At 42.9% G+C, this 124,765-nt stretch overlaps 2 protein-coding genes across 3 annotated transcripts; both read right to left on the bottom strand.

Moving 5' to 3' along the window:
* Nucleotides 1-4,378: 4,378 nt before the first annotated feature.
* AATF (apoptosis antagonizing transcription factor) lies at nt 4,379-107,176 on the bottom strand. Of its 2 annotated transcripts, none has more exons than XM_028519987.2 (12): nt 106,922-107,176; nt 105,807-105,998; nt 102,050-102,481; nt 101,459-101,596; nt 67,635-67,749; nt 66,153-66,354; nt 65,467-65,631; nt 63,798-63,881; nt 38,392-38,459; nt 36,459-36,539; nt 27,234-27,305; nt 4,379-4,961 (listed from the first exon to the last, which is right to left on the bottom strand). In XM_028519987.2, exons 1-12 carry the CDS (start codon nt 107,010-107,012, stop codon nt 4,898-4,900), a joined length of 1,704 nt encoding a protein of 567 aa, XP_028375788.1. In that variant the 5' UTR covers nt 107,013-107,176; the 3' UTR covers nt 4,379-4,897. The 2 variants fall into 2 exon arrangements, with proteins under 2 accessions (XP_028375788.1, XP_035889511.1); XM_036033618.1 differs by lacking the exon at nt 4,379-4,961 and adding an exon at nt 14,435-14,459.
* A 4,316-nt stretch (nt 107,177-111,492) lies between these two features.
* On the bottom strand, nt 111,493-119,767 carry LHX1 (LIM homeobox 1). Its single transcript, XM_028520795.2, has 5 exons — nt 117,643-119,767; nt 115,585-115,811; nt 115,228-115,505; nt 113,701-113,866; nt 111,493-113,360 (listed from the first exon to the last, which is right to left on the bottom strand). Exons 1-5 carry the CDS (start codon nt 117,810-117,812, stop codon nt 112,981-112,983), a joined length of 1,221 nt encoding a protein of 406 aa, XP_028376596.1. The 5' UTR covers nt 117,813-119,767; the 3' UTR covers nt 111,493-112,980.
* Between the last annotated feature and the right edge of the window lie 4,998 nt (nt 119,768-124,765).

Raw genomic sequence — 124,765 nt, 5'->3', positions numbered from 1 at the left:
TGGAGAAGCAGAACCTTGGGAAAGCGAGGCCAAGCCAGGAATGTGCTCAGAGCCGAGCTTCCAAGAGGACCAGCCAGGATTAACAAAGGCGACTCCAGCAGATCTGATGAGTTGATCAGGCCCCAACTAGAGGATGCGGAACTCTGCAGGAGGGAACAGAGGCCCGCCCGCAGACTGTGCCACCTGCCGACACACCCTTTTGCTAAGCTTCTACCGGGGCCTGGCACACAGTAGGAGGTCAATAAATAGCTGAATTAATGGATGTGGAAAAATATTCTTGCACCTCTGCTAAACCCAAACCACCACACTGCCTTTACTTTAGAAGCAGCTGCTGCAGATCTGGAAGGTCCTCAGAAACCAGCTTACTTGACCCTCACACTAATGTGAAGACCCTGAGGCCAAAGGTCAAAAGACTTCCTCAAGGTCACATCCTAACAGGCTTGATTTCTAGTGCAGTTTTCTCCCCATGACTCCACTTTTCATTCCTATATTCTTGACTCAGAACATCACGTAAGTCCGTTCTAAAACCAGCTATGCTCCCCCCATCTCTGTTAGACAGGGCGACACGCCCCTAAATAATTACAGCCCCCTACCTCGGGGAGGACAGACCTGCGAGGAAGCAGCCAGCCCCACGAGACAAGGAGCCTGCCGGCCCAGGGCAGGCTGATCTCGTTTCCAATCCAGTCCTGAAGGGGGAGGGTGGGGGTGGGGGTGGGCAGGAATCTTTATACATTACTGTCACAGTGTCTATCAGGGACCTTATTTTTTCTACCCTATCAGTGACGTGGGACTACTCTTTTTTTAATGTTTTTTAAATTTTCTTTCTTGAGAATTCAGTGTCCTTGACCTCAACAAATGAACTGAGAACCCTCAACAGGGGGAAATAAACCAAGCAAACTTCCCAGGAATATAAATGCTGCTGAGGCAAGGACCGTATTGGCAGACCCCACACCATGGGCAAGAAAAGCACGGGAAAGGAAATCTATAGGTAAGCGAGGAAGACAAAAGTTAGATCGGGCAGACTCCCTGTGGTCACGCCGCCCTTCTCTGCAGACAGGGAGCTGGTAACGGCTTCAACGACAGAGCTGTGGACGATGGGAATGCACACACACCCGCTGGCGACAGGGACCCGCTGGACTTGAGAGAATCAGTTCACGAACTTAACAAATTACTGGCAATCATTTTTGAAATGTTATGAAGACAGAGGAAGTAAAAAAAAAGATGTAAATAAAATGAGGTAAGCTTTAAAGAAAAATGAAAAAGAAAAGCTCAATTTAATTCCTAGCACAGCTGCCCCAATACACAGGCACGTACATAAATTTAAAAAGTAGAAGCACAACCTCGGGTGCAGAAAGCAAGGTTCGTGCGCTTTAGACAAGGCTCACGCTCGTATTTGCAAGTGCGCAGGGTGGGACTAGCACGGCCTCGCCAGAGGGGCAGCCAGGCCCCGGGGCACAGGGCACGCCCACTTCTGACCGGAGCCCCTTCCTCTCCTGGGACGGCCTCTGCCTGCACGGCGGGTGAGGTTCCCCCGAGACGTGAGGCTGCCCGGGTGGTGAGCCTACCCCAGGCAGACACGGGCTGGGCATCAACACATTCCAGGTGCAGAGTGACCGTGATGTTCTGGGAAACAGTTCCAGGGTTCATGACGAACGTCGCATCTGGATTCATTGTGAGCCCTCCAACTCGGCTCCTGCCGGAAGAAATGGTGTAGCGGCCTGCACCGGGGGGAGGCCCTGGCCGTGCCCGGGAGACCAGGAAAGTCACCCTCCGCGAGGAAACCGGCTTCCTCGGCCGGAGGCCGATGCAGTGTGTTGCCGAAAGGGTTGGACTGGGCCTTCCCCGGTGTCCTGCCGGCTCTCGGGGTTTGTGAACAACGCTGACTGGGCGGTCTGGGCCGAGACCCCCTGGAGAGAACGGCTACGGCTACACGGCAAACAGCAGCGAGCAGCTGGGGGGAAGGCGGACCCACACGTGGTGACCGAGCCCCACCTGAGACCCCGGGACCAAGGCCCTGGGAGGAGCCAGAGCACGAAAACCAGACGGGAGGGTGAGAACAAACTAGATGGGGGGGGGGGGGGGGGGGGCCACAACCAGAAACCCAGGGGGGCGGGGCGGGGCAAGATGGTGTCACTTTCTGCTTATCCACCATCTTTCGCGGGAGCGTCTCCCCCGGACACTGTCCAGGCGGTAGCTCTTGAACCCCCCCCGCCCCCCCCCGCCTCCCCCCCCCCCCCCCCCCGCCCCAGGAGGATGCAGATTCGCAGGGTTCCCTGGGGAGCAAGAAGAAAGCCCCAGGGTCAGGCTCCAGGGCCGTCTCCCCTCCGGCCGCACCGACAGCCTTCAAAACACTCAAGTTCTTGCACTGGGGTCACTTTGTTCCCAAAAATATATGCCAAGAAAAAGAATAATTTTGAAAAACAAACAAGCTTTATGCCCAAATATTTCCCTGTAACATTATTCATAATAGCAAATAATTAACAATTTACATGTTCAGCGACAGGGGATTTGGTTAAGTACTGAAGATACATGCTCCAAATGGAATTGTAAGTTAGCAATTAAAATACTTAAATATCTGCTAAAACATGGAAATAACCTTTTACTGTACTCTTTCACATTAAAATGCAGAGTATACTACGCACCACTAGCTCTCAACTGGCGGTGTGTGCGCGTTAGGCGGAGGGGGAGCGGGCAGCAGGGTCACGTGGGTGCTGGGTTCCCACTGATCGTAAAGGGTGAGTGGAAAATGTGCGCAGTCCGAAGGTGGTGAGAACCAAGCCTCGCCCCTACCGCTGGGGGGAGACGGGCCACCCCCGCAGCCCGAGGGCTGCCGCTAAACGTCGGTGAGGAGGGGGTGGGACGACAGCCGAGTCTCTCGGCCGTTCGTTCCTTCTCCTTCCCTCAGTTAATTTTTAATGTAAAATGAATGAAGACAAGAAACCAGCCTCATCTTCTCTGTCCTGAGGGGAGAGGCCCAGCGCCCGCTCCCGGCCCCTCACAGGAACCCGGGCTGGGTGTCCAGTGTGGCCGCCCGGCCTCCCTGCACCGGGGAGGGCTTCAGGGGCGTGAGGGCGTCAGCTGGGCAGAAAGAAAATAAGCCAACCCCACACAAACGGGAGTGCCTCCGTCAACACTGAAAAAGGGCTCTGGACTGAAACTTGATAAGGGTTCTCAAGTCATTTAAAAATAAGCATTAGCTACCAAAATGTAAAGTATTAGTTTTATTAAAATGCAAATCAATCAACTAATCTGTCTTTCTAGTAACAGTTGAATTGCAGTATCCATGTCAATTAAAATAGTTTCCAATTTATTCTTGGCTGGAAGGAGGGTGGTCTTCTGAATTTTAAAATGCAAGCCTCCCTTTGCTGAAAATTCTGTCCGTTCTTTCTCATCTCTCCTGATTTTAATTCATTTTTAATTAAACAGGTTGGACTCCAAATATTGCGAAGTACCTGTTTAAATCTTTTTCTTCGTCGGATGAAGAGACTACAACAAAGACCCTCTCCTCCGAGGAAGCGCGGGCAACACGGAGCCCACTGGCGTCCAGCGTGGGCGGGCTGCTCCCCTGCTGGTCCGGGGTGCGCTATCCCGGACCCTCAGGCGAGGTGGACAGGCCCGCGTGTCCTCTGCCTTTAAAGGGAGCATTTCGAAGAGAGTAAGTGTGGGGGAACTCATCTGTTTCTGTTGATAGATCTTCGGGGTAACTGGAGACACACTGAAAATTAAACATTTCCCTGACAGCCAAGCCCAAGAGGTAACTACAGAGACAAGAAAAACAAATCACCCAGTTCCAAGGTCCAATTAACGTGAGCTGGGAAGACCGCGCGCCACCGGCCCCACCCTGAGCTCAGCGGACACACTGAGGCTCACGGGAAACTGTGAGGCCCGCTGCACCGGGACTGGCTGCACCGGGACTGGCTGCGCCGGGGCGGCCTGCAGGCGCCGTGCGGCGGCCCCCAGACACGGAGTCGGGGATCCGTGGGACTCCTGGGCACAGAAATCTGCACTTGGTTCTGACATTTTAAAACAACATCAAACTCTGACATAAAAACAATGACTAGTTATTAAATTCATCTGCACTCAATGGCCTGGACACAACATTTCTTCTCTAATTATGTAGCTTTAAATAAAGATTTGGGCAAGGCCCCTAGGAGATGGGCAGTCCCGTGCACACATTATTTATGCAAGATAATCTTCGTTGCATATTGACCACAGCAGGCCAATAAATCCCCCTTATGGGGATTTAATTTCCAGCTTGTGACCTTTGGATGAAAAACAAGTGAATCATTTCCTCCTGCTAGATTTACGCCAGAGCTAATCTCAATACTGTGATTTAGGAATGGAGAGAATGCAAAAGGACTCCGGAAGAACCTTTACAGGTGAAAAGAAAAAACAAAGATGAAGTCAGAGATCTGTATTTAGCAACAAACTGGCAAATACTTCTAAGTGACAAAGTCTCCGGGGCACAGCTCAGAGGTTTCCGGACGTCCCCGCCCCTCAGAGCCAGACGGCTGGGGAGGTGCTATCCACCCAGAGAGCAGCGCCGCCCCAGGCGATTCCGTGAAGTTCACGCTGCGAGAGGAGGCCATTCCGCTGGGGACAGAACGGAAACCCTCCCCAATCAGACTTCTCGCTACTTAAGAAATTGCGGGCGCAGAAAGAGTGCTCTTTATTTGTGGAGGTTACAGGACCCACAGGTGCTGGATTCCGGGCATCCTGGGACTCATTCTGCACGTGCTCTGAACAGCACACCTTCCCAGGGGGCTGCCGACTCCCTGACTCCACGGGCTGGCGGGCTCCTCCCCTCGGGGCTGGGTGCGCAGCCTGCCTGGCCAGGGTGCCCCCCGGGTGTCGGAGGCCCTGCCTCAAGGCCTTACGGCAAGAGAGACGGGCACTGTTACTGCCGGCGGCCGTCGTCGGGAGCGCTCAGTTGGCCAAAAAGAGATCGATATAACTCTGTCCTGAAAGACAAAGAAAACGAATTGGTTAACACACTGGTTAACTTCTCAAGGTTAAGAAAAGAACTAAGAAGCTGGGTAATGCCCTAATCTGTTTGTTCGATTGAAAACACAGCCATGCAATTAAAAATGCATCCCACAGCTCTTACTCACAAATAGAAAGGGAGAGACCTAGAAGAAGCCACTCAAATCGTAAAATATGTAAATAGTCCAGCGTGGCTGGATACCCTGTCTCCAGGGAATGAGTTTTCTGTAAGTTCGCCCTTTACACACAGGCTCTTCAAGTAAGAAAACAAGATGGAATATTTTAATAGGATGTATGAGGCTGCCACACGATGAGGATTCAATCAGACGTGGGATGCAGGGGATATAATTTAGACTTCATACATTTTCCCGGACTCGGCAGCACTCGAAAAACAATGAAAATGACCCGGCAACAAGATCCCAATCACTGCCCGGCGCGCAGCCTCCCTCACTCCCCTGGCCTCTCCTCTGTTCTCAGCCTAGCACACAGTTCCATTGCTAATTTGTTATTCCTAAAATTGGGGTTTGATGTTATGAAAGCCACAGCACGCCAGGGTCTTGAGTCCTTGGAAGTAAAGCAAAGGATCACCTCTGACCTCTGTTTCTGCTCTTGAGTGCAACATGCACTCAGCAACCTGGCCAGAGGCAGGTGTCAAGGCCGAGAGAATCTGTGCAGGACGGGGTCGGGGCCTGCCCTCCTCTCACTGTGACAGCAGCTCCGGGACGCTCTCCTCTATGGGGAGAAAACCTCCGAGCAGAGGGAGATGAGGAACCACGAGGGCCCGAGCGGGTCAGACCCACCAGAGGAGGTGGACTGCGGAGGGCCCAGCTGACCACGGAGGGCCCGGCTGACCACGGCGGGCGATCCACGGCGGCCGTGTGCGGGAAGGCTGGCCACGGGCCCCCGGGGGAGGGGGCACGCTCGGGCCAAGGCCCCGGCCTGCAGGTCAATGGCCCCAGAAGAAAGCTGCGCCTGCTCTGCTTTTGTATTTTCAAGATCTAACCGTAAGCCAGCCTGCCGCTCTGGTTAGGAAAACAGGACTTTAAAAGTGCTCTCATAGTGTCTGAGAGTCATCATCAGCAAAGCTGACTTTCAAAATAAAACAAAAAACCACCCTTCAAACAGCTGTTTTGGTTCAGCCAGACTTTAACATAAAAATGTATTAGACTGTTTTTGAAGTCACTCCGCTATACTTGTGGTAAGAATAGAGGCACTATAATTAGAAAATCTAGCAATAGCAATAACATATTAAAACTTTTTTAAAAGAAAAAAAATATTTCAAAAGAAAACTGCAGAAGCCAAGAATGCACACCGACCTCATCATTCTGATGACCGCAGGGCCTGTGGGGACGTGCGGCCAGAAACCAGTGGGTCTCCAGTGCGGCCACAGGGCACTGCCACCCGGAGGACCACCGTCCCCGCCTTTGTTCCTCTGCTCCCTCCAGCCACCCGGCCCCTCTGGGCCATCCCAGACAACCAGCCTGCCTCGGCAGCTTCACACTAAATGCAAACGAGAGGCTGGCAACCTCCCTTCCAGGTGCTTCTGAGTCACCAGCTCCACCGCAGGAGCAACAGCGAGGCCCTGCCCAGGCTTCCCGTCATCACCCTACGGCCCGCCATCTGCCTGCCAGCAAGCAGTCCCTCTAGCCATTGCACAAAAAAACCCCCAAATGGCACCTCGGGGGAGCCACCACGACAGAAAGGACAGCATGACTTTATGGCCGCAGCACCACACCAAGAGGGACACAGAGGCCTGAGCTATTCAGCCTTTGCAGTCATGCCCTCCCCACCTCGCCAAGCCCACCCGCACCACACCCATCACCACCGCCCAGCAAACGCTCCCGCTCGGCGCCCCAACGGGAGAATCGCCTGGGCGGGCAGCAGTCACTGTCTGCAGCAGGGCTCACGGGTCGGGGGCAGAGAGAAACGCTGACACCCGTGTTCTGACAGAACATCGCTTCACACTCAGGTGGGCAGAGCTGACGAACATGCGGCTGTTCATGGCAAAGCAACTTGGAAAGCTAAGTGGTCTGGGCTCTTAAAATATTTTTACAGCGAGCAGGAGAATATGAGCAAGGAATGAGTCCAATCTAAAAATCCCCAAGTAATTCCAACTCTGTGTCTTCCTCACCCGCCACAACCAGGGACGCTGGTACCTTCAAAGCTGCTCCTCCAGGCCTCCCCTTCCGGCCAAGAACGCAGCCAGAGCCTCCTAGCCGACCTCTGGCTCCTTCCTGGCCCCCCCCACTCCCCTCCCCCAGCCCAGCTGTACAGACAGACAAAGCAGACCCTCCCCAGGTCCAGGAGCATCACCAGGAGGAGCACCGCCCCCCACCCTCACCAACTACTCAGCACTCCCTTCACAGGCTCCAGGCTGGCTGGACCTCCCGCCTGCTGACCAGGTGCCCGCCCGCCTGCCCGGGCAGAGCTGGGGAGCCAGGACCACGAAGGGTGGAGGCTGGGGTCCTGGCCCCTCATCTCTGCACTCTGCACGGCCCAACAGAATTTTCAAAACTGTGCAGCCCCCTCACATATTTTTAAGTTTACATATAAACTTTTTCAATAAACTTAATAATCACAAAGGATAAAATTACCAAAATATTGCAAACATTAATTTTTAAAATACAACGCTTAGATCCCTTTTGTAACACACTCGATGAGATAGATCTATACGCCAAATTGATTTGTGCCCACCATCACTCATTTAAGTAGCACGTAAACAAACTCTAACTTGAAAATTTTACATCATCTTTTTCTTTTTAAATGTGTATTTCCACTTGACTTTTCCCTAGAGATTTTGGTCCTAATATAATTGTTTTATGCTTGAAAGTCTTTTATCGATCACCCTATCATACTTCTTGGCCTCAAAAATAACTATGTAAATGAAACACTTTTTGAAATTTAAAAAGTTGAAATAATATTTTAATTTCTTCAGACCATGAGGCTCTAAGTAATTAAAAAATTGCCTTTGGATTGTGTTATCATTACCATTATTATTAGAATATAATCATATACACAATAACAACATGATAAAATATACTATAATCCTGGTAAAAACTGAAGGCACAGAAATAAGGAAGACACTGCGGGACGTGCATCTCTCGGTGAGCCAGGTGAGGCTCTCCCTGCTCCGTCCGCGTACCCGTGGGAGCGCCGTTCCTTGCTGGAGTGGAAGAGGGTTCCGCTTCGACTCTACTTCAGTCTGTGGTTTGTAGCCCTGAGTGCTGAGAGACCATGCCACATAAACAAGTAGACGGGAACGGGAGAGGTTTGTCAGAGTGGTGCCATTCAATTCTTTTAATTCTTTCTGAGTTATACACCAAAGTAAAGGAAAAAACCACAGTGATCTGCTACCAAAACTTAGTTTTGATGGTCTACCAGCTAACGACTCGATCGACTCCTACAAACTCGTTAAAACTACAGGCCTGGGAACCCTCGGACCCACAGGGGCTCATTGCTGGCCCTCAGCCGCAGCAGTTCTCCGCCCACACGGACACCCTGCGCTGCCCTCCGGGGTGGTGCCCTGGGTCAGGGCGAGGAGGGGCCCGAGGCAGCTTGGTGCCAGGTGGACAAGGACAACTGTGACAGGCAGGTAAAAAGAACCTGCAGCCCCCGGCACAGGTGCACTTGCAGACACATCCAGCGCGTGGACCTTCCTGGGGAAGCCATTCCCACCCAGGGTGCAGACTGCCTGTAGGGTGGGCTGAGCTCTGCCCCAAACACAGACGGGTGCCACGTGCAGGGCAGGGAGTAGCATCTGAAGAGAAACAGAAAGTGTCCACAAGCCTCGCCCCACCCCAAGGAAAACAAACCTAGAAATAAAAGCAGGTACCAAAGAGTCACCGTGGGGCAGGGTCAGACTGTGCTCTGCGGCCAGGACCCCTCCCCGGCAGCGTCCCCACACACCAGGCCTGGCCAGGCAGAGAGGCCCGGCCATCAATCGTTTGGTTGGCTTTGTCTCCACCGGCCTCTCCAGGGTGAGTGCACAGTTTAATGCTGGAGGTCCCCTTAAGGCTACGCATAATGAACTTAGTTTCTTTCTTTTTTTTTAAATGCATAATTCCTCCTCTCTACCAGATTAAGAATCAAGATTTGAATCTCTGAGCTGAAGTGCCTTCCCCCTGTGTAGGCCCTTCCCCCTCACTCCTGGCCTCAGTGGCCAGCGGGTAGGTCCCTTGGAGAACGTGCGTTAACGTTGGTGTCAGGCAGGGGAATAACCCACGGAGTCATCAGCAGGACTCGGACCTGAGGTAGAAGGTCGATAGCAGGGGCTCTTCCTTGAATTAAAATTTAACTTACCCTTTATTGCAACCTACAAAAGCAAGTAATGAGCACTAACATTTTTATTTCTTTTAAACTGTCATTTAGGCTGTAGAGGGGATAATTACCTATCTCTGGTGTAGTAAGATTTTATAACCCTTAGTGAGGCATTTTCTAATTTAATATTTTTACTATATTATCATAAAACCTGTTTCTGGGAAAAAAATGATCATGGATTAGCAGCCATTTTCCATAAAGACAGAATGTGTGTGTGTGTGTGTGTGTGTATGTATTTGGCTTATTTATTACGTGATTCTTCTGAAGAGACTTCGAGTGTGCGCGGCCCAGCTGCTGTGGAAGGCGGCCCCCGCAGAGGCAGGCTGTGCACAGCCCCAAACGGAACGGCCGTGTGCGTGTGCAGTAGCGTGGCCCCCAGACATGGGCGCCCAAACGTGCTCCCTTCGGCTCCACCCCAGCGCCCCCCACCGACCGAAACACCGACCGGGGTCCTCACAGTCATTGGGCGAACAGACGAGCACATTAAACCTGCAGACGGTCTGCTGGGCTGGTCGCGTGCACCTGGCAGGCTGAAGGGACTGGGCCGGCTGCACACCAGGCCACCGCACACCCGTACTTTGGCCAGAAACCCCCAAGCCTGCAAGACATCCCCGAGCTGCACCTACTGTCCCTGTGGCCAAAGGCAAGTGACAGCAGAGACAGCAGCAACGCCACTGCTCCCTAAAGAAACCCGTGCAGCCTCCAAAAGTGCATCATACTCCCCGATGAGCAGTATACGCAGGAGTCCCGAACAGGCTCCCACATGTGCCAGAGGAGACAGTATCACTGCTTTCCTACTTTAAATTGGACACACAAGGTGCCCTTCATTAATTTGAAATTGCTCATCTGCCACTTCAGTGGGGGGAGGGGTGTCCCCCTAAATGTACAAGACACATCCCAGCATGCACCCTAGCTCTTCTTCCTTCCTAACCCTCCCCGCTCCCCGTCCTGTGTACGCCGAGGACCCTTGTGCTGCACACAGAAGTGGTGCAGCGTTGCTCCTGCTTCACTTAATCTCTTAGACACACATTTGAGAATCAAGGGACGACGGGACACACAAAGGGAAGGTGAGACAAAGGGTTCCGATTCCCACGCTGCTCCTGTCTGGAAGAACCCCGATTGAATCCGAATCTTTATGAGATGGGAGACCACAGTTGGAACGGAACTCACACTGACTGGCGTGGTCGCTGATGGCAGATACGCTTTTAAAAATGACTGGTGAAGTTACTGATGTGTGCCTTTTTTACAGGCTTGTGTTCTGAAAACAGTTTACTTATTAGTGCTTTGGAAGCTTCTAAACATGCGTTAGATATGTATGGTCTTTGGCCTTGAAGTATAATGCAAAAGTATCATAAATTCCTAAAATACAGCTGAATGTCTACCTGAACTGTTAGACCGTGTGAGGGTTACGAAGATGTGACGGGCGAGCACCTCTCTTACCCAGGGCTTACGACCAACGGAGCAGAAGCTGGGTGGGAAGGTGACTGAGTGCAGTGACCCCACCTAGGGCAGGCCGCACTCTCCGGGGGGACACAAGACGTCCCTCCCTTGCATTGCCCCAGGCCCGCGCTGCCCAAGGCCCGCGCTGCCCCAGGCCCAGGCCCAGGCCCCCAACCCGAGGAGCAAGGAGAGGGACGGGGCTGACTGCTCTTCCTTGTGGCAGCACCTCAACTACTTGATGTCTTCCCCCACCCGAGTCTGTTCTTTTCTAGTAAACACAAACGGTTCGCCCCATTCGTGCTGTGACAAAGTGGGAGTTCTCCTGCCCTCCTGACTGAATGGCCGGGAAGGCCCGGGTGGTCTCCACGGCTCCTGTGTTCTCAGCACCTACTTCTGCCGCCTCCGCAGCACTTCCACTCTCTTCTGACCTGCCCCCCAACGGGCCCGGCATTCCAAACATCAACTGAAAAAGGTACCTTGTCAACGATCACTGGGCACCTGCTACTGACACCAAATGAAGGGATCCTCCCAACTTGAACCCCGACTACCTGAATGCTCTGTGGTCTGCTCCCCCAAATGCCAGACACAATCTTTCATTCCTTCTGCTTCCTCTGACTCAACCCATTCTCCTGTGTATCAGTGACTCCACAAGAGAGAGGAAGGGGTTTGAGAAATGTCCTATGACCTAAAAGGGGAAATATATTGATCCAAACCGCAGGCAATTGCCGGGTGCTCCCTGGGGGCCGTGTGGCAGGCGGCAGTGGGACCGGCGGACCCCACTGGAATGGGGTCTTCCAGGAAGATGGGGTTGTTGGGGAGGCCGTCCCGGGAAGGAGCTCTTACAGGGAGGATGTGTCATCTGGTGAGGATGACAGACACAAATTACAAGAGTAGGAAACTTAAGATTCCTGAATGCAGCCGAAAGGTCAGCACTTAACTCTCTCTCACTCTCCCCAACCTCCCCCAGCAACAAAAAGTGGATCACAGGCTTCTTTCTTTGAAATCTAATCTCGATTTCATAACAAAAAACACACACAGACACAAAACAAGAAACTGGATGAAAAGAAAAGAAGGCAACCTTCTCTTACTGGGGGCTTATTTCTTAACAGGATCAAGTTAGCAAAGTAATGGTGACTCGGAGGAAGCCCCTTTACCACTAATTACCTAAATCCGGATACAAAGCAAATCTCCAATCAGACACAGGCTGAAGCTCTCCAGCTCCACAGCAGCCAAGTCGCAGCTCCCCAAACCTACCACAAGGTGGCAGTGCACGACGCAGTTCTGGGCAGACCCAGCACCCAGCGCGGGCTCTCAGCAAACTGCGCCCATAAATTACCTAGTGTGTCTGCTCTCATCACCTTCCTTCCCACTGCTTGAAGGAGACTCTAGAAGGTCTGTTCCAATGCGCTCTTTTGGTCAGGTCAGAACTAGGTCCTTCAAGCCTCTGCAAATGCTTTTAGCCCCACAGCTTTAAATTACAGATGATGACATGTGGCCTCTGGCCTGTCCCCTAAAGATCAGACAGACTGAAGATTTATAAATGTTCGAAGAAGCAGGTTCAGGCCCCAAACAAAGGAACTGGAAGGCTGGGGACAGGAAGGAGAGGGAAGAGGAGTAGAGGTGAGGAGGGAAGGAGAGGTAAATTGGTAAGGTTCCCCTGGTTCCCAAGTCAGTTACAAATTCACTCTACTTGAACAAAGGAAGAAAAATACTTGGAACTTCCATCACCCCAACCAATAGCAAGACTTTCAGATTCTTTTAAAGAAAAATAATTCACCTTGGTGGACATGCACAAAACAAAACAAAACAGGGGTGGGGCGGGCAGAAGCACTCTAGACAAAGGGGGTACCACCTCCTCTCCTGCACATTAATATTCCACATCCCTGGGATGATCCCCACTTTCACAGTTTGACTGTTTTATAACAGATTTGATGCGAGAGAAGACAAATGGCCTCACAAAGGAAAGACGACAAATCATCTCACCGCTTTTAGCAGGGTTTTCTCTTTATTTTTATTTATTTTTATTCTGTGGCTGCGCTGCAGAGCTCTCTGCCTTGCTGGAGATGTTTAATATTAACGTCAAGCCACCGCGATCCCGGCAATAGAGTTGGCCGGGGTTGTGTTTACGGTTTTGTGACTGCTGGCTTCAGGAAGATGAAGCTCCTTGTTCAAACAGCAGCCCCTCTCACAGCTCCTGTTAAAAGCCAGGGGATGCTTCACTGCTTGGACGTGAATCACTTCCTCCAGCCGCACGGAGGTGAGACTGACACTCAAGTTACATTTGTATCCCCATCAAGGCTGCTTGCCCAACGACCTAGGGCCTGGGAGGGGGCACAACAGATAGCACATCTCTCAGCTCCAGTCTAAGGGGTCCAAACACTCAGAAATTAGTGCGGGTATTTGCTGTTGGCCCCCAGAGTTCCAGCAAGCCATTTTAGTGTTTCTGGTAATAAGTGGGGTTTCTTTTTCTTAAAAACCCAGCACTGATCCAAACATAAAAGAAGCAAGTACACACACAGGGCAGCCACTCTGCGATGCCACGTCCCAGGCTCAGTCCGGCCACGGGACCCCGGTGGCAGGCACTTGTACCTGCCGGCCAGCTGTCCCCACTCCTCTCACTAGAGTGCGAAGGTCCTGTGTTCTCCTGTTCATCCCTTTCACCCTCCTGCCAGCCAGGAGCACAGACCTTCTCCCAGGCTCTGTGCTCACCCCCCTTCTCTGCCAACACCCTGCCCTGGAATCTGACCGGGCTCCCGGCTCCGACACCCCTGTGCAATGGACAGAGCTCTCTCCTCCTCACCTAGACCGCCATCCCACCCCCTGGCCCTGCAGGGCTAACCTGTCACCTCAGCCAGCATTTCTGCTAATAATGGTGCGAGTTCTCTGTGAGTCGTGTCTCACACTTAACTGCTTAATGCCAGGAAGCTATAAACAGAGTTACAGGAATCAATACTACATTTTCTCATTAAAAAATAAAATCCACCCAGAGATAGGGCTCTTGTTTAGACAGTTTACTTATATTAATTGATAAAATGCAAGTTGATGCCCTTCATCTGTCAGTCTTGGTGGTTTTTAACAGTACCCTTCAAGAACTTCCTTCTCTCCTCTGTAAATCCGAGAGCAATTTGGAGGAAGGGGAGATCTGTCCCAGACACTGCTAGGTAAACTTCCCCAGGCGAGTTTACTGTCCAGGATTCGGCTACTTGGTCATCTCTCCCGGACTCAGTTCACCAGCTAGTCACTGAAGTCAGCAAGTGGACAACCCCAGCCAGTTCTGTGACTGGCCCTGAAAAGCCTGCCTGCTCAGTGCACCACGAGCGGTTTGCGTTTCTGCCCCGGAAGCCGGTGGGTCTGCTGAGCTGCACAGCTGTGCCTCCCCCGCAGGACCGAGGCAGGCGAGGAGGCGGAATGCTGCCAAGTGCGTGTAGGAGAAAATGTGTATTGATTTCTTCTTTCTTATAGAGGAGCACAAAGCATTGAAGAACAATTGCTCGTCTCTGCAGCATTTCACATTCCTCACGAGACAAAGGCCCAACCCCCAGCAGCCTCTGAGAAGCTGAAAGGGGAACCGCTCAGAGTGGGGTCTCCTGGGTGTCGGTGGCCACGGTGCAGCCCAGCTCCGCTGCTGGGACTCCAAACACCCCGGGCCACAGACGCTTCCTCTGCCTCTGATCAAGTAATTTCCCTCAATTTCCCTCTCTGGGCTGATGTTTCCTCATCTATATTGGAGAAGAAAGAGCTTTCAGTCCTATTTACCTTTAAGTGGAGGTGCCCAGAGGGTAAAAGAGTTAATGTTTATAAAGTGTTCTGCTCCCCAGAGGGAGACAATGGATAAAACACAAGGTGTGGTTATGGCTCATTCAAGACCTCGTTTCCAGGGTAGTTATAACAGCTTCCCTTTACAAATGCTGGCTTCCCAGCACCTTGAACTCAAAGTACAATGAGGCAGTACCCTTTATCTAAATATCCTTTTTGGTTTGACACTTAATACCAACACTAAAAATAACAAAAGGTAACCAAGGACTATTATGCCTTATTAATGCACATAGAGAATCCATTCCAGAGCTGTTTTCTTCTTAAACCAAACAAATCCTGAAGGCAGTCCAAAACACAGAGGCCTGTCTGCAGTCTCCATGTCCCCACCAAAAACCTGTAGGAGGACCACAGGAAACCAAACAGTATAGATATCATAGCCAGGACGAGCAGGGGAAACGTATGGTATAACAACAAAGTCTATGGTGTACACTCTCAGAAGTGACAGAAATACAAGAAAGAGTGTTCGTGAAAGATCTTTTCCCAGAGTTCACACCGAGTAAAAATAACAAAAACTCTCTAGGTAAAGGGTTGGGAATGTGAAATCCCAAATCTGGACTCTTCGTTTCTGGGGTCTTCCCAAGATGGTCACGAGTGAGAAAAACGTGGAGCTGGTACTCAGGGGGTGTGACACCCTGGTGAGGGGACATCAGCCACAAACAGTGAGGACACAGCCGTGGAGCGGTGGACGCTGCCCCTGATGCAGACGCGCACAAAGCGCTGCAGGAGCAGAGGAGAGCACATCACAGGAGCTAGATGACTTGGAGAGGTTTCAGCGAAAGACGCAAGAAACCACTGTCCGTCCACCTTACAGGACTGTTTGCAAACATAATCCTACCAGCAAACTGAATAGACTTATGAGCTAACGACCTTTACAGACATTTCAGACAGAAGACCTACAGCCAACCTGTTTAGGTTTGTACAAAAACAGGCATGTCTGTGTTGCATGAGAAGGGACATGATGAAATACATACAAACACATGGGAAAACATGTATTTTATTTATTTAAATAATTATCCGTACAGATTAATTTAAAATTGTCCCTTTCAGAAACAAACAAAAACATTAAAAAGAACATTTCATTCTCAAGAATCCAATGAGCAAGAAGGTCTACTTTCACTTTCTAGGGAGGAAAACTGAGCCCCGTGGAGAAGACCTCCTCAGGGTTGCACCGCACTCGAGAGCCAGGGTGCACTCTGCACCCGGGCAGCCTGAATCAGCTCTCTGGCTTAGGGAAGGCTGCCAGCAACTGCAAAAAGACCTTAAATGAATTGCTTTGCAAGTAATACCTGTGCTACAAAACTGCTATACAATAAGGCAGGATACGACTGAACGATAACACAGGCCTAGGCATACCTCCTTTTACTGCACACTTCACAGATGCTGCACTTTTGCCCCCAAAGGCCAGACCATCCATGAGCACGATGGCTACGGCCCTTGCTTTATTGGGGTGGTCTGGAACCACCCCGCAGGGCCTCTGGGGTACGCCTGTGTGTTAACCCGAATATGTGAGCATAAAACCATGACGATACCAAATACAAGATTGCAGTAAACACGCATACTACTTTGACTTACAAGTTAAGCATTCTTAGCATGAAAAAAACTAACAGATGCTTTCATGAACTGTAGAAAATGCTATTAGAGAGAAACAAATAAAACAGGGGTTCAAGGAAGAAAAAGCCCCTCACTCAGTGGGAAGTGGGGAATCCTAAAAGCCTCCCGGGAAAGGCTGGGGTTGGCCAAGTGGGATTGGCAGAGTGGGGTTCGCCACTCTGGCCGTGGTGACAGGAGAGACTGAGGTGGGGCAGGGTCAGAGGATGCTCCAGGTCATGTGAGCAGAATTAAGAGACACAAGTGGGCGGAGTCTGGAGTGTATTCTGGAGATCGCACAAAGCGGGTGCTCCCTGAAACAGGCGATGGAGAGAGAAAGGGAGCAAGGGGACCTTGCACATAGGCCTTGAGTGGCAGGTTCAAGAGTATGGCTTTTATTCTACGGAGAGCAAAGAGTACTTGCTTTAAGTGGTATTTTCGGAAGGCGTGATGCGGCAAGGACACACAGAACTGATTAGGTCAGGCTGGTGGTGAATAAAGAAGCTGTTAGTGCAACGGTCTACGTGGGAAGTAAAAGCAATGGGGACTCAAAAAGAGGCCGTGGAAATGCACAGTAGAGGCCACCGAGCTACACCTCCATTAAAATAAAGTTCCACGCAGACGCAAGTTAAAAAAAGAAATCAGACAAACTCAGAGGACACGCAGGCGAACAACTGACCCTGGGGTGCAGGAGGGCCGTCTGAGCACAAAGCCACGAGAAATACCCAAAGGAGAGGTTTCACGTATTCGATTACATAAAAAGGAAAAGTTGTATATGACCAATAAATATCATCAACAGGCAAGCAAAATAGGGAAAATCTACAAAAATATGAAATATGCTATGTAATCATAATATACAGAATTCATACAAACTGCAAAGACAAATGAAAACTTAAAGAGAAAAATGGGTAAAGGATAAAAACAGAAATACAAATAAATAATAAATATACAGACTCCTAAAGTTTACTGTTAAACGAGAAAGTAAACATCAGACACCTAGTCCAGTGCCCGGTCCATGCTGGGTACTCAGTAAGGTGTCGTTTGTTATGAACTTAGACGATTCTCCACGTGGGCGAAGGCGCAAAGACGTGAGCCTCCGCCCGGGGAGCGGCAGGAGGGGCATGGGACTCAGCACGTGTGCCCCAGAGCCATTGGAAAGTTATGTCTTTCACCTGGGATTTACCCTTCTAAGATCCTATTCTAAAGACACAAGCAAAACTTAGAACATGGATTTCTATACAAATATGTTCACTGCAGCACTAATTAAAGAAAAATAAAAACAATCAGAAACAACTGAAATGTCCAATAATAAATATTCCATAATTGAATATTATATAGTTATTAAAATGTCTTTAAAAATACTTAATGTTGTTAAAATGCTTATAATATAAAGTTAACTGAAAAAGGGATTAAAACATATTATGTATACATATTAACAAAATATATACTCAAAAATATTCTGCAAGAAAACATTAAAATATTAATATGCTCAACTCTCAATAGCAGAAAAAGATGAATTTTTCTTTGTTCTTTCAGTATTTTCCAAATTTTCTTCCATAAGTACAGATTGTGTTTATTACAGGAGAAAAACATATTTTTTCTAAGGAAAGTACATAATAGGTGCCTAAGTATGGCAGAGATAGAACTATAAGAGCAAACTGATCCTGGCTGGTATGACTCAGTGGATTGAGTGCTGGTCTGCAAACCAAAGGGTCGCTGGTTCGATTCCCAGTCAGTGCACATTCCTGGGTTGAGGGCCAGGCCTCTGTAGGGGGCATGTGAGGGGCAACCACACACTGATGTTTCTCTCCCTCCCTTTCTTCCTTCCTTCCCCTCTCTAGAAATATATAAGTAAAATCCTAAAAAAAAAAGAGAGAGACAAAACTGACTGAATCAGATGTCAAAGCTGATTATATAATTTGGGGTCTTTCTAATCAGAAGAATGGTGTGACCATAACAGCAGGTCTGGAAATTCAGTGATTGATACTAAAAGGTGAGTGACTTCATAGGCAAAGTCTTCTAATATAGAAAGCATCTCTATTAAAAAAGGAAAAATCATTTTAGTCCAAACAAGTTCTTGTTTTGTTTCTTTTTCCCAAACAAGTTTTTGTTGAGAGACAGGCTTTGTGTGCGTGGACTAGGGGTGGGAGCAGCGGCACCCCCTTGGCACACTGTCTGCACACATTTCTAAAGGCTTATTGGTTTTCTGGAGATGGTGGCAGGGTTATAGGCCACACTCCTAGGTGCATATAGTACACAAGCTCCACTACATACTTGCTGTTTAACTTGAATATGTTACTTATTTGCTCTGTGCCTCAGTATTCTTATCATAAAATGCAGCCCTGGCTGGTGTGGCTCAGTGGATTAAGTGCCTGCTTATGAACCAGAAGGTTGCTGGTTCAATTCCCAGTCAGGGCACATACCTGGGCTGGGGGCATGTGAGAGGCAACCATTTGATGTTTCTCTCCTTGTCTTTCTCCCTCCCTTCCCCTAGCTTTAAAAATAAAATAAATAAAATCTTTTAAAAATGCAGACAAAATAAAACACTTTAGTAGTTTTTATAAGGACTCAATGAAATTGTATATGAAGGACTGAGTATTATATCTGGCAAGTAGTAAATGCTCAGTAAGTGAAATATGGTATTATTCTGTCATTTCAGAAACAGGGTGGCCAATCAGAAACAGGGTGGCAGGCTCAGGGTGGATAAATCGGAGCAAAGGATGAATGCACTTAAAAACAGAAATGGCGTACGTATCTCAGCAATCCGATGCTGGCTCAGTGATCACAGTGGGAAATGTATTAAGATGGATGAATGTCTAATCTAAATTAACGGGAAAGGATTTGGCTATTGCCTACCCACTAGCAAGTTACTCAGTTGTGATTAATACAATATCTATAAGATATGGTATTTTAAAAGTCAGCAATAATAAAATACAAAAACTTAAGAACAGTAAGTCTTTAGAAGAAACATTTACATTCACTTTAAAGAGTGTGAAATACCCTGGGGGGATAAATAGGATTCATAACCGTCTGAGGAAACGAGGGGCATGTGGCTGCAGGAATGGGAACGACAGTCAAGAAGCCCCGTTCTGAGGAAAGACTTATCTGTTCAGCATTTACAGTCTCCTTCTAGAAGACATGCTTTTATCACTCTGCATCCTGCTTGGAACCAAGACATCAATTTGAGAATGCAAATTCTCCAGAATTGTATAAGACTGAACAGCAATGAATCAGGAAAAACAGAGGAAACAAGAGCAGTATTTTCTTTTCAACCCAGTCTTGGAACTCTGGCCCAAGGCTCAGGTTGGGACTTGAGAGTGTTTTCTTGGTCCTGCTGACATCACTGAGGAGGCAGGCCCCAGGCCTCCTATCTCCATGCTGAACGCCATCTCTAATGATGATGTATGGGGGCTCCCCCTCGTCACTGCTGGTGGTGGGGTGGGGTGTGGGGGGGGGGTGCATCAAATATGTGATGCCGCCCGCCTGAGCATCGACGAGCGAATTATAAACTGTGTCAATCCGAGTTGATGCAGAGCTGTAATCCTCTCTAACACGAGATCAGCTCACTGCCGTGAGTTATGTTCACTCTGTAATCTGATAAGGAAGAGAGGGAACTGCTAATAACAGAGTAACGGGAGCCTTTAATGACGCTGGTGGAAGGCAGCACCAGTGGAAACACCGCTCTTGTTCACGCCGATTAGATCAGTGTTGCATATTTGCCCGGCCTTGTTTCACCTGTCAGAATAACCTGTGTCTTTTTAGGAGATAAGAAGCTTCAGAAAAAACATCTATATCTTAACCATTCTTGCTTGCAAGTTTTTACCCAATGAAAAGTGCTCTGTGGGAGGTGTTTCTGGGGCTATTAGCTGATGTGCTCTCAAATGCTGAGCAAACTCCCGCAGAATATTTCAGCAGGATCCCGTGCCTATTTCTCTTACACAAAGGGGTACGGTTGGCAAGGGGGGATCAAAAATGGTCTAAGAAACCTCTGGGTTGCCCAGCAGGGGAAAAGACATCGTCGGTAGAGTGGGAACATGCCCCCACATTTAGGGTACAGGCCCGCACACAAAAAAGGCCAGCCTATAGAAATTCCATCACACCAAGGGACCCCGAGAACAGCAGGGCAGTGATGTCAACAAAGCACTTCACAAGGCTGGGCTGCACGTGCACATCTCTCTTCTGAAACTCCAGAGTACAACAATAAGGTATTCGGTGCTTAGTTATCATTAAAGGGTCTTTTCCAGGTTCTTTTCTCTCTTTTTTTTTAAATGCCAGTAGCTTTCTAAAAGGAGTGGGAAAAGGGTTTTTTATTTGAGGGGAGAACATGGGGGATCAAAATGGAAATTCTTGATGTTCCTTTTGAGAATTTCTTTAAGGAATGGAGTAGCTATAAAGTGCTAACATCGCTGTCATCTCTGTAAACAGGGGAGAAAAGCCCCGTGGGAAAACATCATACCTGCACCTTTAAGGGACGGCACCGACCCAGGCCCTCCCTGAAGGAGCGGTCACAGAGGCAAACACCGACTCTCCTCCGGCACATGAAGCTGGCTGTTGCCACTCAGACCTGGTCCGTGCCCACGGCAAACCTGTCGTGCCAACAAAGTGAGCGGCTCACACGGATCCCTTCCCCAGCTCTGCGGCAGCGGCCCGTTGTGAGGGCCCCATCACGACCTGTCTCAGAGTCCTCCTCAGAATCTGCTTCTCCTACTTGCCACGCCAGCATTTTACTATCTGACCTCCATCAACGCAACGGACGAGAAAAAATAAACTTTACACGTCTGCCTCAGAGGGGAACACAAAGTAAGCTGCTTCTGAAATGTCCTTGGTGAGCTCCGGGCCCTTCTCCGGTCAGCGCAGGGGCAGCGGCCCTGTACACCCTGCAAGTGAGTGCACCCTGACCTGTCCTTGGCGGGAACGCTGTGCTGAGAGGGATCCCCTACCAAGAAGACAGCAGGCTTCCCCCCCCCCCCCCCCCCCCCCCGAGCCCACCAGTAACCGTCTCTACGACACCACGTGGGATTCTGGCCTCTTAGCTGAGGTGACTCTGACGGACAACAGTAGCTGCTCTGGGAGCTGAGCTGTCCCGTGCCAAGGGTCCCCAAGGGTTGAGCAAAGCCAGAGATCACATTTAGGCTCACGGTAATATCCTCCCCGCATGCAAACACGCAGTACACGGGCAAAGTGGGATTTCCTTTTCCGCTAGTAATGGGAATGTGCATCAGGTCCGCAACACAAACCAACCGCCTAGCTTGCAATGGAGAAAAGATCTGCTGGATCAGCACCTATAAAGGGCCAGGGACTATATGAAATTTTAGCAGAGGAGACCTGAAGGCACAGAAAGGCATTAAAAGCAGTATCCAGCATTTATCTAGGGCACAAAACCCCCAAAGAGAAATGTGGTAACACGGGGGTGTAAAATGAGCCACTCCACATTTTTTTTAAGTTTTAAAATACTGCTACTACTGCTACTACTAATAATTGATGGCTTGAAGAGAAAAATTCCTAGCATGAGAAAAGAATATCTATCAGCAGAAATTAACTACACAGATAACAGTACACAGACCTCATGACCATACCACAGGAGAAATGGTGAGGTGCCGCTACCTTTCTCAAGATCCTTTTAAAGATAGTACTTCCTTCTCCACTAACGGCATGTTACAGTCTGTGTTAAAGAGTAAGGATCTCTTCATTTCTCTCTTAACAAGAGCTATGTTCCAGTTTCAATTCAAACTGACCAAGTGTAATTTTTTCAGCTCAAACTGGACAAGGGATATGGGGTATCCGAGGACAATTCGATCAAGGACAAGGAACAGCACTTGCCCACCCCCCAACAAAAAGCAACCAACCAACCAACCAAACACTTGACATTAATCCAATTTACGCACGTGTGTGGAACAGCGAACTGGAACTAAGGAGTGACTACAGGAAAGAGGAGGGCCTCGCTCACCAGACTGGGTGAGGCAGGAAACGTAAGTGCAGCTGCTCTGACAGTAAGAAATCAAAAGAGCTGGAAATTTTGTTATGTGTATTTTGCCATCATTACACTGTGGTTTCTCTTCAGATCATATAAATCTTTTAAAAAGTGGGAGGTGAGGTGGGAAGAGAAGCTAGTCAGATGGTCCACAGAGCAGAAACCATAAGGGAGAGAAGGCCTTTAAATTTATATGCTTTAACAGAGAAATATCAAGGACCTTCCTAACTCCTCTCCATATTATATGTATACTTTTCAAACCAAAAATGTCCCTTTTTTCCTGCTGATAAAAAGCAATCCATTTCTTTTCACTTATTGTAAAAAAAAATTTGAACATTACAGAAATACATAGAATAAAAAGTAAAATGTGCCTTGGACTCCACCCCAGCCAGCAATCAATATGGGAGGAGTTTGGTGCACTGTTTCAGAGCTTATTATTTTTAATAACAACTAATATAAATGTATTTTCATGGCAAAAGGTCAAAACAAAATAAAAGTATAAAATAACAAAACATTGCCCTGGCTGGTGCAGCTCAGTGGGTTGAGTGCTAGCCTGTGAACCAAAGGGTTTACAGTTTGATTCCCAGTCAGGGCACATGCCTGGGTTGCGGGCCAGGTCCCCGGGGAGGGGGGGGGGGAAGCGGCACGTGAGAGGCAACCACACATTGCTGTTTCTTCCTTCTCTTTCTCCCTCCCTTCCTCTCTGTTTAGAAAATAAATAAATAAAACCTTTAAAAAAAACCGGAAAATGCTGGAAGTCCCCCTTCCCCCCATTCTCTTCCCCGTAGGTACACACTTTAAATGTTGTGACATAAAGTCTTTCCAGGCATTTTCTACAACACAGACATGGCTGTGGGAACCTACACACCCATTTAATGTTTACTGTGAAAGCAAAGTGGATCACATTACAAGCACGGCCTCTTTTTCCAGTTAACAAAATAACCTGGGGATCATTTCAAGACAGTGTATTTTTTTAAAGGTATTGCCTTTTTTTCCCCATCACATATCTACTTATTCGAATAATAGAAATAGTATTTGGTAGCCTACTTTTCCCACTTAACATTATATTAATACGTATGATCCACTTCATCCTTCAACAGCTGCTTATAATTTCACTGAATGATTTTCTATGATTAATTAGTTTCCTATTGATGGTCATGATTGGTTCTTATTTTCCCCATTATAAACAATGTTGCAATAAAGATGCTAGATACAAATATATTTGCCAACTTGCTATTTCCTTAGGTCCATTTCTAAAAGTAGATTATTCTGGGTGAACAGATATATACATTTAAAAATTTGAAACATAGTGCCCGATAACCCTCCAAAATGATTTTGCCAATTATATTCTGATTAACAGTCTATGAAAGTACATGTTTTTCCTACTATCCAAACTAAGGATTACTATCTTTTAGTGTCTTCCAATTAAAAAAAAATGAAATCTCATTATTTCAATTCTTGGATTAATGAGGTTGACAGTCTTTGTTTTCGGCGATTTGAGATTTTTCTTTCATAGTTTCTGAGTTTGCTAGCTGACATACATTGCCCCTTATTTTTATTGGGGTATTCTTAAAGATTTGTAAGAATTCTTTACAACAGTGATATCACATAGTAAAGAAATATGTCAGCCCGGGCTGGGGTAGCTCAGTGGACTGTGTGCCAGCCTTCGAACCAAAGGGTCACTGATTGATTCCCAATTGGTTGATTCCCAGTCAGGGCACATGCCTGGGTTGTGGGCCAGGTCCCCAACAGGGGACATGAGAGAGGCAACCGCACATTAATGTTTCTCTCCCTCTCTTTCTCCCTCCCTCCCCTTCTCTCTAAAAATAAATAAATAAAATCTTTAAAAAATATATGTCATGTGTTCAAATTCTCTCCAGTTTGTCATTTACTTACAACTTTCTTGCTGTCTTTTCCAATGTGACTTTTTGGGTCTATTAATATTTTCCATTATGGTTTCTGGCCTTGGTGCCTCACCTGTAAATTCCTTCTCTACCTCAAAATCATAACAAAATTCCCCATTCATACATGCACACCAAGAATGGCACATCTGTAAGTTAAGCAAACCAGAGCTAGTCCCTTGAGGAAAAGTAGTATGCACTGATATTGATATTCTAACGATTTTGAAAATTTTCCATTCCTCAATGATATCTCTGTTTTATAGAGTGGAACAGAAAATAGTATAGTACTAGATTGTTTCCAGTTATGGAATTACCTAAAGAAAAACAAAACAGGCCAAGCTACAAGTGCCTCCTTCTTACCTAAGTAACAATACCTATTGGCTCTGCACGTCTATACTAGCAGCAGAAAGAGCTGACACCTAGTTCCTCTGCCCACAGTTACTCCGGCCCCTGCGGACTAAGGAGCATGAGCAGTAATGTGGATGTAGGCCTCTGCATCTAAGGAAGCACAAAGGGAACTGAGAGCACTGTGGTAAAAACAAACATTCAGTTCTTCAACTACAAGACTTTTACTAACTTCCTTGTTAAATGGCTAAACCAGCTAGAGGACAACGTTGATAACAGCTACCAAGCCACAAGGGACAGCCTTTTCTCACGCTGAATGCCACAAGGACCGTTACCCAACAAACACATTCCCAATCCTTCCTCCCTTGCCTGCTCTACCTGAAGTGCCCACAGAGCACAGTTCTGACCAATAAGATATAAGAAGTTTGTTGGAGGGGATTCTGAGAACAACTTTCCTTTTACAATAAAAGAAAGCCGACATGGCTGACTCCAGCCACTCCCTCCCCCTTCTTCCTGCCTCGAATGCATGTTGGATGGCAGCCGCGGTGGCAACCACCTTGGGACCACAAGGAAAGACCAAGAGATACTGGCCCTACCACCTCCCATTCGCTTCTGCCTCTGCAGTTGGGCTTTGTGTCCCATGCAGGCCCAGCCCAATGTAACCCTAAATACTACAGTCATTTTCAAATAATCTTCATGTCTAGTATATAGCAGAGCCTCAAACTTTATGAGCGAATAAATAAGATTCTTGAAAACTTAAGTGTCTCTGAGGTATAATTAGGTGATTTAAAAAAAAAAACCCAACTAAGAATGACAAAAAATTGATTTCTAAATGATCTAGTAGTATTATATTCAAAAGATGCCACCAATATTTAAACCAGGTCTCACTTCATGCCTGGGATAATAATATTAACTGAATGGGCTGGGTTTAGGTTTAAGCATCTAGTTTTCCTTTCTTTTTTTTTAAGATTTTATTTATTTATTTTTAGAGAGGGAAGGGAGGGAGAAAGAGAGAGAGAGAGAGAAACATCAATGTGCGGTTGCTGGGGGTCATGGCCTGCATCCCAGGCACCTGCCCTGACTGGGAATCAAACCTGTGACACTTTGGTTCACAGTCTGGGCTCAATCCACTGAGCTACGCCAGCCAGGGCTTAGTTTTCCTTTCTTGTTGATATAATTTTTTCACATCATCTAAGGACTCTAACAGTACTCTAACAGTACTCATTTTACTGTTTTAAAAAATGCACTAATATAGAAATGAATGGGGCGGGGGCGGGGAACAGCCATACATAGGCATTCACTTGCAAAGCACAAGAGAAAAAAATGAGGTCACAAAGTTCTGAGGAAAAGCATACTCAGAACTGTCCATGAGCTGTTCTATACTCAGAGCACTGGACAAACAAAATTAATAATTGTTGTGCTCACCTAAACTTCCGGATCTACTACTTTTCAGGCAAGGGGAGGATGTGATAGAATTTAGTAGCAAACTAAATATATGCAAATAAAAAGGTTACATATAGTATGAGGTATAAAGCTGGCAAAAGTCCCAAGTGCCACATTATAACCAATCAGTTCACTTGGTAAAGATCTATATTTAAAAATGTCAACCGTAGCATTATTTATAACAATAATTAAAAGAAGTTTAAATGTCCAATTATTAGTGAAAGGCCAAGTAAGTAATATTAAAAACTTACATAGTCATTACAAATTTTTGAATAATGTTAATGGCATAATGCTCAGAGCATATAAAATACTTAAGAAAATTCGTAACAATGGAATATAATTCTAATTATATATTAAAAAAAACAAGAACATACAAAAAGGGAACCCAATGACGAAGAGAAAATATTCTGATGTGTTAAAAGTGGTTATTTCTTATGTATGCATACACACACTTCCTAGTTGTCTATGTTGAAAGAACCTAGAAAAAAACAGTCCCTAGTAACAATGAGCACCCTTAGCACCCAGATTTTGGTTTCTAAATGCCACAATCAACTAAGAAGAATCGGGGCTATCAGGAGAAAGACTGATTCCAGCCCTGATATGAAGAGTGTAAACTGAGCCTAAAACAGCTTTGTTGTGCCAGACAGTAAGGAAGTACTCAAAGAAGGACTTGGAACATCTCAAAAGGACACAGGACAGCTTGAAGGGACTTCCATTAATATGTGACAATTTAAAATCAAAATAAATAATGAGAGTAACAGATTACAATAATGAGAGTAACAGATTACAATAACACAGGAAAGCACAAGTCCATACTGATATACATGAATAGTAAATAAATAAGTAATCTTAAAAAATATTACATTATCACTTGCCAACTAATAAACGTAAAAGGAATTATTAAAAAATGGATATCTCTGAATTATGAGTATGTTTTTATTTTGTCTCAGCTTTATAAAATCAGCATGTACTTCTTTTATAAAAATACTTAAAAAAAAAAAACAACAATCCTCAGAGGCAGCCTAAACAAACACAACCTCATGCCCACCCCCACCGCAGTCTCTACAGCTGTCCCAAAAGGACAGAATATGCACCAACCCCCCGGATATAACCCAAGTGCATGTGCTGTCCTGACCCGTCGGTCCCAGACAAGAGCTCAGGTACTCTACAAAGACGGCTTAAGTTAAAAACAAAACAAAACAGCAAAAACAAACAAAAAACCACCAGAGGCAGCATTGAGATGTATGGAAATTTTGTTTTGGTTTTACAATAATTATGGGAGTGAAGAGATGTGACAAGGACCCTCGCTATGATGCCAATGACAAATGGTTAACTGATAAGAAGAAATGGAGAGGGCGACAGGCTGCAGAACAGGTCAATATCAGGCTGTCATGAAGCTATTTGAGACACATAATTAATCTATTACTCACCTGGCGTCATCATTCATTGTGGTGTGGTCAATAGGTGCCATGAAGCTCAGCAGCTTGCTAAGGACATGAAACCTGAATAAAGCAGGAAACAGGCAGCCACATTAGTAACCATTAAACTAGAAAAGGAAATGCAGTCTACGAACTAACAAACTCGAGAACATACCACAGGAACATTTGGCTCCAGTTGAATAGGGAACAGTCATGGGCACATAGCACTTAACCCTGTAGGACCCCTTTCCCTTAACGCTACAGGAGAAAAGCCTGGTACAACGTACAGCGTACAACTGCACATTGCACAATAAAGGGCAGTAGTTCAACACAGATTCACTTACATCACAGCCCCCCAAAAAGTAGATACTCTGTGCCCTTGAGCAAAAGACTAACCCTTAAACATTACTTTTGTCCAGACAAAAGACAATGAGGACTACCCCAATTTCTTCCTCTACGTATAATCATAACCATTTTTCAGCATCATTAAAGCTACTTGCTGGCAGTACACAGGCAGTGGTACAACACCACCACCATCACTCACTAGCACTGCTTCCCTGAGTCAGAAAAGGCTTGTAGAATTCCATGTCATTTCTACTCACTAGTTCCACTGGGTCTTTCATTCTCCCATCTTTAAATGAAGGAGCACAACTGAGTGGGTACGTAAGTTTCATCCCTGGAACTTTAGTCAACATATTATAGAAATTTAAGTTCCATCACCTCCATTTCTTGCCAATAAAAAAAATAATATTTTGTAAAAAGAATGTTTTGAGATTCTCTGGTGAAAGGGCTGAACAAACATACGACCTTATTCAGACCAAATTATGCCAAAGAGAATTCAAAGAAACTCCCCCTTTTCTGTTCACTATAATAGAAGAGGCTGTATGACAGTATGCACATTATAAAATTTTAACCAAAAAATACTGGATGGGCGAAACACTACACACACACAAAAAAATGATAAATATTTTCATGTACACTATGTTTTAACAGTTTTAAAAACATTTTTACACATACCAAGATTTGATTCTCTACTGTATCACCCACAGCTAAGCCTCCCAAATCTTTTTCTCAACAAATGAATTTTACAAGAATAATAGTGATGAGATTTTCTTCATTATAAAGTAACAGAAAAGTATAAATTCATTATAGAAAATCTGGAAAACAAACCGACAAAGCACACACAAAACTCACATAACCCCTCCACCTAAAAACACTTGTTAACCTTTTGGTTAGTCATGTGTGTTTGGCACAGTGACCCTGTCTGTGGTACACAGGCGACTCTGCATCCTCTTTTCCCACTCAGCATTGTAAGCACTGTCCCAAACCAATATCTGAATAGTTGTATATACTTCCACGAGTGAAAGTAGCATAATATATTTTCTTATTTTGAACATTTATATTGCTTCCAATTCTTCACTTTTTTTTTGAAAGATTTTACTTATTTATTTTTAGAGAGAGGGGAAGGGAGGGAGAAAGGGAAGGAGAGAAACATCAATGTGTGGTTGCCTCTTGCACACCCCTCACTGGGGACTGGGCCTGCAGCCCAGGCATGCACCCTGACTGGGAATCGAACCAGCGACCTTTCTCTTCACAGTCCAGCGCCCAAGCCACCGAACCATATCGGCCAGGGCCAATTCTTCACTTTTTAAAAAATGCAAAAACAAAAGCCCATGCTTGTTTTTTAAAGTGTCTATTATCTCTTACTTACAAAAAATAATAATTCTTTAAAAAAAAATCCAAATACAGAAATGTATGGAGAACTGACAAGTCCTTTGTAGTCCTAGCCCGCAGAAATAATCACTGTCAGTTAAAACTATTAACTCTGGCTGAAGTATTTTCCATATATAAGACAAGTATAAACAATATATTTTCCACATAAAAATGAGATTGCAATATAGTTAATATTCTGTATTGAGCTTTTTCCACTGCACCATATGTTATGGTCTATTCTTTTCATAGTTGCAAAATATCCCATTGTGTCAATATATTATAATTTATTGCATTTCTTATTGATGGGCATTTACATAGACTGCACCCCTTTAAAAACAAACAGTGAAGTACAGGTAGTTCTGCATAAAGCACTGCATGTTTGTTCGAGTATTCTACGGGATAAACAGTGAGGTGTGAAGCTGCTGAACTGAAAGGCATACACAATTAAAACTAAAAAACCTGAGTCAAAACCCTCCCAAAGGTTATGTTAACATGCGAGAGTATACTTACCTAACCTTTTTATATAAGTATAAAACACAAATACTGTTAGATGTATTTTAACACCATCAAACATTTGTTCTTGAATGTCTTGGTTTTCGAACAGCTTGGTTCTCGACCAAACTGTCCGTGGAAAAAATGCCCTGAGTGTCTCACAGAACTTTGGGTCTCGACTCCCCACCTGACAACCCTTTCATGTTGATGCCAGTATCCAGTCATGCACCTCTCGGGGGCAAACAAAGGAGATTCGGTTTTTCAACAAATCGCTTTTTGAACAGCTTTTTGGAATGATTTTAGTTTAAGAACCGAAGTTCCACTGTGTCTTTAGGTTTCACCAAACTTTGGTGTCCATCTGAAAAATGAATCCTGTTCTTGGCTGGGTCCAAAGACAGGTTTAATTCACTTTCTGGACAAAGACGATGAACTAACTCTACAGTTGTGTTAGCCACTGGCCAGCTGTGGCTATTGACCACCTGAACTGTGGCTTATCTGAACTTAGATGTTCTATAATTTGAAGATACACACCAGATTTTGATGACTTGGGACAGCAAATAATGGAACTATGTCATTAATAATTTTTTAAAATAATAACTCATTAAAATGATATTTGTGATACATTGGGTTAAATGAAACATTAAAATTTCATTCACCTATTTCTTTTTAGTTTTTCAATGTGGCTACTAGAACATTAAAGATTACACAGGTAATACATGTTTTTATTGGATGGCACTGTTCTGTGGAATGCCTTACATTGTAATACAATATATTCAATAACTATTAACTGCATGAGGAAAGAAAGGCAGGCTTTAAGAAGTAATTGGATTAAAGACAATTTAGTAATGTGCATGTAGTGCAATGCATTTCATCTAATCTCAGTTCTGCTGAGGATGAATGCATGTTTTAGTATTAAAACACCTTTTACCAACCATACTAAGAAAAGATTAATGTAATTTTGTTGCAGAAGACTAGACAAACACAGTAAGACATCTCGTTACTAAAGACCTGAAAGTTTAATTAATATACATTACAAGTTCTGATTAAATCACAGTGAAATCTACTTATATATACTGTGGTGTAAAATACTATGTAAAAAATCAGTAATTATAATTATTCCTAAAAATCAAAATATTCTTTTTTTATAAATTATTTTCTAGTGTCCAACAAGCAAGTTGCCATGTCTAGTCTGATCAGCCTGAGGCCACTGACCTGTTATCATTTCAACTAATATTTCCACAGTGTAATGTTCATTTGACTACAAAATTTCTGGAAAGCTTATCTTTCCAACCCTATCACAAACACAGAGCAGAACCTGCTCGGTGGTGGAACCTAGTATCAGCGATGATAGCTAGTATACTCTGCCAGCTCTTCTTGAGGTCCAATTTAAGGAAGTATTCGTAATATTCTCATCTAGCCTGGGCCACTTGGTTTAATCCTCCAGGGCGGAGTGCTAATGTAGCCCGGATGCCATTTTGGTGCCTGCAGAAGCCAACTGGTCCTGCTGAGAGAAACAACTCAACCGCCAGAGGTTAGACGTGTGGGCTCTGGAATCAGACCAATGAGGTCACATGCCTGTTTGCTACTAACTAGTTCTGTAATACTGAGTGCGTTATTCCCTTTCACCACTCTACATGAATTAGCTCACTTAATCTATATAACAACCTATGAGATGTGACTTTTACTTCATTCCTTACAGATGAGGAAATTGCAGGACAGAGATATAAAGCAACCTGCCCAAGGTCTCAAGGCCAGTAAGTGGAAGAGACAGATTTCAAACCGAGATAGTTTGGCATCACAGCCTGCACTCTGTCTGTCCCTGAAGGGCCCAACAGTGAGAGCTTTATAAACGTCAGTCATCACTGCTGCTACTAATAAAGGTCATTCTCTGGCCCTGACCATATCCTTCACTTTTATGGTCACAAAGAGCCATATGAATACAGATGACAAAACTGAGAAACAAACCACGACCGTATTCATTACTTTTCTTTTCACTTTTTATTTTGCAATAATTTTATACTTATAGAAAAGTTGCATATATAGTACAGAGATTCATGTTTAATCTCACCCAACTTCTTCTAAGGTTAATAATTTACCTAAATATAGTGTACTTGTCATACTTGGGACATTAATATCAGTATAATACTATTAACTAAACCATAAATTATAATACTATCTTTTAAAGATTTTATTATTTTTAGAGAGAGGGGAAGGGAGGGAGAAAGTGAGAGAGAGAAACATCAATGTGTGGTTGTCTCTCGTACAGCCCCCTGCACCGGGGACCTGGCCTGCAACTCAGGCATGTGCCCTGACTGGGAATTGAACTGGCGACCCTCTGGTTCACAGGCTGGCACTGAATTCACTGAGCCACATCAGCCAAAGTGCACATGACCTTTTGATGGCACATCAACTGTATTCCAAAAGGCTTTTATGAGACAAACCAATCAAGATAGTGAAAGTTTAAGTAGAAATTCTAAAGGGCTTTCGCAGTATGGAAAGTCCTTTAGTTTTTGGTTTCTAAACTTCCACAGTAACCCAGCAGCACCTCATGTGGAGAAATGTGATGACAAATGAAAACATCCCTTCCTGACTTGATTTCTCTGGGACATCGAGCACTTTAAACCCCTATTAAGCATTCTCTGCCTTCACTGCATCACTCTTTCCTGCCTGCCCCGCCCCCCGCCCCGCCAGCATTCTTTATGGGCTCCTCTTACTCTATCACATTCCTGGGCATTGTACTCTTGTCATCCTATATACTCCTTGAAAACAGCAATTAAATTGTTTCCAAACTATCAACTACACAGTAGTCACCCCCTAACCATAAGGGGTATGTTCAAGACACCCGTAGATGCCTGAAACCACAGATAATACTCCACCCTACATATACTATGCTTTTCCCTATACAGACACAACTATGACAAAGTTTAATTTATAAATTAGGCACAGTAAGAGATTAGCAACAATAACTAAAAATATAATGATTATAACAACATAGCGTAATAAAAGTTACGTGAATGTGCTCTCTCTGTCAGTCTCATCACTGACCTGTAACCGTGATGGCTACTGAGTGACAGGAGGGCAGCCCATACGGCGGGACAAAGGGACAACTCACGTCCCTCAGGTGAGGTGGGGTGTGATGGGGGTGTGGATTTCATCACACTTCACAAACAGCACACTATCTTAAACTTACGAATTGTTTATTTCTAAAGATTTTCATTTAATATTTTCAGGCCATGGACTGTGGAAAATGAAACCATGGATAAGGAGGAACTACTATTAATACAATACCCACATCCTTCTCTTGAACCAAAAAATCTCTCTCTCAAAGTTGTGTCAAAGTCAGCATATTGAAATACTGAATCTACTCTCCCTCAAAACAAAAAATTGATTTCCTTCTTGCAGGCTCTTTTAATACATACCAGTGAAAAATATACCACCCACAATCTACCTTGTTCCCTCTGAACCTCTTGAGAGTCAGCTCTAACCCTCACCTTCCTTTACCTCCTTACATCTTTCTAAAATGCAACCAAATGTGATAACAGCACTCCTCGGCCTAAAATCTTACGTGACTGACTACAGTCTGCAGATAAAGTCCAGAAGTCTTAGCACGGCTGTGATCTAGCACTCACGGCTCATACAGCCTCATCGCCTGCTCCACATTCACTTGAAGTCTCTGCCCAAACAGGTTAATTGGAGTTCCCAAAATGGCCATGTCTATACTCTCAAGATGCAGTTTTGCAAATGTTATTCTTTTTTGGCTTTTCACTGGACTAACTGTTCCTACTCTGCCCCACGTGAAGTGTGGGTGTTGCACCTTACAGAAAGGTGCAGAATGCTCTTCCTGAGCAGTCTGCGTTCCCCCAGGGAGAGTCGGGTAACCCCTACCGCAGGATGGCGTCTACCGCAGCACTTCCCACAGTATTACTAATTGGCTCATCGTCTGCCTCCTCTCCAGACAGCAGGCTTTTTGCTCCTCGAGGGCAGAATGGGTCTTACCAAGGTCCCAATGCGGCTCCTAAGAACCATAGGAGGAACGCTTTTATATTTTGATAAACCACTTTTTAAAAAAGATTTTATTTATTTATTTTTAGAGAAGAGAAGGGAAGGAAAAAGGGAGAGAAACATCAATGTGTGGTTGCCTCTTGCATGCCCCCCACTGGGGAACCTGGCCTGCAACCCAGGCATGCACCCTAGACCGGGGAATTGAACCGGTGACCCTTCGGTTTGTAGGCTGGCACTCAATCCACTGAACCACACCAGCCAGAGCACTTCATATATTTTAATATTTAGCCCTGTTTAATTAGAATGTCTATCTCCTACTTGCTTGTTGACAGAATGAAATTTCAGATGCCTTTGGATTTATGGGTATTTAAAATCTCAGCTACTACCAAAATGCTGCAAAAACAGAAGTGCAGTCCTGACCACTGTGGCTCAGCTGGATGGAGCACCATCTCGTACACCAAAAGGTTGTGGGTTTGGTCCCCAGATGGGGCACATACAAGAGGCAACCGATCCATGTTTCTCTCTCACCTCAGTATTTCTCTCCCTCTCTTTCTCCTTCCCTTTCCCTCTCTCTAAAATTAAATACATAAACTCTTACAACTAAAACAAAACCAGAAGTGTATAAATACAGTGACACATACCTCTAACCAAAGAGTTTAATGAGGTTTAGCAAATAAGTATAAGAAAAGCATTGCTATTAAAAGAAAATCCTGGGTTTTTTTCAAATTTTAAGGTAATAAATAACAACTCTGATAAATTTATTTTGATTTGAGAAACAACAGACCCGTAGTTCTCCTAAGTTATTTGTCATGCTCCCCTCTCCAGCCCTCGTCCAGATTTCATAATCTGTGTTATGCTTAGACTTACAGCCACCTCTCATTACCTGGTGAGCATGTTCATTTTATTGTCATAATCACCCCAAAATATTTTCTGGCTGACTAATAGTCTGCAAGGCACTGTAATAGATAATAAGATTGGGACTGTCTTAAAGGATAAAGGACCATGATTCTTGCTCTCAAGGGGCACTCAGCTATAGCTACTTGTCCCAATAGGTTTAAAATTCGTACCAGTGCAATATGTAGAGAAGACATATTTTCCTCTCTCAGTTCTTCTGAAGGGCATTCATTTGCGACAGTGCCCCCAGTAGATAAACACAAGCAAAACCAAAGACACTAACACTTTCCAATGCTTACTATGCACCAGACATTTACACATTATTTAAATCCTCAAACCACATCTATAAAGTAGTGATTATTATCTCCACTTAATAAATGAGAAAAGTGAGGCCCAGAGAATTAAAAAAAAAAAACAAAATTATATAGCCAGAGAAAGACAGGATTTGAACTCAAATCTTCTAACTTGAAATCCTGGGCTCCTCCCTCTAGAGAACATGCATTGCATAAGTGATAATTTTTAAAGCACTGTATTAGAGAAAAAAAGAACACCTGATCTCAATATTAAACACTAAGCTTGGCCAATTATAAAGTCCATACAGGAGTGGAGAGTGTAGAAGAGACAGGTACAAAAGAGTCATGCATGTGAACAAGCAAGTAAATGAACACCAGAGCAGGAGACAGACCCAGTTTTGGAATAACAGTAGGATAATAATAATAACAAATACTTACATAGTGCTCACTGCCTCCCTAGCACTGTTCTAAGAGCTGCACATACATACACTTACTCTCTTAATCTTCACAGCAACCCTACCAGCCTGTGCTGCTATCATCCCTATTTTACAGATGACAACACTACATCGAGAGTTTAAGGGTCTTGCCCAAAGTAACGACCAGATGATGTCAAAGCTGGGATTCAAACTCTGGCAGTCTGGCTCTCAAGTACATGCTCTTAACCACTACACTACAATGAACCTGGAGAAGTATGAAGACTTGAAAATTTCAATACCTGAAATTTTACTTAAATTAACTGAAAAAGTTAAAGAGAAGCACTTGCTGATGAGTTTTGTTAAATACTCAAAAAGGTTCACTGAAGTAGTTGTGAAATCTGCTTCTCTGAAGATATTTAAAAATGAGATAGATCCGCATTTGTCCAAAGGGAATTTAATGACAGGCAGGCTCTAATAAGGATGTGGGATTAGCTACCTGCCTAACACAATGAGTTCAAAATTTTTTTCAATGTGCACCTGAATTACAAGTAGTTTCTGTGATAAGGAGGCTTTGTGTGAATGATATTATGTAATATATATATAGTTACAAGGAAACTAAGTCTAAAAGCATAGAAATGTTACTCCTATTCTCATACCTTTCTTATCTGCATATTTATAAGACTTCTTAAAGAGATCACAGGGTTGAGGGTTTTCCTATAGTCAGATATTTCTGGGTTTTCTCATAAAAATTCTATTTCTCATCTTATTTAAGCACATTGTTAACATTCTCTGAAATCTTTATATCTTTTTAGCATACTGTGTACACATACAGCATCATGAAAGTGAACTAATATGATCCTATTCTAAATAAGACTCCAAAATAAAGTTTGTATATTTTTATATAGAAATTGCTTCTTAAAAATTTTTTTAAAGATTTATTTATTTTTAGAGAGGAAAAGGAAGGGAGAAAGAGAGGGAGAGAAACATCAATGTGTGGTTTGCCTCTTGCGTACCCCCTACAGGGAACCTGGCCAGCAACCCAGGCATGTGCCCTGAACTGGTTCACAGGTCAGCACTCAATCTACTGAGCCACACCAGCCAGGACTATAGAAATCACTTTTTAAAGCTAAGACACTTTCAACTATCTTGTCTTGTTTACTTATTATTTCTCTTTCAGAGAAATGCAGGTATTACATAACCTACCCATTTACAACAGCAGAACAACAACAACAACAAACCCACAAACCCTAAAATCATATTTCCATTTTACAGTAAGGAAAACTGAGTCACAAAAGTCTCAAATATTGTTTCAATTATTTTTCTGATCCTTAAAAAGAGAATTCTCAGAAAGGATAGAAAATGACATAATGCAAGGGAAGAGAGATATGAACATAACATGTTAAAAATTTTTCTAAAAAGTAACTCACCGAAGTTTCCTTCCTTTGCTGGCTTTCCTATCGACTTTCTTGTGGATTTTGCTTCGTAACTTCTGGATTGCAAGCCACTGCCTGGGAAAGTCACAAGCTATGTTATGCATCATCACTAACGGAAATAGTTATACATATTGACAAATTGGAATTTTTCCCACTAACAACCCTGCAGAAAGAAATCATCAACCTACATCAAGTTCTCAAGATAGTCTGGGGCCAAAGCGACTAATCAATTGAGGAGGATTTGTGCAATGGTGAAAAAACAAATGGCAGCTGGGAAATTCTACAGCAAATTTGGTTAACAATGCTCCTTAGCATTTGCAGTTGCTGTGACAAGCACTAAATCTACCAGTCTGTAGAAAAACCCATCAGAGTACAGCTGCTTGGGTTTGCTTTTAATGTTTTAGCTGTGCAGCAAGTTCTATTACTAATATTGCAAACGCTGTGTGGTTTAAACACATGAATTCCTTATGTCTAATTTAGCCTCCATTAATACCCAACTGCTTTTTCTTGTGCTTTCCAATTTTTGATAATTTTAAAATAATTATCCACTACTGACACCAGTTTTACAGTCATTTTATTTATATTTTCATTTACTCTGTCATATTTCAGAATGTGTTGCTACAGGGCAAGGGCTCTCCTCCCCTCCCTTCAATGTAGGGTCAGCACCTCTGTCACACCCAGAAAAGGGTAACAATAATTCTTCACTATCACACAGTCGGTCAGTCTTCAAGTTTCCTGATTGTCTCAATTTTGCAGTTGGTTTGTTTGAGTCAAGATCCAAACAAGATTCACATATTCTACAGTCACTTCAGATTAAAAGAAATTAATTTTTGAAATAAAAGATACTGGGCTAAGAAAATCTTCAAAAACTGCTCTTATAACAAATGTGAAAAATGAAGAAGAGGGAGAAACAGTAGCAGCTGGTCATCTTACCTGATTTATACAATGAAAACGCAACATCAGAAAAAAAATCTAGGGAAATCCAATTACCGTAATCTTAATATAATCTTAATTACCATAATCTATTTTATTGTAAAGTGAGATAAATGTACAATATAATCACCACTTAAATACAATTTGCTCTATCACATTAAATTTATAGTGAACACATTAAATTTATAGAGAGCGCTCTATAACATCCCAGAGAGACACAAAATACCAACAACATCCTATCCTAAAATTCAAATAATGTTTTACTCAAATAAAATTATTTCATCAACACAAATTTTTCATTGCATTCTCCAAATGCTTCTCTGCACAGAATCCCATTCTGGCACTTGAAGCTTTTGTTTCCTTTTGTGCTTTTGCAAATTATGGCTCATGGCCATTTAAATGTACACTATTCATTAGGTAGTACTCTAAACGTCCTTTTTATTTTCCAACCACAGGATGAAGCGCACACACAAGAGCCTACCTTCGCTACTTTACATTCTGCCCTGACATGTGGGTAATGCTTCCACGTTCCATTTCTAATTGTGCTGCAGCTTTTACGGAAGGGGTGGAGGTCTAAATTAGGGCAGACTCTGACAAAGCAGACCTGACTATGTGCGGGAACCTGTTGTGAAGTGCTACATCTGACAGCTGAGAGCACACATTTGGGGTGGCTTTTCACCCTCTGGTCAGAGATGGACACAGATACAATCACAACCCAAACCAGAGAGCACAGAGCATAACAAGGGCTTTGAAAAACAAACCCTGGCACAATGCACATATAGGTGTTTTACAACCTCTTACTCAAACTGCACTTAAGGCAGTATAGGGTAAACAATTAGTGTTTCCATCACTTTGTCTTTCTAGCTCTTATAACCTTACTCAACTTTTACAATGATAGGGCCAATTATTGCTTTGGAAGCAGAATTAAGGGGAATCAAAGGGAGAAACAATTACATCAGCTGCTTGCATAGATACAAAGCCTCATCTAAATTACCTTCCCATGGCCACCTGATCATTGGGATCCAATGAGCTGGTCTTCCGTTCTATGAGTTCTCGAAGGAGCTAGGAGAAAAAGGAAAGCAGCTGATTTATTTATCCTCTCCCAGCACCAACTAACTTTAAAAAGGCACAGCAGGAATTCTGAATGGCATAGCGACACCTCTAAAACTGCAGTCAATAAGGAGTAACCCGGCAACAAGAGCATGACTGAATTCCCATTAACCCCTTCATATTTATATATCTTTAAAAAGGTGGCTATAGCAATCGCTGAGAATAGAAGTCCATTTGGAAGACTTATTGTACTGCAGTTCATTTCAAATGGATCAATGAATCTGCAACATTCCCTTCATTGTTTTTATGATTAGTTTTGTCCACCTCATCGATATCAATGGAGAATCTTTAAAAGGTCAGGTGGGGAGGGCTGTGTGGCAAAAGGGAAGATGCATCAGCCTCTCACCAATAGGATAATGGTACATGGTTAACTTCTGACCTATAACCTCCAACAGTCAGGAAGGTCTTCCTCAGGCAAAAGCCTTTATTATATATAATTAAAAGTGTGGACTTCATTTTCTTGCTTTCCACAGCTAATACTCCACCCTGCTATTAAGTGATTTAACCTTATATGACACTGACACATTCACAGCCAGAATAATTTTAAGAGGGAACCTAAAGAAAGACGTGTGTGCACTGCAACTACAACACAGAACTAGTCTCGCACCCCATACAATTAACTCCATGGGAACTCGAACTCTCCACTCTCCTCTCCTCCTAATCCTGCGCAGTCCACTGCGTGCGATCAAAATCTAAATCTGTATCTTTCACACAGACTTAGCATTTGCATTGGATCTGAAAGTCCTAAGTGAAGAGAAGTGGTACATTTAAAAGTTAAACACCAAAGGAGGGGAATTTTAAATTACAGTAGTAAGACTGCATACCATCTCTCCTATGCAAGTGCTATATGTATGCAGGGAAACAGCAATAGAGATTAAAATTCCAAAAATATTCTGAGAGAAATATAAGGGGAGACACCAAAATAAACTAGTTCCTGCTAATCACCTGTCAATAATACTGGTCTGATCTTAAAACTTCTTTCTTCACAAAAATAAGTAATAGTTTTGTAGGTAAGGCATGGTAGCAATACAGATATTTCACCAAGTTAAACAGCTGAAATCTTGGGAGGATTGAGAAGGAGGAATAAATTCCTATGAAAGTAGTTCATGCTCTCATTTTCATTTGTTTAGGTAAGTAGGCACTGGAAGAAGTAAAACAAATTTATAAAAATATTAATTTCCATATAAGATGAATCTTTATTGCAAAAGGGAAAAGGATATCTCAATTGCAATTAAAAAACCGCCTGTGATGTTTTTTCATTTGCTTTTTTTGGACATTATTGCTACAGCAATTACGTTTTAAAATGCAGGGACCAGAGGCCACTGGTTTATTATCACTAGAAAACAGCAAGCTATTTCTCTACCCTGTTTATCTGATTGATTCCCAACATCTTTCTGGCAGCCAATCTATCAGTTTATCTCTCCTACTTCATCACAGTCACTTCTGGCAGCTAAATACAAGATCCAAATCCAGTGTTACACAGACATACGACACAGTAAACCTATGTAACGCTGCTACTCTGTACCCAGCTGCCCTGGAGGCTAAGCAAAAATGGGCTTCTGGTCCCTAGTCAATATGCTGTCAAAAGCAAGGTTGGGAGGGAGAAGGGGGAGAGGTTAGCAATAAAAAAAAAAAAAAATTTAGATAAATAAGAAGAAAAAGAAGAGAAGGAAAAAAATGAAAAGGAAGAAAAATAATGGAATGCCCACATCTCACTGCCCTTACCTTGTTCCAGCCACATAAGAGATTACAACAACTGTTCCTGGTTTTCCTAATTATCTCTGATCCCTTGAGACTAGGGCTGCCATGGCCACTGGGAGCAAGTGCTCATGGAAGGCTGCCCCAGCACAAAAGGGGAGGTCCTCTGGAAGAAAGCCCCATATGCCCTTCCCGGAGGCTGAGAATTGGAGCCACACAACTGCAGTGGATCCATTACACTTGCAGTGGCCTCTGTAATTCAGACACCAGGTCAGTGTAGCATTTCCCTTCCAGCATTCCGTGTACCTGACACACTCTGGGTTGCATTTCCACTACCCAAGTGCCTTGCACAGCTATTCTTAGTCATTCGTGATTAGGAAGATGGCTTTCTTGGTCTGTCTGGCTAAGTCTAGTTTATTCAGTCCAGTGTTTGAGAAGATCCTGTTGTGTGCAAAGTGGGAATAATAAAGCAGCAAGAAAACACAAGTAAACTATTCCCATGGCTATTCCTATTTCCCATAGCTACCACTATCACTGGGATTAAATTTGATTAGGAAAACTGCTTTCAGAAAAGTTGCAGAAAAGAAATGAAGCTTGAGCGTTCAATTTTTATAGCTGAACTTGAGGAACAAACTTTCCATTAAAATTCATATTTTGGTTACAGTTATTGGGGCTATTCATTTTGACAATGATGACACAATATTTGTAATTTTTCCATGTGACTCAGAAAATGGAGAGATGTATGAAATATTTTTGTTCTAGCCTGTTATAACTCCTCCAGAGAGACAACTCAGAAAAGCTTGTTTCTCTACTTCTGGGGGAAAATCATAGATATAGCTAGGTTTGCAGGTCAAAAACCTATTTAACCCATAACAACATACACGAGAAACTAACTGCACTGCAAGTACTACACAGCATCTAATCGGTATTTATGATACTTTGCCTACAAAAAAAAATCATGCGTGAATCAGTTAAAAATGGCAGATTGAACAATTAGTTTATCTCTTCTCCCTTCTCAAGCCCTCTAAAAGACAGTAGAGGAATAAAATAAATGTATTAACCCACAAGAAAGAAGAGAAAGGGAGAACTAATGAGAGCAGATTTTCATAAATTTTTCAAAGACAGGAGACAGAGGAGTAAAAGGAAGTTATCACTCAAGTGCCCAGAGGGAACAAAGGTGAGGGTGGAGCTCATCAGACCCACAGAAGCCCTCTGAGGATGGGCTCCTGCCATGGCAGTTACCCTGAAAGGTGGAGGCAGGTGGGGGCGAACCACACTGGGCCTTCTCCATCATCCCACACAGTCAAGTGACTAACTCCCTCTTACCACCTCCTTTCACCAGGAGAAAAAGGAAGTTTTATGCTCTGGAAAAAACCTCCAGACTCAGAAATACAAGGCATAGAAGGCTGGGGTGAGGTACAATGGAAAGGCACTATGATAATCTCTGGGACCTTCTGCCTCCCTCCCACTCCCTATACACAGAATGCTAGGACCCATATATAAAACTGCCAGCCAGGAAAGCAGAGAAATCTCTTCTGGAGAAACTGCATGCCTGATCCCTGTTCACCCCAGAAAATGAAATTTCCTAGTTCTGATATATGAGAATATTCTAACCAAAGAGGTGAGTTCACAGCACAATTATAAAGAAGCCAAAAACCTATGGTCAGTTTTCAGAGACACTTTTGAATGCCTTCCTCTTAAATATGAAGAGACAGTTAAGGATCACCAGCATCTGAGGAAAGCTTCAGACATAGACCAAAACAAATAGAAAGAAAAGGGGGGGGCCCAAGAAAGCAGTGTGGGGTCAGGGGTGAGGAGCAGTGGCCAAAAGAAACCTTGGATGGATGGATGGATGGATAGATGGAAGGAAGGAAGGAAGAAAAGAAGGAAGGAAAAACTTATGACACCCTCAAAGAAATGAATGAAGATACACTTTCATAAGAACAGAATACTGAGCAAAAAGTGAAACAAGAAATTAAACACAGCAAAATTTAAATTTCAATAGGACTGAAAGATAAATGTACAAAAGCATTTCAGATTTAAAACACAAAGGCAAAAATATAACGTCCCCATGCTTACTTGTGAGAGAAGAAAAAACCTGGAAGACAATCCAGTTAGTCAAGCGCCTGACTAACAAAGGCTGGGAGACCATTGTTTAAAAAAATAACGAAAATTTCCCAAAATCGAAGGACAGGAATGAGCCCACAAAGATCTAGTACAATGTATGAAAAAAGATTTTTCCCAAGACACATCATCATGAAATGTGGAACACTAGAAACAGAGAGAAGATCCTAAATGATTAGAGGAAAAACAGGTCACGTATAAAGAGGGTGACCGCGTGTCCTAGTTTACCCCAGAGTCCCAGCTTCAGCCTGTTGTCCTCGTATCCTTTCAGGCAAGCACCTCAAGTGTCCCAGTTTTCACAATAAATTGGACAGTCGCCCTACCTATTAAGGAATGAAAATCTAAATGAGATTAGACATCTCAATAGCAATAGCAGATAGCATAGGACAGCTGAGCAATGCCTTCAAAATTTTGAGGAAAATGACTTTCAACCTCAAATTCCATACACAGCCAAAGTGTTAGCCAAGTATGAGAGTTACATAAAGACATTTCACACATGCAAGGACTCAACAATTTACTTTCCACACACTCTTTCACAGGAAGATGTGCTTCAGTAAAATGAGAGCTTACAGCAAGAAAGAGAAAGAAGGAGACGTTAAGAAACAGGTCTAACTCAGGAAAGAAGCTAAGGCAAGCCCCAAGACTACAGATGGCAGTGGCCTAGGGAGCAGCCTCTCCAGAAAGGAACCAAGTCCAGAGAACTCTAGAAGGAAGGTCTCCAGGGGAAAAGTGATAGGTTATTTTAAATACTCGAGGCATTTTGAGTAAGTGGGGGAAAAAAATACCAAGAGATAGAAAACTAAGCAAATCATTTAAAAACAGGCAGTGTTAGCTCTAGGAAAAAACAAATCTGAAAGGAAATGTAATCACAATATACTGTACTACTTGTGAACAATGTTTATATAGTCATAACAGTGTAAACGCTGACTTGTTTTCACAAAACTGTGACTGTGGAGGGGGGATAGGAGAGGTAGGGCCTTATTACCAAAAGCCAAGAAATGATTTGATGAATGACTAAAATTGATGAATCAACAGTAGTATATATTATTTTAAAATATGCAAGAAGTTAGGAAAAAGCCTAAAAGGATGGGAAGTTTTTAACTTCCGGGACTCTTTAGCACCATAGCATTATACAATTAATATTTCTTAGGTAGTAGAAAATCCAAGAAGAATTTGTCAGCATTGACTTAATAATTCCCACAGAAAAAGAGTATATATGTTTCTGAAAAGTCTTCCCAGTCTGCAAATTCACACTGAGAAATTTCCAATTCCTCCAGTGGGGAAAAAGGGCAAGAGGATTGAGGAAATAACTAATTAAAACCCTCAGGAATATTTTTGTTTTCTAAACATGGCAATACACTGGAAATAATACCAATGACATTCATTTTGATTTGCTATAGATAATGCCAAATGATTGTTGACAGCTCTGAGATAAAATTCACTTACCACACAAGTTACCCACTGGAAATGTATGTAATTTAGTTTTTTTTTATTAAATTCAAAGTTATGCCATCATCACCACATTTAATTTTTGCACATTTCCATTCCCACCCCATACCTGTTAGCTGTCATCCCCAGTGTTCCCCAGCACGCAACCCACCCATGATCGCTCTCTTCATGACACGCCCATTCTGGACATTTCATATAAATGGGGTCATGCAACATATGGCCTTTTAGGACTGGCTTCTTTCACTTAACATGTTTTCAAGGCTCATCCATGTTGTAGCATGTGTCAGTACGTCACTCCTTTTTATGGCTGCGTAAGATTCTATGTTGTGGACACTCTGCATTTTGTTTAATCACTCATCAGTTGAGGAATACTTTGGTTGTTTCCACTCCATGGCTGTCATGAATAATGCTGCTATGGATGTTCATTACAATTTTTTTGTGTAAACACAGGCTTTCATTTCTTTTGGATCTATATCTAGGAGTGGAATTCCTAGGTCATGTAGTTACTCTATGTTTAAAACTTTGAGAAACTGCCTGTTTTCCAGAGTAACTACACAACTTTACATTCCCAGCAGTATTTGAGAGGTCCAAGTTCTCTCCATCCTCGCCAGTACTTGTAATTATCTGACTCCCTGATGTGAGTCATCCTAGTGTGTGTAAAGTATTATCTCATCTTCTTATGGTTTTGACTTTCGAGGCTGAACACCTTTCCTATGCTTACTAGCTGTTTGTGTATCTTCTCTGGAGGAATGTCTGTTCAGATGATTTGCCCCTTCTTTAACTAGGTTGTCTCTTTATTATTGAGTTGTAAGAGTAGCTTATATATTCCAGATACCAGTCCCTTATCAACTCCCATTCTGTGGGGTATCTTTTCACTTTCTTAATGGCATCATTTGCAGGAGAAAAGCTTTTAATTTTGATGTAGTCCAGTTTTTCTCATTGGTCATTTGTGCTTTTGGTGTTCTATCTAAGAAACCATTGCCTAACCCAGGCTCCTAAAGATTTACTCCTGTTTTCTTCTAAGAGGTTTATAGTTTTAGCTTTTATATTTAGACCTATAATCCATTTAGAGTTAACTTCTGTGTATGGTGCGAGGTAGGGGTCCAACCTCATTCTTTTGCATGTGGATATCCCATTGCACCATTTGCCGACAGACTATTCTTTGAATTGTTTTGACACCATTGTCTAAAAGCCAGGTGATTTTTAAGGCATTTAGTTTTATGGACACATATTCCCTCGCTTTCTGAATATGTGACCCATAGTTATTGATTCTTACCTCTTGGGCTTCCATGGCTCATCACCACAGATGCTTGGGGAAAATGCTTTAAGGCAAACCCTCTGTTTAACTTAACATAACCCTGCTGAGTCAAGATTTTTCAAACTCCTTCCCCAATACACAGAGAGCACGTGTAAGAAGTAAAGTCAAGTCCCCTTGCATGTGTTTCTGTCCCTCTGTCATTGCAAGACAACAAAAAGCAGACTCTCAAGGCTTGGGTTTACTCTTCCCTCAGCTTCTCTATTTCCCACAAGGATTCTCAGTGAAAGCACATCTATTTCTGCTCTGCCTCCTGCTTTATCACCATTTTTCTTTTTTGTCCTTGGCTCGCCAGTCTTTCAAATTATCCCAAAAAGGAGTCACATGCAATTTCTATATACTTTATTTGAAGTATACAAAAAATAAATCCGCATATACTATAATTTCAAATAGCCAGGAAGGAATTACTATACATGTCTTTAGTATAAAATTGCCACAGAATGACCCATTCCCCATAGGTAACTTTTTTCTCTTTCCTTTCCATATCGCCACCTCATTCCTCAACCAACTCTACACCTCCATAATGTTTCCATCCCCTTGTTCCACTGAAAACAACTCACGCCAAGAACTGAAGGTCTCCACACCTAATGACATCTGTCATTACTCATCTTACAGGCTTCTTGAAGCAGCCAGGGACACTGGACATTCTCCCCTGCCTAAAACACTCTGTCCCTGGAATCTTGAGGCACCTCTTTGATTTTACTCCATATGCAGCCAGCTCTTCTGCCCAAAGAGTAAACGCTAACATTCCTCAAGGGTCAGTTCCAAGCTTTCTTTTCTTCTCATTCCATAAGCTTTCCCCAAGAATTTCATTCTGTTTTCAAGGCTTAATGACCTAAGTGTTATCCCTGGAATTCCTTTTCCCCTACGTTCAATATCTAATCTACCTCCAAGTCTTTTATATGTGATCCACTAATTCATGAATCTGTACATTTTTCTCTATCTCCACTGCCTCCACCTAGTACAGGCTATTATTTTCTTCATTCATGCCATAAATACTTATTGAGTACACTAGGGGAAAACGAAGAATAAAACAGACATGGTTTCACCTTGTATTAGTATAATTTTCTTAGTAAAATTATACTGTGTTCTTGCCCCTCCTCCATTTTGCTTTCCTCATTATAGTCAGGGTAATATTTTCAAAATGCAAATGTGCAAGAAGATAAAATTCCTATTACAGCCTAAAGGCCCAACACAGTCTGACCCCTTACCTACCTCTCCAGCCTAGCCTTCCACTGCCCCAGTCCAGTCCCACCCGCACTTCCTCTGTACCTGAAAAGCTCCCAGGCTCACTCCCACCACAGAGCCATTTTCAGCACGTGCACTGCGCGGAACGTGCGTCCCTAACCACTCACCTGCTTACATCCCACTCCTTCTCTACTCATTTGATAAGTCTCAGCTTACTCATCTCTTCCTCAGGGAAACCTTACTTATATGCGCCCTTCTACTTACATACACCCTATGTGTTTCTTGTACTTAATTTACATCTTATTAGTGAATTACCTGATTAATGTCTACTTCTTTTGCTGGCTAGCTGTGTGCTTCACAGACAGCAGAGAGTGTATTTGACTGTGCTCATCATTCCATTCTCCAACACTGGCCCACTGAAGGAGCTCAATAAATACGTACACAGAGGGGAAAAATTATTTCGGGGAAAAAAGATAATTTTTCCTTACTTTGTCACACACACAGTCCTTGTCGTTGTCTTTTAAACAAAAGGAATTATATTATATGATACCCTGACTCTAATCCAGGGAACAACTATCCACCTAAGCAACTGGGAAACCTACTTGTTTTTGTCATTACCATTACCAGTAGTTCCTCCTCCCCAAACAACATTCTAACATGTCGTAAGACAGAGCCTAGAGAACTGGGTGGTTTGGTTTAAGTGGGTGAGAATTACTTCTTTTTTTAAACCATGCCAAGAGTACCTGAATTTAAAAAATAAAAACAAAAACTATTTAATCCAAATGAAAGAAAATATATGAAAAGTTCTTGTTCCTTTACTGTTAAAATAATGTAGATCTATCCTCCCCCTTGGGGGTCATTTCCCAAAGGAAAAAGTTGGTTCTTCTCAGGGAAAGAAGAGAAAGAACAGATCATCCACACTTCCTCTAACCACACCCCAATATCCTGGTCCTTTCTACAGTATCTTTGAGTTGGTCCTTTTACTGTGAGAAAGGTGTCTTGACATTTTTGTAGTAATGATCTGCATGAATTTCAATATAGTGTTTTCTGTTTAAATGTATTTTATCTGCCCTGGCTGGTGTAGCTCAGTGGATTGACAGCAGCCTGTGAACCACAGGGTTGCTGGTTTGATTCCCAGTCAGGGCACATGCCTGGGTTGCAGGCCAGGTCCCCAGTGGGGACCATGTAAGAGGCAACCACATATTAATGTTTCTGTCTCTTTTTTTCTCTCTCCCATCCCCTCTCTCTAAAAAATAAATTAAAATGTTTCTAAATTAATTAATTAATTAAAAAATATTTTATCTCTGAAATAGGTTTATCAAATCCCAGTTGCAGGTGCCCATCTCCCATTTCCTAAGATCTAATGCTTCCAGATATGAGTTTTCAATTACATGTATGTATGTATGTGCTACACCGTTCAATATAACCGTGAATATCTGCCAATGAGTCAGAGTAATGCCTTTGGCTCTGGAGTCTGACGTAGCTGAGTTTTGAATCCAGCTATGCCCCTTACTAGCTGTGTAATTTGGGACAAGTTTTTGTCACCTTTGAGACTCAGCTTCCTCACCCATAAAGTGCTAATAATTGTACCTAATAAAGTTGATTGGAGATTTTAAAAGATTGTAAAGTAAAGCATTTAGCAAAATGTAAATACTCTAGTAATAGAAATATTGTCAATATCAGACAATACTCATAATCCCAAGACCCATTTAGGACAAAAAAAAAAAAATCCAACACTTTCCATAGTAAATCACCACAGTGGCTAACAGTGAACAAGTACAACAATTCAATTTCCTTTCTACTGATTTTCAATGGCAGATAACAAATAAGATATGAAATGAAGGAAAAGCAGAATGAAAGAAAAATATAAAAAGTACAGAAAATTCACAAAAATAGTTAAGTCAACACTTGAAAAGTATGCTGTCATTTGCAGAATTTTTCCAAACTGGATCATGTTCTTCATTATCAACTTACTCTATCTGAACAACTAACTGCTGCTCCCATTCAACGGCCTGCTGCTCCCCCACCATACTCTGACCACACAGCTCCCTCAACCTAGAGGCCTCCCAACCTCAGTCTCCCCTTCTCTCAAACCTATCTATCCTTCGAAGACCTAGAACAAACGCCATGTCCTCCTCCTCACAGCATTCTCGAATTCTCTCAAACTGTTATTCATTTCTCTCTCGTCTAAGTTCTTTAATTTAATACACCCTCACCAAGCCTTCTGGTTGTTTATGTTTATGTCATTTCTTTTGCTTGGCTGTAAGCTTCTAGAGGGCAGAGTATAGTCTGACTCAAATTCTTGCCTCGGACAGAACTCTGCACACTGCCTTGCACAGTGCGATTACTCAATAATATTTCTACAACCAAAGAGTTAAGTAGTAAGCAGTCTTACAGATTTTGTTACCAAGGATGAAAAGTATCAACTTCTGCGATGGCAAGTACAATATTTACAAGAAAAATAATATAGCGAAGAATGGAAGGAAATCAGGATGTGTGAATAAAATCCAAGTATATCTTAATAGTGAAGTTACAAATAACCTACGTTTGGTTACTAAACTAAGAAAATGTAGCGCTAGAGGCTACCACTGAAAAAGTCAGTCTCACTGCCTCACTGCCCTTAGTCTTTAAGGATTTGATTAGTTTTTCCACTGTCTGATTCAGCCTCCCCTCCGAAGCTAGAGCTAAGGCCTGTGGTTTGGAAGGGATGATAAATTTATTCACTGAATAAAGTAACACTGTTTTTTCAGTATAAGTTCTAAAATATTTCAAAGGCCATAATATTTCACTGGGGCTGGCCATTTGGATTAAAATTTATTAGTCAAAACAGAAAACCTTCTCATCAGACCCCATATATTCCATTAGGCATGACATATAGCGTCTCCCAATATCTAATTATTAACTACAAGTGTAAGTAAATCACTATCAGTATCAGGATTTGATGTGTGAAGACAGTAAGAACTGGGTAAAGCAAATGCTAAGGAAGTTCTTTTTGCTAATCTGCTTTTTCCTACAAATAAAATGAATTTTACAAGGAAGAAGTAACCATTAAGCCATTCTTCCCAATCCATACCAAAAGTAACAATACACAGGACGTGCTATTTTTTTTTAGAATTTCCAACAGTCCCCATTTCCAGTATTCTGTCCCCTAGTCACCAGGCAGATGTCCTGGTGTGCATCTTTTCTTCTTCTTCTATCGATAATAAAGGTGGGGAGAGGGGTTATGCATTCTCTGGGACATCAGCTCAAGCAAGACTATTTCAGGCATTCTTTGGCAATGTTTCCCCTAATGACACCACACAATATATCATTTGTATTAACAGAAGGAAGAGGATGTCATTCAGAACCAGAGACAGTGTTACTAAAAAGGATTCACCTGAAAGAAACTGAAAGGGCAGTACAAACTTACATTCAGTAATTATGTCCTTTAAGGACAAAAAGCCCAGCTGAAACAACCCTCAGCCAGTTTTCTAGCATTCTCCCTCTAGCATTCAGACTCCAATAATTCTTCAGTCCCACCAGGATCAATAATCCATCGATCCTGCCACCTTTTCAGCATCCCTGCTCCTCTCCTCACGTGCTCACTCCCTCCTTACTCAGGTAGATGCAACCTCATAGTTCATCAGGATGATCGCTCCTAGAATACGTCCTTAACTCCCCTCCATGCTGTCCACAATACCTTGGGGACTGATGAGTCTTGGAATTCAGAATGTTCAGGATATACTATAAATACTCTAGCAGAGCCTGGGGCTGTACCCCAAAGTCAAACACATTAATATGTCTGTAGCAAAATACTTGATTATTTCCATTAAATGGGATAAATAAAGCCTTACAGGTTTCTATAGCTTCATGTTCATTCAGATCAGATGTTGCCACAATGGTTTGCCAAACCAAAACAAACCAAAAACTGAGTTTCCAGAACTTTTTTAAATTTCAGAATTGCAGGATAAGGAATTCCTTGGCAAAACCCCATGTTAAATCTTAGTATCTGCATCCACATAGCTGAACTGGCTAAAGGAGCCAAGATGGAGTGAACTGGTCTCGCTGACTTTAGCACTACCTTTTGTGGGTCTTTGGTGCCAGCTGACAATTCTACTACAATTTCCTCATCCACTCCTCCCCCCACCCTCTTAGATGACTTTTCCATACCCTTTCTTTTCTCAAACCTCCAATTTCTCCCACTTCTCACTCTTGGCTTCTTAATTCATAAGATCAAATCAAATCAAACCAAGTAAAATGAAAGCACTCAGATGAGAACTTTTACATGCTTTCATCCCTTATCTACTTGCAACTTTACCCACATACTGTGCCTTCCCTCTGATACCTGCTATCCATCAGCCCAACCCCTCTCTACTTGTGTATGCACCAGCAATCCTCACTCTTCCCGGGAACACCCATTTCCTCCTCTCTCCTGGATGATTTCTATCAGCATAAAAACAGTGTACAGAATATGTCTCCTATCTTAAAACGAAACAAAAAAAACTCTCCCAATCCTCTACTTCCCCTTCCATCTGCTGCCCCATTTTGCTATTCCCTTTATAGCAAATTTCTTTGAGAGTTGTTATATACTATCTCCAATTTTCTCCTTCTATTCTTTTTTCAAAATTTTAAAAGATTTTGTTTATTTGTTTTCAGAGAGAGGGAGAAAGAGATGGAGAGAAACATCAATGTGTGAGGGAAACACTGATCAGAGTTGCCTCTCGCACATGCCCTCAACCAGGGACCAAACCCGCAACCCAGGCACGTGCCCTGACCAGGAATCGAACCAGTGACCTCTTTGCAGGATGACGCTCAACCAACTGACCCATGTCAGTCAAGGCTCTTTCCATTCTTTCTTGAACCCATTCCATCACTCTACCAAAACAGTTTTTGTTAAAGTCACCAATGTCTTCCAAGTTGCTAACACAAGTGTTCCATTCCCAGTCCTTATCTTACATGATCTGTCCACAACATTTAACATAGTATTTCTCTCTCTTCTTTAAAAAACAAAAAAAGCCCTAGCAGGGTTGCTCAGTTGGTTGGAACATCATCAAAAGGTGGCATGTATAGGAGGCAACTGACCCATGTTTCTCTCTCTCTCTCTCTCTCCCCTAGAACCCTTACAACTCAATAATAAAAGATAAATAACCCAATAAAAACTGACAAAAGAATAAACATTTCTCAAAAAAAAAAATTTTAAATGATCAGTAAGCTCTGGAAAAGATGCACCAAAAGGTTGTGGGTATGGGAGGCAACTGATTGATGTGTCTCTCTCACATAGATGTCTTGTCTGTCTTGTTCTCTAGCAAATTAATAATAAAAAAATATCCTTGGGCGAGAAATAAAAAAATCTTCACTTAGATATCAATCACATACCATATAACTTACCAATTTAAGTTGTACAATTCAAGATTTTGTATATGCACAGAATTGTGTAACCATCGCTACAATCAGTTTTAGAATATCCTCGTCATTCCCAAAAGAAACCCATTACTCATTAGTGGTTATCCCCTAATCTACTTCCTATCTCTACAAATGTGCTTATTCTGGACATTACAAATAAATGGAATCATATAATACATGCTCTTTGTGAATAGCTTCTTCACTTAACATAATGTTTTCAAGGTTTATCCATGTTGTGGTAAGTATGGGTACTTCATTTTCCTTTATGATTAAATAATATTCTATTGTATGGATACACCACATTTTGTTTATCCATTTATCAGTTGAGGAACATTTGGGCTGTTTCCTTTGTGGCTCATAAGAATAATATTGCAAATACTCACATGCAAGTTTTTGTGTGAACATACGCTTTCATTTTTCTTGGGTATACACCTAAGAGTGGAATTGCTGGATCAGATGGTAATCTACGTTTAATGTTTGGGGAACTGCCAAACTGTTTTCCATGGGGCTGTACCAGTTTGCATTCCCACCAGAAAATATGCGAATTTCAAATCTCCATGTCCTCCCCAGTACTTGTTATCATTTCTTTTTGATCATAGCCTTCCTAGTGGTGTAAAGTGGCATTCATTTTGATTTTGACTTGCATTTCCCTAAAGACTAATGATGTTGAGCATATTTTCCAGTGCTTACTGGTCATTTAAATATATTTTTTAGAGAAATGTTTATTCCTTTGTCATTTTTATTGGGTTATTTGTCTTTTATTATTGAGTTGTAAAAGTTCTGTATGTATTCTAAATACCAGCCCCTTATCTGATATATGATTTGTAAATACTTTCTCCCATTTTGTGGGATTTTTTTATTTTCCTAATGGTCACCTTTATAGAACAAAAGGTTTTGTGGGATTTTTTTTTTGTCATTTCTGCTTTTGTTGTCACATCTAAGAAGCTACTGCCTACCCCAAGGTCATGAAGATTTACTCCTATTCTTCTTCTAACAGTTTCACAGTTCTGGATCTTATATTTAGGTGTATGATCCATTCCAAGTTAACTTTTTGTGTAGATGTGAGGGAGGGCTCTAACTTCATTCTTTTGCATGTCATCCTAGCACTATTTATTGAAAGACTGCTCTCTCCCCAACTGAATTGTCTTGGTGACCCTGTCGAAAATCATTTGACCATAAAAGTAAGGGTTTATTTCTGGACTCTCAATTGTATTCCATTGATCTATATATCTAACCTTATACCAGTACCATATCTTGATTATTAGGAGCTTTGTGGTAAGTCTTGAAATTAGGAAGTATGAGTGCTCTACAACTCTGTTCTTTTCAAGACTGCTTCAGCTATTCTGGATCCTGTGCATTTCTATATGAATTTTAGGATCAATAAATTTGTCAATTTGTGCAAAAAGGCAGCTGGGGTTTTGACAGAGATGTGCTGAATCTATAAGTCAATTGGGGGAGTACTGCCATCTTCTAATCCACGAACATGGGATGGCTTTCCATATATTTATGTTTTAAAGTTTATTTCAGCAATGTTTATAGTTTTTGGAGTACAAGTCGTTCAGTTCCTTGGTATTTTATTCTTTTGGGTGCTATTATAAATAAAATAATTTTCTTAATTTCCTTTTCAGATCACTCACTGCTTGCGTACAGAAACACAACTAATATTTGTGTGTTCATCTTGTATCCTCAACTCCATTGAACTTGTTTTTAAAATCTAGTACCTTTTGGTGGCTTCTTTGGGATTTTCTATATATAGGATCATGCCACCTGCAAATAAGAGACAGCTTTACTTCTTCCTTTCCCAAGTGTATGCCTTTTATTTCTGTATCTTTTTTAACTACCTTAGTTAGAACCTCCAGTACAATAGTGAATAGTCTGTGGCAAGAGCAGATATCCTTGCCTTGTTCTTAATCTTAAGGAAAAGCATTGTCTTTCACCACTGAGTAGGATGTTACTTGTAGGTTTTCATAGACATTCTTTACCAGGTTAGGAAGTTCCCTTCTATCCCTGATGTGTTGTGTTTTTATCATGAAAGGATGTTAAATATTTTTTTCTGCACCTATTGAGGTATCATGTGGTTTTTGTCCTTATTCTATCAATATGGTATATTACACTGACTGATGTTTGTTAAACCAACCTCACATTCCTGCACTAAATCCCACCTGGTCACAGTGTATAATTGCTTTTATGTGTTGCTGGATTGAGTTTGCTAGTAGTTTGCTGACTTTTGCATGTATATTCATAAGAGATTGATCTGTCATTTTCTTTCCTTGTGATATTTTTTCTGGCTTTAGTATGAGAATAATACTAGATTTCATCCTTCCTGAAACACTTCTACATGGAACCTAGGAAATCACTATTCCTTTTGTCTCTTCTACCTCACTGATTGTTCCTCAGTTTCCTGTGCTGGCTCCTCTTCTCCCCAACTGCTAACTGTCTGAATGTCCCAGGATTCAAGCTTTGAGTCTCTTCTCTTTTTCTCTCCACCTTCATTCCGTAGGTGATCTCATTCAGTCTCATGACATTAAATACAATCTATATGCTGATGGCCCTCAGATTCACATCTTCAGCCCAGACCTTCCCATGAACTCCAAGATTATATAATAATTATCTCTTCAGCAGCTCCGTATGAGTGTTTCAGAGGTATTTTAAACTTAACCAATTTTTGGAATCAAAATAATTAAAGCCAATACAGATACACATGGAGTAAAAACCCTTAATATAACCAAAATTGAGTTCCAGGTTTCTCCTCCAAAGTAGCTTCTCTCACCATTTTCCCCCATCTCAACAAATCTCAACTTCATCCTTTCAACTGCTCAGACCAAAAACTTTCCAGTTGTCCTAGACTCCTCTCTTTCCACACCCCTCATGCAATCCACGAGCAAACCCTGCCAGTTCAACCCTCAACATAAATTTGGAATCCAAGCACCTCTCAGCACTCCCCCTGAGACCAGTCTAGTCCCAGCTATGCCCACCTCTTACCTGAATTATCCCTAGAGGCTTCTGTTTTCCTGCATGTCACCTTGTCTCCCTATCATTTATTTTTAACACAGCCATCAGAGTGATTCTTTTAAAATATTACTACTCATGTTACTTCTCTCTTTAAAACCCTCCAGTGGTCTCCCATCTCAGTCACAGTAAAAGCCAAAAAGCCTCACAGTGGCCTACAAGGCCCTTCAGGGACTGGCCTCCCACTACCTCTCTGACCTCTCCTATCACTCTTTCTTGCAAACTCCACCTCAGTGATACCAGCCTCCCCGATTTTCCCAAACATGCTAGCCTCAGCTGGGCTTGCCATTCCCTCTGTCCCCACACTATTCCCCCAGACACCTGCATGGCTCTGCTATCCACTTCCTTCAGGTGTCTGCTCAAATATCACCTTATCCCCCTGAACATCCTAGATAAAAACCGTAACCCTAGGATAAAATCCTTACCCTAGACTCAGTTTTATCATTTTCTACTGCAGTATCACGATGTAGTCCCCAGTTTCATCCTATCTCTAAGCTAGAATAAAGCTCACAAGGGCAAAACTTTGCTTTGTTCTAGCCCCTAACGCAGCTCCAGTGGAAAATTCTGTGATGACAGAATATTCTATATTTGCACTGTCCAACACAGTATCCACTACTAACATATGTGGCTACTTAGCATTTAGAAATGTGGCTAGTATGACTGAAAATTTGAAATACCTTTATTCTATTTTAATTAATTTAAATAGGTACATGTGTGGCTAGTGGCTACTGCATTAAACAACACAGCCTGGAACACTAGTTACTCAAGAAATACACAGTAGGCACTCAAATATTTGTTGAATGAATAAATGAATGAATGGAAGGAAGAAATCTGAGGGCTTTTTCCTCTCCTGAAATTTTTATTACAGAAATTTTCAGAAATATAAAAAGTAGGACATAGCAAATGACCTTTCAAGTACCCAAAGGCTTTTCTACCCTGAAATAAGTTTCAGTGGATACTGGTATCTCATTCTGGCTTCTATCGTGCCAGTGACAACATTTATATTAACCCAAATTTATATCTAATAGCAACTCTCAGGGCCTTTTACAGGCTGTGAAGAAATGACTTTAGGAATTAGATCAGGTGTATGTTGAGGGAAATACCAGTATGCTAATAAACGCTTGAGGCATATTTGTGATAATACTACACTAGAGAAGTGCACGTATGTTTTTAGATCAACCACCTGACTGACTTCTTTCACCACTTATTTCTCCACTTAAATTTTAATAACGTCATACTCTTAAAGAGGAGCTATACGACTATACGAAGCTACAGAGAACCTTACTCTTGTTAGGTGACACAAGTTCCTTGGGCATTGATTTTGTCTTATTAGCCTTTATAGGCCTAGCATCTGGTATAATAAATGTTAATTGAGTGAAGTTCGTAATTGCACAGAAGTGATACATGTGACTTGTCAGAGTGCAAATGGATACACTGGATTTCCAATTTCCTAAACAGATATTAATCTGAAAAGGAAACCCTCACATGGATTTTTAAACATGTCACATCAAAAGGCAGCAAAATGTGCTGGAAAGAAAATCAAACTGGGAGCAAGAACACTGGGGCTTCAGTGTCCTGACCCACTGAGTGGAATGGTCCTACACAGGTCATTTACCTCCTCTAGGCTCTGGTTTGTAAAAAGACAGTTTGGATTTGGTAATCTTCAAAGATACTACCTAACTTTAAAGCATTATATTCTATTCCAGATCCACAATACACACACTTTTTAAAAGATGCTTATTAATGTCCCCTTTCTATGTGAAACATCATCCCTATCACTTACTTTAAAGGAGCTATATACTGAATATGATTTAATAAGACATCATGCCTACTTTAGTGAACAGGTTGTGCTCCCCATTTCTTGAGGAGTGTCAAATTCTAAAATACTGCTGGGATCCCATATTTAACTTACACTCAGCCAGCTGACATTGTGATTATTAGTACAGAAAAGACAATTTTGGCTACATATTTGCTTACTAAACTCCCATGACCACTTGTGTTTGAAATGTTTCTTCAACAGTTCTAAGTCAATTTGTACCTCTTTCCTAGCTGGCTCCTAAAATACAGTGTTTCAGGCTTTGTTCTGAGGTTTTACCTTTGTTTCAATGAAGTATTGGTACTAAAGTCATGCTCCATTCTTTTTTAAAGCAAGGAAACTGAGAGAAATGAGGGCCAGTTGCGTGTACCTTCCCCCATGCTGCTGTTTGATGTAATTTCTGGACCTTGCATCTGAAATGTGGTTTTTGGCTTCCTGTTCTGTGCAGCCTCAACAGTGAGCCCATGCAGGCAACCAGATGCCAATACTGGTGTTATATTTGGGACTAACCATTGACAGAGAGACAATGGCAGCATAGAAACCAGAATGTATCTCAAAATTCTTACACATGGAAGGCAAAATAATCTTGTAATTATTAAAACTGGGGTTTAATTCGACACTGATATTTGATTTGAGTTTTTAAAAAAAACACTATTACTATACCTCAAAAGACCTGATTAATTCTCTATTATATCTTTAACCATAATTTCAATTTTCAAGCTTATGTATTTCAGTTTTCAAATTTATGTATTTCATTTGTACGTCCTCTCTAAAATCACCATAAAGATCTATGTGTAATAAGTTTTACCAAACATTTAAGAAATACTATCCACATTTCAAACAATAGCACATTTTAAAGTAAAACTAAAAATGAAATACTACTCTGAACAGAGGTACCTTTTTCTAACAACTAATTAAAAGGAGCAGATTCAAATCAAGCTTAAAACATATAAACCTTAACCAAAGCACTGGGCGGATACATGCCCAAGGTAAGGATATCCCATTGTATGAGCATGAACCATAGCAACAGCCTCAGACATCTCTTATTCACACTAAGACCTGAATGTATACAATTAAAACCACCAATCCCATCAACTGTCCATATTAATCACCCACCAATTTAATTAAGGTAAACCATCTTATCAGAAAGCTTACCTCTTCTCTATTTCTTAACATTATCAGCTTTTAATAGTTCACCGAATGAATAATTACTTGTTTATAGCATTATCAAATGTCTGGGATACAATAACCCAGCATGTGGCAAGGTCGGTTACAGACATGTCCCGATGGCAAACGAAGGGAGGAATTTAACCCATCAAAGTGGTCATCGGAGGAGCAAAATCTATTATGCCTTTCTCTAGACACTCCTGGTTAAATGCAAAGTGACAGGACAAACCAGATCAAAACTGAACACAGTGAGAAGCAACATACAAAATCCTAATGAACCCTTAGAAATCCAGGTATCGATCTGTCAATATCTAAGCTCAATTAGTCCTTTCAGAACAAAATACCTCATGAGGTGACAAGAAGCTAGTTTGAACTCTTGGCTATAAGAAGAATAAAACCAGTCACTTTCTATAGGTTACTGCTAAGTATGGTCATATCTCAAAATGGAAATCTTGTGAGAATTAAATAAAGCTGTATGTCAAGTACCTATCAATTAGTCCAGGAGCTGGGATATAACTAGTGTTCAGTAAATGTTAGCCCTTCATCAGTTCTTTAAGAACTCAGGCACATACTTGAACAACTAAAAAAAATTTAAAAAAAAAAAAAAAGAGAGAAAAGAACTCAGGATTCTCAAGTCAAAGATCAGCTGATAGTTTAAATTTAAAAAAGCAAATCAAAAAAAGAAGGAAAGACCTTAAATGGTGATCTAGACAACATATTTTAAATTAATGTTAAAAAGTAGCAAATAGGATCATGCAAATGAAAAATAGATACTGAAAACATTTCTGAATGGCTCATCCTTCATGGCCCTTTACAACCTCCATGTTTTGTAAAATTGTCTTCAGGATGAGCTTTGACGAGGAACGGGCCAAATGCAAACCAATTCCACCCAGGAGCAGCTCTGCACTGCTTGTGGCAGGTGAACAGTTTCTCTCAGAAAATCTTCGCCCCTGGGCATACTCCAAGTGTTTGGCAACTCTGGTTCCCAAACAAACCAGTAACACACTATAAAGCTAATTTTTTTCATTAGATTGTTAAGACACAGGAGTTCAATAAATCATTTACCTTTTAAGGAAAAGACGTTACTTTCTAACACACATAATATTTCTTCCAGTTCTAGAATATGAAGCTTATTTATTCATAAACGGAAAACTGCAACACTATAGTGAAGTCTTTTCATGGCTCAAGGATGAAATGTTTAAGAAGCAAAGGTATGAAAAGAACTGGACTTGATCTAAGAAGCCTTGAGATCAAGTACTGGAGTTGCCCTTCACTGTATAACTTCCAGGAAGTTACTTAACTTTTCAGGGCATCAGCTTCTTGTAAGGTTCTTTTCAGCTCAAAAAGGATGTTACTTCTTATATCTGATCCTCCTTAGATCATACATACATATATACATACACCTTTATTAAACAATACAGACATATTTTTAAAGTTGTAGTAACTTAAGGCCCATTATGGCACAAAGACAATGCATGTGTGTGTATATGTGGGGGCGGAGGGGGGAGGTGTTCTGATCCTAAACATTATTCTCAGTAGTTAAGGCATTCACACAGCCTCGTGACACCTGAATTAACCATGTAAGCCTTTAAACCCCTACAATGAAACATTAAAATTCAATGTGACTATAATCTCTTCCTTACAAAACATAGACCCAAAGAGTCTGGCTTCAAGTATGGTTTAAAAAAAAATAAAACCCGAGATGTTTTATATTCACCACCCCCATTCTTCCATATAACCACAATAAAAAATAAAAAACGCAAATGAAAACTCAGCAGCCCATTGTAATACAGTGTACCACTTCTGAATGCAACACTTAGCTCAGGCTTACTACCCTGACAAATAAAGGAAAGCACTTTATGAAGCCAATTTAATTGGGAGGTGACAGAAAACATACAGCCATTTTCTTTAGCCTTATCATCGAATTGGCTTCAGCTCCAATCTCTGGCAAATCCCACTCAACAGAAGAAATTAACCAGGTCAGCAGAACAGGTGCTACGTTGTGTCTGTCAAGGGCCTGGCATCACCACAATTACTTGCACACAATGAAGCAGTAATCTTTACAGATCATCTCTCCCAAGAAGCATATTGGGGAGGGGGGGAGGAAAACTGAAGGGATGGTGGGAGGGGGGGTGTCGGGGGGAATGGGAAGAACAGGAATAGGAGGCAAAGAGAAAAGGCAAGAAAAGAAAATGAATGTGCAGCTGCCTTGCAGCTCAGCAGATGTCGGGATGTGATGTACGAGGCTAGGATAAGCTGTCGTAGCCTGCTGCCAACGAGTGGTAAGTGATTAAAGCCTGCACAGTTCTAAGCACCATATTTAGAATCTGCGGGGTTTCAAGACTTGCACCCATTCCTTGCTGTGCTGCCAGATGTTGGCAACTGGTCCAGTTCCTACTGACTGTGCATGGATGGCAGCAGTTGGTACAGCGGCAAAGCAATCTGGAATGCTTCCGGAGATGCTGTACATTAACAAGTGTCACCCATCATTCACCTTTACAGAAGGCTGAAACAACTCCAATTTGCTGCCACTTCTCTCTTGGGAAACAGCCAAGATAAAGTTGCGTCTGGCAGCCCCATTTGTTTCACTCAGGTGTTTCAGCTGCCTTGCTGACCTCTATTAGTTTAAGTTTTAATTTAGATTAACCCCGGCACCCCAATTAACCAGCAAGGGGAAAAGCTAAGATGTGACGAGTCATAACTCTGAAATCAGAATTTACCAAAGTTAAAATTATTAATTGGGATGAAGGGCCAGTCAAGTAATGCTATTTCTTTTTAAACAGACCTGCAAGCCAAAAAAAAAAAAAAAATCTTTCAGACTAAGGACTGCCAGTAGAAGCAACTTCTCCCCGATAATTTCAGTTTATTTTATTAAGCCTATTTAATTTATGATACACTTTCCATTGAATATACACTTCGATTAATGAACACTGGAACATTTTTCATGTTTGATTGCCTCCCATGATCTCACACAATTGTACCCTATTAATATCCTATATAAGGTACTTCCTTAGACATTCTAGAACAAAACAGAGTTCCCCACTCTTCTGACAAATGGATATAATAAGAGAAGAAAAGGAAAAAAGAATCAGGACCTCTGACTAGGAACACCTGAGGCCCCACCAATCCTCTCTCCTCTCATTACTTTTAAGCTTCACTATGGTAATAATTTTACTGAACATCACAGAGTGAATAGCAAGACTAATATAAAGTTTCTTCTTTTTAGGGCAAAACCAGAAGTATGTGCAATACAGAACTGCTTTTTCAACTGGGTTTACAGTGTAATTTTCCTAAGTTCCTTCTTTCATATTCCATATACATAATACAGCTGTTATGGCTAAAACGTGAACCTATTCCCCCACAAGGTGAATGTTCTAGGAACTCTTCTGTATCAGTGCGCTAGCTGGCGTTGTTGTGAGAGGCTATGTTCGGCTTCAGTGAATTTTTTTGAACATTCTTTCAACGTGTTTGCCCTTGTCATTATGGGTGATTTATGAGTGCACCTGCCCACACTGAGCTGAGAGTTCAGCAGTTTTTGACCAAAAACAGCATGACCTCTGCATTCCCTCCCTATTCACCCGATCTCACTCCAAGTGACTTTTTTTTGTTTCCTCGGATAAAAAATGTCCTCAGAGGAAAACATTTTGTGATGTGGAAGAGCTGAAACAAGAAATGGCAGAAGCACTAAAAGGCATCAAAATCAACAAATTCAAAAACTGTTTCTGAGCAGTGGAAAAACATCTTGATAGGTGTATTGCATCAAATGGAGAGTACTTTGAAGGTGAGTGAAGTTTAAACATATGGGAATAAATACACAATTTTTTATAAATAAAATCCATTTTGTGGGGGATCCCCCTTGTACCAGCCCTAACCGGTATAGCTCAGTTGGTTGGGCATCATCCCACAAAGTAAAACGTCCCTGGTTTGATTCCTGGGCAGAACACATGCCTGGGTTGTGGTTTTGGTCTCTGGTAGGGGTGTGTACAAGAGGTAGCTGATCAATGTTTCTCTCTCACATCACTGTTTCTCTCCTCTCTTTTTTTCTCCAAAAATAAATAAATAAAACCTTTTTAAAAAACTAACATACTAAAAATTCAGCTGAGAAAAACATTATCATGATAAATAATGGTTCAACAAAAACTGGTATATCATCACTGAATAACATCCTCAATTCTCCAGAACTAGAAAGGGTACATCCTAAAGCACATTTCATTAAGTGTGACTTATCAAAAGACCCAGAATTAAAGACTTAAGTGATGACACCATATGTTTTCATGGTAAAATTTCAGATATCCCACATAGTAATATTTTTACTGATATATCACCTAGGGCAAGGGAAATAAAGGAAAAAATAAACAAATGGGATTATATCAAATCAAAAAGTTTCTGCATGACTAAGGAAACTATCATCAAAATGAAAAGGGAACCGACTGTATGGGAGAACATACTTGCCAATGATATATCGGACAGGGGTTTAAACTCCAAATTATATAAAGAACTCATACAATCAACACCAGGGAAAAAACAATCCAATTAAAAAGTGGGCAAAGGACACTTCTCGAAGAAGCACATACAGAGGGCTCATAGACATATGAAAAGATGCTCAACAACTAGCCAGCAGAAAGATGCAAATTAAAACTACAATGAGATAATCCCCTTACACTGGTCAGAACGGCCATCATTACTAAATCAACAAATAAGTGCTGGAGAGGATGTGGAGAAAAGGGAACCCTAGTGCACTGTTGGTGGGAATGCAGACTGGTGCAGCCACTGTGGAAAACAGTATGGAGTTTCCTCAGAAAACTAAAAATGGAACTGCCTTTTGACCCAGCGATTCCACATTCCACTGCTGGGAATATAACCCTAAGAATCCTGAATCACTGATTCAAAAGAATTTAAACACCCCTGTGTTCATAGCAGTGCTATTTACAAGAGTCAAGTGCTAGAAATAGCCTAAGTGCCTATCAGTAAATGAATGGATCAAAAAACTATGGTACATTTACACAATGGAATACTACGCAGCAGAAAGAAAAAAGGAACTCCTACCTCTTTCAACAGCATGGCTGGAGCTGGATAATATTATGCTAAGGGAAACAAGTCAGTGAAAGACAAATACCATATGACCTCACCTATTAGAGGAATCTAATGAACAAAATAAACTAACGAGCAAAATAGAATCAGAAGCATGGCAACATGGAACAGACTGAAAGTGACCAGAGGGGAAGGGAGAGGGGGATAATGGTGGAAAGAAGGGGAAGGGACTTAGATAAAGAACGTGTATGAATGACCCACGGACATGGACAACCGTGTGGGGATTGACTATGGGAATGGGGGGTGCGGGGTGGAGGAGGGCAAAGGGGAAAAATCGGGACAACTGTAATAGAATAACAATAAAAATTATTTTGAAAAAGAGAGATCCAGGATTATAGGAAATTATTTTAATTCTTTAGAACTGCTTAAATGTTTAGTCTATCTTAACATTCACTAGCTTCATTAAAAAGAGCAGCACGCCAAGAGATAATAATGTCAGAGAAGAACTGGGGGATGTCTGTCAAGAGATAGTATTGAGAACAGAACCATATCTGAACTTCTACCAGTTCTTTCTGTCTTCAAAGCACTATGATATTATTATAATCAAAAGTAGCAGACAATCTCAATACATACTTAACTGATTTGAACAGGCACAAAAATAAATTAAAGACAAGAGACTTAATAGGTAATAGAACCAGAAGTGCAATTCAAGAATTATGGGATCCCAGCCTTTTAGCTCCATCCTGATATAACAGTATTAATAATTGGACAAAAACCAAACAACTAACAAAAAAATCCCCCATTAACATTATCAAAAACAGTTAAGAAAGAATAATCGAACTGACTCAAAGAAGTTGAAGCTATTTTACAGATAATTTACCCTCTTCAACAACTTACAAAGTAGCTGTAGCTGTTTTCATTTCAAACTGAAAAATATAAGACAGAAAAAAAGCAACAGATTCAGAACTACACAGTAAGCCAATTCTGAACACAGGAGTTTTAACTGTGTTCATCCCCAAAGCAAGCTACCTTTTGGTCAGAGAATAATGTTAGCTGTTTTAAAATGCTAAAACCTAATTTGTAACAAAAATAAAGAATGTGAGAATCATACCTGGTGGTAAAAGTCATCATCATCAAAGATTTCTTCATCCAAGTCCTTCAGGTGGGCATTGGCAGGGGCTTCTGGAAGGATTTCCTACATCAACAAGAAGAAAGGAAAGAGTGAATACCACCGAGGTTATCAAAATAATATAGCTACTATAAACAATGCAAAACAGTCAAAGCACTGTTTTCCATAAGATATAAAGAGCTATTGCCTTAGCTGGTGTGGCTCAGTGGATTGAGCTCGGGCTGAGAACCAAAGGGTTGGCAGTTTGATTCCCAGTCAGGGCACATTCCTGGGTTGGAGGCCAGGTCCCCAGTGGGGGCCATGTGAGAGGCAACCACACATTGAGGTTTCTGTCCCTCTCTCCCTCTCTCTAAAAATATATAAATAAAATCTAAAAAAAAGACATAAACAGCTCTTAAAATTAAAAAACAAAAACAATCCAATTGAAAAATGGACAAAAACATGAATAGGCACTGGACAAAATAAGAACCATGAATAGTAAAAAAATCATTTGACAATATGTTTAACTTCATTCTAACTAAACACATGCAAATTAAAAGGAGAAGATGCCATTTTTCACCTCTAAAACTGGCAACACTCAGTGTTGGAAAGTACAGCTGGTGGGACTGGAAATTAATGCAGCCTTTTTGGAGGCAATTTGGTAACATCCATTAGGATTTAAAATGTGTATTCTCTTTGATTTAACTTCCACTTTGCGAAATCTATCCATATATTCACACATATACAACAATAGAAATGCTCAGGAATGTTTCCTGTAGCACTGCTTCTACAACTGGAGACAACAAAATTATCCATTGTTTGAATAAATTATAGTACACACCCACACAATAGAATACTCTAGGCATTAGGAAAACTAAGGGAGATCTCTATGTAATGATACAGAAAAGCGTCTAGAACATATTAAATTTAAAAAGTTGTAAGAGTTTATGTACACTTCATAACATTTTACATATTTATATACACATATGTATCCATACCATTTAGCTGAAAAGAAAAGGTAACCGTATTTTACACATGCATATATGTATATATATGTGTATGTGTGTGCACAAGTGTGCGCATACGTGTGTAGATCTATGAATGGAAAATACCTGAAAGTTTCTTACAACTATGACCACTAGTTAAATTTGAGGAGTGAAATTTTCAGACTAGAAGGAATTTTACTTTTCATTTAAAATTCTTCTTAACTTAAAAAAAGTATTATATATATATATTTCTACTACATATAAAAGAGTTTCTTTAAACAAAAGAATCCGACTATTTCAATTTTGGATCCTCTTCTGGAGTATCTAAACATCCAACATAAAGCCTAAAGAACACACTTACTTCAATGTGAACATTTCTAAAGCAGCTACTTTAAAACTGAATTTTAAAAATTGGGTTACAAATGCTTCCATTACCACATTCATATCAACCTCAAAATTAAAAGACTACACACAAGTTAATAATAGATTCGTATTTTTAAAACTTTTAAAAACCAGTTTTTAAAAACATACTCTTGGTTTCTCAACAATCTAGAAGTACTTTTTCCCTTTCTTTTACTAACTTCTCACACCAAGAGTACTACCTACAAGTAGGTGATCCGATTTCTCAGCTAATTGGTCTCACAGAAACTGTTCCCCATAATCATCCTGCATCACAGAGTTCTTACCGGTTGTCCTGGCAAACTCTCTGGGACAGGCTGTGCTGCTGGCTCGGGTTTGCCAAGGACTCGGTAGATGGAGCGCTTGGTCTGTGTCCTTCGAAGTAATCTTTCTTTGTCCATCAGAATATGATCAATCTGAGTCAAGATTGAGCGTTCAAAGGCACCAAAACCCTGCAACAACATAAACCAGTGTCAGATAATGCAGAAAATCTGTGCTGAAGGCAGCTACATTGGTTTCTCTCTTTTTCTGTCAGCTGAGAACTAGCCAACCCTTCTGTCAGGATGGACCTTCTGTTAAAGACTGAGTTTGTAAATGGCTGTAATTGTTCTCAGAAATAAAATCAGTCTTAAGTAGGCCATAGTACTTTCCTATACCCAGAGTTTACATTTTGCTCCTTTAATAATAAATGTTTAACATCAACTTGTTTATATTTCCAGCACAAACACAACGCCATGATTTCAAGGATAAAATATTCTAATAGAGTTAAAATCGCATTTCTGAATGGTATAAACCCCAGTGATAAGAGTTCAGTACATTTTTTCTATGTACGAAACATTTTTTCTATGTCTATGGAAATGACTAATTACCATAGTGATACCATCCATAGAAATGAGCTGTAGTTCTAGTTTCTTAAAACTGCCTCGGTTTCCCACAGCCTGTGCCACACACACGTGCACACACACACACTTGCCTTCCCCAGTTTTCCAGAAGCCAGCTTGGTTTTATCATGCCACTTCTGAAGTGTGCGGTTCCTGTAGACGGTAAAGTCAGCAAAGCGCTTTGCCATGAAGCTAGGATAGTCATCCATCTCCAGCTTCCTCTTTGGTGGGGCCCTCCTCTGCTTCTTCTTCTCTTCTACTAGCTCCTCATCCTCACTGGAAATCTCCTCCTCACTAGGAAACCAGGAAGAAGAGTTTAAGTCCAATGTAAATAAATATTACCCGCATAAAGAGCTAGACTCCCATGAAGTGGAGAGTATCTAGGCCTTTCCTATTCTGTCTACATGTTAAGTAAGACCACAGATGTGAGGATGGCTGTTTGTTTGTTTGTTTGTTTGGGAAAAATGTTCATGAGGTCAATCAAAAGCTCATGTAACGTTTCAAATAAATATAAAAATAATTGATTTCAAAATAATTCTTACAAGGTAAGCAAATTGTAAAATTAAATGAGATTGTAAAAACATTACTAGAAATGCATATGAACCAGGCCTATACTCATTACAAGAGAGTCTTTAAAAATTAAACATATAATCATACTTTTACTACCTTAATCCCCAAATCAATAGAAAAAAATGTCTCCCTGTAATCAATTGTTCAGGAAAGCTGAGTAAAATTAGCTGAACCAAATGGAGAGAAGCTGAATGTGAAGAAAACTCTAAGGGGTAAGCAACAGAATTAGCATTAAAATGCAATATTATATGTAACTGCCATGAGAAATTACTACAGCCTCTGTTTATATAGCCAGTTGCACTCACTGGATTACAGACCCCAACACAAAGTAGGTGCTCAATAAATGTGAGTTTACTCTTCATCCCTCCAACTAATTCAGTAGAAAAGAATGGAGCAAAAAATAAGCCCAAGGGAAAGTAGTAAGCAGGTGCCATACACAGCAGGCTCAAACAAAGGGAGTGGGGGGAGATGCTTCATCGAATGTGATAATTTCAGTAAAGAAAAAGGTTTATTCTGCTGTTTTCTGAAATTTTCCACCCTTCAAAATAATTGCTGGGTGGACAGGGGCAAAGGAACAACTGTAATAGCATAATCAATAAAATATAATTTAAAAAATAATAACTGCTTCTCCCCTCACTGAAAAGAAGATGGCTGTGACCAGCGATTCCATGATCTGGGCACAAAGTGCTTCATAAACAGTAATTAACACTGGTACCAAAATGTGCTTTCATCTACTAACTTCAATTGTTCTAAAGAGAAGGCAAGTCTTTTGCTGAAGTCACAAAGAGAAGCAGGCACAACTAAGCATAAAAATCTAAAACCTAATTCCCAATTTTTGTGCCACCCTGGCCAAAAAGCCAATTAAATGTAAGTGGCTCTTTCTATTTTCCTAACATTAAGACTGATACTCCCTGGGAAGAATTTAGCTTTCTTTTTCTTAAACGATGGGGAACTATTCAGATGAAAAGAAAATAAGCAACTCTATAGTTGCATTTGCTCCTTACCTTTCTGCTTTGGGCTTTGTTCCATCTACAAGATACCTAGTGTCTGGGTACTGGAAAAGCAGTTCTTCTTGAAGGTCTACCAATGACCTCAACAGTGCTTTCAATGCCTTGTGACCTGGGTAAAGCAGAGAGAAGGAACAACTATTAGGGCTGCTGAGCAGTGCTGGCTGCAGGAGGGGGAGGTGGTGGTAGAGGGTGGCAGACACAGAGCACAAAGAGACTAAGAACTCTAAAATACAGAATTCACAAAAGGAAATAATAATGCCTACCTTATTGTGTTGTTTTGAGGAACAAGCAAGGTAACACATGTAAGGTGCTTAGAAAAATGTCTATAATAAATTGTGAGTTCTTAAATTTAGTAAGACTGACAAATTCTTTCCCTGCCTGTCATCATAACCAATCTTTTTTTCCTTTGGTGTTAGTGTCTATGCATTGCCCACTGACCTCCTGAATTATCCCTCTATCAATCAACCTCTTAAACAATTCCTCCGCTTTTCCTAAAGAGCACCATTTAGTTCCATGATCCCTACCACCTCCACCACCCTCCCTTAGGAGGTCTCATTTGCCTCTGATTTGAGCTGTCACATCACTCAATCTCTCCACACGTATCCTCATGGAAAGTTCTTGTTCACCTAAGAAAAACCCAGGTTAATGACTTTCTATTTGCAGTGCTGAGTTGTGTATTAAAAATTTGCATATGGAGCCCTGGCTCATGTGGCTCAGTGGATTGAGAGTCAGCCTGCAAAACAAAAGGTCGCTGGTTCAATTCCTGGTGAGGGCATACACCTGGGTTGCTGGCCTGGTTCCCAGTTAGGGGCATGTGAGAAGCAACTGATAGATGTATCTCTCCCACATTGGTGTTTCTCTCCCCTCCTCCCTAAAAGTAAATAAATAAAAATCTTTAAAAAAAGTTTTCACATCAAAAATATGTTCTCACCTGGCTCTCCTCATAGCAACAGGTTGCATTTATAATAAAGCTGGTCAGGATTAAGTACATAGTCTATGGCTAAGAACTTTCAGAATAAAAACTGGCCCTCTGAGAACTTAACTTGTACCTTCTTTATCAGCCTAACCCTACCAAAGGGGCTGACAAACCATCACCATTCATGTGTTGGCAGCACCCAGACACCTCTCCTATGTTCAAACTGTGTATCTCCAGTAACTCTAAGAAAATCTCACATGGATGCTCCATCACTCATTTAAATACACCACGTCAGAAACAGAACTTTTCTCTTCCTCCCTAATACTTCCCCCTTGTCTGATTTTTCTCATCCCTGTTTAATGCGTTTTCATAGGAGATCATTGGCATTTTGGTGCCCTTTTTCTATATGTTTAATCGATAGCTAAATTACATATTTTTCATTCTTATTATCACTAACAGTTATCCATTTATCTCTGGGCATGCTTGTATCACTCCTTCTCTCCTTCCCTTAAATAACTGCAATCTTCTTCCAAGTATCCCTACTTTCACTTAGCGATCCCTGAATTCACTTTTGTTTTATAAATCACACTAACTTCAGCCCATACAAACTTGTTTAAGTGATTTTTGAGTCTTATTCTATCTTTTCTGCTTCTACCCTGCCCAGCATGAATAGCCTCCAACTATTTTACATCCCAACCTGTTTCCCCAGCACATGAGGTAAATGAGCCCTCCATATACACTGTGCTGGAGCCTTCTATTTCAACATAAGGCTAAGAGCTAACTAGCAGACAAAGCCTTCTCGGACTGGTCAGCAAAAAAAATCAACAACCCAATAACTACTTTGCACTCCTTCAAATAGTCTGCATATAAGACTACATAAATACAACTTCCTTCTTTAAAATAAGTCCCTTGATCTCACTTTTCTAAATTCTGTATTCTAATCCTTTTATAATAGTGCACATCCATACCACCTGGGAGGATCTGCAATATGTAATATTACCTGAAAAATACACGATGCCTTGTGCTCCAAACCAAGATTCTCAACCTGTTGCTCTGAATCTTAAACAACAACAAAAATTTCCACCAAACATGGAGATAACTTATACTCATGAAGCAGAAAAAAGCAATACAACATTATCCTTCGTTCTGTCAGCTTTTGGGAAATGGGTTAAGTACAAACAAGATGATAACACACACAACAAAGAAAAATAGAATAAAGATACAACAACTTTAAAGCCTAATACCAGTCATTCTAAATGTGCTAAGTGTATAAGTAGAACAAAGCAAAACTATGTAAAGATATGGGAAATTTTAAAAGGAATAAGTAGAACAAAAATTCAAATAATAACTACAAATATTAGGTTACCGCAAATGATCATCTGTGAAAAGATCTGAGAACTGATAAGTGATATCCCAAGTAGCTACAGTTCTGAAAGTACATGTTGTAGCAAGAACCTTAAGAAAATAGAAAGGACCTTAATGCCTGGAGGAAGCCCATGAAGACACTGAAATCTTATCTCATCCAAATTCTATGTATTGACTAATAATTTTAATTTCTTTTTTAGAAATGGCTATATTTTAACAGTCAGGGACCATGTTTTCCAAAGTGAAACCACAAATCAATTTTGCATTTGCAAAGTAGTTTTCAAAATTCCAAGACCTAACCTTGAAAATATTATGTTAAGTAAAATAAACCAATTGCAAAAGGGCGTATACTGTATGATTCCACTTACATGAGGTACCTAAAATAGTCACATTCATAGAAATAGAAAGTAGAATAATATTTGTCAGGGTTTGAAGGGGGCAAGGAATGGGGACTTACTGTTGCATGGACAGAGTTTCATTTGGGGATGATGAAAAGCTCTGGAGATGGATAATGGTGATGGCTGCATAACAATGTGAATGTACTTAATGATGCTGAGTTATGTGTACACTTCAAAATGGTTAAAATGGTAAATTTTATGTCTTGTATATTTTACCACAATTTTAAACAATCCCAAGACCACAATATATCTAGACAACATGCCATACAAAGTAATCTATAATCCCTCAATTTTGAGCCTAGTCAAAAAGAACAGGAAATAAAATGGAATATTATTCAGCCTTTTAAAAGATGGAAATTCTGATACTTGCTGCAATATGGATGAACCTTGAGGACATTATGCTAAATGAAATAAGACAGTCACAAAAAGACAAATCCTTAATCATTCCACTTATATGAGGCACCTAGAATAGTCAAGTTCATAGAAACAGGAAGCTGAACAGTGGTTGCCAGGGGTTGGCACAGAGGGAAATGGAGAGTTGTTGTTTACTGAGGTATAGATATTTAGCTTTGCAAGATGAAAAGGTTCTGATGATTGGCTGAACAACAATGTGAATATACTTAACATATTGAACTGTACACTTAGAAATGGTTAATATGGTTAATTTTAGTATGCATTTTTTTTACCGCAATAAGAATTAAAAAAAAAAACAGAAAACACAAGTGCCTATCCCTTAACTTCCTCTAAGTACCATGTGTCCAAGATCTAAAATATGAATGAGGAACCATGCAGGGAAGAAGCTGCAAAGCAGTCTATAATGTTTATAGCTGCTTGCCCTCAACAAGCAAGTCATAATTTGACTCTAACATGTAGCATAACCAAGAATTGTGAAAACATCCAACGAAAGACTACTACTTTTAAGGGCCACTTTCAAATAGCTATACAAGCCCTTTTATTTTGTTCAAGTCAGCTTTAAAAAATCCATTGCAGATATATTAGACAGCCTATCAATCCAACAAGAAAGCAGAGAGCCAATATCAGTAAATCAAAGTGTGGCTTTCTGTTAATACTCTCTCATATGTTCTCATTTTATACACCCCTTCACCCAGTCAGAAAGTAGCCCTGAAGTATTTAAGCTCCATTCAGGGATAGCACCACCATGCATCAAAGTGTCAAGAAACCTACCATAGATGAAATCTGCAATTCTGTGCTTCTAACCACACATACACACAAACAAACAAAAAAAAGTTTATCAAAGTACTACTGGTCAACACATGGATAATGGACAACTTCCTATAAAGAGATTTAGAATACAGAACCCAATTCTCATTTCTTTGTGATATCAGGGCCACACTTCCTTCTAGTAAGAGTTTATATAAAACCTGAGGAGACAAGGAGCAATCTTTTGCTGGATGCGGTAGGCCTCCTCAAAGCCACAGCTCAAATCCAGCAATGAATTCTTCCCAGCCAGAAACCAAACCAAACCTAAGCAAACCCTCTTTATCATTCATATAGGGCTGAATTCTATTTGTTCAACCCTATGAATAAAAAAGAGAATGAAATCAATTGTTTCTAATTCACTTCTAATTTTTTACCCAATTACTGTCTGGGTTAAAATTTTTTTTTAAAAAAGCAGCAGAAATGCATATACTTTCTTCTCCATCTTGAGTCATAGTGCCCCCCCTCCAAAAAAAAGAAAGAAAGAAAAATTACTAAAGACTGTTAAGGAAATGTTTATTTTGTTCTACATGGTCCATTTCCAGAGGCCTTTCTCTTAAGAGGAGATTAAGAAGAACAGATGCCTCGCCATGTTACCAAGAGTCAACATAAGCATCTAGCCACCAGCTTTAGGAATAATTTTCCAAGTAGAGAATAAACGGAAAGAGTGCTTTACTAAGGGTCAGGAACCTTGTATTCTAACTGACACTGTCACTAAGTAGTCATTTCATACTGAGTAGGGACCAATGTAACCTCTGTGTCTCAATTTTCTCATTTATAAAATGTAGATAATCCTTTGCCTGTTTATCTCACAGAATGTAGGTGAAAAATAATAAGTATTTTTATATGTTAAGGTACTTTACAAATTTAAAAATGCTATAAAAATAAAAAGACTATTATCATCAGAAAATCACTGTTTTCACATGGTGAAAATCTTAAGCTCTGCTTGTACTGATCCACAGCGCTAGGACTGAGCTAGTACTCAGAGTCCTGTATTGAGTATTCATTTACATGCTACCCATATGCAAGCATTCTATATAGAAAATGTCACCAATCTAAAAACCATTTTCACCTAACAGCTTTATTTTTTTCCCTGATTCATCTAGGCTGTCCAACAAAAGCAAAATTGTAGGCAGAGAATAAGTTTGGACATGGGCGCACAGTCCATTAATTAGATTATAAACCAATACGTAAAACATCTGGCAAGGGGATGGAGGAGGAATGGGAAGAGTGGAATGTATAAAGTAAAATAAAGCTTACCTTATCAGTTTTTAAATATCTGCACAGTTATTTTTAAAATAAATATGCAACCATACAATTATTTGTGTACTAGTATATATAAACTCCCACATTCCTATTACCCCCAGATAAATATATTGAACTGGAATGTACAGATTATAAGAGCATTTTTTTTCTCCTTCCAAAGTAACTCTAGAACTAGAGCTAAACTATAGGTCAAAATGACACAATGTATTGGCCTGAGAACAATACTTTTCATTCAAATCCACACAAGCCTGCCACTTGCAGTAGTCATCCCCGGCAATTAATCCCCCAAGAAAGACGTTTGATTAAATCTTTTCAAGCAAATCCTTTGCTTTGCTTTTGTTAGTTCACTTCTTGTCAACATCTATTAAAATATGCCTTTAATTCTCCCACAATCTTAAAAAACACCGATTCCACTGTCTTCAACTTTAATCAACTGTATGGCCGGCATTTTTCATTTCATAATAATGTGCTGCTTGGAATTCAAGAGGCAGGCTCAGCATCAATCATCTGGTAAGAATTTTTCCACTGCAATAAATATGCAAATGAGGAGAGCCAGTCAGTCGTATTTCAGGCCCGACTTGCTAGTGTTTTAAAAAAGACACAAATTTATTAATTGCCGGTGGCCAGAGGAATCCTATTACTTTGGGCATTGATTACAAAGCTGTGTGAGTGATTATTGTGCAACTCGCAGGCTACCCAGGCATGAGGAAAAATTATTAAAGCAAGGAAGAGATTATCAACTCAGAATAACAATAAGCCTCAACATTTAGGCCCTAACTTCTTCAACAAAGAATTACGTGAAGGTTCCACTGTATCATAATTCCAAATTCTGTCAGTATTACTGTTTGGGCTTGTTCTATATTCCCCAAGCAGAATGGTGTTACCAGTAGGAAAGAGTACTGCAGGTTGCAAATTCCTTAACACCAACCATATGGATGAGTTGTTATCATTTCCCATGTGTGTCCAACTAGAATTTTTATATATCCATGTATGTAGCCACATATACAGGTGTGTGCACACTCAGATTCCCAGATGGAGATACATGGATGTACCGTTATGAGGTCTGCGGTTTTAAACTGAAATAGTAGAGGCAGTACAGTCCCAGTGTGTTAGCTGGTTCTGTGGACAAGAGGAAGAATTTTTTTTTTAACAGTACAAAATAACCACAGGGATAACTTTTCAAAGCAGAGCATGGGGACTTATATTCAAAAATCATGATGGCTAAGCCAAAAGCAGACTTGGGCTTTCACACCTCCAAGGGCACCGCAGCGGAAGGCACACGATCTATGGAGGGGTCCGTGGAGGAAAAGGTTTGATAGGCTGATTCTGAATGCAAAGTGTTTTTGTGAGAAACATTCAGCCCAAGACATACTAAATCAAATAAGAAAGAGGACTCAGTGGGCAAAACTTATTTTTTCCTCTTAAGAGAATGATGTGGGGAATTGGGGGAGTAAGTGGAAGTTGGAACAGGGGAAAGATGAAGAGACATATGATAAAATATGTTGGGTGAGCCCCCCACAGAAAGAAACAAAAAGAAAAAATCCTTAACATTTTATATTACTGCCGCACTAAGTAACATGATAGATAGTGTGCATTTGAGTTCTGTGGAGGGACATCCCACTCAAGCTGTAATTTCTGACCAGGCATGAATTTATAAGGAAGGGAAAAGAACTGCAGAATTTCTTAGGTTTCCCTGAATACTCTCTCAAATACCTTGATGAAGTGTGTCAATAAATCCTTTAAAAGCCCTATAGGACACAGCAATCTAACTGATCAATGTACTTCCCGAAATCCACTACAGTTGCCTTTCACTTCGCAGTTCCTAGACAACCTCCATGGCTCTGGAGCACTTCCCTAAAAAGGGAAATTGATTTTTTCCCCTTTAAATAGAAAGTAAAAGCTCAGAAACGAGGTACTTCAAATACAGGCTTGTTTACAAACAATTGTTTGAACTATCTAATAGGAGTCACCCAGGAAAAGCGGGGATACTCTCATTTTTACTTGATAGATTTTTTAAACTGGTTGAATATTTTGTTTATTTATATTTATTTTAATTAAATGTGTTGGGGTAACAGTGGTTAATAGGATCACACAGGTTTCAAGTGTGCATTTCTAGGATGTCTGATCTGTATACTGCACGTGTACCTACCATCCAAAGTCAAATCATCCTCCATCATCATGTATTCGGCCCCTTTACCCTTTGCTACCCCCATTCCCTTTCCTCTGGTGACCACTATACTGTTGTCTGTTTCTCTAAGTTTCAGTTTTATATCCCATGTTTGAATACATTATACATATATTACTCTTATAATTCAAAATACTATTAAAATTTAAAGTTAACTTTAAAGAAAGTTATTAACAATAAAATTAGAACCACAATCCAAGTAACCCTCTCTGTTTCATATAAAATAGTCTGATCCTTTCATATTAAAAAAGCCTTTGAAGCCCTGGCTGGCGTAGCTCAGTGGATTGAGCACGGGCTGGGAACCAAAGTGTCCCAGGTTCGATTCCCAGCTAGGGTACATGCCTAGGTTGCAGGCCAGAACCCCCAGCAACCGCACATTGATGTTTCTCTCCCTCTCTCTCTCTCTCTCTCTCTCTCTCTCTCTCTCTCTCCCTCCCTCTCCCTCCCTTCCCTCTCTAAAAATAAATAAATAAAATATTTTTTTTTAAAAAAGCCTTTAAATAAACAGCCTTGTAGGTAGTGAAACTATCCCTGACTAAAATGTCCAAATTCTCCATAGAGTACAGGTCTGGAAATATCTTCTTTGAAAATGGGGATTCAGAGAATACCTTTCTGAAAATGAGTATCCCCGTGCGGAATTAATCACTCCTTTCTCAGTATCATTCATCTCACTGCTACCACGCCTATCATACCGTACTGGGAGTCTGATTTTACTACGCTGTTAGATGCTGGAGAGCCCAGGCCTCACACTGTCACTCTGGCATTCAACATATCACCTGGGCCATAAAAAGTATCCTACAGTACAAGGGGGGACCCAAGAAGAACCCTGATTTATCTTCTGAAGGCAGGCTCCCTGTGGTGCAGGCTTCCCCTGCTAGGTGAGTGTTTGAAGAACCCATCTGTATCAGTGCACCAGCTGGTGTTGTTGCGAGAGGCTGTGTTCAGCCTCAGTGATTTTTTTTTTAATTTTAATGATGGGTGATTTATGAGGGCACCTGCCCACACCTCAGTGAGTGTTTATGACCAAAACAACACGCCCCCCCGTGCCCCACCAGCCCTATTCCCCTAATGTAGCCCAAGTGACATTTTTTTGTTTCCCCAGATAAAAAAAAGTCCTCAAAGGGACACATTTTGCTGATGTGGAAGAGGCGAAACAAAAAAACAGCAGAAGCACTAAAGGCATAAAAATCAAAGCTTTCAAAAACTTCTGAGCAGTGGAAAAAATGTTTCGATGGGTGTACTGCACCAAATGGAGAGTACTGCGAAGGTGACTGAAGTTTAAACATGTAAGAATAAACACTCATTTCCTTTTATAAATAAATTCCAGGTTTTGGGGGGTCCAACTTCATATTTTAGTTGCAGAAAAATGACTTCTAAGTCTCAGGACAGAATGTCTAATTACACTATCATTTCCAAATCTAAATGATGACCAGGAAACAAACTGTGGACTCCATACCTGCTAATTAAGAACTATGTATCCTCTACAAGCTAACCTTTGTTAACAGAATAATTTTAGGAATAATTTACTGTATAAATGTAACTACTCTTTAACTGTTAAGGAGTTGAAATTACATTCGGCCCTTTGAAGGCAACCGCAAGGCTGATGCAGCCCCCAGTGAAAATGACTTTGACACCCCTGCCTTAGCATCTCAAAACCACCTTTCCAGATTTACAAACTTACAAATGTTACGATGGATTCACATGAAGATTTAGTAGTTATCACCTCTTAGATGGATAACCGGAGACTCAGAGGATAAAAGACTGTTTTATTTGTTTCTCTTAATGTTAGTAAGACTAAGCATTATTTATTCCCCAACCCAAAATGAAACTCTTTGAGAAGTGCTTTCAAGTAAAGAAACAAACAAAACCCCACTTAAATGATTTATGCTTTAAAAGTGGTTTACCTCTCTCTACACCTTACTATGAGCTCCTTGATGCAAGGACTGTGAACCTTGGTGTGCTTAGTGTTGGCAAATGGTAGACTGTATGTTGTTTAATGAATAACTGAATAAAAATGACACTGTAATGTTTTTCTTGGCATATATTTTTTTCTATGTGCATTTCAAATCTTCAAAGAACTAGCACCAAGTGCAGTACTAGAATTTATTTGCATAACTCATGAAGAGGGAAACAAATACTCTGGTCCTGTAGCTATAGTCTAGGAAAAGACTGTATTATCACTATTAAGATTAATAGTTAACATTACTAGAAACCTACTAAGTGTCTGGCACTAGCCCCTAAAGACTTTCTATGTATTAACTCATTAAAAAACTTACAACAATCCTTTGATTAGGTACTGTTATTATACTGCCATTATAAAGATTAAGAAAATGAAACACTCCTAGAAGCTTTAAAAAAAAATCTACACATTTTTCATTTTCTATATCAATGTATCCTTATGAATACAAAACTACCTTGAAAACAAAGTGTAATAAAATTTCAATTACTAAAAAATGACAAAACTACCCTCCCCAATACCCTTACACAATTGAAAAAATAGCCCTGGCCAGTGTGGCTCAGTGGAATGAGTGCTGGCCTATAAACCAAAGGGTCGCTGGTTCAATTCCTGATCACAGCACATGTCTGGGTTGCTGGCCAGGTCCCAGGTTGGGACTGTGAGGCAGCTAATCAATGTTCTTCTCCCTCTCATTCTCCCTCCCTTCCCCTCTCTCTAAAACTAAATAAATAACAACATTTTTAAAAAACACACATACACACAAACAAGGTGGAAAAACTAAAGGAAGTCCAAATCACATGGATTAAAGGCAGGTCCAGTAAAACAAGATAAAGGGATAGATGCAAGCTTAATCTGAAGGCGTGAATGTTAAAAAATGAATTGATAACATCCAAAATTCAGATGGCCAAACATATCAGAAAAGATGCTTAGCCTCACAAGAAAACAAAAACAACAAAAAATATATTTGTGATAATGCTTGATGCTGGGAAGGATGTAAATAAATGGGTACTCTTCATATACAATTGATAAGAGTTTAATTAACAAGCATATCCAGAAATCAATCTGGCAAAGTATATCAAAGTTTTACACATGCATATTTCCTGATCCTACTATTCCACTTCTGAAAATTAATCCTAACAAAATAGATAAGAAAGCAAAGAGGTAGGTATAAAAACATTATTTTTACCATTGTTTTTTAAAAATTAAAGTAACTGAGGTAACACTGGTTAATAACATTATAACACTATTTATAATAAGCAAAAATTGCAAACATCTCAAGTGCCCATTTACAGGGGATTGGTTAAATTAATTTAGTTTAGCCAAATAACTTTCTGTATAGCTTTTGAAAAGAATAAGTACAAATGAAAAATGGTTTGAATAAACTAAACCATAAAATACGTTTTTAGATAATGAAGTAATGTGAATACGGAGTACACATATTATTAGGATTATTAGGAAGTATTAATTTGGTTAGGTAAGATGAAACATCCTCATTTACAGGAGTGTTTGAAGGCAAGCTGGCATGATGACTGTAATTTACAGTATTTCGGAAAAAAGAAAAAAACAATAGCAAAATACTGTTTTTAAGGAAAGAAAAGGTAGACTTACATTAATTAACATGGCAAGATGTAAAACAATCTCATCTGTATCTTAAAAAAAGCTTAAATTGACATAAATATCTGGAAGTATATACACCAAATAGCTAAATATGGTTATTTCTGAAGAGCACAATTAAGAGTAGGAAAAAACCTCCCACAATCCATGTTAAATATTTCTGTATTGTTTGGGGGCAGGACTCAGTACTATTTGAAAATTTTTTTACTACAAATTTTATTTTTATGATTTCTAAAAGGTAATTAAGATTAAATAAATATATTCCAGAATACAAAGCAATCTTCTAAGGTAGATGTAATTCGTCCTGTCACCAGGAAATCAAATAAGAAGAAACATTAAAATAAGAGCAGGAGGGATTAGAGGTGGCCAGAAGTTTGACTGACAAGGAGATAATCCATCCTTACACCTAGTTTAAAACTTACCCTGTACAATTCCATAAAAGATATACTAACGACCAATAATTGTAAGGGAAAAAATGTTTACCCTCATTAAATACTGGGAAATGTAAATTTTTTAAATGTAAATTAAAATAAGCAGACACCATTTCCTATCTATCAAAGTGACAAAGATGAAAAAAATTATAAAAAGCAGTGCTGACGAGGATAAGGAAAACTGCCATTTACATGAAGAACGGAAGAGTGCAAACTAACACACTTCTCTGGAGAGCAACTTGGCAATACAAATCAAAAGCCTAAAAATCTTGTCTATCCTTAGAACACATACAATTCCACACACAGAAATTTATTTTATGCAATAACATAATCGTGGATGTGAGTAAAGATTTAGTAACAATGATGTTATTGAATTATTTATAAAAATAAAAAACTGGAAACAACCTAAATGTCCAACAAGAAAGAATGGGTTAAACTATCCATATGATGGAAAGTCTATGCTACCATTAAAAATAATGCTGTACAACAATATTTAATGACATGGAAAAATATTCATGATCTCTGTTAAGTAGAAAAAAAGAGACTACAAAACAGAATACAGAACATAGTTCCATTTTCATTCTAACTACACCCTCACAGGGGGAAAAAAACTAGAAAAGATACACATACCATACACCAAAATATTAAAATTACTTAACTCTGCTGGGATTAGTTAAGTTTCCTTACTTTTGCTTGGCCATTTTCTAAATTTTATATAATGAATATGTACTACATTTATAAGGAAAGAAACCTGTTCGTCTATTTCTTAATCACTTAATATCTTACCTGCCTATAGCAGAGAAACTAGATCAGCTGATCTCCTGAGGGCCCCTCTCACTCTCCTACTGAAAACAAACAAACAAACAAACAAACAAACAAACACTATTTGGAAAAAAAATCTTTAGAAAAATTTGAAGGATACATTTACTACTTGCACATTAAGCCTTCTATTTTACAACAAATTCATCTCCATAGTTCTCCTGAATTCATTCCTTTAAACTTTGACCTTCATTCCCTCACCCTTTCTTGAAAAAAGTAAAATAAAATAGTTAAACTATGTGCATAGTGATTGGCCAACAGCAGAGGTTGTGAAGCAGAGCAAGCTTCAGTATCTGTACTAGCTTTGCCTCTAATTGTGTGGCCTTAAGTAAGTTACCAACCTCTCCAAGACTTGATCTCCTCATATGTGCAACACTGCGATTAGCACCTATTTCATGGGCTGCAGAGAGAACTACACGAGACATCTGTAAAAAACTTAATACAGTACATGGGGAGTAGAGCACAGTTAACAAATGGGAGCTATTTTTGTTTTTAGTGTATACAGGCAACTAGCATTATTTATACTTGCACAATAAAATTACCAAGATAGAGCCCTGGCTGGTGTGGCTCAGTGGACTGAGCACTGGCCTGTGAACCAAAGCGTTGCCAGTGGATTCTTAGGGCACATGCCTGGGGTTGCAGGCCAGATCCCAGTAGGGGGTGCATGAGAGGCAACCACACATTGATGTTTCTCTCCCTCTCTTTCCCTCTCTAAAATTAAATAAATAAAATCTTTAAAAAAGAGAATTATCTCTTGAAGGTATCAATATATAGACTTTCTCTAAGATAATTCGTAAGTAACATTATGTTTTTTTTCTCCCTTCACACCACCTGCCACCCCCCCCCCACCCCATCTCCTCTCCTAGTCAAACTTCCATTAAAACTTCATGGAAAAGTAGATACAGTGGGGGAAATATATATACATTAAAATGTCTGAAATAATATACCCCACATTGTTTTCTTTGAGGAGGAGGTATAGAGATTTGGGAAACTGGAAGAACTTTTACTTTCTCCTTTACATACATTTATACTGTGTGTGTGTATAAATATATGTATATTTACAGTGAAGATTTTATATATATGTAAAGATTTTCTCTATATACATCATAATGGAAGGGCATAAGGACAAATTAAGTCCCATAAAATTCTCAGCAAGTTCATAATTTCAGAGAAAAAATGTCTCTACATTTTTGAAAAATGCTTTTCAGCTTCACATCTATTTTTAAAGATAGACTAGCTACTATTAGGAAATTACATTATGAGTAGGTAAGCATTAGCCATGGTTAAAACTGGAAAGAAGGAACATGAGTTGTAGCTGGTAATCTGATTTCATGTTTCCACATGCCTTTTACATACCAAGATGGAGCCCACCTCTGGCTTAGACCTTGGCTTCCAAAAGAAATGATAACAGAACCCAAATACTAGGGAAAGGAATTTCATTAAAAAGCTATTGAAAGCAGGAATATTATGAAACAGCTTACTTGACATAAACATAGGAGGATGTTTGTCAAAATTTCTGGGTTTATTTGAGTTATGAAAGGCAACTTCATTTATCACTGCAAGTACTATTATCGAGAAAAAAAAATCTGCAAATTTGAAGTCAACAGAATTACAACTCAACACTATTAAAGCTCCTACCCTTAGCCAAGTGAAACAACCAACAAAAAACAAACAAAAATTTTCTGTCTTCCAGGGGAATTTTCCCCTTTAAACAAAGGATTTACTTCCTGCTCTTCTACTGCGGTCCCCCTCATTTGGATCACTTGTTCCTATTTTGGTACAATGTATCCCTAAGGAGTTTCAGTGAGTTGTGAATTGTTATTCACAAGCAAAAGAAAAAAGAAGAAGAAAAAAGAAAGAAAGAAAGCAGGATTAACGGCAATTGCCATACAAACTGAGAAACTTGCATCTTGCACTTTTAACATGTAAATAATGCACAGATCCTGCGGGAACATGCCAAACACCAGGATTCTTAATTAATGGAGCTCTTTAATGTGCAAATCAGGAACAAATTGCAAGTTCTGACTTGCATTGATTATGAAAACATTAATTGAATGAGCAAGAGCCAAAAAAAAAATCCAACAACCAGAATCCCAAATCTTTGAAGAGACCAAAAGAATACAAACCTCTTAAAACCAGAGGTGTCTGACCAATGTCTAAAATGAAAGCCTGAAACAGTGTTACTCACTAGTATACAATGAATTTGAAAACCAGAAACAAAAAACCAGCAGTTAAATCAGAAAGCAATCACTATAAGAGCGTCTATTTCACCAACATCTTGCATTAAACAGAAAAATGAGTGTTTATTCCAGAAGCTCACAGACATTGCTTTAAGGGGAGAAAAACCACTCTCTCTATATATACACACTTACATGTATATAGGTATAACAAAACAATGCTGTCTCTTTAAAAAGAAATTCATCCTATATAAATTATAGCCATAAACTTTTCCTGCAGTGCAGCCTAATTAATTCTTGTTCTATACACAAAGGGAAATGCTGGGTGACAAATGGGTGTGAAGCCAGAAAGCTGCCAGGTCTGCAAAACATTTTCTACTTCAATTTATAAGCAATTTTGCAGTAAATCATCAACCAGAACCTGGAATCTCAGGAATCTCTGAGTGTCCAAACCACATTATATCACTTATCAAAGAGAGAGGGAAAAAGAGTTTAAAGACATCTCATTTTTCAGTTCTAACCCACATCAAAATCTAGAAGCTCTGTGTAATCTATTATTCTCTTCTGGGTAAGGTTTTAGTACCAAAGATATATATTTCAAGTAAAAATGACACTATAGGTTGATGTAGCCCATTCTTCCATCCCTAGAAGTACTGTATCATGTATCCATTACCATAAGAAATATTCCCAGAGTTATCTGGGAATCAGCACACAACTATTTATAGCCCCTCCCTCAATCCAAGCAAAATGCTCACAATCAAGCCAAACTGCAGGGTTCAGCGGTGAGCCACTGTGGAAAAACAGGTGGGAAACACTCCAAGGAAATGAAGCTACTGAAGAGGAAAATAGAAACTTACACGAAACAAAGAAGAAAGCAGGCTGCCCCTTTATAGCCAAACCCTTTCCCCAACCCTAGCCTTTGCCAGCCATTGATCTGCTCCCCTTCCTTTTACGCCTTCACCTTGTATAGAGTGTCATCTGAATGGAATTTTGAAGTACATAATCTATTAAAACTGGAGTCTTTCACTGCTGTAACACCTTTGACATTCATCCATGTTTTTTGCATTTATCAATCATCTGTTTCTTTTTATTGTTGAGTAATGTACCAGAATTTGTTTATCCATTTGCCTGCTGAAGAACATATGGACTATTTCCAATTTTGGGTGATAATGAATGAAGCTGCTATAAATGAGCATGTACATGCCTTGTGTGGACATATGTTTTCATTTCTCTATGGTAAATACCTAAGACTAAGACTGCTGGATTACTTGGCATATACATGCTTAACTTTATTTTTAAACACACACACACACACACACACACACACACACACACACAACAACTGCTTAGCCCTGATCAGTGTGACTCAGCAGGTTGGGCATCCCAGTCAGGGCACATGCCTGGGTTGCAGGTTTGGTACCTGGTTGGGGCATATACAAGAGGCGACCGATCCATGTTTCTCTTCCCCTTTCTCCCTCCCACCCCTCTCTCTAAAAATAAATAAATATAATGATGTTTAAAACCCTCCCTGCTTAACTGTTTTTCAAGGTGGCCGTCCTATTTTGCATTCCCACCAGCAATGGATGTAGTTTCAGTTGCTCTGCATCCCTGTTAGCACTTGGAGTTGTCAGGTGTTTGGTTTTTTAGCTATTCTAACAGGTATATGGTAGCATCTCATTGTGGTTTTAATTTGCATTTACCTCAACACCAATGATTATGTTGAACATCTTTGCATGTGCTTGTTTGTCATCATGTATCTCCCTCAGTGAATCCTCTGTTCAAATCTTCTGTGTTTATTTTTTTATGGACACTTTTTTACCGTTGGGTTTTGAGAGCTCTTCATATATTCTGAACACAAGTCTTCTGTTAAATATGTGATTTGCAGATATTTTTCTAGGTCTATAGCTTGTCTTTTCATTCTGTGAACACATCTTTCACACAGCAAAAGATTTTAAGTCTGATTTAGGCCAATCATCAGTTTGTTCTTTCATGCATTATATTTTTGGTGTCGAATCTAAGAACTCTTTAATGTAGTCATGAGGATTTTTTCCCCATGTGTTCTTCACTTTATAGTTTTATGTTTTACATTTAAGTCAATGATCTGTTTTCTGTCAATTTTTGTATAAAGTGTGAACTGTAGATTGAAAGTCACTTTTTTTTTTTACAAATGAATGTACTATTGTCCTAGCACCATTTGTTGAAAAGACTATCCTGTCTCCACTGAGCTGACTTTGAACCTTTGTAAAAAGTCAATTACCCATATTTGTAAGACTCTATTTTTGAATTCTCTATTCTGTTCCACTGATTAAAGTAACTTTTAAAATGAATAAACCCACAAAGGAAAAACCAAGTATGAGAGAGATGACAGCAAGTCAGTTTGGTAAGCCAAAAAAGCCAACAGACTAAACAACTGTGAGAATGTCTAATATTGAACAGACTGACCATCATATCAAGTGTTTACGGGGATGTGAAGCAACTGGAACTCATCCACTGCTGGTCAACTGTAAAATGGTACAACCACTTCGGGAAACAGCTTGGTAGTTTCTTTATAAATTAAACATAGACTTACCATGTGACCCAGCCATTCCATTCTTAGTCACCCAGGAAAAGTGAAAGTATGTGTGCATACGAAAGCATGTACAGTAGGCTCCCCTTACCTAAAGTTTTGCTTTCCAAGATTTCAGTTACCAGTGGTTAGCAAGGGTCCCAAAATATTAAATGGAAAATTCCAGAAATAAACAATTCATAAGTTTTAAATTGCATACCATTCTGAAGAGCATCAAATCTCTCACCGTCCCACTTCACCCTGCCTAGGATGCAAATCACCCCCTTGGTCCAGCATATCCACGCTATAAAAGCCACCGATCCGTTAGGTACTCAGCAGCCATCTAGGTTTTCAGACCAACTATCACAGTCACAGTGCTTCGGGTCAAATCTCCCTTATTTCACTTAATAATGGCTCCCAAGTGCAAGAGCAGTGATGCTGGCAATTCGGACATGCCAAAGAAAAGCCTTAAAGTGCTTTCTTTAATCGAAAAAGTGAAAGTTCTCACCTTAATAAGGAAAGAAAAAAAATCGTATGGTAAGGTTGATAAGATCTGAGGTAAGAATGAATCTTCTATCCATGAACTTGTGAAGAAGGAAAAGAAATTTGTGCTACTTTAACTATCTCACCTCAAGCTTCAAAAGTTCTGGCCACAGTGCATAATAGTGTTTAGTTAAGATGGAAAAGGTATTAAGTTTGTGGGTGGAACAGGAACAGAGAACATGTTCTGACGAACAGCAATGTGTCACTCCAGAAAGCACTGAGGCCATTCAAAGACTTCAGCAAGGGATCCCCTGAAACAAGTGACACTAAGCCACTTACTGCAAGTAAGGGATGGTTACAAAGATTCAGAAATAGGTTTGAAAACTATATAAATCACTGGAGAGGCTGTTTCTGCCAACGAAAAAGCTGCTGCCACATCTCCAGCAGTTGAAGGAGTTGATTAGGGTACTAATATCCACAGTTTCAGGCATCCACTGTGGGTCTTAGAACGTATCTCCCGCAAATAAGTGGGGCTACTGTACACAAACATTCATGGCAACTTTATGTGTAATATAACCCAAGACTAGAGAAATGGGACCTAAGTGCACGGTATTGTATGCCAATTATACCTCAGTGAATCAGGCTTTTTAAAAAAGCAGGTGAACAAATAACTGACCTAGCAAACCTGAGCAAGCTGAGCCTGGTGTTAGCAGGGAAGGACGAGAAGCATCCCATTTAACAGTCCATAAACAAAATGCCAGGAGATTGGGGAACTGGGGGTGTTAGACATCTCCAGAAGAAGAAAGGAAGGCAGAGCTTGAAAAAGTCAACACACCAGATCCGCCCCTTACTTACTCAGGCAGAAGTTTAAAGGTTTATCCTTTGAAGAGAGTTAACAGAAAGTGTCTCAAGTAGAAGGGCAGTGGTGGGGGGGGGGGGGCAGGGTTCAGGGGTAAGGTACTAGGCACAGTTGAGGGCAAGGGCATAATGTTAAAAACAGGGGAATAAGTTGAAGTTCACAGACTGAACATTGAAATCCCCAAGCTAGGCTATGAACTTCCTAGAATGTTGGCAGCCCCGCTGAGACTGAAAGTACTCTAGCAACTATGATCCCTTGAAGAGCGAAAATCTAAAAATACTGACATTAGGGGTTCCCATATGGCCCAGGTCAATCACTTTACAATGGAAACCACAAAGAGCCCTACCTAAATATACAAAGCTTCTAGACCTGACTTGTGTAGCTCAGTGGATTGAACATGGGCCTAAGGAGCAAAGGGTCGCTGGTTCAATTCCCAGTTAGGGCACAATCCTGGGTTGCAGGCCAGGTCCCCAGTAGAGGACACATGAGAAGCGACCACACACTGATGTTTCTCTCCCTCTCTTTCTCCCTCCTTTCCCCTCTCTAGAAATAAATAAATTAAATATTTAAAAAACCATACAAAGCTTCTAATCAACTTTTGGGTATCATCCTTTTATTATTTTTTTCCAATTTTATTTTAATCATTGTTCAAGTACAGTCTTCTGTCCTTTACTCCCATCCCAGCCCACCCATCCCTCCCTCCCATGGTATCCTCCTTTTAAAAGGCAACCAAGAGCACAGGATCACCAAATATCTGAGAGAAACCTCTAATGTGTCATACAGGGGTTAAAAAATAAAGTTTGGAGGAAACAGACTATTCAGGAAGAACCCTAAGAACATATGTATCAGGTATATCCTCAGAAAAATAAAAGTAAAATGTAATAGAAGAACTAAAAATACTCAAAGGTTTTGAAAATAAAGCTAAGAATGGATGAAGGGGGGAAGTTAAGGGATGGAGGGATGGAGCAAAAAGGAAAAAGGACTCATGGACATGGACAGCAGTGTTGTGATTGCTGGGGGGAGGTAGGTATAAGGGGACTAAATGGTAATTTAAAAAATTCAACAAAGATTAAATTTAAAAAAGAATGCTGAGGAAATGTCTTAGAATGTAGAACCAGAGAGAGAGAGAGAGAGGAGAAAATGAGAATTGGAAAAATAAAGAAAAAAAGAGAACCAGAGGAACAGCCTAACACCAAATAGCAGGCCTTCCAAAAAGAGAGAAAACAGGAGGGAAAATCACTAACAAAATAATGTGAAGAAATTTTTCCAGGACTGGAAGAGATGAGTTTCCAGAATGAAAAGGCCCTGCAAGTACTCTGCACAATGAATGAAAACACATTTATGCTAAGGAGCAAACTTCACGATATTCCAGAATTCTTCAAACAAAGAGAAGTTTCCAAAAAGGGAGGATGGAAAAGATCAGGAATCAGAATAACTTCTGACTCATCAACAGCAATTTTAGAAGGTGGAAGACAATGGAATATTTTATAGAATTCTACACACAGCCCTGGCCAGGTGGCTCAGTTGGTTGGAGCATCATCCCATACACCAAAAGGCTGCAGGTTCGATCCCTGCCCAGGGCACATTCCTAGGTTGTGGGTTTGATCCCTAGTCAGATGCATATGGGAGGCAACCTATCACTGTTTCTCATTCACATGAATGTTTCTGTCTCTCTCTCCTCCTTTCTCTCTCTCCAAAATCAAGATATGTCCTCAAGTGAGGATTTTTAAAAAAATTAGAATGTTATACACAGTCAATTGTGATAAGTGTCATTGTGATGACAGAATAAAGATATTTTCAGATAAGCAATGTCTAAAAAAGTTAATCTCTCATGAACCCTATCTCAGCAAGCCAGGAGAGATTGTGCTTTACCAGCTTAAGTAAACCAAGAAAGACTTGGAATACAGAGAAGATCCCAGCATAACAGCTAGCATGGGAGAAGGTGAACAGTCAGATTAGAGCAGGTCAAAGACTTTAAGAAAGACTCCTTTAGGAAGATAAATTGGCAGAATAGCTGACATCACTGAATACCTTGAGGTGATATTTAAATAACCAGAAAAAAGTTTGGGTTTGAATTACGGCATAGAAAACAAAACAAATGAAAATGGAGCAATTATTAACTCTAGAAAACAAAATGGTGTGTGGGAAAGGAAAAATAATAACATAGATATGACTCGGCTCAGCTGGGAACAGTTTACATAGACATAATATTGTAAACACTGACTACTGCTCAACCAAATTGCAATATAACCACGAAGGGATAAGAAAGTATGTATCAGTGTACTAGGAACGAGAGTTAAATCCTCATTTTCATAATGAGGAGTCAATAGATAAAGCCCAAAACTGAAAAATCAAATAGAAACAAAATAAATTAATTAGAGATATAAAGATAAATCCTATGGATTTAAAAAATACAACAAAATAATAAAAAATTTAATTGTTGCTTCAGGAGAGTAGGTTATGGCAAGGGGGTGATGTGCACAGCCAGCAGAATCCAGTTTTCTTAACAAGCTTTGTTGAATTATTTGACTCCTTAAATTATATACATGTATAACTTGGATAAAAATTTTAAAAAGAGAGAAAAGTCCAAGGTAAACAGGAAACTGATAGAAAATAGGAACAATTTTAGGAACTAAAGTGAAAACAAAAAAGCTTTAAATGTATATAGTATACTCCAAGTATATTAATTACATAGAAAAGGAACATTAAGAAAATAAAAGACCTCTGGGAGATTAAAAATATAATTGAAAAAACCTGGAAATCAAACTCAAAGTCTTTTAGAAGACAGACGTGGAAAATCACCAAAAGATGGAAAATGTTAGAGGACAAACACGTTTGAGACACAACACTAATCCAGGTTTATTATCTATAAGAGAACAGAGAAAATAGAGACAAGGAATTATTAAAGAAATATTAGATTTTCCCAAAATCGAATGACCCATCTTTGGACTAAAAGGACCCAGTAAGTACACTGCACAGTGAATTGAAAAGGACCCGTACCTAGACATCTCTTCTGGCCATTTCAGAAAATCAAGAATAAAGGGAAGCCCTCCTGACCAGTGTGTCTCAGTGGGTTGGGCGTCAGCCCACAAACCAAAAGGTGGCCATTCAGTCCCAAACGGGGCGAATGCCTCTGCTGTGGGCTAGGTCCTCAGATGGGGGGCATTCGAGAGGCAACTGATCAATGTTTCTCTCCTTCTGTTTCTCCCTCCCTCCCCCACTCTCTAAAAAAATAAGTGAATATTTAAAATCTAAAAAAAAAAAAAAGGAATAAAGCAAGATTCAAACATTTCCAGAGAGTACCAATGAGTTACCTACAAAGTAATGTGACTCAAACCACCACACCTTCTCATTCCTAACATTCAAATGACAGAAGACAGTAGGGCATGTGGCAGGAAGGCTGAAGAACGGTGTTCCAAAGATGCCCACATCCTAATCCCCAGAACCTGGGAATGTGTCACCTTCCTTGGCAAAAGAACCTTGCAGATGTGATTATGTTAAGGATCTGAGATGGGAAGATGATACTGAATTAGCCAGGTCAGCCCAATGTAATCACAAGGCCCTTTATAAGAGGGAGGCGGTAGGGTCAGTCAGAAAAGGAGAGGCCAGAGTGATGGGACTGCTGGTTTTGAAGGGGCCAGAGAGCCACGAGCTCCGGAATGCAGGCAGCCTCTGGAAGCCGGAAAAGACAAGAACGCAAGTGTTCCCCTGGAGTTTCCTGAAGAAGCACAACCCTGCTGGCACCTTGGTTTTAAGACTTCTAACCTCAAGAACAATAATATAATAAGTTTGTGCCATTTGTATACTAAGCTTGTGGTAATTTGTTGCAGTAGCAATAGGAAACTAAGGACAGTACTTTCAAATTCTGAAGGGAAGTAATTTTCAACCTAGAAAAAAATGTTTAAAGCCCTTTTGTGTTATCTCATGTGATTTTTTTATTTTATGATTTTTTTAAGATTTTTTAATTTATTTTTAGACAGAGGGGAAGGGAGAAAGAGAGGGAAAGAAACTTCAATGTGTGGTTGCTTCTCCCACATCCTGCACCGGGGACCTGGCCTGCAACCCAGGCATGTGTCCTGACTGGGAATTGAACTGGCAACCCTTTGGTTCTCAGGCCAGTGCTCAATCCACTGAGCTATACCAGCCAGGGTTCGACCTAGAAATTTATACCAAATCAATTAAAATCCATCAGTGAAGAATGAGAACAGAGTATTTTTAAATCTACAAGAACTCAAATAATTTACTCTCCTTGCATGTCTGGCAACAAACTGACAAAGCAGACTGAGATAAAGGAAGACAAGAGAGCTAGCTGGAAGGCAGTAGCTCTATCCTAGGAGAGCAATGAAAGGCAGGCCTAGGAGTACAACCATGCGTCAGTCCCAGAGAACAGCCAGTTCAAACTGGGAAAATGTAACAGAAGAGAAGGCATGATTTAAAGGTTGGAGAACAATAATTGAGATGATAAAACTGAGCTAGCTACAAGGGGTGAAAAAGGAAATTAGAGAGGCCTAAGGAAAAATGATTTAATAAATTAATAATCCAAATGTGAAGCAAACTAAAATACAGCATGACATTAAGCAACTGATGGAGGGTAATAAAAGTTCTACTTGAAGTATGAACTAGCTTGAACTAAACTAGGAATATTCTCCTTTGAGTGGCCTAGGAGCCATGACTGGGAACCCAAAGGAAAGAAAAAGTAATTTTCCAGTTCTTCCCGGCCCTGATATTATACCTTATTTACATGCTAATAACATTGGTTTTCAACTCTTAGGGTCAACATATGGATAAAGCATTGAAATCCTGGTTGTAGTTGCAGGGCAGAATGTAAAACCAGTGGAAAGAAGATGAAATGACTATTTCCTATCTTATCCTCAAAATTTCTACTACCACCTTCCCTATTCCTCATCAGCACTTTATGAACTGAGCTTCTGTTTCAGAGAAAACTGAACGATCAGAAGAAATTTTCATAGACTCCTACCTATCTGTGTCTATCTGTACACTGTTTTCTCACCTGTCACTACAGTTCAACTGTCCATACTGCTGTCAAAGCCACCCTTCTCGTGCACCAGCCCGTCTCCACTTACCTCCTCAGGGGTACTGCTACAGCAGGTATCCCTCCTCTCCTGCAACATCAGCTTTCCCCTCTGGGGACCCTTCTTATCATGCTGTTCTGTATCTCCTCTCAAAAACAAACACCATACTTCTCTCTTGACTCCACATCCTTCTCCATCTAATGTCCCATTTCTCTGCTCCCCTTCAAAACAACATCCCTTAGAAACAGTTGTGTCAAACCCCTTTGCCCACCATGCTGCAAAAGTAAATGTTCAATCCTCGTTCACCTAACCTGTCAGGCACATGTTCACCTTTCACCCAGAGAATAAAGAAATAAATACAGATATAAACAAAGTATCTAAAATTATACAAGTAAAGAAATAAATACAGATATAAACAAAGTATCTAAAATTATACAAGTAAAGCAGAATTTGAATGAGACTGAATGAAAGGCAAAGGATTCTTGTCTTCCTGAATGCTTCTGTATTATTATATTCATGTATAATTTCAGTGAAATGATTTAAGAATAGGTTTTAAGACATTAACAACAGAGCAGCATCCTATGCAATGGTTAGGTTCTACACTATAAAGTCTGAGCTTAAAGCAAAAGTCAAGTTCTAACAAAACTACTTTAAAAATCCCTAAAATTGCCCATGAAGTTCAGCACCATGCTGTCTCTCCACAGATCCAGCACAGTTTCTAGTCTCAAACACAGAGCATGCAACCACTTCATTGATTAAACAGATGAGTGTGTTCAGGGACCATGCTGCACAAAGACTGCATGCTGGAACTTTGAGGGGGTGGGTTATGCTGTAACTTTAAACACTAGCTTCAGAGTCTGTCTGATGAGAGGTATTCAAGAACAAAAAATAACTGATCCAAAACCAGATTCTACCTGGCCTCTCATGCTTACTCCAGGGCACACACTGAGTAACATGGCAGCCAGAACTGCTGGCACTATTTAAGCTGTTTCTCTCTCCCTCTCTTTCTTTAGCCCAGGCATATAATTAAAGGCGAGTTAATTAAATGTCCATAGGAAGAGGCTCCAATATACAGAGATGTGTACAACTTCACCGTGAATAACAAGAGAGTGTGATCCTGCTTGGAACCCCTAGGAGCTACTACCAGCCAGAGTTGCTGCCTTCTCTAACTCATTACTATTCAAGATTGTTTCCAGAGCTGAAGACAGCCCTAATGCCTTAGAAAACAAAAACAAAAACACCCAAAACAGCCCCAGCTGGTGTGGCTCAGTGAACTGAGTGCCAGCCTGCTAACTGAAAGGTCACCAGATCGATTCCCAGTCAGGGCACATGCCTGGTTCTCGGGCCAGGTCCCCAGTTGGGGGAGTACAAGAAGCAATGATTGATGTACCTTGTATCTCTTGTACATCGATGTTTCTCTCCCTCTCTTTCTCCCTCCCTCTCCTCTTTCTAAAAATAAATAAATGAAATCTTTAAAAAAAAAAAAAAAAAAAACATGCCCTGGCTGGTGTGGCTCAGTGAGTTGAACACCAGCCTGAAAACCAAAAGGTCACCAGTTTGATTCCTGGTCAGAGCACATGCCTGGGTTGTGGGCTAGGTCCCCAGTTGCGGACGTGTGAGAGGCAACTGTTTCTCTCTCACACAATGGTGTTTCTTTCCCTCTCTATCTTCTTCCCTTCCCCTCTCTCTAAAAATAAATAAATTCTTTAAAAAAAAGAAAAGAAAAAAAAATAAATTTTCTAACTAGATTGGTTTCAGGAGTTTTGAAGCTTTCACAGCTCTGTGACCCATCTAAATCTCATCTTTTCAGGGTAGGTGGCATTACTGTGGAACAATGTGACAATCCTCCTGGTTTCACCTGTGATCCAACTTAACTCTCTATGTATCATAAAGTGCCTAATAACCAGGTTGAACAAATTAGGTAGCAGCTTGAGAGGGACCAAAAGTCTTCCTACACAGAGCTTATTCCCTAACAAATACACAAAACATAGCATATATGAAGGGGGACTCAAAAAACCCCAAAATTTATAAAAAAGTGTGCAGTTATTTCTGTATGTTTAAACTTCAGTCACTTTCAAAGTACTCTCCATTTGATGCAATACACCTATCGACATTTTCTCCACTGCTCAAAACAGTTTTTGAACTCATCAATTTTGATGCCTTTTAGTGCTTTTGCTGTTTTTTTGTTTCAACTCTTCCACATTGGGAAAACATTTCCCTTTGAGGACTTGTTTCACTGGGGGTAATTAAAAAAAAAGTGGCCTGGGGCGAGATCAGGTGAATAAGGGAGGGTGGGGTGCAAAAACTGCTTACACTCAGCACAGTGAGGGCAGGTGCACTAGTAAATCACCCACCATGAAATGGGCAAATGCGCTGAAAGACTCTTCCAAAAAATTCACTGAAGCTGAACGCAGACCCTCATACAACGCCAGCTGGTAGATACAGCTGGGTTCCTAGAACAATCATCCAGCAGGGGAAGCCTGTATTCCAAGGGGCCTGCCCTCCAGAAGGTAATTCCAGGTTTTTTGGGGTGGGGTCCCCCCTCATATTGCAATACTAAGTCAACAGGTATTATGTAAATATCAAACAGAAAGTTATCAAGAAACGATCGCCTTCAATTCCTACCTATAGTTTAGGAAAAGTAAGAAATCAATTAATACTCTGGAGGCAGGAGTATAGGAAAATAACTTAGAGATGAGAATTTTAACTGTTATACTTCTTCTAGGGACACTTTCTCAACATATTCCAAAAGCCCTTTTTTTAAAAAAGCACCATACAATCCCTTGTCCTGACAACTGCATTTCCAGGGAATACAGACATGTACTACCCAATACAGTATCTACTAGACACATGTGAGTGCTGAGTACTCAAATGGTGGTTAGTCCAAATCTAGAGATGCACTGTAAGTGTAGAATACAATTTGGATTTCAAAGACTTGACATGAAAAAAAATACACAAAAGTATCTCATTTATAGTCATATACAATATAGTTAAAATTAAAATCAATTTTTGATATATTGGATTAAATATTACAAAAATTAATGTTATATCTTTTTACTTTTTTAATGTGGTTACTAGACAATTTACAATTACATATGTGGCTTGCATTATATTTCTATTGGACAGTACCTCTTTTCAAAGCCTGATTTATGAAAGTGAAAAACTAGCTCCCTCAGCTAACTAGCTCCACACAGCGCACACCAACTCCTGCTCCAGCCACATGCAACCCTGCAGCCTTGCAGCAACCTACACACATGCGCGACACCGATGTCAGCCTCATGTCCAGTTTGTGATGGAGAAAAGGGAAAAGCCACCAAAGCTGGACACTGCACGCCCTCAGGGTCCTAACTCAGAAAAGCACAAGATGGGGGCGTAAGTAAACATGGCTCCTGGCACAACCACAGCAAACATTACAACTAAACTACAGAGCAACTATCACCCAGAATCGTCAGAAAATCCAGCTATATGAAAGCTCAACAATCAAGGAATTAAAAGAAATCACATCCATCCAGATGCGTAGGAGAGGCGGAGATGTGGAGAGGCAGAGCAGGCAGTCCCAAACCCACATGTGGTGGATAAAAGCCGGGAGGGATACCTCAGGAGGAAGGATCCCAGCCCTACACCAAACCACTTAGCCCAAGGTCCCAGTGCCAGGAAGACTAAGTCCCCATGACTTCTGGCTGTAAGAACCAGTGGGGGTTAGGGTGGTAGAGAAACTTAGAAATTCTCAGGTGCCTCCTCTTAAAGGGCCCACAGCATACTTAGGACTTACGCAGACTCACTCCATCCAAGCTCCAGCACTGGGGCAGCAGCCGGAAGGGCATCGGTGTCATACAGGAGAAACTAAAGTGTCTGGCATCAGGGCGAGTGCCAGGGGACATCTCCCTCCCAGACAAAACTCTACAGGCCAGGCAGCGGCCACTGTCCCTTTTCTGAGCCCTCTGCTACACAGAGCCAGAGAGCAGCAACACCATGTCCGGACTCCATCCAGCTGGTTCACACAGGTTGCCCTAGCCTAGTCTTACCTAAGACTCTATCCCACCCAATTTTCGGGTATGCTTTCCTACAACATGCCACACTACTAAGACAGGGAGTCGAAGCAGCTCTACCTAATACATAGAAACAAACACAAGGAGACTGCCAAAATGAGGAGACAAAGAAACATGGACCAAATGAAAGAACAGATCAAAAGTCCAGAAAAAGAACTTAAAGAAATTGAGATAAGCAACCTACCAGATGCAGAGTTCAAAACACAGGTTATTAGGATGCTCCAGGAACTCAGTGGGGACTTCAACAGCATAAAAAAGACCCACGCAGAAATGGAGGTTACACTAAGTGAAATAAAGAAAAATTTACAGGGAATCAACAGTGGAGTGATGGAGCTGAGAATCAAATCAATGATTTAGAACATAAAGAATAAAAAAAACATTCAATCAGAACAGCAAGAAAAAAATTTTTTTTAAAATGAGGATAGGGAAAGGAGCCTCTGGAACAACTTCAAACGTGCCAACATTTGAATCACAGGTGTACCAGAGGGGAAAAGAGACAGAGCAAGAAACTGAAAACTTATTTGAAAAAGTAATGAAAGAAAACTTCCTTAATTTGGAAGGAAATAGATATACAAGTCCAGAAAGCACAGAGAATCCCAAACAAGATGGATGCAAAGAGGCCTGCTCTAAGACACATCATAATTAAAATGCCAAGGGTTAAAGATAATGAGAGAATCTTAAAAGCAGCAAGAGAAAAAGCAGATAGTTACTTACAAAGGAGTTCCCATAGGACTGTCAGCTGATTTCTCAAAAGAAACTGAGAAACTCTAGGCTAGAAGGGACTGGCAAGAAGTATTCAAAGTGATGAAAAAGCAAGGACCTACTACCTAGATTACTCTATCCAGCAAAGCTATCATTTAAAATCAAAGGGCAGATGAAGTGCTTCCCAAACAAGGTAAACTTAAAGTAGTTCATCATCACCAAGCCATTATTATATAAAATGCTAAAGGGACTTATTTAAGAAAAAGAAGATCAAAACTATGAACATTAAAATGGCAATAAACTCACAACTATCAACAATTGAATCTAAAAACAAACTAAGCAAACAAGCAAAACGGAATCAGAATCATAGATAAGGAGATCACATGGAGGGTTATCAGTTGGGAGGGGGAAGGGGCAGAGTGAGGGAAAAGGTGCAGGGATTAAGAAGTACAAATTGGTAGGTACAGAATAGGCAGGGGGATGTTAAGAACAGCATAGGAAACGGAGTAGCCAAAGAACTTATATGCATGACCCATGGACATAAAGTAAGTGGGAGTACAGCCAGAGGGAATGGGGGGTACCAAGAGGAGGGGGCAAAGGGAGAAAAATGGGGGCAACTGTAATAGCATAATCAATAAATATATTTTAAAAAAAGAAAAAAGTGAAAAACTAGAATAAACCTAAGCATCCATTAATACAGACTGGTTAAACAAATTGCAATAAACCTATAAAATGGAATATTCTGTAGCTACTAAAAATGTTGACATACATCTAAATATACTGACATGAAATGATATATTAAGTAGAAAAAATAAACTTACAAAATAGATGATTCCATTTTTGTTTAAAAAAAAAGAGGGTATGTATGCAAGTACAGAAAAAGGTCTGAAGGAATATTCATCAAAATGACAATTGTGGTTACCTCTGGGTAGCAGGATTGCAGGTAATCCTTATTTTCTTCTTATCCTTTTATGTATTTCCTGAATCTTTGAAGGAAGCATGACATAATTTTATAATTAAAACAGTAAAGCTATTTTTTAAAACGATAGCCATAGGCTGAAACAAAAAGACCAATCTTACATTATCTTAGCTAGATGAAGTCCACAGTAATAAAGGTCCTTAATCCTACACCATGCTACTCTTGGAGAAGCTTGTAAGTACCTGAGGCCCAAGTAATTCTCAAACCTATTCCAAGTAATTAAGAATGTTTCAGGGTTCTACAGATCATTTGCAAGAACTCTGCCATGAACCCATAAAGTGTTAATTGAGAGAACACTGAAAAAGATGTTCATGAATTTGTCACCCAAGGCAACTGAGTAATTAAAAAGGGGAGGAGTGTGCTGATAGTATTTGTTGCCTATAGGATAAAGAACTGAGTGGCGAGGGTACAAGAGAAGGAGAATTCTACATAGTTGTTAGCATCTTTTGACTTTTGAGCCATGTGCATGTACTGCCTACTTAAAAATAAATAAAATTAAAAACAACACAGAAACATTACCAATGCTCTGTGGTTTTCCATGACTTACTCAAAATTTTAAAAGTTATTCTTTAAAGTATCTATTAGGGCTGAGGTGAAATAAACATTAAATTTTTTAAGCTACTCAAGTCAAAATAGTTGAAGGAGTAGGGGAAGGGCCACAAAAAGATAAGAGGATGACTATGAACTACAAGTGGAAAGATGAGGGGGAGCAAACAAAAGGTAATTTATTAATAATGGAATTTGTTTTTACACTCTTAGGCAAGTAAAAAATTCCAACACTGCCTCTATATTTATATTACATTATAGTGTGTTCTTGGATTTTTTTGCTTATGGGAAATATCAAAATGTCAACCATTGTTTCTATTAAAGGTCTTTAATAATATTGCATTTTGGACCTGTAATGAAACATGGTGCTCACTGCAGTTTGTAATGCATCTCATTAAGTACATTAATAACATGCATTTCACTAAAAGGTCAACTTATTATGGCTGAAGTTTGGCTTTCCGTTAATCACTTCATTTAAAGCTACAGAGCAAAGTCTGAAAAAGATAGTAGAGAGTGCCTGTTACAGGAATGCTCATCCATTCAAATCAGTTATGCTTATTAAAAAATCATCATTGCCTTGACTGGTGTGGCTCAAAGGACTGAGTGCCAGCCTGCAAACTGAAAGGTCTCCAGTTAGATTCCCCATCAGGGCACATGCCTGGGTTGCGGGTCAGGTGCACAGCTGGAGGCGTGCAAGGGGAGGCCTATCAATGCTTCTCTCACATACAGATGTTTATTTCCCTCTCCTTCTCTCTCCCTTCTCCTCTCTAAAACTAAATAAATAAAATCTTTTAAAAAAATCATTGTTAATGTTTTAATGTGAAATAATGGTATTGTAATTATTTTTTTAAAAATCATTTTCTTTTAGAGATACATGTTGATTTATGGATAAAATGATAGGATGTCTGGTATTTGCTTCAAAATAACCCAGAAGTAAGGGCAGAGTTAGTACAGGTATAGATGAAATAAGATAGGCTGTGAGTTGATGGTTGCTTAGCTGGTAACAGTATATGTTCATTGTACAATTCCCTCTACTTCTATACAGGTTTGATACATAGCTCCTGAGGAACTTTTAAACAACTCCTGCTGAGTTTTCCTTAAGTGACTTGCCCTGTTCCTTATATACCATTGCTACCAATTTAAAAGACCTGCCTTCTAATACTATAGAACTTTTTAAAGTAAAATCAGAGAAAAAGCTAATCTTATTAGAGAAATGGTTTCATGTATTAAAAATCCTTTAATTTTGCTAAGGTTACTTCATGCCTTACCACTTATGCAGCTACTAAAATATCCAAAAATGTCTTTGAAATTACTTCACAGTTTGAGAGTTAATTACCAACATGTAACATCAAGGTGACTGGGGACTAAGCATATGTGTGTTGTGGAAGGAAGGAGGTATTTGTTTAGTTTCTGCAAAGTACAGCTTAGGGCACTAAATACACAAAGACATGCTCAGAAGTTGACTATGACTCAAATACAGCTGGAAGTCTGCTGTTTTAGAGGCTATCGTTAGGACTATGAGACTAAATGACGGTGCCAAGAAGAAAATATGTCAAGAAAACACTACCTGAGGACAGGATCTGAAATGTAACAGAACTGACATTGGGAGGACAAAAGAAGAATCTGAGATGAGAAGAAATCAGAACGGCAGGAGAACCCAACAGCATATGCAGTGTCACCAAAGCCAAAGGGAAATTTTTCAAGGAAAGGTTGAACATTTCAGGGAGGCAGCACTCTGGGTTTGGCAACAGGGAAATCTCTACTCACCTTTCCATAGGCGTCAGAGGCAGAAGCTGAATTTTAAGTATTATAGTGGAATATAACACTACCCACTTTCTAGAACAAATGGTTGATTTAAATTATATATGGAATATGAATACTAATAAAACATCCAAGAAAACTCTGAAGACAGTGTGGATGATAGTTTGTTACAATGATGACCATCATTCGCATAGCTGAATATTGCCAAATGCCTCTTTCAGCACAAAAAGATAGTCCCCACACCTAACATTCGTGGGGTGTTGTGTGCCAGCCACTGTGCTAATGCTTTATATTATGTCCTTTAATCCTCACAACCTTATCATCACCATTTTAGTAAGATGTTAAGTTGCCCACAGTCACAGAGATGAAATCTAAACCTAGGCATCCTGACTTGAATTTCTGTAAAACCAAGCAAACTGAAAAGAGATTTAGTTAAAGACAGTAATTTCCAGTGTTCGTTCTGAGGTCAGTGCAAATTCAGCTTATGTTCCACACCAGCATTATCACACAATATAGATTCTTCACCCAGAGTAATGTAGTGAAGATCTGCAGTCAAATGCTCTACCCCTGGGCTATATACCCCCTCAGACTATAGTCAAGAAATTGTTCTTAAACTGTGTTTACCAAGACAGGCAGGTCTATAACATACTTGTCATACTGTCATAAGAAGGTTGTAAACAAACAAAAATTAACTACTTGTCAGCTGTGCAGAATTTCTGGTTATTAGAAAACTCCCCACTCTGCCATCTTAGAATATGTGACACTGAACAAACGTTCCTTTCTTCTCCCTCTTCCACCATAACCCACCACGTCAGATTAACAGACATCTGTCAGATTAACTGGAGGTCACCGATGAGGCAAAGAGTCAATTGATTAAATGCAAAAAACAAAAACAAAAAAAAAGACAGATTAAAAAGATCAGAACCGTTGTAAAATAAAAGTTAAATAACACTAAAGTAGCTAAAAATTAAATTGTATACAAGAAAAAAAATGTGTCCATTATACCTGATACTGACTAACCCTTAAAACATCAATATTTTAAGATGACTCAAAAAAATGGAAAGGCTCATGCAATAAGAGTACAATAAGCAAAAAATGGAAAAGTTCTTTAGCAAAACATTTCAGGCATTTAACCTACAGCAGTCTGGGACTCACTCAAAGCAAACCAAGAATTAGGGTACTAGGACAACAAAAAGCAGGAAAGTGCTAAAAAAAAATCTCAAAAATTTTGAAAACTGCCAATCTACATCATTTATTTAAGGGAGAAAGGGGAAAAGCTGGGGGAGAAGATATAAAAGTCCCACCCTCATAGTATCTGCAGGGCTCCTGAAGGTCTTTCACATAGGAAACAGACTTCAATTACAGCAGGACATACTACCTAATGACTGGACTCTAGGAAGTTCCAATTTCTAGTTAAACCACGTCTTCTATAGAAAAGTTCCACAGAATGCCCTTCCCTAGAAATCCTACATACGTATTTACTTTGAATGGTTCAAGGTGATTGTCCCTAAAGGCAGATACCAAATCAGACATTCTCCTCAGGTCCCTTCCAACTCTATGATAATATAAAAATAAACTTTAAAGAGCAAATGAAAACACTAAGTCTCAGCACATAAATGGGGAATAGCAATTCCAATCACACTAGCCCCAAATCTGCCTCTACCTCAGACCTACAGTGCCCTGGCCAGGTAGCTCAGTTGGTTAGAATGTCATCCCAACACACCAAGGTTGTGGGTTCAATCCCTGGACAGGGCACATACAAAAATCGACCAATAAATGCATCAACACGTGGAATAATAAATCAATGTTTTTTCCTCTCTCTCTAAAATCAATAAGGAAAAAATATTTTAAATTAAAAAAAAAGAAAAGCATAAAAGCTGGAGTTTTCTCTCTGCCATGCATGAACAAGCTCTGTAACTTTGGGCCATTCATTCTCTATGAGCCACAGCTCTCTCATCTGTAAAATGAAGGGACTAGGAAACAAAATATTTCTAAAGTTTTTTTTGCTTCTAAAATTTTTGGTTTCTGCAGCTCAGCAATTCTCTTCTGAAATGTTTCGCTCCCTCTGTCCAGTCATCACCTGTCCTGTCATCACCTGTCCTCACTCTGTGCGACCCGAAAGAGATATGAGTGAGGTCATATTAGCATGTTCTAGAAACTTCCCAACAACAACAGCAACAAAAAGGCATCTTTTAAGTATAAGATACAGACAACTCGAATGAACTGAGTGTAGTTGCTCCTTCTCTCCCTTTCTGTTACAGCAGATTTTCAAAGAGGGTTCTCTGAGCATTAAAAGAAGTAACACGAAGAGAGGGGCAGGTAAGAAAAAAACTGAACAAACATGACTAGAGCACCCAATCCATTTCAACCAAAGTTATCTTCATTTGATAAAAGGCCTATATTTCTATTTTTAAGGTTAAAACTACTATTTTATACCATATTATCACTAAAACCACATGTCTTCTTCAACTATGTGGTGCTGCAAAGTATCCCAATACGGTATAAGTGTTCTTACTGTTTTTTAGGGCGCTGGCAAACTCTGGGCCACCTTTGTCCTTGAAAATAGGGAAAACATCTGGTTGAGGAAGCTGATTGGTAGTCAACAAAGCTTTTTGTAGTTTGATCCTTCCTTCCAAGAGCTGGTCCCACAGTGCTGAGAAAGAAAAAAGAATTCCATTACAATCTTTCTGCAGAGGGGAGGGGTGCAAGGGATAGGAAATCACACCAGTCTCTAAGCAGCACAGCTTTATCAGTTTCATGCCACGGGAACACTCTCTATTACAGTAAATAAATTCAGTATCTTAGAAGCAAATATTTGCTACATGAGAGAGAATGCTAAAGCCCAAAGAGAGGAGAAAACACTCTTCTCTTCAATCTTCCACAGTTGCCAGAAGTACTAGAGCAGAACCAGCTAAGCAGCTCAGGGTAGAAATGGCTGGCTAAGCGTAGAGGAATGGGGCTTTAGGCTTCTAGGTAAGTGGGGCATGTCGCAAACTAATTGGAAGGACACAGGAGAGAGCGAACAGCCAAAAACAAATAAACAAATAAAAAGGACATCAAATGCAGACACTCTGAAAAATAAGCAAAGAGCAAACCATGTACAAACCTATCTGGTTCTTCACAGCTCTGCCTTTCTCCACTTCCTCGGAAACTTTGACACTGGAGAAGGTCATCACCACGCCATCATCTTCACTGTTCTTGTCTTTAGCCCCGTCTTCCTCACTGGCACCCTCGAAGTCTTCTTCCCCATCGCCTTCTTCCATGCCACTCTCCTCCTCTTCATCTTCCTCCTCCTCACTGCTACCAAGGTCATCCATTCCTTCAGTAAATTTTTCAAAGTCACTAATGTGCTGGATACTGAAGCCTGGCGTTTTCTTGGAGTGGCTTCTGCTCCCCTTCCTCCAGGCCTGACTACTGTCCCCATCGTCACCACTGTCCTGTTCCTCAGCAGCACTCATAGCATCCTCATCAGATTCCTCCAGACCCAGCCCCTCGGAATCGCCATCTCCAGACTCTTCTTCATCAGATATTTCCTTGTCTAAACAAGGGAGAGAAGAAGGAATAATGGATGTTACATTGAGGCAAATACCAGGCCATATTTTTTATTTCATCTAAAGGACCATGGCAGTTATCAATATAAAAAATATATATTGTACATTATACTCAATATTTATTATACATCTACTACCTCTAAAATGCTAACAGAGAAGCAAAGATGAACATTAATCCTATCCTAACGAAAGGTTCTAGTGGGAAAAACTTGTAAAACTATAACATAGAAAAGACTTGAAAGTGCTTTGACAAAGTTTTAATAACCCAGAGAAGGGGACATTTTAACTGTGGGGACAAGTGAATTTAAGCAAAGCTGTAAGGAAGATACAGCTTTTGTTCTAGACCTTAAAGGGCCAGATTTCAACAGATATGAGAGAATTAACCAGTTTTCCCAAACCTGTATCTAAAAAATATATGTTACGCCTTGACTGGTTGGGCATCATTCCACAAGGCAAATGGTCACCAGCTCCAGTCAGGGCACATGCCCAGGTTGTGGGTTCGGTCCCCAGTCAGGGTGTGTACAAGAGGCAACTGATCTATGTTTTGCTCTCACATCAATGTTTCTCTCCCTCTCTTTCTCCTTCCTTTTCTCTCTCACTAAAAGCAATGAAAAAAATGTCCACAGATGAGGATTAGAATATAAATGAAAATATTTTTAAATGTATAGTTGATGTAGGTCATCATCAACTATCCCAAATGCACCATCTCTATTACACAAGTGTACACTATTTATTATATACTTTGTAAGCACCAACTATGAGCCAGGCATAGAAAAATGCCAAGGAATGACAAATAGAATGTGACACCTATGAGGGAGGCCTCATAGTCTGGTGGGAGTGGTAGATATACATACCAATAATTATGTTACAATGTTATTAGTATAGAATATAGAGAAGGAACCACCTAACTCTACTGAAAAGGTAAGGGATGTGTAGGAGATATTGTAATTTTACTTACTAAGCATATGGTAACAGCTCAACAGACATAGAAAGGGGAAAGAAAAGAGAAAATGGCATATGCAAAGGTCTAGCACCATAAGAGTACACTAGAGTGCAGAACGCAGGACATGAGCCCACAGAGTTGCCCAGGGACCAAATCAGGAGTGTCTTACCTCTAGTAGGAAGGAATTTGAACTTGATCCTACAGTAAATGGAATGTTAGTTAAGGGCCCTGGTTTTACTTATTCTTAGGGTATCACCTGATTAAGGTTCTTATTGATTTTCCTATCTCTTCCATGGTAGAACATAAAGGTCCCATGTACAGCAAACATAATTATTAGATACAGGGACCAGTTGCCAACAATAAAACAAAGATTTGAGAGGCCTTCGGTACTTCTTTTTTTTAAAATTATTTTATTGTTGTTCAATTACAGTTGTCTGCATTTTCCCACCACCACTCTCCCCTGCCCTAGCCAAACCCACCTCCCTCCCTTGCATCCACCCTCCCCCTTGGTTGTGTCCATGTGTCCTTCAGAGCAGTTCCTGAAAACCCTTCCCCCCATTACCCCTTCCTACCTCCCCTCTGGTTACTGTCAGATTATTCTTAATTTCAATGTCTGTGGTTATATTTTGCTTGATTTTGTTCTTTTGTTGATTATGTTTCAGTTAAAGTTGAGGTCAGTACTTCTTTTAAAAATTACATATTAACTCAAGACACAGAGAAGGCTGTCAAAAATACAAACACAAAAACCAAATGCAAAGTTCTTTAAAGGTATGCCATTTCTCAGATTAAGAAACATTCCTATAGCCCTGGCTGGTGTGGCTCAGTGGATTGAGCACCCACCTGCGAAACAGAGGGTCACCAGTTCAATTCCCAGCTAGGGCACATGCCTGGGCTGCAGACCTGGTCCCCAGTAGGGGGTGCACAAGAGGCAAGCACACATTGATGTTTCTCTCCCTCTTTATCCCTCCCTTCTCCTCTGTCTAAAAATGAATAAATAAAAAATATTATTTAAAAAAAGTACTAATTAAGAATAAAAATCTTGGAGTAAGACTTTCTTATTTAAGTCCAGGATCTTCTACTTACTACCTACATGACCTTGAATAAGTTATTTAACCAACCTGTCCCTCAATTTCTTTACATATAAAATGGGAATAAATAATACCAAGCTCACAAAGCTATTGGGAAGATTGAATGAGATGATATATGTAATGAGGATTTATTGTGTCCCAGGCTCTTAGAACTTAAAGGGCTCGCCACAGTGCCTGACACATGGTGAGAGCTCAATAAATATGACATTTGTCACATACTGGTCTTTTTATCAGTCTCTAGACAAAGAATGTGGAATGAGCTTATCAGGAATCCTCAGAACTACATCAAGGACTAAATCATATATACCATATTTTGCCATATATAATGTGCTCCTGTGTATAATGAACACTCACGTTGTTGACCCAAACTTTCAGGAAAAAAAATCTTCTGTTTTCATTGTTTAATTAAATTTTTTATTCATTTATATTTAGATACTTGTTTTGTATTATAAAGGAACTTTAGCATTTATTTTTGAACATATTATGGTACAAGAAATTTTATGTAACAAATAACTACAAAACACAAGAATAGATACAAGGTATTTTAGATACTACCCATGTATAATGCACATCCTTATTTTTCCCTAAAAAATTTGGGCAAAAAAAGTGCACATTATACACGGCGAAAAACAGTATCATAACCTAAGTGGAAGTTTATTTCATATTATCTATGGATTCTCAACATAGCAGTTCTGACCTCTCTGAAGAAAAACAAATGACATCCACTCAATAATTACCATATCCGGCCCCTTCTTCCACTCTGCTTTAAAACTATAAGCTCACATCTTCTAACACTTTTGCAGGGAATAGGGAAGGATTATTACTTTTACAATGGCAAAAAATTAGTTTCACAAATTGATATCATACAGTGACCCAATGCAAGACTGAAAAAACTGAAGGAAAAGGATCAGTCAGTATGCTTATCAGAGGCAATGCTTTTTGAAAGCCCTCTGCAGTATCTAACATTGCCTTTTCTCTCACCCCATTTTAGGGTGAACTATTAGGTTAAATATAAGGAATGTAGCAATTTGATAGATCCAGGCTTTAGATTCCTTATGAAGTGAAATTACCATTTTTTAAGTGAAATTAGAATATCTCTAAGGCCCTTTCTAATGCCAAATCAATGGTCTCTCTTAAGATAATAGGTGGGAGTACACAGACTAGCCTTGCAAAGTTCATTAAAGCAGGAGGTGGGGATGGGGGGGATTTTAACCGTGAAAAAATTAGGAAAGAAAGAGTTCCAGGCAAAAAAAAATAAATCATGCAAATATAACTACTCACCAGATGAACCAGATGGAGGATGCTCCCAATGGTCTTCCTTCCAGGCTTTTCTAGAGATGGTCTTGCCAGAATACCTTCTGTCTGTGTCCAAGAGGGAGGCTGATGCCAGTTTTCTAATACTGCCCACAGCCAGCAAGTCACCGTCCCCATCTTGCCCTTCATCAAACCTGTCAATCACTCTGGCAGCAGTGGCTGTGGGGAGGGGGAAAGTAATAAGAATCTCTCTGTCAGAAGACACTTTAATGGTAGCCCTGTCCAACACTTTCAACTTCTACTTGAATGTCCCCTACAAAACCCCGCCAACTTCCAGAAACAGGGAACTCATTCGCTCCCAACGTAGACAGACCTCAATCTTACTGCTCTTCCTGAACAAAAAGCTGACTCTGTCTACTAGTAGGATATATGTCTATATAAAACCAGTGTAATTCTTCTTCCACGTTCAACTGTCACTCAGATATTGTAAGTCAACCACCATCGCGTTCTATCCTCACTCCATCCTATCCCTTAAGGAGTTTTGTTTGCTTATCCTGGATAAACAGCCCTGGTTCCTAAGACAGTCCAGAACTCACATTTATCCTTCATTATTCTCCCTTCCTCACACTTCTCTGGTTCAAGCCTAAAGCAGGATTATTCCCAACTAGACCTGGAACGTGAGCTTACAAAACCGAGTCTCGTTCAGCTCCTGGGCTAATGTCTTGAGGCCTAAAGAGGCTTAAAACATCACCATGCAAATCTGGTACTTCATTCTCCCAGTAAATTCTTAGGGACAGGCTGAGTTTTTAAAAACAGATGAGCCTTTCTCCTCCTCATTTCTAATGCAATTCCTGTAAAAGCATCCTGCAAGGTAACTTCCAATCTGCTCCTAAGACTCTGGCTCCCTGCAACAGCCCTCCACCAACAGTTAACCAAGCCGTAGCCCCCGGCCTGCTCCGCCCTCCCGAGCGCCCAGTCTAGACAACGTGTCAGAAGCCGCAGCCCTCCTCCGGAGCCCGGGGCAACCCTCCAGGAGTCAGTTTTCCTCCGCACAAGATTGCCGGCCCTCACCCGTTGCCCGGGTCCGCACCGGGCCAGACCCACCGCTCTGCACGTGGCCTACCCGCCCCAGTCAGCCTCACCCTCCTCTGGGTCGGCCTCTGGATCTGCCTCGCGCGGTCTCGGGTTCAACAGCTGTTCCAGCTGCAACGCCAGGGGCTGCGGCCCAGCCATCGTCACCAGGTCTCACTCCCCTCCGCGCCGGGCACGTGAACGTGCGGAACCAGCCCTGAGGCTCTCTCTCCGCCGGCTCCTCTCGCCCGGAGACTCCTCTTCAGCTCAGCCAGGAACCGCGCGGAGCGGTGCGGCCAGCTCCGGGCTGGCAACTTCCGGGAGGCGTTCGGGAGGGGGCGGGGCCTTCGCGTCACCACTCCAGTGAAGGCGGAAGCGCGCTGGAGACTGAAAGGACTGTCGCGGTACAGCCGCGTGTGCGCGTGCGCCCTGGGGCTGTGTTGGGTGGTGCGCGAACGCGCAAGATACTTGCCTGTCCCCCGCGCTCAGCAAAAATTGCGAAGCGAGTCGCCGTTGTCCCATTACCTAAAATATACCGCAAGATTCGTCCAAGATATGCTTACAAATAAAGCGTAAAGTAGCCGCGAGGCATGGTGGCCGATTTGGGAAGGAGGAGGGGTAAATCGTAAGCGTCTTGAGCCTCAAGTGCGCTTTCGGGCTTGCACAGACTGGGACCTAAAGCAGGTCTGGCATTTCACAATTTGGAGGGGCCCGGGGCACGGCTTAAGCCTCTGGCCCAGCGGCAGCCAGGATTTGGGAATCCTACATTAGAGATGTGTATGTGTGAGTGTGAGGCGGACTGCAGTCGTCTTTATTAATAGGAATAATTAGAAATTGCTATGGCTGTACTTAAATAAAGATTGATTATCTAGTTCCTCCAAGTAGTCTTGTCTGGTTAGTGGAAAGGGGGTGGGAAGGGGATTACTGCTCTACTGCACGCTCATCGGTGATGATATTTTTGCTGTTCAAAGATGAGGGCATACTCAAACACTTGGAACTGATCCACAAATACAAAAAAATTCAGGTCTGCCATTGGAGGGACCCGGGTAGACTCAAAATATAAAGACTTAATAGGATCAATTTAGTTACACTTAGGCACAGGGAAAGATACAATCCTTTTATATTCTTTCCTTCATCAAGCATTCCCTGACTGCCCACTGTGTGGCAGGCAGCGCTAGAAGAGATGCAGAGAAGAGATGTGAAGATGAGTAAGTTTGATTCTCTCCTGATGGTGATCAGCCTAGAGGGGCAGACAAACATGAAAATAGAAACAGCAATAAGGGATGATAAGTGTGCTTACAAAGCAGTCTATCCTTCCAGTAGCTATCTGAGGTCACCCGTAGAGAATTACAAATCCCTAAACATAAAGTAACTCAAAAGGATGCGGGAAGTCAGATGTTGGGGCTGTCCTGTGCCCTTTTTGGATACAGCCCAGGCCAATTGGATCCCACAGCGGAACTGCCCAGGGAATCCTCAGCTCCCAACGTTTACTGTGGAACCCAAGGAAGGTGAGAGTCCCTGATTTTCAAGGTCTTCACATGCCTTTAGGATCAAGAGCAATGAGAGACTACCACTTTAGTGTGCCTTGTCCCATGTCCCTTTTCTAGGTTGCTGCATAGGGGAAGGAGAACCTGTCTTAGGAGAACCATGTCTTCCCCTCCCCCAGACATGGAAGGGAAAGAATGCCAGGCTAGGATGAGAGCACCTTAGGCAGGACTTAGGCAAAGAAAGCTACTTTTTACTGTCTGCAAGAAAATTGAGGCTAAGGAACAGCAATATATATATTCTCCTGTAATTGCAATCTGGTGCCTGTGTCTGGAGCCCCTCAAAGCAAAAGCAGGCTTCACTCCTCAGGCTGCAACAAGGGCCATTGCCCTGGGCTTCAAAGGACAAAAATGTTTCTCTCAGCCCACATTTAGGAAATTACCTCCCACAATCCTCTTCTCATTCTATTTTGGACACTAATAATGCTTAGAAACCTGGCCTAGGGGTAAAGAAAAGGGAGAAGGGGAGAGGGAGGCAAAACAGGTCAGAGACCACCTCTAAGCTGTCATGCAAACAGGACACTGCTGGGTGATTCTGGGCAGAAAATGCTGTAGACCTGCTTACTTCCTCTTCCTTCTCTGTTCTTGTCCCCATTCACTTGGGAAGCCCTTGGAGGAAGAAATCAAGACCACTCTGCTCCTGTACACACATCCCAGAGCCCCCCAAATGCTTCCCCTGCTTTCTTACCTCATACTAAAGGTCGGGAGGGAACTCCAGGAATGGAGGAAAGAATTTTAAAACCCCAGATGCAGCTGAGAGAAATTGAGGCATAGGGCAGGAGAGCAACCTCCTAAGGATCTCAGCCCCTCCCAAATGTAGTTTCTTGAGAAGGAAAGAGAGGTTCTGGAAGGGATGAGGTAGAGACGAAGGGTGGACCATGGGAGAGCATATTTCAAAGACTATTTCTTAGAAGAAATGGAAATTTCTGACTGCTATAGGGATGAGAGCAGATGAGATAAGCAGGCGGGTGGGCATAAATAGGAGCACACTCCCAAAAGAACCATCCACTCCAGAGAAGGTCAGAAAGTCTCCCTGCTCACAGTGCCTCTGCCTGCTGCCTAAGGGCTGCAAAGTGGCAGACAGATGTAGGACTAGCAGAGGATGGGTAAGGGTGACATTAGATAACCCCCTTGGTCCCAATCAATTGCCTGTCACATGACCAGGAGTTTCAAGAGTTTAGGGAAACCAGCGTCTTACCTGACCCTCTTCTCTTTTCTCAGATATTATCAAACTCCAGGTCCCAGGCCCCTGCCAATGCCTGTCCGGGCTCTCCATGTATAGTCCTCCCAAGCCTCATCTCATCCTAAAGTAGCCCCCCAGACTCCCACAGCCTCCTCCAGCATGGAGAAGTTGGATGGGTGAGTTTTGCCTCCCTCACCCAGGGCAGATGGCGGCTCCCGCTGCTGGCATCTTGAGGGCAGGTGACGACAGGCACAAGAGGTGGCAGCTTTAAGATGGCTGCAGGGAGAAACCAGGCTGCCAAGCCCCGCTAGAGAGTAGACTGCCCTCTTGGACAGAAGGGGACTGCCTATTCCGGAGTCTTTCCCAGGAGCTCCCAGCCTCATCTGATGGGGATGGTGTGGTGCTTTTCTACACCTCAGGACCAGGAGCGGGCAGCGCAGCTCGGATGGGAACGAGAACTGTCCCTGACATTTCTAGATCTCCTTCTCGCAGGCAGCTCCAAAATTGACTGCTAAGCTTTGCCACCTGTTCAGGTGTTCGTTAGAGTTCAGGGTACAGCACCAAGAGGAAAGACTGAGCTGCTGCCACGGAGTCAGAGAGAAAAATTGAGTCCACGCCCAGCGCCCAAATCTAAAACGCTTCTTATCAAGTACCTGATTCCACAATAAAGCTGCTAAATAATTCAGCAGGCTTGATAGGAAAATGCAGCTTCCCAATGAGCATGGGTTCAGTTAAATGAACATCTTTAAAGGGGTGGCTATAATAAATAAGTTGGCTATGATTTAACACAAACGCTAAAAGAGCAAAAACAAGCCAATCCAGTGATTGCATACAAAGCAGATAAAGAAACTAGGTGTTTCAAGACTTCCCTGTATTTTTCATAAATTTGGATTTCTGCAAGAACACTACCACATTCCTCCTTGATAGCCCTCCCCATTGGATACGCTGTCATATGGGTGCAGTGAAATATTGCTTATTTTAAAGCCTGCATGTCGGAAAAGATACACTTAGTTGTGTCTTAACAAAATATAAAAACAACATTGGAAATTACATACCATTTAATGTAAAAACCTAGATTTTTTAAAAATAAGGAAGTAAATAATCCAGACTGAAATCTAGGTGATACAGAAAAGAAATCCCGGAACTCTAACTGTGTCTGATATTAAAACACACACAAGTATTTCATAGTAGATAAAATATTTAAATTCCTTCCATGTTTAATGAAGGCTTGGAAGGAACGGAACTACTTTTCAGAACTGATTGGCAACTGCCAGTTGACATTTGATTTCTATATCTGTTATTTTTAGTCCTCTCTCAGGGAAATGTAATATGTATCTGCTCCAGGCAAAATAGTTTTCCTTCTGGGGAACTCCAAATGTAACAAATAATATAAAACAACTATTTCATATCATTTCTGTGAAAGGGATTAAAGTGTTTCACTTCTAGCTGTACTGTACATTCATTTTACATTATCTTTCAAGCCACAAAATTAGAAAGCAGGATTATTTATGGGAAATGAATTGAAACTGAAAAAGACCACCTCTAACTATGTATTTGCAGGTAACTGACATTCACAAGTCCAGTTTTGTTTGTGCAGAGAGTGGGGGAGAGAGAGTACATGGGATCTCACGCCTAATGACAGACTAGAGCCATGGATTTGATTTCTATTTCAAATTCTATATTAACTTATCAGCATACACCTCTTCAACTGTATCAGTTAAATCCACAGAATGCAAATCTGTAGTTAATAACAGCAGGAAGCCATGGAGAAAAGATTGGCGGGCATTAGCAATGGGGTCTAACCACAGCCAAGGTAAAAACATACCCCAGTCCGGCCTCGCTTCTGAGGGGTCATACAGCTCTCCATCCTGTCTCCCTTCTCGTTCTTAAAACATCAAAGAACACACCAATTATCTAAACATCAGATTTTCTATTTTTATTAAAAACTCACAAATTTATTCAACATGTTTTCTTTCATACAGTGAATGGTCTAATATGCACTGGAGGTCACACAAGCTTAGGTTTATCAGAACAATAAAAGACATATGAGAAATTTAATATATAAAGAAAAAAGTAGCAGCTATTGACTGCATATTTGACCATAAAATTTAAATATTTTGGACTTTTATTTTAAAGACACAAAAATAAAACCTGTGTGGGTCTATATAAGTCATATTAACAATTCCATGAATGTTCAACAGGACTAAAAATTAGCAAAGATGTTTTTTCTTAAACCTTGTAACACTTTTTTTTTAACACTTTCTCAGGTCGTGGTGCCAGGCACCTTTACAGTATTTGTGCTATAATTATTCTATTTGGCAAGTGTCCGAATGTCGTGTTTTCTCTTTGCCTCGTGTAAACAACACCTTTTTACATACTAGCACAGTGAGCTGTGAGCCCTGCAAATCTGTCAGAACATCTACAGGAAAAGAAAATGAACAATTTTGGTTGATTGTTCAAAACATTTTGCTTTTGAACAAGAGGTTTCAAAACAGGATATATTAGTAAAACACTGAACTCCTGAATTTAACATTATACGTAAACAGTTGACTGTTTTTAGTTCATTAGTCTTTTTTTAACTGTGTGTGCGTGTGTGTGTGTGTGTGTGTGTGTGTGAGAAAGTAAAATACTTTTCCTAGTACAGCTGATTTTCAAGTCGTTGCACTGAGAGGCCTGGCTGGAGACCACCTATCCAGTGTGTCTGTTCATCTGTGTGTGTCGAGTTTTGTGAAGGTAGAAGAGTTGATACTGAGGGCTTGACATTTAGAATTTTGCAATTTTGGCAAAAACGAAAAGAAACAAAAAACCCAGAGAGACGAAAAATATATATATATATAGTCCCACCTGATGCACAGCAGGTCGGTGTTTCTGAAGCTATACGAGTTTGTTGTCGCTGTTGCTGAGACCAACACTATTACGTTTCCCAGAGCCAGAGCCGTCCTGGCTGGCCTGGCAGCGCCCCTGGACGCTTCACCTCCCAATCCCGCTGCAGGCGCGGCCTCCCTCCCCGCGGCTCCTGGTCCGACCGCTGTGCTGTGCGCCCCAGCCGCCGCGGGTTGCTTCTGTGCCGCCCGCTGGTGAGACGCGCACGCCCGCGGTATCTGTCCGCGGAGCCGGGTCCAGGCGCGAGGTGGGGAGAGGTCTGCGTTTCCCTTCCGGAGCCCCAGTCCTGCACCTTGCCAGCCAGCGCTCGCATCCCGGTCCTCCCTCCAGGCAGATTTGGATCCTATTTCATGTCCCCCTTTACCATCCGGTCTCCCCAGATGGAAAACGGTCCCCGAGGCTGGAGGAAGGTGGGGGGTGTAGCTTGCTTTTTGTGTTTTTTTTTTTCTTTTTTCTATTTTTCTTAAATAAAAGTCCGTTTCTGTACAACCACGAGCTCCGTGGACTGTGCGAGACCCCGCTACCACACGGCCGCCTCGTTCATTTCGGGAGGGTGAGACAGGTGGTTCCCGTAGCTCGCGCCGCCGTTGACCGACAGCGACGAGAAGGGCGGGCTGGGACCAAAGACCTCAGCGGACATTGAGTGCAGAGGCCCGGGCAGGCTGGGCTCGGGACTGGGCGAGTCCCCAGGGGGATGCGCCAGGATGTCGGTGAACCGCTGCGCCTCACTCGACGGGTGGTGGCCAGGTAAAGGGTGCTCCAGGCCGCCCAGGGGTGTCCCAGACGGCCCGGACGAAGACACGAAGGGTAGGTCCACCGGCGTCTGAGCCTGCGAGGACGGGGGGCCTTGCGGGAAGAAGTCGTAGTTGCCCCCGGGCCCGTAGTACTCGCTCTGGTAATCTGCGGAGCGGCGGGGAGGAGGGTGTCAAGGCGGGGCCCTGGGCGGGGTGCGTTAGAAGGGCGGGGAGGCGGGCTCGCCGGGCGGCGGGGGAGGGCAACGCGGGGCGCTGGAGGTTCGCGGGCTCCCCTGCCGGGCTGGGAGCAGTGGGGAGACGGGGTGCACACACAGGAGAGGCTCCCTACCGGCCCGCCCGCCTCCTTCAGGGTCGGGAATTCGGCTCTCGGTGTCACTACTTCTCCCTTGATTTCCTTCCCAGCCTCCACCCTTCTCTGGCTGCCACCCGCTTCCAACGAAGCCAACCCCGGCTTGGCCGAGCCCTGCACGGGGCAGCGCACCCACCTCCATAGAAGGAGAAGGGCCCGTTGGGGATGAGCTCGCCCGGCTCCAGGCGGTCCACGAGCGGCCGCATCCTCCGCGGACTGCGGAAGAAGGCGTGACGCCGGGCGCCCAGCGCGCTCAGCTGCTTCATCCTGCGTTCCTTGGAGCGTCGGTTCTGGAACCAGACCTGAAGCATACATCGGGGTGAAGCCGCGAAGTCCCCACTCCCCACTTCGGGTGTTCCACCGGCGGGTCTCTCACCCGTCCACTGCCTAGCTCTCAGGGCTCCGTGTGTGCGTGAGCGCGTGTGTGTTGTGTATGGTGGCGATGGCGAGGGGGGTCCTCTGAGTAGGACCGCGCAGGGCAGCCCCTGAGCCAATGGTGAATGGGATTCCCGCCTGGAGGACCTGGGCAAGCCGCCCTGCCCAACGTGGGGCGGTTGGAGCTGTTTCTAACAGTCATACTGTCACGATTACAGCTTCTCAGGGGCTGTGTACACATAGACACTCAACCTTCCCAAATAGTGTCAGACACACACGGTTTTCCTTTCATGGTCGCTGGCAGCTCCCTTCCCAGCATGATAGTGACTGAGAACTAAACAGCCTCCTGTTGACACTCAGTCTCCCAGCGATAGTGACACCAAAACGCACAATCTCCTTTCCACACCCACACACAATCTCCCAGTGCCAAAGATGCTATCCGCAGCCTCTCACTCACTGCGACACAGACACGCGGCCTCCAATTCACGTGCGCACCCGTTAGCACAATCTCCCAGAGGCCGCAGGGCATCCCTCAGAGGGCAGCTTGCACACCTGTGCACACTTGCACACCTGTGCACACTCAGCCTCCCAGGCACATCCACCCACACAGGGCATCCAGGCACGGTGAACCAGACACCGAAACTTGGACCCAAGAACTGACGGGAACCACATGCAGTCTCAGATCCTTACAACACCGGCACAGCTACCCAGATGGCCATCTCCTCTCCCCATCCCACTTGAGACCGCCTGAGGTGGGGCTGACTCTCTCAGGACTGACCGCCTTGCCTTCAAACCAGGAGCTCCACCTCTCTTCAGAGGAGAAGTCTCTGGTTTAGGACTTGTCTTACTGGGGCAAGAGACCCAGAAAGTTGGTTTGGGGACGCAGAGGGAGATCTCCTTGTGCAGTACCCAGAGGAACCAATTGAGTCTGACATGCTCAGCGACCTCTGGGCTCCTTTGGAACAAGGGTAGGTGGTGCATAAAAAAGGGTCCCAACTCTCACCATCGGGCCAACAATGTCCCTGCCTCCAGCCTCCTGCCGAGCTCCCTTTCTCTGCCCCTCTGCCACCACTATCGCTTGCGTTGGACCAGGAAGAGGAGGAGACCTAGGGATTTCCAGTAGTTCTAAGCATCGGGCAACGCTTCAAAAGTCGCAAGGGGTAGGGGTCTGTCTGGGCTTCATCTCTGCCCCTCCGCCAGCCTCCAAGAACTGGTTCAGCTCCTGGAAGCTGGCCTGGAGGAGCCATGTGGGTCTCCGGGGAACTGAGTGGCACGCCGGGGCCCTGACCTGAATGACGCGCATGTTGAGGCCAGTCTCCTGAGCCAGCTGCTCGCGGATGTGGCGCGTGGGCTTGGGAGTCGCAGCGAAGGCAGCCTTCAGCGTCTCCAGCTGCTTGGCTTTAATGGTGGTGCGCGGCCCCCGCCGCTTGGCGCCGAGGTTCTGGTCGTCATTCTCGTTGCTGCCCCCTTCCTTGTCGGATACGTTGGCGCTCTCCGAGTCCTTGGCGTCGTCCTGCGACGGGTCTTGGGAGTCCGGAGACAAACTGGGGTCACTGCCCGTGGTGGCTGGGGAGAAGGAAGGGACAGGTGAGCAGCGGCCTTGGCGGGCCTTCCTCCCCCAGGACCTGCCCAACTGGGGCCTCACCGGAGTGGAGGCTGTTCTCTTTGGTGACACTGCTGTTGCTTAGGTAATCCTCTTTGCAAACGAACTTGTTCTCATCGATGATGTACAGCTCCTCGCCGGTGGAGAGCTGCTTGTTACACATCATGCAGGTGAAGCAGTTCAGGTGAAACACTTTGCTCCGCGCTCTCCGCACCAGGTCGCTAGGGGAGATGCCCTGCGCGCAGCCGGCGCATTTGGTACCGAAACACCTGCAGGGAGCGGGGGCGTGGAAGGTTGGTTAGGAGCGGGGGACACAGAGGCAGGGAGGAGGGCATGGAGAAAGAAGTAAGTAGAAAGTGAAGGTGAAGAGGAAGAGGGAAAAGAAGAGAGTCAGCTAAAAATTAAGAAAGGCAAAATCCCGATCAAGCAGGCAAGAAGGCAGGAACAGAGAGAGCGGGGCACCACGAATTCGGGGAGGAGAGGCACGCGGCTGGAGTGAGAGAGCGGGGGCCCAGGCTGCTCCCACCCCCAGCTGCGTGCCCAGTGCCGTCCCAGAGGAAAACAGCGCGGCCGGAGAAGGCGGCAAGGTGGCGAAAGGAAGAGGGAAGGAGGCACCTATTTTCCGATGAGATTCAGAAAACTGTCAAATTCTGACCGCAACTCCATATCAACGCCTCCCGAGCGCGGGTTTCCTCTCCTACAGTCGTTTCCCTTTCACCGTCTGAGGACCCGCGCGCAGGCGGAGGGGTTGGCAAGACCCAGCCGCGCCGCGGGTGGACAAACAGACGCGGAGAGCGCAGACGGCCGCAGCGGGACCTTCGCCACGTCCAGGCCCAAAGCCGGGCAGGCTGGCGTGAGCTAGAGCTGTGGCTTGGCTTTAGGTGCGGGGGCGGGGGGCCTTTGCGGGGGCCAGGCCTCTGGGGCCCACTGGCGCCTGGTGCCGTTCGCAGTTCTCCGGCTGGGTTCCAGCCAGTACCAGGCCGACTGGGCACGCCCGCCAAGGCTCAGAGGCTCAGCCTGCGCTTCCTCCTGGCGATACCAGCCCGCACAGCGCTCTGCCTCACGGCCTGCCTCAACCACAGCCACGCGTCCCGGGACAGGTGGCTTTGAACTCGCGCCTCCTTTCCCGGTTTGATCTGTCACTACAGACTCCGAAGAAAGCAGAGACCTAGTCAGCCGAGTAAACTGGGAGATTTCAAGCACCGCAGGGGAATTACAATTCGCATTTGCTCCTGTTCTCTGTTCATTTGTGTGTTTGTGTAGATTTGATGACAAAACAGTGAGTTTAAGAGAGTACGATTAAAATGTTAAACGAAGGAAGGACATCGGGAGAAATCTCCGCTTTCCCGGGGGTTTTTGCAAGAAGGTGGCTGAGGGTAGCAAGCAGCACTCGGGGGGATTCCGAGTGGAGCCCGGGCCTCAGAGCAGAGGTCTGCCTGGGGTGGGGGCCAAGCCTCCTGCCACCCCCAGCCCGGGGAAGCAGGGGAAAGATCTTCGCAGAGGCTGCAGCACTTCACAGTCACGGTGAGGCAGTTCGCCCTAGGCCGGTGCTTGAGGTTTCAGAAACGCCCGGGGAGGTGCAGGATAGGGGCTCTTCCCTGCAGCTGCCAAGGCGAGCGACTCAGACACCCCATGCAAAAACCTGGCGGTTCCCGCCAAGACCTCTCGGACACGGAAAAGTCGGTGTCATGGAGCTAGTCTGAGCTTCAAAGCTCTGCCTGGAGGGCAGGCAACCCAGGAGGCAAGGAGAGTGAAGTTCTTGGAGAGCTCCGCGCACTGGGAAAGAGAGGAGCCAGGGCTACAAAGCTCGAGACCATGCTGCCTTCCCCCAAGCGTGGAGGGGCTTCTGGGCCGAGGCGGGCTCAGACTCTTTCTTCCCGGGCACGTGCAGCTAAGCCAAGACCCACAATTTCCAGGATGCAAGCAGGGCCACGTCCCGGGCGCCCAGCGGCCAGCTGGCGAAGAGGCGGGAGCCTGCGGGACTTGGCTGCCCTCTCCAAGCGCAGCTCCTAACGCGGACACGCTGACCTCTGATCCGCGGCTGGCCGCGGAGGGGCCCGCGGGGAGGGAGCAGCAGAGGCTCGCGAGGGAACTACTCACCGGAAGAAGTCGTTCTTGCAGTAGAGCTTGCCTTCCCGGGAGAAGCACTTCTCGGTCAGGTTGCATTTACATTCACAGCACTGGACGCACTTGACGTGCCAGGCCCTGTCCAGCACGTTTAGGAGGAAGCGGTCCAGGATGGGCCTTTTGCAGCCGGCACAGTGCACCATGGTCTTTGGTTTGGTCGGGTGAGGCCCGGAAGGAGGAGAGCAGGCAGAGCCGAGGGGGCGACTCCCAAAGACGAAAGAAACGAGCTCCCCAGCCCCTCCAGAAAGAGGTTACACACTCGGGGGTGCAAGCCAAAACCCGCACCAGGAAATCAGAAGCGGGGGAAACGCGAGGCAAACGGGGGTTGGAAACGCCTCGGTGGTGCGCGGCCCGGGAGCCCCCCGGCCCCGTGGCACTGCAGCGCCGCCGCGGCTCCTGGGGCGAGGAAAAAAGTCTCAGGCGGACGCGAAAGCGACTCTTCTGCCCAGAACTCGCGGAGGAGTGAAGGTCACCGAAAACGGTGACGGTAACGGAAATAAATAAATAAAACGGAGACGGCGGACGAAGAGGACGACGCGGCGAGCTCTGTTTGCAGGGGAAGCGCCGCCGAGTTCTCTCGGGCTTGAGGTAGAGCTGTCAGAAGTCAAAGTGCATCTGCTTTTGTCGGAGTATGAGGGTGGGTGGGTGTGTGCCCGGCTGCCCGCCGCCGGGATTTCCTCTCCTCTTTTTATAAAAGAAGAGAAGAAAATGAGTAGCGAAGCTTTGGATCCTAAACTGCCGGCATCGCACAGCGGGTCGGGAAGCGCCGGGCGCCCACGGTGGGCCGGGAGAGGGGGCGGGGGTCACGCCGAGGGGGGAGGAAGGGGGGGAGGGCCGGAGGAAGATCTCGTTGTTGACTGCTGTGGTTGCCTAGGTTTCTCCGCTTTCGGAGAAGTGTTTGTGTCAGTCGAGGCGGAGAGGGACCACTCCGGGAGGACGCAGCCGGGCGCACTCGATCGCTCCCCACCGCCCCAGCCCCGTCGCCTCGGCCCGGGCCTGCCTGGCGGCCTCCGTGCTCTCGGGACCGCCCTGCCTGCGCCTGGACTCCTTCCGGGAGGTGAACCGGGCTGGCTCCTCACCGCGCCTGGCCGTGCATCGTGGCTCCGGTCACAACTCGCGGCCGCCTGGGCGCGCAGCCCCGCATCGCTGGCCCACGCTCCGGCTGCCTGTGTCCAACCCCACAGTCGCTGGACTTTCTTTTCTTTTTCTTTTCCCCTCTTTTTCCGTTCTGGTGGCAAATCTGGGTTTCCTTTCTAGCCTCTTTCCTTCCTTCCTTTTTTTTTTTTTTTTCTTTTGCAGCGGGAGGAGTCGAGAGGAGGGGGAGTAGCTTGGAGAGCTTTTAAAAACGTCCTGGTGCAGCGGCTACAGTTCTGCGCGGCGGAAACAGCTCGGCACCAGCTGCCGCTGTCGCCGCTCGGGCCGCGGTTCGTTGCCGGCTCTCCCTGGACAAGCGTCCCTCTATCCCTGGTTTCCCGGCCCAGTCTGCCGCCTCCGCGCGTCTCTCCCCAGCTCCGGCGGCTCGGTCACTGCTTCTGGCTGTTGGCTGAGCTGAAGAAGCCCCCTCGCCTTAATGCAGCGCCCGCCGACGTCACGGCGGCCTGCGACCAATCAGCGGCTCGCGGTCCCTCTGTAAACCATTCTGCATCCCCAGGCCGAGGAGAGAGAGGGGAGACCGCGTTTAGAGCATCAGTGGCGGCTGCATCCGCGGCCCCGCGCTGTCTGGGCGGCGGGCTGCGAGATGCCCAGGCCCCCTCCTGCCCCGGTAAGGTCTCGGTTTCGGTGGGAACGAGGGAGTAAGCAAAGTGGAGGGAAGAGTTCTACTGAAGGGTGGGAGTAATCCAAGATCAAACCTTGTTGAAGGTTGGGGTGCGCCTGGGTCTGGGAGCCCCAGCGGCCCTAATGCTCTGTTTGGCTTTGCAATTCTTTGGGTGTTGGCTTACCCCCTCCCCCCTGCCACGCTTCCTCTTGCATTCTTGGCCTGGAAGTTTGGCCGGCGCACAGCTCGCGTCTTTGGGGGAGTAGTGGAGGGAGGGCCCCTGGCAGCAGAATCCCCCTCCGCGCGTCCTTCTTTCTGTTTCCCCCTCCCCCAATCCATCCAAAGTCCACCGGGCCCCGGGCCCCGCGCCCCGGGAGATCTGGTTTTCTGCTTCCCGCCGCGCAGTCTCGTAAAGTTGATTCCGGCGGTTTCCTGGTGGGGGCGGGGAAGCCCAGAGGCTCGGCACTGGAGAGGGGAAAGCGGTGGGTGGGGAAACGCCTCGGGTGAGCAGTTGCAAAAACCCAGGTGAGAAGTTGTGACAAAACTGTGATCCGAAGAAACCTTTCACAGACAAAAACAAGAGACCATGCGGGAAGCAGCGGGGCTATAGCGTCGAGTGCGTGTGTGTGTGGGGGGAGGGGCGTGTAGGTGGGAAGAGGGACGACCCTGGGGCACCACAGGGAGCTAAGAGGGATCGGGGTGGGAGCACAAGGGCAGAGTGTGGCTTCCCGCCCTCCCCCTTTCCGGGCTTCCGGCTGGCACCAGCTTCACGACACACCGCCGACCCTGCACACCCTCTGGAGCTCACGCTCATACCTCCCTCACAGCGTTCAGGGTGTAAGCTCGAGACCACTGCCCACGAGGGCGGAGTATCGCGGACGCGGGGGTCGCTTCGGAGTCCTGAGAGCCTTGGCCTCGAAGAGTCCGTCTGGTTCCCTGGCACAGGACAGACAAACGCCAAATTCCGTTTCGACAGCACCATTTCCCTGCTTAACTGGGATTCTCCCCCCCCCCCCCCCCCCCAAAGTAAAGTTTGAAGGAGACGGGGCTCCGGAGTCCTGCTATTATGCTCCCTATTTTTTGTTTGGTCTGGGGGGGCTTTGGAGAGGGGGTACTAGGAAGAGCATTTGGCCCTAGCGAGGAAGGAAATAAGGATAGGCAGGCAGCCAGGTCTAACCGGTATTTGGGGACTGGCCTTGTGACCCCACTCGCCGGTGCAGGGCCCAGACATCCCACACAGGATCCCGGCTGACTTGGGAAAATGCGCCCTGGAGCCCAAAAGCACTGAGCCTGGCGGGGCAGGGAATCTAGCCCTCTGCAAATGAAATACCCTCTTCGGGCGAAGCGGCAAACTGCTAGCGAATTTGGTTTGAGCCTCAGTAGAACTGGGGCTTTAGGGTTCTGCCAAGGCCCGTTTTCTGCCTCCAAGTCTACGCTCGCACAGCCCAGCAACCCTAGGTCCTGCCGACAGCCCCTGCCCAGCGGCCCGCGCCACCTTTTCATTGAAGCCAAAGACCTGTTCTGCCGCGCGCCTCTTTGGGGCTCCGCCCATCCTGACCTCTAGGTGCGAAGCCCCTAAAGCCTTCACCGCACCCCCTTCACACACAGACCCGCGCGCGCACACACACACACACACACACACACACGCACACCTGGGCTCCCGCTCCCCCTGGGGAGAGGGCGGTGTTGGGCCTGGTAACCTCTCGCATCAGGCCCCCTCCGAGGTCTCTCCCAGGCTGGGGGGCAGGGCAGGGCTGGGGATGCGAGGGCGGTTCTCCAACTCGGCCAGCCGGCTTTGCAGGCTGAGACTTGGCTTTGAGCTCCTCCTGTGGACCCGACACTTGCAGCCACAAGCCGACGGGTGCCCGGTACCCCAGGGTCGGGGAGACACTGGAGCTGCGAGGCGCCGGGTCCTCGCCTCCTCCAGCGGGACCCGAGGCGCCTCCTCAGCCCGCTGTGCTGGGTGAGGTCTCGGGGAGGGGCTGGTCCAGTCCAGCGGTCCCCATGCTCCTCCCTTCCCCAGCTGTCTCGGTTCTCGCCGCCAGCGCCCTAGACCCAACCGCCCCTTTCAGGCATCTACAGCGGGCCGGTCCCCAGCGGCTTGCCCTCGCCCCGCCCCGGCTGGGCTTCTTCACATGCAAAGCAGAAGGACCTCGGGGGTGGGGGTGGGGGATTGTCGTTAGGGGAACCCGTGGGGTGACAGCTGGACCCGGCTGCCGGCCCCGACTGAACCCAACGCCTGCCACCTCATTTTGGGTGGGCAAGAGGACGTTGCTGAACTCGTTTGTGGGCGCAGAGACCTTGAGACTTTGGGGGAAAGAGAACCCCTCCCAGCGGAGGGCCAAGCGCGGTGGAGGAATCGAGGGCGAAGGCAGGATTCGGGCTCTGGGGCACGGGGCTTGTCGCGGTGTCCAGATGGCTCAGCGAACAGGTCCGCGGGAACCGGCCCCAGCGTCTACCGGGAGGTCACGCCGCACAACCCCAGGAGCACCTCCTGGCTCCCGGTTCTAGGTTTAAAGTCCACATATAACGCCTCCATTAGGGCAGCACACCAGATTAACGTTTTGTTTGTTTCCACCGAGTTTTTATTTTAAAATGTAATTGGTCACAGAGGAGAGAATACTGACCGAGCTTTACAAAGTCGCCGTCTCCGAGCCCCTCAGCTCAGTTCTGCATTTAAACGAATGTCGGCTCGGCCAAGAGCACCGACCTTCCCTCCTCACCCTCACCGCCAGCCACGGCCTGCGGACGGGAGTGCACGCGCGCTGTCCTGCCCGACGCCCTCTTCGCAAGCCGCTCCAAGTCCCGTAAATTCTGGACGGGGCCGCGGGAGGGTCCTCGGTGTCTGCAGAACGCTCCCCACCTCGCCCCCAGACACTCCGGGAGAAGGCCCAGAAGACCCAGAAAACGGCTTTCACGTTACAGGTTTCTCTTCTGCGAAGGGCTTGGAGGATCAGCCCCAGAGGGACCTTGCCCGCAAACTGGGGGTGGAGGGGTCCTGCCAGCCCTCCTCAGCCTCCCTGCAGTTTGGGGGGCTGAAGGAGCCCTCGCCAGCACCCCCGTTCTTACCTCTGCCTCCTTGGTTCCCAGCTGCACTTCGCTCCCCTCTCCCACGATCCCAGTGGGTCCTGGGCCGGGCAGGTCGCTGCTGTCGATCTCCCAAGAGCGGCGACCGCTCGTGGCCGCATCCCCACCTCGCCCCCTTGGCTCCCATCCAGCAGCGGGCGGTGAGTCCGAGGCAGGAGGCGCCTGGGGCGGCGTGGACTCTAGCCACGGGAATGGGGCGCAAGCAGCCACGCGGGGTCAGGAGGAGGGAGGAGGAAGAAAGCAGAACGAGCCCTGGACCCGGCGGGTCCCAGAGGCCACGCGGACTCCGCGGAAGACACGATGCAGGACCCTGGCCGACCCCCGGATCCCATCCCGCCTGCCCCGCTCTCTCCTCTCCCTCTCCCATTCTCTCCTGCGTCAGGCTGCCTCGATCTCATTCCATCACTCTCTTGGAAATGACCCACTTGTGCGCAGCGCTTTACAGTTTATAGCACTGTGTTCCCTGCACCACACAGGGGGAGATCGGTATCATCTCCTTTAGCCTGGGAAAGAAATCAGGTCAGACAGTTTGCTGAAGGAGAGACGTTTCTTTTTTGGGGAGGGGGGGCTTATCACTTTGCTTCAGCCACGTTTTCGGGGGGGGGGGGGGGTGGCACCCCGCGGCCGGGAAAGGGCAGCATCCGGCTGAGGCTTCACGGTGCGCGCTCGGGCTGGGTAAACAGCCCGGCTTCCCACGAGGGCTGGAGGGGCCCCGGCGCGGGGAGGGAGCAGGTGGAGCGTGGCGATCTCGGATGCGAGCCAGTGCTGCGGCGCACGGACGGGACGCGGACCGACCGGGAAGGGGACGGGAGAAGGCGGGAGAGAGGGAGGGACGTGAGGGGAGAGAAACGGGACGAGAGTGCCAGGCAGAAAACCGGAGAAAAGAGAGAGGAATGTGGAAAAGTAAGCCGCGATAAAAGGAGCAGAGACGCGCTGGGGCAAGTGCACGGGGGAGTAGAAGAGAAGAAAGGGGGAAAAGACCCGGAAAGACATCCGGAGATTAAAAAAATAAAAAGGCGGCGAGGAAAGGCGCGGAGCCGAGGACCCTGCAGGCGGGCGAGCCGGCGTGTGACAGGCGCGTTCTCAGGCGGGAGAAAAGGAGGCGGCGTGTTTGGTGGGAGACTCAGCGCCCGTGGAAAAGCGTGTGAGCGGCTCCGGGCAGGAATCCAACAAATAAATAAAACGTCTAAGACGGCGTGACAACAATGCGTATTTGGGTGCGTGCCCGTGTTCCTCCGTCTGAGCACACACTCACACCCGGTAAGGAAGACAAACGGGGCTCGTGCCTCCGAGTAATTAATCCTCCCACTAATTGACTCTCTCCCCTTACCTAATGGCGGTGGTTATTGCCGATATCTGGAGAGATATCACGTGGAGAGAGGGACAGTGGGGAGAGACCCCCCAAAGCTAACTACCTTTGGGACTGGGATTGAGTTCTTTCTGGACTTGGCCGCTTTAAAACTCCCTCCCTTCTCTTGGGGGGCAGAGTTCAACAGATGTTGCTGTCTCACCAGCCCCTCCACATTTGCATTAATAGAGATCTGAGATTAGGGGTGACTGGGAGCCTCCCCCTCCACACACACACACACACACACACACACACACACAGGTCCTTCATCAATCTCAGAGGCCGAAAGCCACCCACTGCCCCTCTGCTGGACATTTCCCACCTCTAGGCCACACTAAATCTCCCCCTCCACTGTTTTCCCCCAGGAGCCACGACCCTGCTCCTCTTTAGGCCACTACTTAGTTTCCCCAGGACCTGGGCTGTGTCCTGCAGCCCTGAGTGGAGCACACGAGGTTTTGAATGGGTTGGGGAGCAGCCTTGAGTGGCTGGGGAGAGCAGTGGGAGGGGTGAGGTCAGGGCAAGGATGGGAAGAGGCTTCGAGGAACAAACCCACCCAGACAGGAATGGGAGACACGGAAGCAGAATGGAGAGCGATGCACACCTGGTAAGTGTGAGGCCTCTGGGGAGAGAGAAGAAAAGAGGCAGGCACATGCACTGTGGCGGAGGACAGGAGAATGACCATGTTTCTGTGACTGTGTGACTCAGGGAGACAGTTCTGGCTATCTCACAGCACCCTCAGTTTGGGGGACTGGGGAAGGAGGCAGGAGAATGTTGGGCTTGGCTGCAAGGGGCCCGAGGCCCGTGGGCTATCTGTCTATGATGCAGCATTGAGGCTTGGGAGGTGAACGTCAAGTTTCACCCCTCGGAGGTGCATGTTTGCTCTGTTGGCCTCCCCAGAGGCTATA

Source organism: Phyllostomus discolor, chromosome 8 (genome assembly GCF_004126475.2).
Source record: "Phyllostomus discolor isolate MPI-MPIP mPhyDis1 chromosome 8, mPhyDis1.pri.v3, whole genome shotgun sequence".
Taxonomy (NCBI): Eukaryota; Metazoa; Chordata; class Mammalia; order Chiroptera; family Phyllostomidae; genus Phyllostomus; species Phyllostomus discolor.
Note: the sequence above shows the minus strand (reverse complement) of the source record. Positions and strands in the feature narration are given on the sequence as shown.

Bases quoted from the DNA above. Each gene is read 5' to 3' on its own strand.
- AATF (XM_028519987.2), bottom strand. From the start codon at position 107,012: ATGGCTGGGCCGCAGCCCCTGGCGTTGCAGCTGGAACAGCTGTTGAAC. The intron at 101,597-102,049 runs GTTTGTACATGG...TTTCTTTCTCAG, and splicing joins AGCTGTGAAGAACCAGATAG to CACTGTGGGACCAGCTCTTG. The intron at 38,460-63,797 runs GTATGATTCTCA...TTTTTCTCCTAG, and splicing joins ATGATGACTTTTACCACCAG to CTCCTTCGAGAACTCATAGA.
- LHX1 (XM_028520795.2), bottom strand. From the start codon at position 117,812: ATGGTGCACTGTGCCGGCTGCAAAAGGCCCATCCTGGACCGCTTCCTC. The intron at 115,506-115,584 runs GTGAGGCCCCAG...CCTTCTCCCCAG, and splicing joins AGAGAACAGCCTCCACTCCG to CCACCACGGGCAGTGACCCC. The intron at 113,361-113,700 runs GTGGGTGCGCTG...GCCGCTCCGCAG, and splicing joins GCCCTTCTCCTTCTATGGAG to ATTACCAGAGCGAGTACTAC.